The 141,692-nt window shown below is 43.0% G+C and overlaps 8 protein-coding genes across 12 annotated transcripts in view; all 8 read left to right on the top strand.

The window, feature by feature from the left end:
- The first annotated feature begins 1,683 nt into the window (after positions 1 to 1,683).
- Positions 1,684 to 28,266, top strand: ndrg2 (NDRG family member 2). Its single transcript, XM_019266620.2, has 16 exons — positions 1,684 to 2,051; positions 19,087 to 19,169; positions 21,758 to 21,799; positions 22,195 to 22,300; positions 22,390 to 22,510; positions 22,804 to 22,866; positions 23,571 to 23,631; positions 23,874 to 23,960; positions 24,196 to 24,252; positions 24,370 to 24,473; positions 24,564 to 24,602; positions 24,701 to 24,752; positions 24,904 to 24,951; positions 25,038 to 25,073; positions 25,316 to 25,367; positions 26,217 to 28,266. Exons 2-16 carry the CDS (start codon positions 19,098 to 19,100, stop codon positions 26,378 to 26,380), a joined length of 1,104 nt encoding a protein of 367 aa, XP_019122165.1. The 5' UTR covers positions 1,684 to 2,051; positions 19,087 to 19,097; the 3' UTR covers positions 26,381 to 28,266.
- An 11,096-nt stretch (positions 28,267 to 39,362) lies between these two features.
- Positions 39,363 to 50,918, top strand: LOC104925772 (uncharacterized). 2 transcript variants are annotated; one of them, XM_027287914.1, is made up of 35 exons: positions 39,363 to 39,499; positions 39,613 to 39,684; positions 40,816 to 40,881; positions 40,960 to 41,022; positions 41,249 to 41,323; positions 41,480 to 41,524; positions 41,765 to 41,818; positions 41,902 to 42,990; positions 43,097 to 43,216; positions 43,317 to 43,395; positions 43,546 to 43,610; positions 43,885 to 43,944; positions 44,051 to 44,086; positions 44,172 to 44,234; positions 44,309 to 44,359; positions 44,432 to 44,500; positions 44,780 to 44,851; positions 44,930 to 45,037; positions 45,144 to 45,203; positions 45,499 to 45,561; positions 45,678 to 45,737; positions 45,826 to 45,879; positions 45,998 to 46,057; positions 46,191 to 46,250; positions 46,446 to 46,547; positions 46,630 to 46,677; positions 46,776 to 46,877; positions 47,092 to 47,193; positions 47,287 to 47,331; positions 47,419 to 47,493; positions 48,116 to 48,184; positions 48,272 to 48,311; positions 48,398 to 48,455; positions 48,799 to 49,144; positions 49,291 to 50,918. In XM_027287914.1, exons 1-35 carry the CDS (start codon positions 39,479 to 39,481, stop codon positions 49,693 to 49,695), a joined length of 3,957 nt encoding a protein of 1,318 aa, XP_027143715.1. In that variant the 5' UTR covers positions 39,363 to 39,478; the 3' UTR covers positions 49,696 to 50,918. The 2 variants fall into 2 exon arrangements, with proteins under 2 accessions (XP_027143715.1, XP_019122141.2); XM_019266596.2 differs by having other exon boundaries at positions 39,364 to 39,499; positions 43,317 to 43,403; positions 43,548 to 43,610.
- Positions 50,919 to 51,499: 581 nt separating this feature from the next.
- apold1b (apolipoprotein L domain containing 1b) lies at positions 51,500 to 60,670 on the top strand. The gene is made up of 25 exons (XM_027287915.1): positions 51,500 to 51,552; positions 52,403 to 52,475; positions 52,581 to 52,646; positions 52,726 to 52,758; positions 52,894 to 52,950; positions 53,029 to 53,124; positions 54,280 to 54,339; positions 54,432 to 54,491; positions 54,998 to 55,057; positions 55,301 to 55,372; positions 55,486 to 55,548; positions 55,649 to 55,726; positions 55,801 to 55,863; positions 55,959 to 56,036; positions 56,356 to 56,415; positions 56,599 to 56,706; positions 56,903 to 56,974; positions 57,456 to 57,533; positions 57,637 to 57,690; positions 57,808 to 57,840; positions 58,786 to 58,845; positions 58,936 to 58,975; positions 59,069 to 59,114; positions 59,253 to 59,667; positions 59,935 to 60,670. The coding sequence occupies exons 2-25, from the start codon at positions 52,404 to 52,406 to the stop codon at positions 60,415 to 60,417; spliced, it is 2,307 nt and encodes a 768-aa protein (XP_027143716.1). The 5' UTR covers positions 51,500 to 51,552; position 52,403; the 3' UTR covers positions 60,418 to 60,670.
- Positions 60,671 to 67,790: 7,120 nt separating this feature from the next.
- Positions 67,791 to 70,962, top strand: LOC104925770 (putative ferric-chelate reductase 1). The gene is made up of 7 exons (XM_019266592.2): positions 67,791 to 67,961; positions 68,391 to 68,692; positions 68,811 to 69,002; positions 69,104 to 69,199; positions 69,503 to 69,635; positions 69,720 to 69,881; positions 69,999 to 70,962. The coding sequence occupies exons 2-7, from the start codon at positions 68,393 to 68,395 to the stop codon at positions 70,040 to 70,042; spliced, it is 927 nt and encodes a 308-aa protein (XP_019122137.2). The 5' UTR covers positions 67,791 to 67,961; positions 68,391 to 68,392; the 3' UTR covers positions 70,043 to 70,962.
- A 2,236-nt stretch (positions 70,963 to 73,198) lies between these two features.
- Positions 73,199 to 76,871, top strand: LOC104925750 (putative ferric-chelate reductase 1). The gene is made up of 7 exons (XM_019266593.2): positions 73,199 to 73,343; positions 74,323 to 74,741; positions 74,856 to 75,047; positions 75,149 to 75,244; positions 75,709 to 75,841; positions 76,153 to 76,326; positions 76,425 to 76,871. The coding sequence occupies exons 2-7, from the start codon at positions 74,325 to 74,327 to the stop codon at positions 76,466 to 76,468; spliced, it is 1,056 nt and encodes a 351-aa protein (XP_019122138.2). The 5' UTR covers positions 73,199 to 73,343; positions 74,323 to 74,324; the 3' UTR covers positions 76,469 to 76,871.
- Positions 76,872 to 79,459: 2,588 nt separating this feature from the next.
- Positions 79,460 to 82,641, top strand: LOC113747662 (uncharacterized). Its single transcript, XM_027288171.1, has 8 exons — positions 79,460 to 79,541; positions 79,629 to 79,920; positions 80,023 to 80,168; positions 80,343 to 80,637; positions 81,224 to 81,372; positions 81,475 to 81,766; positions 82,003 to 82,142; positions 82,349 to 82,641. The coding sequence occupies exons 1-8, from the start codon at positions 79,460 to 79,462 to the stop codon at positions 82,639 to 82,641; spliced, it is 1,689 nt and encodes a 562-aa protein (XP_027143972.1).
- A 5,059-nt stretch (positions 82,642 to 87,700) lies between these two features.
- Positions 87,701 to 126,812, top strand: arhgef40 (Rho guanine nucleotide exchange factor (GEF) 40). Of its 2 annotated transcripts, none has more exons than XM_019266644.2 (27): positions 87,701 to 87,968; positions 95,804 to 95,893; positions 97,561 to 97,668; positions 100,527 to 100,812; positions 101,152 to 102,301; positions 102,544 to 102,782; positions 102,864 to 103,052; positions 103,947 to 104,061; positions 104,570 to 104,663; positions 104,801 to 104,887; positions 105,566 to 105,682; positions 106,300 to 106,398; positions 106,516 to 106,667; positions 108,022 to 108,160; positions 109,247 to 109,366; positions 110,273 to 110,464; positions 110,582 to 111,103; positions 111,337 to 111,725; positions 112,085 to 112,334; positions 113,469 to 113,558; positions 115,151 to 115,357; positions 116,602 to 116,781; positions 116,854 to 117,034; positions 118,011 to 118,124; positions 120,113 to 120,222; positions 122,097 to 122,140; positions 123,407 to 126,812. In XM_019266644.2, exons 1-26 carry the CDS (start codon positions 87,966 to 87,968, stop codon positions 122,121 to 122,123), a joined length of 5,250 nt encoding a protein of 1,749 aa, XP_019122189.2. In that variant the 5' UTR covers positions 87,701 to 87,965; the 3' UTR covers positions 122,124 to 122,140; positions 123,407 to 126,812. The 2 variants fall into 2 exon arrangements, with proteins under 2 accessions (XP_019122189.2, XP_019122190.2); XM_019266645.2 differs by lacking the exon at positions 87,701 to 87,968 and adding an exon at positions 90,878 to 91,634.
- A 4,792-nt stretch (positions 126,813 to 131,604) lies between these two features.
- The window catches only part of znf219 (zinc finger protein 219), an 18,653-nt gene continuing 8,565 nt past the window's right edge, over positions 131,605 to 141,692 (top strand). For 2 of the 3 annotated variants that reach the window (XM_019266618.2, XM_019266619.2), the window contains exons 1-3: positions 131,605 to 131,754; positions 140,479 to 140,563; positions 140,750 to 141,692. The exon at positions 140,750 to 141,692 is cut by the window's right edge and continues 1,383 nt beyond it. In XM_019266618.2, coding sequence (XP_019122163.1) covers positions 140,753 to 141,692 — 940 coding nt within the window. In that variant the 5' untranslated portion in view covers positions 131,605 to 131,754; positions 140,479 to 140,563; positions 140,750 to 140,752. The remainder of the gene's footprint in view (positions 131,755 to 140,478; positions 140,564 to 140,749) is intronic. The other variant, XM_010739453.3, reaches the window with a different exon arrangement.

The following is a 141,692-nucleotide window of genomic DNA, read 5'->3' on the forward strand; positions in this document are numbered from 1 at the left end:
CAATCCAGCCGGAGCGTCAATCAAAAAGAAAAAAGAAAAAAAAAGAAAGAAAGAAAAGATGGAGCATGTGTTCAGGGGAGGTGGGAGTTTCCAGACAGTGAAGCGGCTCTTGAGTGTGAGGCTGGTCCGGTATCAGTGAGGTTTGGTCAGCTCGACATGAGACGCAGAGCGCGTGTCTCAGGATAAAAACACTCCTCTCTCTCTCTCTTCTCTTCTCTCTCTCTCCCCCCTCCCTCTCTTTAATATCAGACTGGTACAGTCCAGCCCTGGTGGAGCGTGCAGAGCCAGCCGCAGGTGAAGGAAACACCTGGGCAAGGAGGCGTTCAACAATGAGACCTCCATGTTTGGACAGGTCCAAAACCTTCATGAGGAGGTGGAGGCTCCTTTCTTTTTCCTCCCCTCATCCTTCAGATGAACTCTTGTTAGGTCTATGTGAGGAGGATTCAGTTAACTCAATTATTCTTAGCGTGACCGGATTAACCCCGTCAGGGATTCAGGGGGTAGGGTCAGTGCAAACTTCCATGGCTAAGTTCTAAAAAACTGCCGTTCCTCTAACGTCCACTTGAGGCTGGCTCCAGAAGTGAGTCAGTTCCCTAAGTCCCCAATGTTTCACAGCAGAAATAAACATGTTTACAGCCTGGTACAAAAAACAGTTTTGGTCTCTTTTCCTTTTTCGGGCGTTCGTGCGCCCCCCATGGAGAATGCGCCCTGGGCGGCCGCCCACATTGCCCATAGCTAGGACCGGCCCTGCAGGTAAGGCAGGCAATCCAAAGGCCGGGTCCAAAAACAGGTGAGGGTCGAAACCAGAAAACACACAAGGAAAACGCTGGAGAGTAGGACACATGGTACACTGACAATCTGGAAACAAAGGGTTTGAATACACAGGTAAAGGTGATAAGGGGCGTGACAAAACACAAGGCGGGAAACTGGGAGGCTGGAGTAGGTGGAGCGGGGACTGTCTGTGACAAATATCGGCAAAGACGTGGATCATCGGTGGACCTGAGGAAGCTGAATGACACCTGGGTGCTCCAATAAGCCACCTGTCAGTCAAAGCGTCCACGCTCTTAATCCTGCATAACTTTAAGCCTTAATATAATGTGAACAGGTGAGTTGTATATAAATTCACCCTCAGTACAGTTGTCATGAACGGGGAAATTAGCTACAGAGACCAAAACTGTTTTTTGTACCAGGCTGTAAACATGTTTATTTCTGCTGTGAAACATGGGGACTTATGGAGACTGACTCACTTCTGGAGCCAGCCTCTAGTGGACGTTTGAGGAACTGCCGTTTTTTGGCACTTAGCCATGGAGGTTGCACTGAACCTTCACCCCTGAACTCCCTGATGGGGTTAATCCGGTCACGCTAAGAATAATTGAGTTAACTGAATCCTCCTCACATAGACCTACAAGAGTTCATCTGACAGGATGAGTGGAGGAAAAAGAAAGGAGCCTCCTCCTCCTCCTCCACCTCCTCATGAAGGTTTTGGACCTGTCCAAACATGGAGGTCTCATTGTTGAACGTCCTCCTTCTCCTCAGGTGTTTCCTTCACCTGCTGCTGGATCCAGCTCTGGTGGGAAATGCTCTGCACGCTCCACCAGGGCTGGACTGTACCAGTCTGATATTAAAGAGAGGGAGGGGGGAGAGAGAGAGAGAGAGAGAGAGAGAGAGAGAGAGAGAGAGAGGAGTGTTTTTATTCTGAGACACGCGCTCTGCGTCTCATGTCGAGCTGACCCAAACACTGACTGATACCGGACCAGCCTCACATCTCAGAGCGGGTTCACTGTCTGGAAACTTCCCACCTCCCCTGAACACATCGCTCCATCTTTTCTTTCTTTTTCTTTTTTTCTTTCTTTTTGATTGACGCTCCGTGCTGGATTTGTCCTCCTGCTGGACAGAAAGAAAAACACAAGAAGGAGGCAGAGCGGAGAATAAAGGAGGTGGAGGAGGGGAAAGAAAAGAAGAAGTGAAATAACAGGAGAGCGGGAAGAGAAGAGAAGAGAAGAGGAGAGGTTTTTAAAAAGCTTTCTGTGTTTCCAGCCGCTGATCTGAAGGTGAGCTGCTCCGCTTCGTTTCTCTGTCTGAATGTTTCTGTCTGAATGTTTCTGTCTGAATGTTTCTGTCTGAATGTTTCTGCAGAAAAAAAGTCCGAACAGTTTCCGAAATGTGCGCGCGCTCTGCACATTTCAACATTTCAGCACGTGCGATCTGCGCAAACAGCTGATTTCATGATTTATTATGATTTATTATGAGTCTGCGTTATTGACGCGCACATGTGGCCGCAGCCAGCGGCTCTTTGTTCGTCCTCCCTCCTCCTCCTCCCTCCTCCCCCTCTGTCCTCACCTCCCTCTCATCATCATCATAATAATCTGACAGAATATAGACAGCATTGACCTCCCCACGTCGCGTGAACTTGAATCATGCATGAACCCTGATCTCCTCCTCCTCCTCCTCCTCCTCCTCCATCATGTCTCCTCCTCTCTGCTCCTCGCAGCGTTTGATGCTTCCAGACTTTCTGTAACGCTGCTGGTTTCAATGTTGTTTTGAAGAGAGAGGGGGGTGAGATTGAAGGGGGGAGGGAGGGAGCTCGTGGTGGCTCTCCGCGCGCCAGACGCGGATCTAATGTGTGTCAATGTCAAACGGAGGTGTGTCCAGCTGCGCGTGCGTTTCACGGGCTCCCGTGCGCGGCAGGGACAACAACAAACACGTGTGTGTGTGTGTGTGTGTGTGTGTGTGTGTGTGTGTGTGTGCTTTAAGGGTGTCGTGCCAGCCCAAGGACACACACACACACACACACTCTCCACGGGCATGTTTTTACGCGCACACTCCGTGAGTCATGCCGCATTTTGGGGGGACTCGAGTGAAGTGGAGCCCCCTCCTGATGATAACACACATGCACGCGCATGCACGCGCACACACACACAGGCTGAAATATTCTAGACAGTGTTGAGACATACTGTAGACACACACACACACACACACTCTGTTGTTGTTGTTGTGTTGTGGGTGTGGTGTTCCCAGCTTCCCTTTGTCCATCACTCTGTGTGTTCCAGATGAATGAGTGTCCACACGTGTTGTTGTTGTAGATCTTCAAGCCGTGCACGTGCTCCTGGTCTGATCTGCTTCTGCCCCAGGTCCAACTGTCCAGAGTGGATTTTAATCTGTGGTGCACAAAGAGTCCGAAACATCTCAGGCAGAATCCCACTCACCTCTGTTGTTTTGGAGACGTCAGCTGATAGAACCGATAGAACTCTGTCAGATATCTGTGTGTGCGAGTAAGAATAGATGTCGGCCAGCCGTGAACCAGCCGGGACCGGCCACAGCCTCCAAATGTCACCGTGTAAATGAAGTCTTTGACTTTCAAACGTTACGTTTCACTTAAAGCAGCACTGTGCAACTTTTCTACCTTTTTAAACCAACAGATGTTAGATCACCTTATTGCTTTAAGTCACACACCACCAACTATTTCACTGTTTGTTAGTGTTTCAGGCCCAGGGGGCAAGGGAATACTGCAGCCAGTGTCGTGCCAGAACAGGAGCTGGAGCCTTTATGGGCAGAATTATGAAACAACTGATTTTTACAGCTCTTAAAATGCAAGGATTTGCTCACCATTGTCAACATCCTCATTTTAAATCACGTTTGACTTCACAGTGAAGTAAACTGTAGCTTCTAGCTCAGTTTGTTAGCCGGGTCTACCCGGTCCGCGAGTTTAGAGCACCAGGGGAAGTGTTAGTGTTTGTAGCACCGGTGTTTTGGACCACTGGGAGGAAGAAGAAGAGGTTTACAGACTGGTGTCGTGCCAGAACCTAAGCTGTGCATTCAGGCGATGTAACTGGACTTTGCGGCCTCTTTGAACATCAGACAGAAGAGGACGTTGACCGAGGAAGCTACGAAGAGAAAAAGGAAAGAGCGTGCGAGCAAGAATCCGTTAGACCAGAGTTGGCGAAAGCTTTGTGTACACGACCGGCTCCAGCTTCACAAATTACAAATCACAGTGTGTTTACAGAGGTCACAAGAACGACTTGTTCTGCTGTGCATTTCTTTAATTTCAATTTTGATTCAGTTCCAAAGATGTCGAGCTGCAAAACTAATCCTGCATGACTCACCACCGAAGCCTGTTCTTCATATAGACCTCGTATATATAGCAATAGATGAAGGGTGAGGCATTAGGCTCCCATACTGCGAGAAATTATGATTTCAATCTGTGATATTCCTCTGAAGTAACCGAGTTAACCAGATTTCTTTCCATCAACCCAATAGAAATGCATTCTATGGCAGTTCCAAGCATTGCTTTTTGGCCCAGACAATCTCTTCAGCAGCTGTTGGACCGCCGAAGGTTGTCAGCTCTGTTTGTCTTCCAGCACACCCAGGTTGTAGCGAGGCCACTGTTCCTTTGAAAGAGCCGGGGCCTGTCGAGGTTGCACGGCGGTGATTTGTGTCGTTTATCTGCGCTTGTGTCATGGACATTTGTCAGGGCCTAAAAATAAACTCTTCAGCTGGAACCGTTGCCTTTTGCTCCGCCGCTACATCCACCGAGTGTTTGTGCCCGTGCCAGATAATCGTCCAAGGAGATCAACTTGTTGACATCGTTAAACTGTGGCGGATGGGAGCCGCTCACTTCCTCCGATGATGAACAGAAACATGCGCTAAATGATGAATTCATAGCTGAAGCTTGGTTCTTACAGAACCTTTTTTCCTGGACCTTTTTAACCCAAAGAATCCACATTTCATTGACTCTGCACCATTGACCTTGTTTCTATGGCGGCTGTTGACCAGCATGACCCCATTACAGACTAGCTGACACATCATTGGACGTCATCTGTGTTCATTTGGATTTCCAGTTGGACCTTTTGCTATCCAGGCAACTTAAAAAGGTCCACAGGGTACCCAACACATTTATTTATATCTGTGATTCGGATTAATGACAACTGATTAAAGGTGATTAAAACTACAAGAACCTACAGCAGAAGTTCATTGAAATTGCAGAGTTGGTCAATTTACCGAAGCACAAATGCATTTCCTTTGGCTCTCGGTGTGTGGTGGGAAACTTACTCGAGCGTATTCAGACTGTCACCTTGCCTGTTGACTCTACCAATATTAACATTTACTCCCCCAGTGTTTGCTAATACATCAGTGTTGACCGCAGGGAAAGACGATATGCACCTGTTACACGGTTGCATAGCGGCGAGGTTTTAAAGTTCAAATCATGGTTTATTTCTGACCTTCAATGTCAGAAGTAGACACACTTCTGACACCTGTTTACTTAATGATTATTGATTTAAAATGAAGTAACCATTAACCAGATATTCTACATGTTTTATAAGCGTACACTGCATGGTGCTAGGCCAGTAACTGGCTATAATTGGACCCCTAAGGATTGCTTCAGAGGTGGAATCAGGTCCCAGAATATCAGGGAATCAAATGCCGTTGTCATCTCAACCCTTCAGAAATAGTCTTTGTCCTTTTGTTGAAGCGGTGGCGATGCTGAAATGATCTCCTTCCTAAGTGCTCGCCAGCTGTTGGGTGTATACCGACCAATCAGTGTTATGACACGAGGGCTGCATCTCTGCGGCGGTGGTGCTTTGACGCCAAGCCGCTGATTAAATGTGAAGTATTGTCGTGGTAAGTGGACTTTGTTATGGTGTTTCATTGCTGATGGTGTTATGGAGCTGATGTTCATGTCCGTGGGTGTAATTGCTTCTTCAGAGTGAGGGTTTTGTTTACTGCTCAGTTTGAGTGTCGCTGTTCTTTTATAGCAGATGAGCTCGACGAGGGCTGTTTAATTAGTTTTCTATTGGAACATTGATTGTTAAAGCTGAGCTAATGAAGAACGACCAGGTGTAATGTAAAATCTGTTGCTCATTGCTGAGGCGGATTGCCCCAGTCACGCTAACCCTGGTCAGAACCTCAATCAACTTCAAAATCGCTTCTTAGGTTAGCATTGTTTTTTTCCATAACCACTTATTCTTATCAGGGTTGTGGAGAGCTGGAGCAATTCCCAGCTGACGTTGGGATACCCACAGGCAATTTAGAGTAATCAATTAACCACCAGTCTTTGGACTGTGAGGAAACAGGAAATTGCAGGAAAGGAGAAAGTTCTGCTGCTTGGTCAAGTGTTATTGGGCGGGCCTTAGGAAGGGTCAGGTATCAGCAGTTTCCCTCAGCTCAGCAGGGTGCTTTGGCATCTTTTAGATGTTTGTCTTTTTAACTAAAATAAACCTTGTTTCTGGCATCCTGTCCAGCATTCAACAGTAGATGGACAAAGTTAGCAGCCAGCTGGGGAACACAGGGAAGCTAAAGAGCTTAAAGGAACATTACCAAATCCTCAACTCCAAATGGATGCTACTGTTGCTACAGGTGTGCCGGATGTGTAAATCCAGTAGTTAACACGTTCACCATCACAACTTTTAACACTGCTGTGATTTGCAGTTTGCTGCAGTGCCCCCTAGTGGCCAAAAAAATCTGCGATTGCAGCTTTTAAATCTTAAAGCAGCCGTGCAGGAATCTTTTATAACTGCATGCCATCTGTCCAAGCAGAAATAATGGTATCGTGATCAGCTCTTATAAATGAGTTCTGCAAAAGAGCAACCAGCCAGTATAGTGATAGTTATGGAATATATCTTTTCTCATGTGTCTTTTTGAGGCTTTTCTTTGTCATATATGATAGCACACTGAATAACAAGGACGATTTTGAGACATCACCTTGAACCGTGATTGACATCTTATTCAAAATTCAATATTATTTGTTACAAACAGCCAAATCTTGAGATATAAAAATGGATTGAAGATGTTTTGTGTATACTGTAATACAGTATGGGAAGAAAAATCTCCCTCCTTCTGAATTTACACGCTCCAGTTGTATCCGAGTGCATCTACTGTAACTAACATTGTCTAATGTTGCATTTCTCCCTGTTGGCACCAACAGAAACGTCGATTCTTCTGTTGACAGTAGCTTGGGCTCAGTGTGTTGAAGCCTGGCCGGCGTAAATACACAAACAAACAGTGAAATTTGTGCTCACGGCTTGATGAAATGAAACGGTTTGGACGTGAACCAACGTTCCCACTCAGACCTGCATCTCGCGGCTGATGTGTTGGAGAGGATTTTACACCGTTTTGTTTCATAAATTTACACTCCGGAAGATGGCAAATAAATCATAGTGATGCTTAGAAATAAATAGTTTGAAAACCCAGGACACTTTGAAAGAATCCATGTCCAAACATCGCCTTTGTCATTGTGACATGACTCCTGCTATTTCTAAAGGTCTCTTTGCAACGCGAGTAACGTCCGTACGACAACGTGGACCGATGCTCGCTGCGTAGGTGTCTGAGATCAGTCTGGTCTGAATAAATTCTGACCATGTGAGTAACATCTTTGTGTGTATTTTATCCGTTACCGTCGGCCTCTTGGCCGGCGGCAGCGTCTAGTGCGTATCTGTGTGGATGTGTAATATGGATTTTTTTATTTTTTATGTTCTGTGTAGGTGTTTTAGAGCAGAACAGCCTCAGCATCTGGATCGGCGTGTATGAATGTTATACTGTGTAGGTGTATAGGATTACAACAGTCTTCATATGCAAGCATCTAGGCCAGTGTGTGTTGAAGTGTGTGTGTTTGTGTGCTGCTCAGTCCTTTGCCTAATGGCTAGAGGCCAGATACAGATAGGCCAGGCAGCACAATGCCCTGTCTGTTCCCACGAGTCCAAACAGCCCTTCACAACACCCTATTTATAGACAAACGCTCGACCCAAACTCCATTCATATTTCTCTGTGGAGTCGAGTGTACACGCTGACTTAAAAAACTGATATGTGCATCGCAAAATGTTCCAAACCTGCGTTCAGCCCGGTGTTGTCAGAGGCGACGGTTCACAATGTGTGTGTTTGGTTCACCGAGTGAGCATTCCACAGCGCGGTTACATAATCAGGAGTGTTTGTCAATAGATCCACAGGCGGAGGAAGAGCTGAGCGGGGCAGAAAATAAACAACGTGTTCGCAGGGGCAACGTTAGCCCCCCCGCCGGGCACGCACAATGTCCATGTGAAGTGTATTTATACAGAGGAGATGGTCCGCGGTCGTGTCACGGGTCTCCTAGCAACACTGCCGTGATGGAAGTCCACTGAGAACGAGTGTAAAGAACAAATATGTAACAACAGGAAAACGAGAGCTGCAGACCCGAAAACCTAATTTTTATGACAAAGTGAGCTGTAGGGAGAAAGATGTAGAGCAGAAGAAGTACTAGTGTAAGGTAAGGAGGATGTAGCTACACTGGAGCGATGAAAAATGTGGAATAAACACCACAAATAAAGCTGTTACATTGATAGATGGGACAAGGAAACATCGGGTTTTATCATGGGAGTCAACGTGGGTTTCTTTCACCATGACCGCAGTGATTATCTGACCACAGGTGTTATTATTATAACCATGAGAACAAAAAGGAACATTTCAAGCCAAACCACAATGTGTCTCCAACCCCAAAAACCTATTTTAATCCAAACTATGACTTTTCCCAACCCTGACCAAACCTTAACTATAATGTCGTCCAATGATAAGACAGTGACAGTGATTTCTCTCAGGTTTCAGGGCAAATGATGTTTTAGTCGTTCTAAAGGGAAGTTACAGGTCATTTCATTGGAGAACTGTGGACTGCTGTAGAAACATGGTTCATTCTAAGGTTGTATATCCAGTTTAATTTACAAAAATGAAAACATAGTTATGCCTAAACGTTACACACTGAACCTCCTGATGGCATTTTAGAGACAAACGATGAGTCATCCAAAGTAATTAGCCTTTTAATAACACGCTGGAAGATTTACATTCACTCATTTGGTCTCGATGATTTTCGAGCCGTCAATCAACTGTTGAGTGAATAAAGTAATCAAAGCAATTTGGTGCTCGCCGTAATAAAAGCTCCCGATCGCTCACCCCACGTCGCTTCTGCTCTAAGCTCCACAGTCAGACACTGTTTAAGCTCCAGACGTCTAATCGTGTTTATTTATACATCTTTAATTTGTCTGCATGATATAATTTAGTCGTGTTGGCTACACTTCACACAGAGTTTGCTGCTTGATAATAACTTGACAGACTTATCCAACGACGACTGTGAGTCAGGCGTTATCACCAGACATTAGTTGTAGACATCGCTTTGCTGGTCTTGTGGCTGAATGGCTGCAAATCTCTTTAGTCAGGTGGAAAGATTCCTCAGGAAGATCAGGGGTTGCTATAGCAGCATATGGGATGAGATGATATATCAATGTTTGGCTGTCCACATACTTTTGGCCATGTATTGGATTTTGGACTGAAACTCTTTAACATTTTTTTGACATTTAATTGATAAAGCATCAAACAAAATGACAAATTTTATCCATAGAAGTCAAGTGAACACTTGAATGAACCCCTTCTTTAGCAGACCTGAAAGTAAATGTGAATAGCACTCCATCATCTGTATGCTACATTATGAAAACTGCGTGTTTTGGGAGTTGTTGCTTTCAGAAAAGCTGCAGCAGCTATCGGCTCTCCATCGCCGAGTCATTTATCTCTATCAGCTCTCAGCCAATGGCTCCAACGTATAAATTTACCCTAGCTTGAAGGTCAATTTAGTGTGTGTGTGTGCACGGTCGCATGAGTCTCTGTCTGTGATCAGGCGTTTGTCTGTCGGCCTGAATCGAAATAATCGATTCAACCCTTTTTTTATGTAGCTGAATAAACTGATCTGACCTGGACAGATTTGAATCTCTGTCTTTTGTACATTTAACTAATTAGTCAGGCTGATTTCTGGCTTCACTTCATGCTTCACTCTGATACAGCTACTGAGCAAACAGACTAGAACACTGTGAGAAGAAGAGAGAATTTGAATTTCATAGATAAGCCGAGAGAACACATGCTCATTCGTGATCATCCGGACTATTTGTTCTTCTGTGCCTCGCATGGTCGCCATTAAATTATGTAAGAACTGAACCCTGTTCCTGAATGTTGAAGTTTGATCCCTGCAATCATCTTTTAACGTTCAAAAATATTAAGAAACAAGCTTCAGGCCTCTGCAATGGTTGATGGACATTTAAGCCGTCTGCTTTTCTCTGATAAGTTTTAATCAAGATTTCCTATTGCAGAAGATTCATTTGCAATCTCTGCAAAGTTTGTACACTTCCTGTTTCCTCAGTGGGTGCGAGTACGGATTGCGTGAGTTGAAATGTTTCACAATGGGTGACACAATGTAGCCGATTCAGATTTGTTAGATGATTGGCCCGAAAAACCTCATTTTAGTGTCAGAATGTTCAGAAGAATTGGCCCGAAAAACCTCATTTTAGTGTCAGAATGTTCAGAAGATGTGCGGCTTGTGAAAAAGGAGTCCGAAGAGAGAAAGCGAAAGAATCGCTCACGTTTACTCCTTCCATTAGATTCAATAGGTCCTAAAGGATAGTGGCGAAACCAAAATGAAAATAAATGACTTAAATGATGAATTCGTAAAGAAAACACTCGATAATTCATCTTCTTTCGATCCACTAATCAATAATCATGATGAAAACTGACGTTCTAATACACTTGTACGTTCGTAACGATCTTTCTGAAGATGCAATGGATCATCTGCTCTCTTAGCGATTACCGTTTTGTCTTCCGAGTGCTCTCAACTTTCAAAAACAGACAGAGGGACTCGGATGTCTGAGTGGAGGTGATATCATGACGGAGGGAATAATAGCTGGCCCGCTAAATGAAAAGGAGAGCAATGAGCTGAGTGATGGACGACTGAGGGTACGAGGAGACAAGAGGCCAAAGCGATCTGCAAAACAGGCTTTTCTAAGCTGCTCTTTCATTGGTGTGTGCGTGTTTCGGAGAGCCAAGATGATCCATGTATGCCCGTCCAACGCCGTGGGAAGCGGCACGGGAGATTTGAAGAGCAAAGGCTTTGGCTCAGAGAGGTGATGAGGGGGGAGCTTTGGCCCCTTTTCTGGGTCTCCATGGTGGCTCCTGTTAGGCCTCCTTTCTCTCTGGACATTTGTTGCTAATTTTTCCTCTCTCTTTTTCTGCCCTTGGACTTTGTTTTGTCCAGAAAGGACCTAGCAACAGTCCCCCGAAAAAAAGAAAACTTCATACCTCAAACTGACTGCAGGTCAGTCGCAGTTGTTGATGTTCTACTTCCTTAGAGATGTAATGAGATTTGTTTTTAAACCACAAATTGAATTTGCCACCAAACGCTTGAGCACGTTGAGATGGATGCTCATTGATCTCCATGTGGAAATTAGGTTATCGCAGCGGAACAACTGAATAAGAACTGAAGCATGGAATCAAATAAAAGCCCATGGATCTAGAACAATAATAATATAATACTGCAGGATATAAGCTTTGGCATACATACAGAAAAAGTTTTTTTTACGTATAAAACAGGGTACATGCAGATATTACAGATCCATAAACGAAAGAGTTGAGCTGTCATTGTCCCTGCAAACGTGCAAGTTGGAGTTGACTGGAATAGAAGGACTTTCTACTGTGTGTACTGTTCATGCCCACGATCACCCATTTATGTTTGTTTGCTCGTTTTCTGTCTGATATATCTGATTGTTGAGCTTCATGGGTGCTGGTCGGTTCATTGAACTCTTTTCTTGCTACTTTGCTGTACAAAGAAATTTCAGTTTAAAACCTTACAGCAATGTCAAGCGTCTAGAAAGTCACTGCACCCGGACAAGAAATAGTCCTCCAATGAAACTCATTGTTTCTACACTTTGGTATTTGTTACGTGTTGAAGAGGGAGCTTTTAGATGGAGCCAGGCTAATAGTTAAGCCCTACTTCCTATGCTAAGCTAAACTAACTGTCAAAATTGCTCTTGAATTATGACTCTTTACGCCTAAACTTTGTAAGAAACTAGTGTTTCAGGTGGGTTTGGGTGTTCTGCAGTCCTGGGAATAACTGAGCCCCAGGAACTCGATCTCAGAAGTGACATTTCTTGTCATTTAATGTTGCACCATAAAGGCAAAAAGGTCATGATCAAAAGCGAAAGTGCTACAAATCAGACCCTTCTCAGTTCCATCGGTGTTGGTCGATCCTCATCTTTGCCGTGATACTGTTGCTCTGTCTGATTTTGGGCATTAAGTCAAATACTGAAGGCAAACGTGCTACTTGATACTTCGGGTCAGGAGAATTCCCTTTATGACTAAAGTGCAACAGTCCGTCATGGAAGGGAGCATGCAGTGAAAAGCATTTCCACGTGATCCATGTTGCCCAGTGTGAAGTGTAAAAAGAAAAGGCCTCAGCAGACAGTCTGAACGCAGACGCCTCAGGCAGGGTGCATATAAAACTGACAGTCGGGTACCCAGGTGTGACAGCAGTGAAGTACTGCAGACCAACACGATTTGCTTCAGGACTGAAAACAGATTCGGTCCCGAGTGTGTTTACGTCTTCGACACCTGGGTCTCTACTGCGTGATAAATTCTGTCTGAAGCGATTGCATGTCTCCACCTTTCATGATTGTCAAGTGACAACTGTAAATCTCCAGTGACGTTTGCTTGGACATGCACAAAAAACTACCTGCTACCTTTTACCCACTCGACTTTTATGTGTTTTTCCCTCAAGATTGCCTTTCTTCACGGTCTTCTACTTTAATGAAACATTTCAGAGCCAGAGGGAACAGTGTGGTAGTATTCAAAATGGGTTTTGGTCTCAAGGCCACCTTCTGAGGGTGTTGGTTTCATCTTGGAATCAATCACGTCTCAGTTTCAGACAAAGAAGACTCTGGATTATATTTCAAAACCAGATGAGAGACCACAACTGCAGGGGTATCAATAAACTGAATGTGCATTGTCTGGTTTGTTACCATCATTACTGTGACTGGATGTAAAACGTCCTTTTTCAAAGGCAGCCCATAAACTAAGTCACTTCTAATTCTACATTTGTCATGTCACCACCCGCCTTCACACTCTCTCCAAGAAGAGAAGAATCTGTGGCTGTGTGGGAGATGTCAGTACTACAAATTTGACTTCCTAAACTACAAACACACACCGCAGTCTGAGAGTTCTGCAATCCAATGATTATGACGCCTGCAGTCATGTCTCTTCGAAAGATATTTGGCGATTATTAACTCCATGTTAGCTGTACGGTATGTACAGTAGGGTATATACTGTCTGGTTTTGGTCTTGACTTCCACAAAGTCTTGCTCATGTCTTCATAGAATCTGCTCTTGGTCATGAGTTGGTCTCAGTCTTGACTACAACACAAAGAGTTTCAAAAGCTTTAAAATATCGAAATTTGGCGCATTTACTCAGATTCTTAGTATTGTCTCACTACTTGTGTCATATAAACCAGATGTACACTACCAAACAGCAGGCAGACAAAGTTTGTGACTAGCTGGTGAACACGGATAAAGAGACAAATACATTTGTTAGGAGGTGGTGGAGACCAAAAATGGAGCTAAAATGAGATGTATTGCAGGTTTAAATGAATAAAAGAGGGTTTTAAAAACTCAAGTATCATCTTGAAATAGCTGAAAAGTAAAGGTTTAACTTGGAACCTAAAGTGGTTCTTTATGGTGATGCCATAGAGGAACCTTTTTTCCAATCAAGTCTTCCCAGAATTTAGTGTAAATGGTATTGAAGGTGCATAAAAGATCATTGAACACACGTGAAAAGGTTCTTCTAAGCACCAAAGATGGTACAATTGTGACTTTTTTTCTCTTCTAAGCACCAAAGATGGTACAATTGTGACTTTTTTTCATTCATTTCCCAAAAGCACAGCAAAAAAAAGGGGTTCTCCAAGGTAAATAGGGTCTCTAGAGAACTCAAACTGCGCCAGAGAACCAGTTTTCTTTGAGTATAGGCGAAATTTGTTGAGAATTTTCTTTGATTTTGATTAAATACCACTGGACCTAATGAACGACAATCTTGAGTCATGCTGTAAGCCACATCTGCATGACTCACCGTGGCCCACTGAGCCCCCAAACAACCCACATATAGAAGCAGCCACGCCATTTGTCACCTGAATGCCACCGGTTTAACCTTTCAGCATTTCAGCCTTCAGCCTACATTCACGATGTAGGTGACCTTAATGCTCAGTGCCCTACTTCAGCACACTGTTTATATGTCTGGCTTTGTGTGTATCTGAGTGTCTGGGCGCGCCTCTTTGTTTCAGAGCTGCAAAGACAGAGAAAGAGAGAGAGAGAGAGAGAGAGAGAGAGAGAAAGGAGTCTGCCAGCAGAACTGTTTGCCCATTTTTTTTCCCTTTGCACTTGCTGTTGGGAGGAAAAAGAACGACAGGGAAGAGAGACAGAAAGAGGATGGCAGAAATGAGACAAAGAGCTGCAGTGAGAGCGAGAACGTGGAGCGATGACAAGCTGAAATCGAGAGAGAGAGAGACGGGAATGAAAAGTCAGCAGCGTGACAAAAGATGGATGGATGAAGGGAGATGGAGAAGAGAGCAGAGCTGTGAGAGAGAGATTCAAATAAAGAGGAAGTTTTCCTGTTATATCAGCTCTGTGCTTGATTTAAAGAAACGTACAGATGCAACTTGAAGTTGTCTGTAAGAGTAGAAAACAAATGTCTCTCTGTGATTGTAGGTCTGATATCTCAGACATTGCTGCTGCCCGCTGGCACAATGAAAGATTCTGAACACCCTGCTGTCGGCTTACTCCATCCCTGCTGAGGTTTTCTCTTAGCAAAACACAGAGTACAGCGTCTTCGGTTACCGCCCACCTGCCTTCAGTCGGTTTGTTCAGGCGGTTCTCGGCCTCGATTCCTCGGCAGACGTCGCCGTCCGATAACGTGTATTCTGGTGCGTTTACATTTCAAACACAGCGGGGGAAGTGAGATGATGGAATGTGCTGACAGAAAGAAGATCTCTGAAGCTGTGAAGCTTGACTCTAGGGGTTAGCGGTATCTACAGTCATAATATATACACCATCTTATATTGCAATATCCTGATGTTATACGGGAATTAAACATTTTAAACAAAGTTCAAACCACCAGTGATTGATATCTTTGCTATTCTTGGCATACGGGTGGCAGACTGGTATCTACAGGGAGTGTCGACTGCAGCTACGATGTATCAGATTTGTATCTCGTATCAGTCGAGGCTTGAAGCTACAGAATGAGCTCATCTGCAGGGCACAGATACAGGAAGCCTTGGGTAAAATGTAATGTAATATCCATAACTATGTTTGTATTGGTGTGTAATCACGTGAAAATGAGAATCTTTATGGTTTTGTTAACTTTTAGGTTGGGTCTGTTCCGAAACACTGACTCATGACTCATGTATTTCAGGGTTTTTTACCCGTTGGTGGGTTTGCATTTACCGACTACAGCCAAATCTTTTTTTAAAGCAAAGCTAAACATGTTTTCAATGATACATAGTCACCTTAAAGAACAAACCTTTGACTGTAGTTTGAAGGTTGTAATACTTCCATTTTGAAGTCGAGAGCTTTAGTCGTTTGCTCGTCAATGGTCTGTTGCTGATCTAAAAACGATTCATAAGTAAGCACTTAAAAAGCTGTTAGTTACAGTCTATAAACCCTTAATTAAGTTGGTTCTTGAATGATGAAATGTGGCATTATTATTCTGTTGGAGTCAAACATTGGACCGTCATCATCCAGAAGCCCCAAAAACATCACCAGGCCTGCAGCTCAAGGTTTCCCGTAGCTCACATCAGGCGGTCGGTTGGCAGCCGGAATCCAGAGTTACTGTATGGTGACATTGTGTCGCATCAAAGGATGAAGGGATGGAGTCAGTGTGACAGGAGGGAGGGAGGGAGGATGAGGGGAGGGAAAAAAAAAGAAACGGGGGGATGGGATGACGGGAAAGATTGACGAAAACAGATTGTGACATGTTGGGATGGTGTGCGAACGGTGGACGGCTGAAACGTCGCTGTGCTTTGTGAATCTGCATCAGATCAATTTAGCCGGGGCAATTGTCCTGATACGTGAGACGTGGAACCTGCTCGGTGCAACAGATGAACCGAACAACTGTTGTGTGACAGCTGAAATGTGCAAACAGAGGCGAGGCGAGGCGAACACGCCGTCTTCTCTGCTTTCCTGTTTCCTTTTCTTTCTTCCTCTTCATGCAAATGTGTGTCCTCTTCCCCGCGTCCTCTCTCTGCTGGTGACAGACGCCGCCTCCTGTGCACTTCAACAGTTATTACACAACCTAAACCACATCGACTCAGACAGAGGCAAGAGATGAAGAAAGCGTAATGCAGCGAGTTAGGCCGATTTTGAAAATGACAAAGAGAGGCTGAAGTGAGGGAGAGAGGGAGCAGATTAAATATATCTGCAGGGTTTGGCAGCTCACATATCATCGACCACTTCATATTTCATCAATATTCAGTCTAAGTTTATCTTCAATACTGAATAAATTAGAGATATTTCGCTCAGGAGTTGGTGTGGACCAAAAACTGAGCCGAAAGACGAATGATGATTCAGCAGAACTGGCAAATCCTCATTGTTTTATTACAATACATTAAAGTAAGTTGGAAGTCTTATAGACAAAACTATTCTTCCAGTCTGGGAAAAGACTAAACAATGAATTGGTTAACTGGAAGAAAGACACATGAACTGACAGTGAATCATCACTTACAGCCAGAATCTCATTGTGCGGATCATGTGTTATTAGAGATCCTGTTGCGGGCAGAACTTTCTCAAACATCCACACGGAGTAATACCAGAAAGCTATTAATATACACACAGGGGCATGTAAACAGATTGACTCTGCTGTCAAGTCGGTACACCACTTATAAAAATAGTGGGGGAGTGGCTGTGGCCCAGCGGTCTACAGTATCAGGGAGAGACACTGACCGTCAGCCGGTATGGTCAGGTTTAAGGCTGCTTGTCAGCAAGCAGCTGCCCAGCACGATGAAGTCCTATCAGTCCTCCGGAGCTTAGCTGCCAGTTTTGTGCCCTGGTGGTGTTTTCTGGTGATAATACGGCCAGCCAAGAGTTTCCAAACTCCAAACTTATCTCTAGTGATTGTAAAATATCTCGAAAGTTTCTCAACCTTTTCCAAAGCCAAGTGTCTGAGCGTGCGTTGGTGCTTTTTCATTGGGGCATGTGTCAATGTGCTGGATGCTGGCGACGTATTGACTTCAGTGGAGCCACCAAAGTCGAGCTCAGTTCATTTTCAAGTTGTTTGTTTTGTCCAAAGTGAAGTGAAGCCAATGCAGAAATGCCAAAAACCGCAGTTCCTTGTACGGCCACTTGAGGATGGCTACAGAACAAGTCATTGTGTATAACACATGAAAACACACAGCTTCACCCAGGCGTGATTCGGCATTGGAGGCGGCAGAAGCAGAACTGCCAAGATGACAAGCGACCAAAGCCGCCACACCGAGACTCACGGATACAACGTTCATATTCCTGTCTATGATTTTGTCCAACTTAAGGCACAAAAGTCTTTAAGAAGCAGAAAATGTTGACGCTCGAGAAGACAGAACCACCGAACTTTCAAATCAAAGTCTGTCGATCGACTACCAGCTAATTAACTAATAGAGTTTAGAGAGAGTTTGATATTTTAGGATATTTTAGACAGTTATTTGTTGAATTGATTGATTTACGGCATTTCGTAACCATGAACACGTGATCTTTAAAGAACCAATCACATACAACTGAACAAGTGGACACGCATTACATCACCGGTCCATGCAACGTGACAAAGAAAGGACTTCCATGCCTGCCTGAACTCCAAGCCAGGCTCCGTTCAGCGGACTCATTGATAATGAAACACTTAGTTGCAGGAGTAAAATGGATTTAGCCAGATGTCTGTTCGCCCAAAGATCTCTTGATTAAATTTCGGGTGTAATCTGGCTGCAGGATTTCCTCCATTAGACGATTAATCTTGAAGTTTTGTTGTTTTTGTTCGAGCTCACACTGCGCCGGTGGGAAAAGTCCAAGATACACGACAAGTTCCTCTGAAAGCTTAACCCTGAAGAGCCTGCAAGATGTGTTTGAAGGGAAATAAAGGTGGAGAAGAAGATGGAGATAGGATGTGAGAGAGATGGATGACCAATGAGGTTTTGTGCGAGTATGTGAGAGTTGGTGGGGGTTGCTTTGGTGACTAATCATTTCCTGATGGAGGCTGCAGCCCCCCCGAGGCAGCAGTTCTGTTTCTGATGAGTGCACACACAACTCGCCTCGCTTCCCTCTGATGTAATCCCGTGACGCCAAATCTGCAGATAGAACACAGTCATCGGTTTATGAGGGCATGAGATGTGCAGGGACACACACACACACACAGAAAACAAGATGTTTCACCTTTAACTGTCAGATCAGGCACAATAACAACACTTAGTATTCACTTCTTAGATTCTGGAAACAAAACTATAAATACCAGCAAAGACAAAGTTCATGGACGTTTGAGGAACTGCAGTTTTTGGTACTTTCGCCTCCATTTAGTTGATATATCCATCGTACAGTGAGCTCGGCTTTTACTTTGGCTGAATTCTTCCCGACTGTTTGTGTTTTGTATAACTTCAGGCACAGAAATAAATGATACATTTGACGTGAAGTTGCAGCAATCATTAATCCTGCAGTCCTAACCGTCGAGTCTCCAGGACTTGTGAAGACATCAGTGTGGCAGAATTAAACGAAGTACCTTCACGACGCCCTCGGGCGCAGCATTTAACTCCCCGCTGCTCTCGTTCTCACAGTAACACACACACACCGAGGTCGTAAAACGCCACGCTCGACTAACTTTCCTCAGATAAGTCCTGTTTCCCTCTCCTCCGTCACTTCATCCTGCTGCTGTGTCACAGTCGGTCCTCGCCTCGGGCGGTTGTCACTCTCTGTCCTGTTTCACCTGTAGTGACTCGCCTCTCTTACGTTTAGTGTTGACTTGTTTTCAGTGTGAGTGTGTCCGTCTTCTCATCTGCTCCTCTGAGCTCTTTCCTTTTCCCTCAATCCATTCCTGCTCATCTCTGCTGGCACTAATTACTAATTAACTTTCATAATGTCCCACAGCTCGAGCGAGCTCCCAGGGGAAAACATACAGTATTTAATCACTGTGTGTGTGTTTGTGTGTGTTTGGCACCCACAGTGTAAAGTGTGTCTGTGTGTAAAAGGGTGACAGTAAAAATAAGATGCAGCCAATCGTCATCGTCTCTGGTCTCTCTTTTTTTTTTTACCTGTGCAGGAGGCGACGCCATGACAACAGAAATGCAGGAGATCGCCATCACGGAGGAGAAGCCTTTACTCACGGGTCAGGCTGACACCAAGGTCAGAGCGCCACACACACACACACACACACACACACACACACTATTGTAAATAATTATACACACACATAGGCTGACATTAATCTAATCCAAGCGTCCAACACGAGGACACATGAGTATGTTAATTGCATGGTTGTCATTGTGTAACGAGGATAATCTGAAACCAGAGATAAATGGCTGTGTGTGTGTGTGTGTGTCCATCATTGTGTGTCCCAGGAGACGGAAAAAAACAATGGGTTTGTGCATGTGTGTGTGTGTGTGTGTGTGTGTGTTAACATTTGTATCTTTGCTTTGCGTATGTGCATGAATGCGAGTCTGAGCAAAGCCTATACGTGACAACGTGTCTGAAACACATGTGTGCAGGACTGTGTGTGTGTGTGTGTGTGTGTGTGTGTGTGTGTGTGTGTATCAGTGCACAGCTGCAGCTCCTCCTCGGATCTGCCAGGCTTGACGTCAAAGCCTGAGGGATGGAGAGCGGCTCCAGATCCAGCCTCTGCTGGGCTGATGTTGCCGTGCAGCCGCAGAGCTGCAGAGCTGTTTGTTTCTCACTGCTGACACCTAGAGGACAGACAAGGAACTGCAGCACTGAAAACATAAACAGCAGCACAGAAGCAGCAGTCTGTTAACAAGAATGATACATTCACAGAACAGAAGGGAGGAACTTGTTTAGATTAGATTAGATGCTTCTTTTCAGTAATATAATACTAATAATCATCCAGCAACTCACACCTAACATCAAAATGAGGAAGAATTGTGTTCCATCCTATCACAGAGCAGCCTTGTTATAGAGCACATTTCTGGAAATTAAATGACAAGAACCGAGGCGCTCGCCATCGAATCGACGGAAAGTGCAGTTCTTACAGAAATCACTAAAAATCAAACGTTTTCATACAAAATCACAGCATGAATTCTTCAGTGGTTTTCTGCCTCGCTCATCTTAACGTGATGGAAAAGACCCCTCATACGTTCAGGAACGGTCAATATTTGATGAGGCGCCTAAATAAAACATGTTTATTATGTATTTATAGGCAGACAATGTTTTCACACGGCGCTGAGCTGCATCTCAAATTCATCTTCGGATTCACAGCTTTCAGACGACGTTCACCGCGTCTGTGTGATATATAACGCTGACCTTCTATTTCCCGCCAGACATCCCCTCGCCACCATTTTAAATAGAGCAAAATATGTTTATTACAGGAAAGCGTCTTTCAGGGATGAATGTTGGTGAGGTCAAAATAAATTCTAGTTTTTTTACAGGAGCATATAACAAATGCAGGTATATACTGTTTAAATGTATTTGTTTAAAGTAAAATAAATGTAACCTGCAACTGAAAATGCAGTGAAATTGAAAATATGGCATGATGTACTGTACTGTAGACTGTCGAGTCTCATAGGGACTTGTTGAGAATCAGAAATATATAGAATACTGCAGCTTTATTCTTTAAAATATATCTTTATTTCAATAACTAGAGCCAAGCAGTCTCTTACCGGGAGTTAAAATGAGAAAACAACAAACTTTAAAATGTCTTTTAAAGCCTCTATTTTTCTCATGTACATTAATACAGAGTGGGCAAAGAGGAGAACAAGAGCTTGATGAATGAATCTGTAACATTCATAATCATTACTGTCGCCTGTTGTAGCAGATGCTGCCATCTGCTACAACCAACAGGGAGTGAAGGCGTCTTCTCCTCCAGAGAGGAAATGAAATAAAAATTGGGAGGTTCATGTCGTTCGCTGTGATACATCCGCCCTCTACCCACGTTGAGTTTAAACATCCTCTGCCTCTGAACGCCTGCTAAACTCTCTGTCTTCATAATCCGGTCAGGTTCTGTCTCTGCAAACCTCCATGAACGTGTCGACGCCCATCTCCACTTCAACTTCCCAGAGGGATAATTTCCTAAGAGCTCCTGATGCTAGCAATTCATTAGCGGGGGTGAATGGATCCAAGGTTGCGAATGAATATCCCACTTAAAACCTCCCACTGACAGACTTCCTCCGTATAATCCTCGGCAACAGTAACCACCTGCTCCCCTGAAGAGGATCTCTGCTGGTTTATCGCCAGCGTAGTGCCGCCCATCTTACCCGTGGAGGTGTTAATTAAGAAGCGAGGCCTCTATTAACGTGAAAGGACTGGGACTGAACAAAAAGCTGAGGATTTTCTCTCACATATATATACTTTGAGTTTTTCATTTACACAATTAAAAGACAAAAAAAGGGGAACCTATGTCACATTCTAATGATCTGTTTGAGTTTTTCAACATTTGATGGTTTCAGGTTCACAAATGTGAGAAATCACTGCTTTTCCTCATATTACATTAATTACAGTAACTGGACTGTCTTTAGGTTTTTGACTGTAAACTGTAAACGCCTTCAGGCTGAAAATATTTGGGGAATACGTTGTGGTGAACTGGTCAAGAGATGTGTGACCTGATTCGTGGGATTTCAATGGGTTTTATAAATGACACGATTAGTTACATCCCCTTTTTGATGAAGAAACAAAAAGATAAAAGTGACGTTGCATCCAGCGGCATTAAAACAACGACCTGAACACCTCATTCTAACGAGACCTCACTCCTTCTTTTCTCACAGGATGCTGAACTGGCTGCCAGGATACTCCTGGACCAAGGACAGGTAAGACCTGTCAGATCCTGTGTAGACTACAAGGAGACCAGAACAGAAAACATTCTTTAAGAAGTCACGTAAATTACAAATAATGTTTCCAACTATGTAAAATGAAACCGTGTAAACACTAACTTCGTACCTTTACCTATGAATTCATGTTCCTACATTAAGCAGACGATACTAACGAAGTCTGTCCACTTGATATCAATGGATAAATTTAAATTTTCTTTGGTTTAAAGAGTTTTTATTTGATGGCTTGTTAATGTTAATGTTTAACATTTGCACATTTTGACCTAACAAGAAAAACAAAGTAATGTAACTATGACTGAAGGAGTCTTTAAGGTCTAAACTCTGTTTTAGATTTTGACTTGTAAGCTCACTCCGGGAACTTCTTCTCTCTCCAGGAGCACAGTATTGAGACCCCACATGGCGTCCTGCATGTGACCCTCCACGGCACACGAACCACCCGCAGGCCTGCGATCCTCACCTTCCATGACGTGGGTCTGGACAGTGAGTAACTCTCTCTCTCTCTTTGAGCCTGTTTTTGTTTCTTAACCTTCCACTTCTTCATGTTTGACTCCTCTCTTTCTCTCTGTTAGGTAAGAGCTGCTTCTCCCCTCTGTTTAAGTTCGAAGAGATGCAGGAGATTGTCAAGAATTTCACCCTGATTCACATCGACGCTCCGGGGCAGGACGAAGGGGCCGCTGCCTACCCCACCGGGTACGACAATATATTTGTGTCTCATTGTCCTGCAGTAGCTTTATTTTCTTTTTCTTAGAAATGGAAACAATCATCTGTAGTAGGCTTAAACCCTAATCTCTTCCAAAAATACTCATCTCGGCCTCTCTTGTCAGAGCGGTAATGAAAATTCTTGTGTTAAATACCTGTGGATAAAAATGTTAGCTGCTATGTGCTTATTTCTGTGATTTCGAGTTCTCACAAAAAGGTTTGGGGCAACTTTAGGGGTCAGAAAGCAAACTAGAAAAATGGATCTTTTCATGTTTTTGTTGCAGTTACCAGTATCCCTCCATGGACACCGTAGCAGAGATGATCCCAGCTGTCCTGCAGTTTTTCAAGTGAGTTAACAGTGTTTATTTTGACGGGATTTCATTTGGCATACTCGCATTGTGGGTAGTGGTACATGATGTACACATGCATGAATTTTAACTGATTCTTCTTGTTGTCTAAGTCCAGAAAGTGGACCCAAAGTGCAAACACAACCAGAGACTGAGTAAAAGTCCAAATTTGACAAAGTCAGAGGGGTAAATAGTGCAGGAAAGCCTGGTGGAGTGATAACAAGGCATGGCTAGACGTGACAAGTAAGGCTGGCAGGGATCCTGAGGAACAGGGGTTATCAGGGTTTGCAAAAGAGCACTAGATTTGGTCACTGTTGCCACAACCCAGGGTTATAGAAGAACAAAACAGCAACAGCAAGGGAAGGGAAAACACGAGGAACTGGCAAGATCATGGAGATTTCTATTTAGCAATGCAGTTGGGTTATTTCAGGTCCAACAACTTGGTGTGTCCACTGGCACTAAATCCTACATTTCCCATGAACAACAACAGCTGCTGCCAGAACACAGAAGACACCGGTTTTCAGCCTTTGAGAATTTGTTTTAATGCACAAAGTACAAAAACAGTTTGAACCCAGCAAACCTTCTCGTCCATCAAACCCAAGGTTTCCATCAGCAGTAATATTTAAATACGCAGAGCCTCAGAGAAAATCATTTTCCTTCAAATGTGTGTGTATTCATGAACAATAACTCTGTCCTTCCGTCAGCTTCCGTACTGTAATCGGAGTCGGTGTTGGAGCCGGAGCGTTCATCCTCTCCAAGTTCGCGGTGAGTTTTGACTGTAGCTCTCAGCACTACACTTTGTTTCACTGGTCAAGCGTCGGTGCAGCATGGTGGTAACACTACAGCAGTCATTTTGAAACATGTGAGATGTTGAAAGGGCATCAGTCAGTCCATGACCTCGACAGACGGCACAAACTTTCTCCCGCAGTCTTATTCAGTTTCTGTTTATAACGTCGACCTCCGACTACTCACCATCTGCCTCCCTGCTGCTTCCTTCCTCTCTTCAGCTTGCAAACCCTGACTCAGTGGAAGGTCTGGTTCTCGTCAACATCGACACTAACGCTCGAGGATGGATAGACTGGGCTGCTCAGAAGGTACGTTTTGTTGATCTCCATTCCTTTCCACGTCAGGACTGCGTTGTCTTGTGCACAGAGATGTGGTCTTTTAATCCACTTAACTCAAATGGGAGTTCTTCATCAGTTGGAGTTTAGCCGTGGATATGAAATTATGCGACCGTGCTGATGGTCTGTGTCTCTGAGTAGGATTGATTAAGCCTTCGCTTATTATATTAACTTGACGAACAATCCTTTTGATTTCTCTCCTCTGTAGCTCAGCTCTGTGACATCCTCCCTCACAGAGCAGATCCTGTCCCACCTCTTCAGCCAGGTACGACGACAACAACATGCCATTAATGTGTTCTTTAAGTAGCACATGCAGAATGTCTTTCAAGATCTATCAAATGCATCATTTTGTGAGTGTTTTTTGGGGTCGGTTTTCTTGCAGGAGGAGCTGTCATCGAACACAGATCTTGTGCAGTCTCACAGAGAGCGCATCTCCAAAGCCTCTAACCTGGTCAACATAGAGCTCTTCTGGAAGACTTACAACAGGTCAACACAGACGCACACATCATTGCATAAAACACACAGATATACCTCACAGCGAACGACGACTGACATCATCTTTTCATTTCCCTCCAGCCGCAGAGACTTGAACATTGACCGCAACAGCACCTTCAAGTAAATATCCCCTAAATATTAGATTTATATTTATCTATATATAAATCTATTAAATCTCTAAATGTCACCATTCGTATCTCTACTTCCGACAACCTCAGGTGTCCAGTCATGTTGGTGGTGGGTGATCAGGCTCCGTACGAGGACGCTGCTGTGAGTTTTGACCGTTTGAAATGTCTCTTACCGTGAATTGCGTGTACATAGTGCAAGAACAGCGGTGCGAATGACACCGTTCACCATAGTTTGCCCTTAGTGTCTTGTTGTGATGGCAGAGCTTTACTGTTGTCTCTCCTGTGACCACTAGGTGGAGTGCAACAGCAAAATGGATCCAACAACAACCTCATTCCTAAAGGTGACCAACCCTCATCTTTCTTTATTAGTCCTCCTCTGTTCTTGCTCATCGTGCACTCTTTTACACACTTCTTTTCCGTCCTGCAGATGGCTGACGCCGGTGGTCTCCCTCAGCTGACCCAGGTAACGACAAATCAACAGCCCTTTTTTCCTAACACTTAAATCATGAGGTTAAAGCTGCAACAACCAATAGCATTGAATTAAAACATACCTTAAATCAACCACCGCATGGTGAGCCTTCACCAGAGGTCATGTGCTGTCGCTCGCCCATATTAATGTACAAATCCTGAGTGCTTTAAGTTGAAACTTTTACCTTTTGGCTAGTTCACGTAGTCAAACATCATTTCCTGTCTCTGTGTTTGCAGCCTGCTAAACTGACTGAGGCGTTCAAGTACTTCATCCAGGGAATGGGCTACAGTAAGTAATACATTTTCATATACAGTGAAACGTGAGGTTTATTGCATGCAGAGATCTTACAGTAATTACTTTGAACCATGCATTCTTGGCAACACTCTAAAATCCCACAATGAACTGATCCTGCTGATTGAGTATTATCTGTGTAGCCGAAGCCTGGTTTAGCCTAATCCTTCTGTACATTGAGCATTATCCAAAAACAAACACGTCACCGAGCAACGTCGCTGCACTACAGTGCCCAGCTGTTAAAGCAAAATTATAAGTAGCTGCTATTAAAGAACAGCTTGGAGCCGAGTGTCACAGACGGGGTCAGAAAGCCTGAAAGTATTGAGAGACTAACCCCTCAACTCATTCGTCGCTTGTACATTTTGCCTCCTTTTGCTGGAGTCCAAATTTCACCGGGCGCAGATAGTGTGCACTGTGTCCAGCTGGTGCTAAACGCACCCTAAAAAGCACCTAAACGAAGGAAAATGAACAAATCTGAATGAGTAAATAAAGTCTGGCGCTTTTAAAAACACTCCTGGTGAGGTTTGAAGTCGCATGGAGCGAAACAGCGTTGTGGCTGTGGCGTGATGGAGATGTGCCCGGTGGGGTTTTGGGGTTAGTCCCTCCCACCTGAGATGCAAATGGGGGAATGCTACAAGCAGCACAGACGACAACGGAAACTTGTTTCAAAGGGACGATAAGATGACGTCCACACACTGTGGGACTCGTTATTCAAAATTATTTGAGCCATAAACCACGACAACAAGCGTGTGCCTGCCATTCATATGAATCAGATCAACCGTTTCCATTAGAAGAAGCTCCATGTCTCCATTGATTTTTCTAACTTTTCTATCCGTCTCTCCACAGTGGCTTCGTCTTGCATGACCCGCCTGTCCCGCTCCCGCACCACCTCCCTCTCCTCCTCCTACTCCATGGACGGGTCCCGCTCTCGCTCCCGCACCCTGTCCCAGGGCTCGCAGGGCGGCCAGATGCCACCCAGCCCGTCCCAAACGATGGAGGTGTCTTGTTGAAGGAAAAAAGAAATAGACAGAGAGAGAGAGAGCGAGAGAGAGAGAGAGCAAGTGAGAGCGAGAAAAGAAGGGAAAGATGAAGCAATGCAGAAACGAGACGAATGGGTTACTTATTTGTCACTAAACAACTCCTCATCATTCCCCATGAGAGCAGAATAGGAATAGAGGAAGGGAGACGGAGGGAGAAAGAGGAAGATTGAAAAGGAAAACACATTTTTGCACCACATACAAAGTCCAGTCCTCCTCACATTCCCCTTCCATCTGAAATCAAAGTGGATTGGGCTGTTCCACAATGAAGTATAGGCGAGAAGAGATTAATAAAAAAAAAAGGGGGGGGGATGTGATGTCCTCTCTCCCTCCCTCTATTGGAGCCCTCATCAGCCGGTAGAGCCCTTTAATTTAGATAAGGAGGCCTCTAGAGACCACACACCTCTGTTAACCAATAGTAATAATTCTGAAACCGGTGTTGTTGATGATGATGTTGTTGATGATGATGATGAAGCTAATGATGATGATAATGATGTAATAGAAAAAAAAAACAGTAACACTTTTCTCTTTATTACTCAATGAGTTTAAAATGACATAGATAAAAAAAAACTATAGCAGAGATACTTATAACGATGTGTGTCTACTACTTTTTAAGCTAGTTTTTATTGTGTTCATTTTATTTCTTTAATCAGATTTTTCTTATTTGTAACCTGCCTCAACAAAGAAAAGGGGCTGAAGCTACTGATTGGTTGACCCGTCACGTGGTAACAGCCAATGAGAGCCGTTATAGTGACTACTTCCTCCTTGATGTTGCCAGGTTGTTCATGTCTTCCATTTGCCCCGTCGATAAGTGACTGTTCTGTTCTCCCATTTGGGCAGGAAGTTTTTATTTTTCTTCTTCTTCTTCTTCTGGACTGTTTGGAAGTTGCATGCCTGGTATCAGCCCATGTGAATAGTGACTGGATAATATTTTTTTCTTTTATATTCTGCAAATGAGTTGTGTGGATTTGAATGTGTGCGTTGTTTGCGTGCTGTTCTGTTTTAGCGAATGCGACGGCCTCGAGACTGGATTCACACAGAATCAGGCGCTCCGGCAAAAAAACTGAGGTTTTACCATTAATTTCAATGGGGGTGGTCCCATTTCTGCACCGTTGTAACACAACGGGTGTCAACAAAAAAATGAGGTTGATCTAGATCCAACTTTGGTTCGACTTATAGGCCACAAAATATCGACACGAAGAAGTTTAATTTGATTTGTAAGACATAGAGTAACATTAACAGTGAGTGAGCACTGGTCTTGATATTTCCTTGATTGTCTCACAGCGGTTAAATTCAGCACGTATAGACACGCCAAGGGCAAACCACCTACGCTCCCCTCATCCCCCCACCACCATTGGACAACCCTGCTGCGACTTGCCGCAATGCCTGATCTTGTGTGAATCCACGCCCGAAGGTGAGCATTGGTGAAACTGAGGGTGTTTCGCGCGCTTTAGCAAGCTAGCTGGCACCCTATCGTTAACACTCGTCACACACTAAATAGTGCTTCCAATATTGCTGCCGGTCTCACACTGCGTGTCCTAATATCCACAATCATGTACTACTCAACAGGGAGCATTACATCACTCGGTAGCATGCTAGTTTGGATACTGCATTGAAGTGTTAGGCCCGGCCAGAAGGGATCACTGTGTTTATCATCTGGGTTGTAAAGCTCTTAGCCTTGCCCATGCATGGATACCTCTTAACAAACCCAGCTAACATACTTGAGTTTCTGTGCGATGTGAGGTTAAGATACAAACACATGCTCGTCTCTAGCAACAACAAGCGGCTTTGATTTCAAGCAAACGGGTAAAACAGAATTGCATGATACGTGTGTCTGTGGAAGTAAATGTGTAAGTGTATGGAAGCACAATGCAGCAAAGACAGGGCCAGAGTCCTAATGTAAACATTTAGAAATCAGTTTTGAGACCAACGAAACCTCCCTGTGACTTATCGATGACAATGCACCAGCCCCTTCACTGCCAAAATAGTTATTTTCCAGCGCAAGACAAAAGAGGCACAAAAAAAAATCAGCCTTTTTTTGAAGTTTTGATCAGCCAGTATCGGAACTTGGAATTGCAGCCAAAAAGCATTGTTACTGCCAAAACTAAGAGCCCCAAAATATGGGGTATTGTTTTTGTAAAAATCAGAAATGCTGTTGTGTCTCACTGAACCTAAATTCCTTCTAAATTGTTAAGATTTCAACAAAAAGCTTGCCACTGCCCTGTGACGTGTAGCCATTGGACTGCCCATACTCGTAAAAGGACCTGTTTTTGGAACCCGATCCAAAATCCTTGGAGCGCATGTGCATTTGTAAGCGTGCCACCTTTGTGCACGCATTTGTGTTTCTGATGCAGCAATGCACCCGATTTTCTTTTAATGAGAAGTATCATTTTTATGAGTCAGTTGGAGGTTGCCTGTTTTCTTTAACATGCTATCTAGTGCTCCTTCCCCAAACCTGTTTGATAGAGCAGAGATGGAGAAACGACGGTGACGGGAAAGTCAGTGGAGGGCTTCGGATTTGAGTTTTGAATAGAAAGGTACTTGGGAGATGATGATGATGGTAGTGATGATGACAACAGTAAGCTGTTTTAAGTCACTTCCCCTCTGGGCCATCACGTAGCGCAATTCACAACCAGCCTCTAACAACTGTTGCATTTAATAATGCAAATCTTGATCAGAAGATTTTTTTTATGTTTCAGACTCTTGGGTCGTTGTCCAGAGGACTGAAGTGTAGACTGTAAAGGGTTCTTCCTATACTTAAATTTGAACTTATAGAAATCAGGCATGTGAACGTCTACCAAATAAAGGACAATGGCTGGAGCCTAGAAAATAAAATAGCCAAATAAAGGAAAAGGAGTGGTACTTCAGAGAGTTGAGCAGGGCTGTGTGATTGTAAATGCTTGTCCATTTTGTCTTTCGTTTGTCTCTTAATTTTTACTTCAATCATATTTTTCTTTCCCCTTAATACTTTGGAATTTTATTTTATTTTTCGTTTGATCTCTGTGAAGTGTTAGTTTACCGTCCCGATGTGCTCACAAGTTAGTTAACCGTGTGATAGTTCTTGTGTAACTTTTTTAGCATTAGCACTGATAAGGGAGAATAATATAATTAACAATAATAATAAAAAAAAAGATTAAAGGTAAAGAGAATACAATCAAATTTACTTGTGTGGCTAATTTCTCTGTGTAAAACAATGGACATCCTTAAAAAAAAAAGCAAACTTAAATATTAATAAAAGCTTAAGAGAAAGATCCTGTCTCCTGTGTTGAATTTTCAAAATGGGTTGAAAACATTGTGTGGTGTATATATTTTCAAGCCCTTTTTACTGAGTTGCAATAAAGTTATTGTAGTATATTTTCGGTGGTGATGCAGTTGAAGATGTTTGAAGAGAAACTCCGCCGACGCCGTCTTAGTCGTATAACAAGTTTATTACAACAAGCACAGTGTCGAAGCAAGTAAAAACTACTTGGAGAGCTCCTGGCCGAATGATGAGAGACTCTCCCGATCTATGCAGGAGAAGCCCTTATATAGGTCGTTTAAGCCCCCATACCATACAATAAAGTACCTTGAGTCAGAGAAACAGATGAACAAAAGAAATTCCTTTGCCAGGAAAGACCACCTGAAGGCTTAACCTTTGACCTGATTCTTTATCAATGTATCTAAAGAAGTCTTTACTTCTCCTGAACATCTGGCAGCGGCTCCGACCTGGCTGAGCCCTGTAACCCCCCAGTTAAATAGCTTCTGACCCAGGAGTGGTCAAGATATCAGCCCGTGACTAAACAGGTATCTTCAAATAAAGCACATGTTTATAACAGCATCAGCATTAATACATAACTATGCATCTATGCGCAGACACCTCATTATATTTGATTTGTGTAACCTTTTTAGATTTTAAAGCACGCTTCACGATGGGAACCACACATGCAGATTTAATTCACTCTTCCTATGTTTCACAAAGATGAAGCATTTGAATTTCCATTGTATCTGCTACTTGAACTCTGAAGCATTTATATCAGCTCTAATCTAAGGAGTGTTAATCGCTGATTCCTGAGGGTGGTAACTGTAACGAGCTTACCCTCTGCAGCTGAGGTAACTCTTCCTTTCCTGGGGTGGTCCTCAAGAGAGCCAGTTTCATTAGAGTGATTGACGGTCTTTGCGGTTACACTTGGAAACGCATTCAAAGTCAAACAGTGTTATTTAAATTTTGCCAATTAACATAACTATTATACTAGTACCAGGCACACAAACCATTCCAGGCGATCATGAATCTGAAAGAATGCCAACCTAACTGCCAGTAAGAGAGAAATGCTACTGTGAAATCCACAAACTTCCATGATGCCCCAGAATTTCATCTGTAAAACGTTACTGACTTTTTAAAATCAGGCTGTAGCAAGTCCACCATGTTCTCACAGAGCTTTACCAAACTGGTTGTTGTAGTTGTTTTACTTTACTTTACTAAAATTAGTATAGTGATAAATTCTGTTTAATGTTATGATACTATGCTAAAGAAATGAATATCTTAAATGACTTCAGTCATCATGCAGTACCACATTATACCACATAGGGACAGTAATGAATGACATGACTATGTTACGTTGTTTAGCAGTGAAAATGCTTTAGTTCTGAAGAACATGAAGCACATGCGTTTCATTACCCCTTAACAAACTGTCATCATCATTATATATGTACATTTAGTGCAGTAATATGTATTTTAATGACTCAATAACCATCTGACTTCAAGTGATAGCTTGATTTTTATTATACAGAATCAAAATGCCTTTAAATTGTAATAAAATGTAATTTTTGTTTTATAGCTTTGGAGCAACCTTCAGAGGATAAAAACTTGATTGCTTCATTTAACCTGATAATGTCAATCAACAATAACTTTGTAAACATTAATAGTTGTATACAATGTTTTTGGTGTATAGGTGTTACAAAAGTTAACATTAAACACAATATCTGTTAGTATAAGTATCACAACATTACTTTGTACCATTTCCATTTGAATGACTTGTAAAGCCCAAAACCAATATATAGAAAAAATAACAACAAAATGGGCCAAAATTAAACCTTAAAAATTGCATAATATTTGTAAAAGTATAATAAAAATACATTAAAAGACACCTAATTAGCAATTGCTCAATAGAACTGAAAACAATAACAAAAAACAACAACAAAAAAACTACCATATTATATGTATTGTACAATGGCAGGGAACTTACACTGATTAACATACAAAAATAATGCATTATTACTTCAAACTTTTTTCTCCTCTGACTGGATCACGTGGTTTTCTAAAGGATGAGGAATTTCCTCAAAATTCTCAATGACGGAACTTTAAAACCAAAAAGATGAACTGAAAACTGATCTAGGCTGTGTTTCTTAATTTCTGAAAGTCTGTTGCTGGCAAGATTTCCAGTCCAACATCATTGTTTACTTTGTTGCTTACTTTATCATTTTGTTGTGTGTGCAGAACAAGCGTTGAATGCCTGCTATTTAATCAAAAGCTTGACGTATGGTCCTATGTATCTTTTTGAAAAAGCCACCCAGAGAAAACAATGTGTCTAAGGTGTAGACATGAGTCAGGCCTAGAGATTCAAGGCATCGAAGTTCATTGAAAATGTCAAGCAAGGGATGATTGATGAGCTGGTGGATCTTCAGAAGGTCTCTGGAGTGAATTAAACTCATTGATTTCGTTAAAGGGACTACCATGGGCAGAAGATACTGAACTGGAGCCAGGAAGTATACCAGACTCTTTGTCACTTTCACATTCCCACCTCTGTCTCTGGCCCTATCTAGCTTCTTGATGGCCTCGGTAATATTTGCCTGGAAAAACAGCAAGGCTTTGATTCTGGCTGTCATGTGATGGTCAAATCTGGTCACTGAATCACTGTTAAGGTCCTTAGCTTCTTGTATGGAGTATCTATGAGTGACCTGAATTTGTTCACAGTAGAGCTCAACAGACTTGTATGCATTTTGCAAATCTTCCAGAGCTTGATCAAGGCAGTTCAGATCCTGATGCCTGTCTTGTTCGGTTAAAGATGCAAAAGCCCGGTTGTAGTATGCAACTGCTGCCCAACATTGGTCCTTCTGTATGGCCTTAGTGTACATCTTGATACTCTCTGCAAGATGTCCCTTCTCATGTAGCTCATTGCCAAATGCAGTGTAGTGGTGCAGGTTTGATAAGGGCGATTCTCCCTGTCTGAGTTTTTCTCTGGCTGTTGTCAGGTCTCCAGTTAGCTTGCTTTTCAACTCCTCGATAGAATCATTCACATTGAACCTGGTAAGCAGCCATATACCCCAGAATTCATTCAGTGCAGACAAAGTTGAATCTGCTGGCTTGTTGTTACTGCTTTTATACACTTCATCAAGGATTTCCAGATACTGACTGAAAAGCTCTTGCTTCTTCTTTATCTTTGGTATGTCATGCTCCAAGTAGCTAGCTAGCCTTTCAGCTACTGAGTCATCTCTGATTTTTTTGACTATCTCTATTTCAGAATCTGCGTTTTTAGTCAAAATGCGTAACAACGTTAAAGACATATGTTTAGTATGTTCATTGCTGTAGCTTTTTTGATATGAGCGCAGTTGCTTCACAAAATGATCTCGATGTAGTGGAGTTATGTCAGTTATACCTTCGATTAAAGAGTGATGTTTATTTATCAGAAGGAGTGGTCCTGACAGATGGCTGGAGCAGACTATGAGCTGAGCAGACCCAGGTGATCCTTGTCTAGCAGTGCGGCCAAATGCCTGCGCCTCCACGCGAGCATTCTTTGGAAGGAAGGTCTGCAGAACAAACAAACCTCCAGCTGTCTTTACATCTTCAGAAACTTTAATGTCTGTTCCACGACCTGCAAGATTTGTTGCTATAATGACCTCTCCCGCTTCAAGATCGTCGGAAATGATTGCAGTATTGTCCATGTTGTTGCTTATGTAAAGCTTTTTGTTGGGGACCCTATCTCCTAGAGCACGGTAGAGAACCTTTGCTCGATTGATGGTCTCACAGATGATCAACACAGCTCTTGGAGACCTATATGGAGTATGGTTGACTTGTTCAGTAACAACATTGCAGATTTTCTCAACCCATTCTTTTTCGTCATCTACAATCACTCCTTCAACCTCAAAGAGCTTTCTGCGTTTGAATGAAGGTATCTGACAGGTTTCGATTCCTTCATAGATTTTCTGCAAGGTTTCAATCTCTGCTTGTTGGCCAAGAGTCCCTGAGACTCCAAAGATCTGACTTCCATACTTCTGAAGCAGCCCAACATTGGACATATAGTTTGTGATGGCTGTCATGTCACTCAGCTTGGACTGGTGTTTCATTTCGAGAAACTGCTGCAGCCCATCTGTCCATTTCATATTGTTTTCAACAACACCTGTGCAGCTGTAGTCGACAGGCACTACGCCATGTGTCTCAAGGATATATTCATGACCATTTGACATGGTTTGTGCATTCACTGCATTTTTAATCCAAACCTTAAGTTTAGATTTGACCAGATCAGAGAGGAAGCCAGGGACATAGCAGCTACCTTGATCTTGGCTGACTTCACATGGTGTAAAATGCAGAACATGTTCGATTTCTGCTTCTATGGCTCTCAGCACACCATTTCTATCAGAATACATGTACTGACAAAAGCCTCCATCAATTAAAAGCATTGCCACTCTCTGTCTTCCAGCTATCTCTTGCTGTGGTTCTCTGTCCAACTCCTCTACTGATCCATCATTATTTATGCAATGCAGAGAAAACTGGCAAGATGGGAATTTCCTCTCGACTGTCTTAAAGAACGTTGCCAACTGATTAGCAGTAACACTTTCAGTTTTTTCAGTTAAAAGGCTTAGGTTTGTTCGAAGGTCTTTGACTGATCCTTTCGCCAGCACACCTGTGTCCTCAGCCATCTGAAGGATGGTGAACTGATCCACACCTTTGCCCTTTGTTACATTTTCAAGTACAACATGAAGAAAGGGGTATTTTCTCCCCACAGTTACCCCTGTGCCGATCTTACTGTACTGGTTAACAGTGGCCCATATGAATGCCAAGAGTGCATTGAGATGTTGCAAGGCAGGCATATCAGTACCTATGTACACCACATGATGACCCTTATCAAGCATCAAGGAATCCACTTCATCCACAATTGCACACTGGAATGTTCTTTGCCCGAATATGTCCTTCCTCTCAAAGTGTTGCCGAAGCCAGTCTCCAGCAAACTGTACAACAGTACCATAAACAACCTGACAGTTATAGCATGTTTTTAAGCCTTCATCTGTTTTGTTGGTGTTACAGTTGACAGTGATATTCAAAGCCTTATAAAAGTTTCTCCACTCATCCAAATCTCTTTCTGCAAGAACTGATGAGCTGGACATAATGTCAACTTTTTCTCCTCTCAAAGCTCGAAAAGCTGCAAACATCGCCACAATGCATGACTTTCCTTCTCCAGTGCCGACCTGAATTAACCTTCCTGTTTCAGAAAGAGCCATAATACACCAGCTCACCATCTGTGTCAGCCGTGGTCTGAAGTGAGTTTTTTCTGCTGCCTGACAAAGCCTTAGCAAGTCTTTTTTCAAACCACTCAGCTGTGAGCCTTCATTTTGAGAGTTAAGAACTGAATTCACTGATGACACAATGTCTTTCACTTTATCTAAAAGCTGTTTATCAATTTGGTTTAACTTTTGTTGTTTGATCTCTTCAATAATTTCATCCAGTTTCTTTTCTGATTCTTTGGTTAAATGTCTCTCGAGGTCTTCATCTGTTACAGTCTTGTCTTGAACCAGCTCGATCAGTGTTTTTTTCCAACTGGGAGTGATAAAGTTAATCTCTACACAGTGCAATATTTTCAACATCCATGGGAGAAGATGGGATCTGTCATTTGTTGTAGAGTTAAATCGTTTCAGAAGAGACTCAAACAGCTCAGTAGCATCTTCTGGGCTCCATTTGATGTTTGTTACCAGTCCTTGCAGCTTGTCAAGAAGAAGCTCTTCATTATTTTTGCGAGTCAAGAAATTGTGTCTCGTGAGTAGAGCTGTAAATCTGTCCATCAATTCTTTAAATCTGGCATCCGGGTCAGGTTTATCCATTTTAAAGAATCGTCAAATCTAGTTACAACAGAGATGGAAAACACTGTTTAATAGTTGCACTGCAGGGATTTGTCCAATGTGTTAAATAAATAAGTGCAAATGTGTAATTAAAATATAATCTGCAATACACATTTCAAATGTATTCTCTATTGTTACTTTATTTACATTTATATTATATTATATTATATTATATTATATTATATTATATTATATTATATTAATAATTTCTATTTATAATTTGCAGCAGGAGTTTAGTTTAGTTTTAGTTCTCGTGTCTAAAACAGCCTCATATCTAATCAGTTCTGTTTTAACCAATTCATCAAGTATGAACCATATTGTCTTTGTACTTTAGCTGTTTTTGATAATTCATTGAATATATTGTGGTAGAAGTAACACTCACCTGCTACCAAGATGAAAAAAAAGAGAAGCTGTGTATTGTTAGGACACCCGAGATAATTTGCAATCTGCATCAGATCATTCTTATAAGTCTTGTGGTTTGTTTGTTTTTTATCAACCTTGACGTGGCACCGCCCTCAGGGACTTCCCTGCCATCCTTTCGATTTAAGTTGGACTTCTTGTAAACCGTGTCACTTACTGTATTTGAAGATCAATTCAATTGAAGGAAAGCTCTGAACATCAATCGTTTTGCCCAATAACCAACATTAACCAAGTTAACCAGTTTTTGCAAAGCTGGGTCAAAAAGTGTATTTCTGTTCTTAATCTAAAACTTTAAAACATAAAACCCCAATGCAAGCAAATTAATCATATGTTATTAGCCATCTTGAGCTCTATACAGAGTAGTGGTATTTATTTACTTTGGAGCCCTTATATGTTTAATTGAAGATACATTCATTTAATTAATTTTAATATAAATATTAATAGTAAATATACTCACGGACGCATACTAAAAATTAGATACATTTAATGATTATAACCTATAATTATAACACTGAAAATAAGATTCATTTAATTGAGGGTCGTATCTGCATTTAACTATGTATTTATGATAAATTCTACATTTAATCACCGTGACTTAAAACATTCAAAAAGATAACTAAACTGGGCCAGCGTTGGGCAAGCTACTTTCAGTTTCAGTTTAATTTTTGGCTAGGCCCGCCATAAATAGAAAATGCCGTGCGAAAGTTATGCCATGTCTTTGCCAAGATCTTTGTTGTTCACAGACAGAAGCATTCACCAGAAAGGTGGGTGAGCATGGTTTTTCTTTCACTTTATTGACAATAACACGTTTTATCTGCAGTTAACCTTCCCTAAAATCACTTATTTATGTTTAAACTTAAAGATACATCAATATTTCTCAATTTCGATAATAACAGTAGATATACACACAGACACATATTAAAAAGGAGATACATTTAATCCCTATGAGCTACATTTTTATACATTAAAACATTCAAAAGATGACTAAAGTTCACGTGTTTGTAGATACGTTGTTAACCTTTGTGTTCCATGAAAAGAGCCACAGATTCAAAGCTTTGTAATAGTTTACTGGACCAGCCTACAACTACACTCAAAAAATCTTTAGGCCAAAATGCAGGAATGCATTTACATAGAACATTTCCATCCATTTGAATTACATAGGTTTAATATAAATTAACTAACAAACTTAATGTGAAGCAAGTAATAAGATTTATGTAACAGTACTAATAAACTCAACGTGCTTCCACTGCACAGCAGTGTAGTAGTAACCAGGTTTATGCATTCAATATTGATAAAGACAATTTATTTGTCCAAACCAAACAGTGAATATGAATGCAGTCATTTATTAGTACTGTTACATAAACCTTATTACTTGCTTCACATTAACTTTGTTAGTTAATTCATATTACAACTATGGAATTCAAATGGATGGAAATGTTCTATGTCATTAAAAGGGCTAGGCACATGACCGCCTTAATAGACAATGGCGTGTGAAAGTCACGCTATCGTTCCACTAGAATTCCCCAACAATCACCACAGGTCCAAACTATTTGACTTTTTCTTTCACTCTTTAACAATCACACATTCAAAGCATGTCAGGTGTGTTCAACTGATGGTATGATGGTGGGCGTATTATGACACCAGATCCTTGTTGTCATAGTTATTGGTTTGCAAATGGAAGGATGGGTTTGGCTTGACCTCTGGTGAGAATTGGTAGGACTTTCACAGAAGTCGAAGAAGAAGAAGAATGTCATGGTTCACCTCGCAATGCATTCCTGCACACTTCTTGTCGACTTCAGGCAGAATTAAGAAGACACTCTTACTCTCTATTAAGATTTCCCCACATATTGCCATTTCTGGGCTGCCTGAAGACTGTAACTGTTGCACTGCTGTACATTTGTAGGTTCTGGCTTTCACTTGTTCAATATGCCATCTGCTTCTCCAACTAAAGCTCCCTCCAGCACTCAGTGACTCACCGAGAGAGAAAATTAGATATTCACTAAGAACTAACCCAAATAGATTCTACAAAACGTGGCAATATTTCTTGAGATTTTTCATATAACCCTTTATTCCACTTTTGTGCATTAGAAATTGTTCATATTGCCGATTGTAGAATTCTTATTGTATAATTTTCTGTGATGTTGTATGTTGTTTTGAAACTTAAGACAGTCGTCATACAACAAAAATTTACAAAGAGCTTCTGCCATCTTGTGGATAAATAATGTTACAATCTGGAAAAAGTCAGAATGTTACTTTTTATAATGATATGCATATTTATATTAGTAGCATGAGAATAGTTAAAACTAGAAACCAGGTTCTTCTACAGCCTTTTCAAGAACATGGCCTCTCCTTGACTGTGCTGCCATGAGAGAATGTTTTATAACGATTTCATTTGCATAAATTCCTACTAGTCATGTAACTACTTGAGTTTAAGGTGCTCGACATCAGATAAACTTAATCCACCTTAAGGCCACACCTCTGGTGTAACCAAGAGAAGCCTGTGCAAATCTTCTGGACATTCCAACAAAGTTTTGTTTGCATTGCCTCATTATTATGATAATCCACTGAACAGCCATCATTTTGTTGAAACTAAAGTTTAAGATGCAACTTATGTTTAATTGTTTTCTTTCTTAGTTTCTTTGACATTAAAACGCGTCAGTGCGTCCTCACGATTAACCACCATTGCTTTAATGGTGGAATTCTTGATGTTTTTCAACCCCTGCAGGGTCTAAACAAATGAGAAAATGGTGCCATAGTGTGGTAGGTGGCCATCTAGTGGTATGGCTACAGATTGCAAAAACTGAACCAACCATTTCATGCAGCGCCGGTCCTGGCCACATTTGCGCCCTGGGCGAAGCTTCACGTGAACACACCTTGACCACACCACACGGCCCGTCTGGTTGAACGGGGGCAAGGACAACCGGTCGGTTTGCATTGAGATGAAGACAGTGGCTGGAACAACTTGTGTCATGCCAACGGTGTCAGAAAGAGGTCGGCCATGTGAACACACCTTCAAAATAAAAGCTTGTTGTCATTTTAAAGAAGAGTTGTTTCCAGTATGGTTGAAGAAGAATTGTTAAAAAATGCCTTCCCTTTGCTAAATGTGGACTAATGGCATGCCTTATGGTGAAAAATGCTCTTTGTCAAATAAATAACTTCAGAAAATGAAGTGATAGAAAATGATTCACCTGGTGCATCCTGTTTTTTTTTGTAAATCACTATCTTTAGATGACTTTGGCATCCAGTACAAACACATGCTGACTGTTTGAGCATGGCTCTGCTTAAGAAATGAATATAATACTTAAATAACTTAAAATCCTGCTAGTTTGAATGACAGGACACATTTTAAAAGTTCAAAGCGAGACTGAGCATGCCCGACTAAAGCCTTTTATTTTGAAAAATCGGTTCCCGGATGTTCAGGTAGTCCTCGCACCTGGCTTGGCACAGGTGTGTCAAACTGGGAGTTAATCAACACCGCGAGCCCTGTCAAGCGTGAGGACGCACTGACGCGTTTTAATGTCAAAGAAACTAAATAATCAAACATAAAAATCGACTTTATTGATTATGAGAGGAGATGCAGCGACGGTAAGAGTTCTTCAGTTTAAAAGCTGGACTGAGCAGTGTGTGTGGGATTGGTGTTATGTAGTTTTAGCGTTTGGGGAAGGTTTGAAATTGGTTGTAAAAGCGTTTTTTTTTAGGAGAATGAGGTGGAGGCGGATGATTATGGAGGTGGTGTTGCAGCAGCAGAAACATCTGGAGAAAGAAGACCTGTGAGTAGATGTCAGCACACATTTCGACATGAACACAGGTTGTTAGTTACTAATTAAGGTGCTGTTCCATTCAGGTCAAACAGAGTCAGGGTCTAAATGGAACTGAACCTTAATTAGAGTCATTACAACACCTCTGTTGACCCACTTATTTCATGTCAGTAGTGTTAATGGAGGCTTTAATTCCATCGTCCTCCTCCATGTGTTTTTAGATTTCACCTTTTAGCCTCCAAACAGAGAAATAACCCAATCAGTTACTGTAACAGCATGTGGGTCACTCACTGTGATTCCCCGTCCTGTAAGAGTTGTTGGCCTCACCATGACTGGCATATTTTTGTGGAGGCAAGCCAACTGGATAGACACTGTCATGTCTGTATAGAAAGAATCTGCTCCGTCATACCACGTACTGACTTCTTTACATGACGACAAACTGTCAGATGTGTCCGTCGTTACAAACAGAATTTAGTTTAATTTCAGCGTTATGTCTTACAACCGATATGTGATTCCTCAATGATAGTATATTCACACATTTCTGATCTGACTCTTTTGGATTTTTGTGCTGGAATGAAAACAGATCTTTTCCACGTGCTACGATTTGATTATGCAAATACATTCCGAAGGCTTCAGTTTAATATTGTTGAACACGTTAAAGAATTTTTCTGCATTATATACCAGGTGGCAAGAAGGTTCCCCCAAGCCTGAGGCCTTTCTGTGGGTTCTCTCCGGGTACTCCAAAGACATGCAGCTGATAGGTTAGCTGGTGGTGTAAACATGAGCGTGAATGGTTGTTTGTTCCCATGTATCAACCCTGTGATGAACAGATGACTTGTTCAGGGTGTGCCCGGCCTCTTGCCCAATGTCAGCTGGGATCCGCTCTAGCCCAATAGAGTTATGGAAAAGGGGTGGATGGATATCTAGAGGAAAAATCAGCCGACTGATATATCAGTTAGCCTTTTTACACTGGGCAGACTGGAAAACATGGTTAATGTGTCAATCACAATGTGTGATTAGAAATAAAAGCAGTTTGACTAAAAATGTTAACCAACAAAGAAATTAGTCCAAAAATCACAACAATCCCAAAAATATTTGTTTTAATTAAAATGACTTTGGTTTGTTTCCACGTCTTTTCTTCAGAGTATTGTGAAGCTACAAAGTATGCTGAAGAAAGTTTCCCAAAGTCCTTTCCATAGTCAATACAAGGTGAGCGGTTACACACACCTGTACAAAACAATTCTTATTATCTATATGATGTAATTTAATGATTGTTTTGTCTCTTAGGCTCTTGTTCCATCAACCTCTGACTCCAGTGGATCATCTGCGAATGAGTCTCGAAACAAACAGGTCAGAGAGCGCAGATAACATCATCTTTAGCTCTGCATACACCCAAAAGCCCAGGTCATGCTTCACCTGCATATTTCCGAAAGACTGGAAGTGACAAAGTTGCGTTTACATTTCTGACATGTTTCATATCACAGTGGTGGAAAAGCATGACGGTTCCCACGCCTGCTTTCACAGCAGTGTTGTTTTGCTGTTCATTTAGTGTCATTAATTTTTACGTGGTTCACAGGATGGCGAGCTCCTCTGCGACCTCCCAGCTGCTGCTACAGGTGTGACCGACAACCCGCAGCTCCACTCAGAACAGGTGAGAAGAAACATCTGCAGAACATTTAGCTGAAATGTCTAGATCTTGCTGCTTGAAATGCTTTTTAAATGGTATTTGGTTAGTTCGAGCATTCGTAAAGCTGTGGCTGAACCTGCTGCTGACACTTTCGTAATCACAAGTTTTTCTTGTCCTCAGAACGGTTTGAAGACGGATGAGAATCATCTCCCCGCTGTGGCAAAGGTTGACTCCACACCCTTTTTCTTGTTTTGTTATTTTAAGCACAATCTGACTACTGTCATTGTTGTTATATGTAGGTGTGTTTGTGTATCAGCAGTCTGACTAGACTTTTCTATTAATAAGTCATGAGTCTGAAATTAACTTTAAAAAATATGAGAGCCTCATCCAAACCTCTGCAAATGTTTCCATTTTGTTCTAATTAAATTTTTTTAACTACTCCATTTCCTTTTCTTTGTTTATTAGAATGGAGTCAATGGAAGCTCGGCCAGAATGAACCCTTTCTATACTTATTATATGGTAAACACAAGGCTTTCTCACATTTTCTTAAGTACCATTGCTTTCATTGAGCATGTTTCAATGACCTTGTGTTCTGTTATCAGGAATCGGGCAACAAAGGTCACCTAATGGAGGATGCAGGTGGGACACCCTCAGAAGGAAACCTCGATGCCATCTTTGTCCCTCCACCTGAATTTCAGAGTTCACCTCTGGATCTTCAAACTGAGATTAAGAGTGCAGAAGATGAAGCCGAACCTTCTGAGCCTCCTTTGCAAGGCCACTTCCAGACATCGACATTGGCACGAAACCCATCTACCAATGGCCATTTTCGTGATGTAACCCTGAACTCACCAGATTTATTTAGGCCAGTTCCTGCTCAGAGAAAGAACCTCTCGAAAACCGTGGAATTAAAAAGCTCTGAGCTGATTAAAGATGAAGGGGTCAATCTTTTCCAGGCTGCTAAAGGAGAGGATTTATTCCACGCTGGACACACTAGAGAGGTGAACCTCTCCGAAAAATCTCCAAGCATTTTTACAGACCCATTCAGATCACCTTTAAACAAGGAGGTTGATCTGTTCCAGTCGCCACAGCCTGTTGTTTCAAACCCATTTTATACTGCCAAGACCGATGGAGCAGATTTGTTTCAAACAGTTCCAACCAAAAATGGGGAACATCCATCTACAACAGAAGACCTTTTTGGCATGTCCTCAATGAAAAATCTGGATATATTTTCCCCATCAGCAACAAATACAGCTGATCCATTCCCAAGCCCAATTACAATGGATTTATTCCAAAATGTTTCCAGTTTGGAAGACCCGTTTGGTCCTACTCCCTCAAAACAATACAACCCTTTCCATAGCTCAAATGGGACTCCAGACATCTTCCAACCACTAGAGACGAACAACAAGGATATATTTGAGATAACCCCGAGTAGTGCAACCTCTGTGGCCGCATACTCTACACCTTCATTCAACAGTCCATCAGAAATGGAGTTGGACACACTACCGTCCTCACCAGATCTCTTCAAAGCAACCCCGTCAGGATCCAGCCTAGATATCCAACCGAAGTCTCCAGATGAGATTGTCTTGATGACTCCTCAAGGAAGTAAACATGATATTCTTCTGCCAACTCCCTTCACCCGTGCCAGGAATCTGTCCATGGCGCTCAGCCAATCTCCATCTGAAATGACTCATGTATGTAACACGTGCCATTTGACAACCATACCAAATACTTGAAATTATGGATTTTTAACAAAGTAAGATACATTCTGATTGATGTTATTTACAATTACGCTTGCAGGTGTCGACCTTCAGACGTCCACCAAAACCACTTCCTCGAATTAGACCACCAAGCAAAGAGAAGCCACCCAGGCCAGAAAAGCCACCGAAACCAGAAAAGCCACCCACACCAGCAAACTCTGTATGCAAGAATACAGTTTGTCACTCACTAATTCTTTTGATACTGTAACTGCTGCCTGATAATTAGCTCATTCTTTTGTCTCTTTTTGGTCTGTGTTTAGATTGAACCAGTTGTACCGAAAACTTCTCCTAAACTTGCCTTCAGACCACTCCCAAAACCAGTTACCCGCCTCAAACCAAAGACTCCGGTAAGCTAATTATTTGCCTCTATTAGCTTGGGTTAAACGGTATGTTCTAGGACATGAATGCCAAACCATTCATTCATGTTTGTGCATCTGATGATAGAAGAACATCTGTCTGTCAACATGTTTGAAGTATTTCTTTCTTTACAGGAAAATAAACTGGCAGACCCTGAGAACTATGTCGTCTTTGAGGACATCCTGCTCACTGGACAGGTGTGAAAGCAATTCTCAACATTAATCCTTAAATGTATAACGATTAAATAATTTATTAGGTGGTTAGGGGATCATTAATATTGCTAGAAACATGATTGGCTGACTCTGATTTTGATAAAACAGGAGTCAGTATATGTATATGTATGTGTTTTGAAAAAGGTTTTATGGACATACTGATAAAGCAAACATCATTATCACGTGTACCGCTCGCTTTTGTCAAGACCGATATACACACATTGTATGTTTAAACACTGTCTATAAAATCCCAAAACAGGAGAGGTGTGTTGAAGACTGGCCTGAAAACAGCCCTCAGCTTGACCCCGACTTTAAACCAGTAAGAAAACATTTAAACGTGTTGGTTTACTTCATTGAAACTTTTGAGTTTTCTATGCAACATTTCAGGTAATGAGGCATTTCTTCTCCATTTTATTTCTGAAAAGTCTGGAACTTTGAGACTACGGCGAGAATCACTGAATGTAAGAGACGAGTTATTTCTCTAGTCAGCATTGTTTGTTTGTTTGTAAGAGACAGAAGATGCTAAACATGTGACTTTTCTCTAAGATGAAGGCGGACTCTGATGGAGGGAGTGGCGACGATCAGGAAGCCTCTGGGAGTCATGGAAAGGTAAAGATGGTCTCACTCATCCGTCAATGTTTAGTTTCCAGTATAAAGTCTAACATCTTTTCTTTTTTTTACAGAAAAAAGACAAAAAATTCAAAATGTCTCTTCTTTCCAGAAGAGGCTCAAAGGTAACAAAGTGACAGTTTCACTGCTTTGAGTGTGTTGCGTGTTTTGTCTTTGTAATGGTTTCGACTTTGTAGGATAAGTTTGCTGATGAGACGAAGGACGGGAGGAGCAGGACACTACCCACAACTCGTAAATCATCAAAGGTAACAGTCTATAAGCATGCACACGTCTAGAACTTTTATGGGGCAACGGTGATCGCTTTCCGAAGTTTTAAATGGTGATTGGAGATTCAGTGCAACTCGTGCATTCTAGGAAGAACAGATAAAAAGGTTTGAACCTCATTCCCATTGAATTTCTTTTAAACATTGAGGATAAGTGAAATAAAGTAAGCATTTAGAGACAAGTCAATATAATGGAAACCAATGCGAAGTAAAATTTGATCAAATAAATCAAGACTTAAAAGTTGCTCCTTGTTTTTTCAGGAGTATTTTTCAGACATACACATGTCGGCAGAGGAGTATGAAGATGCAGAGCAGAATGGGATGGACTACAAAGTATGGAAATCATCTTGTTCAGCATGGGCAGTATTAATATACCAGCAGTGGTTTATTAATGTTCTCTTTTGTCAACAGAAGAATCATCTGAAGACCAAAGTCAATCAGCTGCTTAGAAGAGCATCGACTTTTTCCTCTGTGCCAGAGAAAAAACACATGAACGGACACTTACCTGAAGAATTAAAGGTAAGCTACTGTCAGACGGATGATGATCTTCTGAAACCACCAAGCAAACACTTTGTACATTAGTCCTGCAGCTCTGATTGATACTTTCTTTGTGATTCCAAACCAGGATGGTGACCTGAATAAGAAAAGTATTCGCAAGGAAGACTCCGTACGCCGATGGTCAGAGGTAAAACGCCTTCATTCAACTGTTTATCAGACTAGTTAGATCCTGAATATTTGCTGCAGACGAAGTGTAAAAGGTTTCCAAGAGCTTCTCTTCAGTTCAAGTTCCAAAGACACTTAGCAGCTTTTTACAGTTCTAACTGCTGGGAAACACATGGTGCAATCATTCAAACATTAATTATCAGTAATATATCGTGACAATTTTCTCTATATTTCACCATCTCTGGAATAAATAGTTTGTGTTTTTCACAACACAAATGTTCGTCTTCGTTTCTGATGCAGCGTTTTGTTGTCGACAGGGGGCGGCTTTGGACAACAGCACCGGTGAGGAGGAGGAAGTACGGGGAGCTCAGCACGAAGAGGTGGGCAGCAATGGATTTGTATGATTTTGCTACACTTCACATGAGTGCGATTATTGCTGTGTATCATCAGGTAGATGATGATTTCATTTGTGTGATTGAACGTCTTCTCTCTCCAGAAGAGAAAAAAGAAGGTGAAGATCAAGTTTGTGCCGCAGAGAGGATTCGCCATCGTGAAGGTATCACACCTCTACCGCACTCAACATTTCACTATTATTTATTCATTATTTACACTTTAATGAATGTGTCAAAACGTCGCCTCTGCAGACGGACGCTGAGCCGAAGGGAGCGCACGGATACACGCCTCGGAAAGGCTCCAAGGTATGACTCAGTTTGAATACAGCGAGGTTTGTTTGGTATGTGTGCGCTTTGTTCATGCATCACTTCTGTGGTATGAGGACGGTCAAGGTCACGTTACATCTTTTTGTTTTCCCCTCAGGAGAAGTCACAAGATGAAGTTCACGGTGCACATGGCTACACGCCGCGGAAGAAGTCTCAGGTATGAAGATCAGTTAAACAACAAACCACACCTGTTCTGATCTGTTTACTGGGAATCCCTGATTTGGTTTATTTAAGTTTAAATTGACTGGCGTGCATATGTTAACTGTTTACTTGGTTATGTTCACTTTTAGGATGATGGTATTGAGGATGTGGCAGAGCAGAGAGGACACAGTCTTCAGTCAAGAAGCAAGGTACTTCTTTTTTTTTTCTTATTGCTACCATTTTATGATGCCGTCTGACATAAAATATGATGCAAATATATTGTGAATATTTCGATTTGCCTCGTGCTTGAGGAATAACTGTATTCCCCTGCTCAGCATGGTTTACACCTGAATGATTTTGGACGTCAACATTCCTAACTTACCTGTTCTGAATATGTTCCCCAGGCTTATGCTTTCATGGGAGATGAACAGTTTCAGAAAATGCACCGTCCGTCCGTTGGATTGGACGAAGATGAAGATCCGTATAAAATGGCAGACTGCAGACCTGTACGTTTCTTTCTTCATACTCGCTGTAAACACTTTGCTGGATGTTTTCACTTCATGTGCATTTTATTTCCTTCGTCAATAGAAGAAACCAACAAAGAAACCGCTGCACGTTGGTCGCCGAAGCTCCAAGGTAGGATTTTTTTCTCTGTTTGATGTCGAGGCAATGAGAGATCATTTAATGAGTTTTTCATAAATGTGTGCACTGATTTATTTATTTATTTATTTTAGGAGGGCATGCTGGATGAAACTAGTTCTCAGAAAAAGAAGAGCAGCTTCTCAGCAGACGAATTAGACAACGGCAAACTAAACGGGGTGGAGGACTGCAACCCGGTAATTCTTGTATAGTTGAGTTTATTCCACCAGGTAGCAGACGAGGTCTTAAACCGGTGCTGTGTATACGATTAGTAAATTTCAATAATGTCGAAAGACACAAAAAGGTGACAAACATAAATGCCCTCCTCCCATCCTGCCAAGATCTAAGAAAACCAATGCACTGTGGGAACCCAATAAGTCTAATTATTGTTCTTGACATATTTATTTTCAGGGTAATTTCGCTCAGGACAACATCTTTCAAAAAGGGAAAGATTCCATGAGTCCTGAAGATTTGTACGACAGCGAACAAGATGACCTGGAAACCTGCAAAGCGGTATTTTCATCACCCTCGTGTTCACTTTAACTTCTTCACTGTGGCTTTATTCAAGATGAAGATTCTTAAATGTTGTGTTTTTCTTTTCAACAGACGAAGCCGTCCAAACTTAAAGGCCTCAAAAAACACAAGGCTAAGGTGAAGTGTGGTCCAACTTATTACTACTACTACTAAAAAACAGGAAGAATGACGTGCTCACTTTTCATTTTCTCTTCGTCATCACAGAGCAAAGCCATGCAACTGGAGTGGGAAGATCCACCAGGAGCGACGTCGAGCGACTTCCTGTCAGAGGCCGCCAAGGTGATTCTACTGCAAGACGTTTAAATGATCAGTCAACACATGATGGCTTACTTAGCCAGCAGATCGTATCAAAATGGTACATCTTTAATCCTGAACTTCATCTTCGGCTGAAACCGGTTGAGCCAAAGATGACCCAGTTTTCCTTTCACATGTTTTTGTTGTTGTCCTGTTGATCTCCCTCCAAAAAGAGTTCGATCTCAATGGGCAGTACCTGGTTAAATATGGGTTCAATTAAAAAAAATAATGAAATCATGGTAGTAGTATTCTAAAGGAGTCCTGTTTGAGCTGGCGTTGCGTAGAAAAATGTTCTCGCCTGAAAGATGATCTAGATTTATTTAAACAAGGTGTACTTTGTTTACCTCAGCTGACAGTTGAGAGGCTATTATGCAATGTTGTTGTTTTCCACTGTTTGCTTGGCTAGCTCCATTTCTCTGTTCCTTTTGGCATGTGACCGAGCCTGTTGAGCAACATGGCATTCAGCAGCAGCAGTTGTCACACCAACTATTGTGCAGAAAGGTCTTACAACAACAAAGGCCAGGTTTTTGATGAGTAATCTTTGTGAGTATAGTAGCAAAGACCTAGTGACGCACTCATTGGCTTATTTCTGTCGTCCATCATTCAGGCGGAGTGGCTGGCTGCTCAGATGGATGAGCGCACTATGGCAGGTCTGGAGGATGAGGACGAGGACGGGGTCAGTTTCCACAAGATTCCACTTCACCACCATTTATTTCCTCGTAATGCGAGTGAACAATGTTCTTTTTGTTTTTTTTTGTCACAGGACACTGACAGTTTGATGGAGTGGTGGTACACCGTGGAACGTAAGTCACAAACTTCTTCTAAGGAACAGACTCAGAAATCTGAACTGTTGAACTCCACTAACACCTGTTGCTGGATTGTATTTCAGAATGGGATGAGGTGCCATCAGACGAAGAGGACAAAATCATGAAACAAGACGAGTCCAAGTACGTCGGTTTATATCAGTTTGGCTGTACTGATACTGTTAAAGGGGGCCAGAGGGATTGTTTCTGCAGCTACTACACTACTTAGTGGGAAAGGTGAAATAATTAGTCAGTCTATTAGTAGATTAGATCAACAGAAACCTAATCTGTACATAGTTGGATAATCAATTCATGACTTTAGTCATTTTTGGCCATTTATTGGCCACTGGGACAAGCGTAAAACCTTGCATAGGGTTGAACATTTTCTGATAAATTTCTAGAAACTTTCCATGTGAAGTTAAGATGGGGAAATATTCACTGTATTTTCTATTGAATAACATTCCTCTGGTTCCCACGTGACTCCCAGATCATTCACCATCTTGGCGGAGAAGGTCTATCGCGGCCTGCGCCTCTTCAACAAAGTCTTCACGGAGCGAGCCGAGGTCCTCTGGCAGTCCATCATCCGGCTCCATGCCATCGCCGACGACATCAGCAATTTCCACCACAAGGCCAAGATCGCCGGCATCACTGGCGGCACCACCACGGCTGTGGGTGGCGTGACCGCCATCGCCGGTTTGGTTATGGCTCCCTTCACCTTTGGTGCCTCTCTCGTAGTTACCGCTGTAGGTGTCGGCGTGGCAACGGCCGGTGGAATCGCTTCAGCCTCTGCAGCCATCTCGGATAATGTCAACAACATGCACGACCGGAAGAAGGTGAGCTCGATTCAGCAAAATACCTTCTTCAGTTTGCCGAAACATTGATCTTTATTATTTCCAGTTTAAAGACCAGTGATCAGGGTGTACAGACAGTCCCATCATGTTTGAACTTACTGACTTTGTTTACCCTCTCCTTTCTCCAGGTCGAGATAGTACTGGAGGAGTATGAGGGTCACTTGAAGGACATCGGAAAGATCCTCCACTTTGTCAATCAGGGCGTGTACAAACTCCGTGGCCATCCTTTCCTCAGGTCTGGCACCCAACACTACTCGAGCGACTGGGAGATCCGCAGGGCCGTCCAGATGATCTGCTTGGTGGACTCGCCCGTGATGCGTGCTGCAGAGATAACGGACACGGCGATCACCTCGGTCCAAGGACTCTTCAAAGGCATGGACAAGTTCTTCATCAAGGACTCCCGAGAGCTGAAGAAAGGCTGCAAGAAAGAGGTGGTGGCTCAGATAAAGGAGGTGGCAAACATCCTCAATGACGGGATAGTGGAGCTTAACGTCATCAGAGAGGAGCTACAGGATGCTACTGGGAGCGTCTGAGCAACATTCAGCATTATGCAACCTTGACCGTAGGGTTATCTCAAAGAACACCAGCCACCTCTGCTGGATAAATGAGGGAACTGTAGGTGCAAAGGAATTCATGAGGTGTGGACCTGCTGTAAAGTAGTTTCAGTCTTTATTCACACTTTTAAAGAAAAATCTGTGACATTATAAGAAGTTTAGACAATCAACAGTTTCTTTTAATAGATTGAAATTATCCTGCAAAAATACAACCACTGTGAAGCTATCTGGTCATTATTTTATTGTAATTTTGGTAAAGAGGTGTTACTTAAACTTTTGTAGCTTTTGGGGCTGTGGATCATTCTTGTTGTATTTGTATTATATTGTATATATAGATGTGTACTGTACACATGGGTACTGTGTAAAATAACAGATTAGCGTTTTTGTGCACTATTTGTGGGTAAAAGGTGTAACATTTAAATGTATTTACTCACTGTTCACTATTATAAACAGGAGCACCTTACAGTATATTGCAAAATCCAACAATAACGCCTCTCTGACAGTTTCAACAACAAATGTATATAAATATATAAAGTGTTTTTTTTTTAATGTGTCTGTAAAAACTTGTTTTTTTGTCCCCTGTATTTTGTCCTTTCTGTGTCCGATGAACAAACGATTGTAGTCGAGAATCTGCAAGACTCAAAATTGGACTTTGTTGGATTTGAACGTGTTTACTTTGGCATGTCGATAGTTTTTAAAGTTTCAGTTTACCGACAGGACTGTTGACGCTAATCTGCTGCTCACATAATCGTTACACAATATTTTGTTTTTAATGCGTGTGACTGTTCCATATTCACAATACAATGTTGTATATAGGGAAATTTATTTTTAACCCGATGAAATGAATGTGTTCATCTTAATGCTTGTTGAGATGAAGGTTGTGGTTCACTGGTGTGCAGCTTCGCAGGTCTGATGGTAAAGTACTTCTGTACTTAAAGTCACGTACGCTGAACGCCTTATAGATTATGTGCATGTATATTTCAGCTATATGAAGAATCCTTTTATTGCTACACACATATGTGTGGTACCTTAATGATTTTAACCTGTATGTACCTGTAACATTCTGTTTAACTGTCAGAGCCAAAGCTAACATTCATGTTTTATGTACATTGAGAATACAGAAAGATTTGTTACTGTGTTTAAATATGAAGTATTCTGTCCTGCATTATTTTAACCTGAACAGAAAATATTGAAACATTAAATCTGTGAATAAAGAATTCTATAATGTATCTAACATCTCCTACACTTTTACTTTCAGAATGAACGAAAACAGTAAAAACAAAAAGGTGATCATTCAGGATATAAAATGAATGAAAGCAAAGGTAGGTACGCAACCGACAGATGAGTTTAAAGAAAACCTCAAAATTAAGTGCAACCCAAAATACTTTGCAATAACAATTCATGTCATGAGAGTCTGATGAAAAACAAGAAATTCCAATTCTCTTAAAAGAAGGAACAATAACTCATTTTATTTAGTCAAACTTTAAATACGAACACAATATTAAGATTTAAATACATTTATAAAAAGATATTGCAAGAAGGAAAAACAGACGGACTCATAACACGCTCTATATATAAAGTGACTTTATTTCAGAAAAAAGACCCTTAAATAAAGCAAACACAATGAAAAGTGAGCTTTGTTTTATGTATATAGATTTATGCACTCTTACAGTAAAGTGTCCTGTTTGCAAACTGTAGCGAGATCATGTTATTTCAATCAACATTTATCAATATACAAAGGAAGCAGTCTGAATGTTTTTATAAATGTAAAATCAAAGGCAGAACAGGAGCTCCAGGTGTGGATCCTGACACCCAGAGGCCACGCCCCTTGTCCAGGTGAGGCGCACAGGTGATCTGGATGCAAACATGGAGCCTGTTCTTTTCTCTCAGACTCTGCACAGCTTTGAGGGAGTCTGTAACACTATCCTCTTTTTATCATTCTGCGCATTGTTCGCCTGTTAATCAAGAACCTCAGCTGAAATCAGAGCAGGTGAGTCCGGTACAGTGCGTAACCCGACGCGTCGTCAGTCCGTCCGTCCGTCCGCCTCTCTCAGTTTTGGCTGAACCAGTCTGACGTCTGTGTGTTGACGGGGAAGTGAAGGATTGTGTCGTTGAACTTTTCTGTTGCTGTGTAACCAGCAGTTTTGTTGTTTCTCTCCCAGCAGCGCTCAGGTATGCACCCCGCTCGTTTCATTGTGTTTCATTGTGTTGTCCGACATTGGAAACAATGTTCGGGACATTGCGTGACGGTGTTTCTGTGCGAACGAGACAAACTCAGGTCGAAGTTCTACCGATTTTTTAAAAAGTTGCCGTCGTAGGAAGCAACTTCAGCTGAACACAGCTGAGTTTGACACATTGTTAATGAGCAAAATCACCGCCTGTGTTAACACAAAGCAACTTTGGCTCAGTGGGATTTCTCAGGGTGTCATGTGACCTGGAAAAAAGTTTAAACATTATTAAAAATGTGCAGATAGAAGCCGATTGTTTCAGGGTAATGTAAGTTTTCACAAAAGCACTCAACTTCTAAAAGTCAAGTAAGAGTTTCTAATAGTTTTACAGAGCAACTTAAATTGACAAAAATGTGAATGGAGTTTGGTGGATAGAGACATGCATGACCTTGGCATCTGTCTGTCTCTGTCTCGGTTTGTGTTTATCTGAACCCGGCTCATCTTCCGTCTCATTCCAGCATGAACATGTTCAGGAGAGATTTAGGCTCGACAGCGCCGACTCCAGCGGTTCCACCCAGACCAAGCAAGGAGGTAAAGGAGTGTGACAGGAAGGAGGAGGAGGAGGAGGAGTGCTGGGTGTTTTTGTTGTTTGCATGGTGTTTGTTCACTTAAACTGAGGCCTTTGTTTGTCTCCAGGATATGGACAACCCCATCACGCACAGCCTGAGCGGACAGGACGTGGGGACAACCGCAGCCTCGCGGGTCAGGGTTCAAACCTGCACGTACAAAACACGCAAATAAAGTCCAAACCTTTTTTTAACTGTGATTATGTTTCCTGCAGGAAAACAGCAGTGAGATCAACCCAAAGCCCAAGGTGAGGAAACAAGCAGCAGTGAGATCAACCCAAAGCCCAAGGTGAGGAAACAAGTTGTGGACTTTTTGAACGCATACGATGACTCAGCTGATGTTTTTTCCTCGTAATGAATCTGTGTGTTTGTATAAACAACAGAGGGCGGGGGTGATGGGAGTTATGCAAAAGGTCAACCCATTCAAGTCTACGTCGCAGGTAAAACACGACAACATTAAAGACTTATTGTCCTTCATAACTACGTCATGTAAAATGAAACGTTTGCTCTGTATGCAGGCCTCCTCCTCCACCTCCTCCACCTCCTCCTCCTCCTCTTCGGTCAGCAAAGCTCCTTCCTCAGAAACACTAGAACAGGAAACAGACTTAACACGGGTGAGAAGAACTCCAGGATAACTCGAGATAAGATAAAACTCACTCGTCACAGCTGCTTGTGTGCAAAAAGTTGATTAGATCACTCATTAGTAAGAAAGTCATGCTGAACACATGATTGTGACTTAAGATGTCCTTCCTGTTGCCAAATGTCAGACAATAAGAGATGTGATCACTTTTTTAAGGTTTACAAGAACTGGATTACGTCAGTCAGTCAGCTGTTCTGCTTCATTTCAACGTCTCACATGGCAAATTAAAAAATTCTTTGGCTTCAACTCAAAGCCATTGAAACGGCAAAAGGCCAAAAAGACATCACTCTAGCCGAGTGTACGGAGCGTACAGTCCACGGGAACCAACGCTGCTGTGGAACTGTCGGCCGCTTGGTACGCACGCATCTCATTTGGCAACATCACAAATCTGTCTTTGTTTTCCCCGGGCTAGATGCAAATCAGGCTCAGTCCAGGAGGAGGTGGTAATGCAGCAGAAGCCAGCTCGCTAAGTAATTATCTGACTCAGCTACTACAACATCTGAAAGCATGGCCTTAAGGCGCTTTAACCAATCAGAATTGTCTTTACAGCTCCTCGGATGTGTTTACACTCACCAACAATGCATGAAGCGGTTAGATGTAGATGTTGTCTGAGTGTGAATGCATCCAAGATTGGAATTCTCTCAAAGATGTACAGATACTCCGTCCTACAAAGCATCAAGAAAAAAAACAACAACTCCAAAGCAAAGAAAGCGTCACCAACAAGAGCCCTTAAAGTCTTGTGATGTAACCGAACCGCTACAGTTTCAGTTACCAAACAGCTTCAGGTGCATTCATCTCTTCCTGTGCTGGAGGAGGTCGGATCCTGATTTGAATGTAGCCTTGGGAAAACAAAGATGTTTTGAAAACAGAGTTTCTGTCAACAGAAAAGTATTTATGTGTAAATGAAAGTGTCTGCGTGGGCCATAAAGTCTTAAATCTCCAGATACGAGACACTAAAATGACAATCTGTGATTAATTAAGCCACAAAATGATTGTTTGTTTGCCGGGCGATTAACTCCCCTTTTCAGTCGACGTCCCAGTGTTAAATTACTTTTGACACAGCTACAAGTTAAATAGAAAAAAGAAGGAAAAAAAAGATCTAATTAAATATTTGGAACTCAAATTTCAGAACCCTGGTGTGCTGAAAGGGGTCATGCAGAAGGTCAACCCATTCAAGTCTACCTCCCAGGTAAAAGCAGCCTTTGTGTGCGTAACAATGGTGACGGTGGATCTGTGTCAGACAATAAGCCATTCACTATAACGCTGTTTTTTCTCACTCAGGTCACAAAAGCTCCGTCCTCAGAGTCACTGGAACAGGGAAGAGTTTCAGACTCTAGTCAGGTGACGGATCATGATTTCTCTTACCCATCATCTTCATGTGCTTAGATTTCACTAAAAAAGCCAATGGATTGTGCTTCTCCAGGTCATAAATCTCTTCATCTGAAACAAAAAACTTTCTGGAATAAGGAAGAATCTCATGCATTTAACCCTTCCCACATGCTCTCACGCCACTTATCTGCCAGTTATTAATCTGTTTTTGCTCATTTTGAGACTCGGTTTGTCAAGTTTTGTGAAAACACATCTGATAAAAATGGCTTCATTCAACGTTTTGTTTTCTCATTTATCATTTATTTTTCGTGTTTCTGTTTGTAGCTACTCGCCAACCCTCAAATACAGCAAGAGATTTGATGTTGAATGATTTGTTTTTCGGGGGCCACACACAAAATCTTGCTTAGGGCCACTAAATGCCTTTCTTTGAAATAAAGGGAAGCATTAATGAAAACTGTCCCCGGTCCTTTTGAATCTTTTCATACTATGCAGGATGACCTTGTGTGTTTGTGTTTCAGAGCCCTGGTATGTTGAGAGGGGTGATGCAGAAAGTCAACCCGTTCAAGCCTTCCACACAGGTATGTTCTTTGTATATTTGACAAGAGATGACCAACACTTGATGGTGTGATTAAGTAAAAATCAGGTCTAGATGACGTGTCCCTTCGCTGCTGCCTTGATATTCTTGAATTGTCTTTTAGTTTTAAAGAGAATCCAAAGACAGACCTTTAAGACCAGTCAGGGTTGTAGTCTAGTACAGAATTAGAGTTCACTGAGTATTGCGAAACACCTTTTATTCACCGTGTACCATCTCTTGGTTTTAGGCGCCAAAGGGCGATCCTCCAAATGATGCAGGAGATCCAGCCGAGACAGAAAAAGAAGTTCAGGGCAAACAGGTAAACACAACCTGTTCTACTGCAAACAGTCCATGGATCTAAAAGTCTTAACTGGTACCGTTAGTCCAGGTTCTTACGTTTCAATTGTCCCAATTAACGTCTTTGTTCTTTAGAATCCAGGGATGATCGCGGGAATGATGCAGAAAGTCAACCCGTTCAAATCCTCACAGCCAAAGGTACAAGTCATTAGAAGAAAGATCTCGATCAACTACATTATCAAGGTAGCCACCCCACCTCAGTCTTTATTTCTCTTTGCCTTGTATCTGGTCTTTCTAGGATACCCAGTCTCTACACAGTGACCTCTCCTCCAGCAGTGGAAGCTTGGCAGACAATAACAACTTCCCAGAGAAGCAGGTAGATCAAGATGTGGTGCCATCAAATCGATTTCTTGTGCTTCGATTGTCCCAGTTAACGTCTTTGTTCTTTAGAATCCAGGGAAGATCGCGGGAATGATGCAGAAAGTCAACCCGTTCAAGTCCTCACAGCCAAAGGTACAAGTCATAAGAAGAAAGATCTCCATCAACTGTTTCTAACGTGTCAATGGAATCCCGTCCCAGCTTTTCTTTTTCTTTTTGCCTTGTATCAGGATACCCAGTCTCTACACAGTGACCTCTCCTCCAGCAGTGGAAGCTTAACCGACAACAACAACTTACCAGAGAAGCAGGTAGATCTGTAAAAATGTTTATGCACGTCAAGGGAAACCCCTAGCTCAGCCGGATCATTCGAATTGGAAGTATTTACTAAATTAAGCAGTGATTGTGTGACTGTGCATCATCTTTGACTTTCACAAAGCAAGCAGCACTCCATCAATCTGTGCCTCGTTCCATAAATAATTAAAATCAATTTATGCAGTAATAAAGTAGCATCTTGCAGATTAAGTTTTTCTGCTGTATCATAGATAACAGAGTGTAATGAGTACATTTAATTACTTTCTTTGTATTTTAGCTGTAATCTGTAATAATCTAAAGTAATTTTTGTTTTAGAACCCTGGCATGTTCAAAGGGATGATGCAGAAAGTGAATCCCTTCAGGTCTTACACTCAGGTACTGCACAGATGAGTAACTTCTTAACTTTGTCAACTCAAGATTTCGTAACTCAACTTCGTATGCTCGATTTGAAGATGACTCGAGGGTTGATTACCAGCTTCAGGGGATGATTTTATGGTTCAGTACTAAACTACAGCTGATGCAGTTTGATCTATGTGGGATGTTATTTTCTACTGACAGACACCAGCTGGGTTTTTACTTGCGGTTTTGTTGTTGATCCAGATGCCAGACGAGGAGTGTCAAACAGACTCTGCGGTGCCAAAAACATCTTCCTCATTTAAGACACAGGTACGGTGATTTCTGGAAGGAAATGCTCCAGTTTCCAATAAAGTTGACCTAGATTCACGGTGACATTGCATTAATCACAGATCACGCTGATGAAGGTTCTCGAGTCGATGCCTCACTTAAATCACAGTTCCCTCATTTGAACAGAGGTCATCAGTGTCAACCTGCTTTTCGTTTGAACTTTCTTTTTCTTTATCAGGACAAAAAAGCAATTGACGGAGAGAACTCCAGCAGCTCTGAAAGCTTGGATGATAGCACCATAGAGAGACATGTAAGACATTAAATACATCCTACATCTTAAATGATATGTGGGCATATGCCCCATGATATTTTTTATGTGTTTGGTGTAACTGTTGAGTGTCTACGGGGTTAAATAAAACAATCATGATCCCATTGGATCATTATTCTAATCATATTATTGGCTGACTCTTTGCCCGCTGTGTTTTTGATTTTACTGCCGTGCAGAGACTGATCATGTTCAAAACAAACAATGAAACCACGCAGCCTAGCCATAAAAATTCAAGGCATCTGTCCTGGGAGAGGCAGACGACGCACAAACTCACCACAAAGAATTTAATGATTTTTTTTATGAAGGTCATGACCGACGCAGCCCAAACAGTTGAGACTAAAGTATCTAGCAGTAATAAAAGTGTATTCTAAAACACTGATCGTGGTCTCCGTCTTAAGGATTAGATTGATTACTGCACATATCATGTCATGGGTTGTAACCCCCTCAAACAAACTGTCCTCAGACTATTTGGTACACCGATGCCGACACCAGCTGTGAAGTGAAAAACCAGCCAACAGCGGCACCGAAGAGAAGAACTATGGTATGTAAAACAGGACTTTAGGTCAGGTTGCATTCAAATAAAGTCAACCTAACATGTGAGGTGCTCTGAAACCGATGAATTGAATTCTTGATTTCCTCTCTAGACTTTCAGAATAAAGAGGATTCTGCCGACTGCGCTGTTTGGATCCGGAACGAAGGTACCGTTGAACATTTGTGATTACACTGCTAAGTGAAGGGCTTATTGCTTTCTCTCGTCTCCATCTTAGTGTCATATCGCATTTTGTTTTCTCATCGTTTATTTTATTTGCTCACAGGACTCGGCAACAGCGTCCTCCGACACTCCCCAGGTGAGTTGGCAACGAAGCAGCAGTACAGAAAGTGAACCACAGGCTAATAACTACAGCCGTGCTGCTGTATAGTTGTCTGTTTTTAACCACTCTGCAGAATACAGTTGGTGTTTGTACTCGCATGCAATCCCTTCACAGTGGTGTCATGTAAATAATGCCTCACACAGCTGATTCGATCAGGCGTGGTTGTGATGCGAGCGGTTCCAGGAAGGCTTTGTTTGCCTTTGTCGGAATATTAGTTTGTCCTGCATCAACCCTGTCATAGCACACTGTGGTCACTTCAGGTGTCTCTTCATTTCCTAATGGTAGCACATGGTACCCAACACCAGAGGCCCCCTATATAATTCAGGTTATACAAATCTGACATACATCTCTACGGTTTATCTTGTTTTTCAAAATAAATACAACAATAAGTGGTTACGGGTGTTTCTGCATCAGTGGTTCTCTAACTTTATACACCACCGACCAGCCTCAGTAAATACTGGGCTCTCTCCATGATTGCACACATGACGTGTGTCTCGTGTACCACTAGAGGGAGCTGTGGTGGCACATTTACCACAGGTTGAGAATCACTGTCCGACACACTAAGAAATATGTCTACATCCATCTGCAGTGTGGTGCCTACATGATTTAATTCCAAGCAAACATATGACTGAATAAGATTTGGGGCAATATATTGTAAAACTATGTCAGTCAAACAACACGAGGGGGGTTTCAGGACACACAAGCTCGTAATATTAAAGGTAAAGGTGAGTCAGTTTTACAGTGGGAACTTAATTTAGTCATTACACTACTGCCAAACTTAACTTAAACTACTGCCATACACTACCTAATGGTAGCCATTTTGTAGTAGTTGTAATCCCTGCTAATGTTTAACAGCAGCTGTTGTTAAAAGTTTATTAGCTTTCCTTAATCGGAAGACTTTCAAACGTCGCTGTGTTATAGGAGACGGTGGAAGTGCAGACGCTGGAGTTGGCTGAAGGAACAGTCCTGGACCCTCTAGACGTAAGATTGTTTTTTGTTTTTCTGGTATAATTGAATTTTGATGTACACGTCGAGTTACTTGGAATGAGTTTCAAACTGTTCACTCTTCAGGACGAGGATGGCCTTTTAGCGTGGTGGGGAACAGTAGAAGGTAAGCTTGACCTTGATAGAGTTCTGTTGATGCATTGGTGATTTTGTTTTTTTTCCTACTGGAAGTTATAACAGTTTCTTTCCCGTGTGTTAGGTTGGGATGAGTGGAATGACGGAAACCAGGATGAAGAAGCTGAAGAGTAAGTTCTTAATTAGATTTGTGGGCCATGTTTTGCAAGTACGGTTGACGTGTTAGATTTTGTGGTTAAGCAGCTCCTTCTTTTTACTCCTTTTGAACTGGACGTTGCATTGCAGTAATGTTTCTCCCGTTGTCTCAGCGTGGTGGAAGAAGCAGCCGATCGCGTCTTCATGGCGGCTCGTCTTTTTGTTCGGTTCTTCAACCAGCGTGGCGGCTCACTCCAGCAGCGTATCCTCGAGCTGCTCTCTTTGGCCGATGCAGCTGACACATTCCACAAAAAAACCGTCACGGCCAGTGTCGGCGGCGGGGTGGCGAGCGTGGCAGGCTCGATCACCACCATCACGGGCCTCATTCTGGCGCCCTTCACGGCGGGAACGTCGCTCATTGTCACGGCCGTGGGCATCGGCATAGCTACGGCGGGCGGCGTGGCATCGGCTTCGGCCAACATCACGGACACGGTCCATTCGAAGACGGACCGCAAGAAGGTGGAGAAGATGATCCAAGACTACGAGGAGGAGATAAAGGACATCAAGGAGTGCCTGGAGTTTCTGCAGGTGAGAAAATAGAAAACAACGTTGCATGCAAAGCTTGAACAGTAGAATGCAGAACAATTTGTTTATTTATTCTTCTGGCTTTATGCATGAGAAATTTGCCTGAGTATATTGGAATCTTGGTGTTCTAGTCCTGTGCATGTGATTCGATATTCAGGGCTTCCTGCCAACCAAAGCTCAACAATGTTTTCTTTGTTTGTAATGACAGTAACTTGGATGTCAAACCTGTGGTATTTACTCCTAATATCTCCTAACTCACCTTCCTGACAGGAAGGGATGGAGACACTTGAAGAGTGGAACTTTGAGAAGTACGCTGAAGCCATCTCAAAGAAGCACCTCAACCAAAACATCAAACATGTAATGAAGGAGGGCGGCCGGGCTGGCAAGGCTTTAATGATCAACACAGAGAGCCTGATTAGCACTGTTCAGGTCCTCAGCGTCGCAGGAGGCGCCGCCAAAGCCGCCCAGGTGATGAGCGTCACCACCGGGGTTATGTCGGGCCTCTTCCTGGCTCTCGACGTCTTTTTCCTGGCCAAGGACTCTGTGGAGCTCAGAAAGGGCGCGAAGACAGAGTTTGCTACCAAGATCCGAGAAGTTTGTAAGGACTTGCAGGAGGGGCTGCTGGAGCTGAACCGGATCAAGGAACAGCTGCAGATGACCATGGATGGGATAGAGGTGGAGGTAGAGGAGGAGGAAGTGGATGAAAACCTCTTGAAGTCTGAACTGAAGAAGCTTGTCGAGCTTGAAGAATAAAGGACAAACCGAAGCCTCACTCTTAAAAACTACTTTTCAAAAAGTTTTAACAGAAATAGCGTCGTAGTTTTTTGGTGTTTGGGAGTTTTTACAGTCACTCAACTATTACTGGAACTTTTTCTTCCAAGAACTGTTTTGGAATAATATATTTTAAGTATTTATATTATTTAAAGTAGTTATTTTAATTATCATGTGTCATTTGGTAAATGGATGCCAGTTTCTTTAATAAAAATATTTTCCTGCCATTTTTTTTCTCGTCTGGTTTCAGTTGTGAAAGGTGGGAACTTACTACCCAATGAACAAGTAGAGAAAGAAAACATTTACCTTAAACAGTTCAGGACGGGTGAAACATGATTACTTTGTGGCTGGAGGCTAATGAAGGTGTGCACGAAGAACAGGAAAATGTCGTCAAACCTGCCTGGCCAGTTTGAAAAGTCCCGCTTCATGAAACCCTCCGCGTTAATGGCCCCGTGATCATCAGTCATCTCGGCAGGTGTTTACAAATGTCAGTAAAAAGATTACGAGAAGCACCTTCTGAGAAATGTTAAAGAAATGTAACCACACTGCAATCTACTACAACAACGCAGGCATTCATTCCACTTTGACAAAGACTACAGGACTACATTATGTAAGCCAGGGAGTCTTGTTATTTACTTCTTAGTGAGGGAGTAAGTCGATGGAGGACAGACTAGCATTTGCAGCCTGTTTTCCTTTGAGGTTAAATACTGGTTGAGCAATGTGAACAAAACAAAGTTATGGATCTGACAGAATAGGCCTGGTCATTGTTTTAGCGTTACAGTTTCTGATCATAACGTACACGGGACCCCGAAAAGGAAGAAGCTGGTTAACAGAGCAAATGAATTAAATGAGCTTGGGTTCATGTTCTTCAACTCTATCTCAAAACAATGCTCACATGCCGGTGAGTACTGTATGTATCTGACCACACTGTGGGTAATTGTTCCTATGTCCATACACACCTCAAAGACATCCCTTTCTTTAGTGATTTCATTGTCAGTTTTAGATCTTTGTGCTTCAACAGACAGTGTTTACTTACTGAGCCACGATAGACGGACAACAACACAAAATTTTGGTACTAACAAGACTTACTCCCTCTTTGATTCATCTGCAGAAGCCTCATTTAGAAGTTATTCAAGTACAAAGAGAGGGTTGTAAATTTTGTCCTGCCAGCACGCTGACATTGAAATTTCTTCAAGAGGGGATCGCTTAAGGACAGGAAGAACAGTTACAGCCAATGTAGACTTGAGTATCTGAGTATTCCATTGACAATAAAAAGTGAATTTTGTCATACATTAAGTGTGAATTTGCCTTCACGTTTGTGAACAGCAATTCAAGCAGTATAGCAAGTAAGAGGAAATATGTCTGTGCACCAATATCAGTTGTTCAAAGTGTTATGATATCATTAACAACAGCACCCGGAAGTATTTATAGCCAACAATAACAAGAATCAAAATCTATAAACAGGCTCGAACAATGACAAGCAGTCCTAAAATCATTATAAAATTCCAGTAACATTCCGCTTACTGCTGCTGCACAAGCAACTGTCACAGTAAAAAAAAACATGCGTGAGGTGCATTGATATAAAATTCCAATTGCATTACGGTGTATTGCATGTTTGACTTCATCTCAGTTGAATCATAATTAAGATTTATTTAAGGATTCCTCTGTGAAAAGTAAAACTAAGTGTAAATAATGTGCTGTTTTATGAACCTGGGGAAAATATTTCACAGGGGAAGGGTTGGGGGGGTTGAGGGTTGGGGGGTTGAGGGTTGGGGGGTTGAGGGTTGGGGTTTCCCCAGTTTGCAAACCATTGTATTTTGAGTTGATTCACTGACGATGAATATAAGCGACTTTGGATCTGAGCTAACTGATGAGGGATCTGTTAATCCTAAATGATATTGGTTTGAATGTTGAGAGCTACCTTATTTGAATCAGAAAGTGTTTATGTAAAAACCATCTGCCGCTCAGTTTAATGACAAGCTGCACTGCAACTTTAAAATAACACTGGAGTGTACGTCTACGTGTGTGCAGGCTTTTTCTTTTTTTTTTAGCCCATAGCTACTTTATCTGCGTAATCTCTAAAATGTGGCGCAGTCAAAATACTTTCCAGTTATCTAAACTACTGATACTAATCATGCTGTCACAACCCTGCGTCATGGGTATTTCTAAAGAATGAAGAACCTGTTTCCATGAAAGTACTGTATGCAGCTTTAAAGAAACTCTGACACATCTTTTTGTTCAGTAGTGATAGATAGAATACTCCCATTTAATTAAACAAGTTGTTTACCACTAATGGCAGTGTGAAGGAGGAAATAATATTTATTTTTTGAACTTTTTTGGAAATAATATTTATTTTTTATTCTTTCTTTCTTTTTTCTTTTTTGAAAATAATATTTAAAGTGTTACAGAAAGTAAGATCTCCGACATGAGCTACTGCCAGGATACCTTTTCCCTTTTATCCATCCATCCTTTGATCCATTTATTGTGCAGAAACAATCCGCTCAAACATGTTTATGACGTTTTCAAAGACGCACCTGATTCTTTTCTCCACTTGAATACTCTTTGTTCATTAGGTAAACACAGGTGTCTTCTTAAAAACACAATTTCCAAAACAATATCTTGATTTGTCTTGACCTACCGATTTATTTAAATGGGTAGAATAATTTTTTTCTTTATTTTCTTCATTTTATTTAGTTTTTTTCTAATGTATCCCATTTATTTTGTTATTGTTGTTTTCATTTTATGGGTAGTATTGTATAGCTTTATAAAAATGTATTATAATATGTATTTATTATATAATAAACACTGCATTAAAGATGCACTACAGTACCGTATTAGTGACGATGGTGTTTCCAGAAGTAGCTTACACAAAAAAGCACCTGCAGTGGTAACAATGGTTACAGGTATAGTAGCAGCCATATTTATCTATTTATTTAAATCTTACTTACATGTGTTGAAATCTACAAAGAGAATTTAATTAGAGTTAAACTTTAAAAAAAGAAAAATCCTTTAAAAAGTCCTGTTTAATTGGGGAAATTAAAAACATCTATCTCTAAATGTTTAAGTGATGAGTTCTGAACTTTGTAGCAGTGTGCACAATCTTTAAGTTCACTCTTCATGGTGGTCAAAGTGTTAATATTATTTAAGTGATATGATTTCATAAAATAATCCTTTTCCCAGAACTTTAAATACAGACAAGACACATGAGTGCATATTTTTGGTTACGTATGTAACATATTTGTAGCCTGGCTCCAAACCCCTTTGTTTGTTCTCAGAGTGCGTGAGCAAACACCTTTATTTTCCTTGACAGTATGGATGTGGTCACAATACTAATGGTGTAGTCATTTATTTACTCTTCACAAAAGACAGAAAGTGCCTCATGACGTGGGCATTTTGTTCTGTATTAATCATCTAAAAAGTGTGCGCACGTAAGCAGGTTGATGGATGTGTGATGTGTGAATGAATTCTTTGACACTCAACAGAAACACCGTTGTGTGTTTGTTTGCGTAAATGTGTAAATCCCTTTCCAAAGTTGTCTGACTGGTTTTGTGAATTCCAGTGAGGTTACTCAAGACCATTAGGCCACTGCTGACAGAAAGTCATGACACGTCGTTTATCACAGTGAAACAGAAGAACAGAAACCAACCCACGGCTCGGGAGCGTTTTTAATTGAACTTGTAAAAGGAGCCTGAACATGATGCGTTCAAGCAGACAAACAAACAGAAGTGGGTTTTTGTGGCTGCTTTAAACTTTGGAACCAACCTTAGGCAAACAAAACGCTCCGCAAATGATCAGAAACTATTCCATGAATCCTTGGACAATGTAGCACAACATCAACAAACAAGCTCAATGCTCAACTTGTTTGAAGAATTTGAGAAGAAATCTAGAAATATGTAAGGACAAGGCAGTCGTTACAGTTTTAAGACCGGATGTAAGAATACATCTGATATTCTCAAGGAATCATGCAAATCTGAACTTGTTTTCTTGATTATATTAGACAAGCGATCAACAGAAAGCACATTTAAAAAACCATTTTTCATATAAACCTGGCAGTCGTATCACCTGAACCTGTCCCAGTACATTATGCCCAACCCTTGCATGGCATGGTCATGATGTGAATTATGTGAAACTGCTGATCTGATCAGTCTCTGATCTGTTCTGGCACTCTTATTTTTATGTATCTCTTTGACCTTTATTTAACCAGAGGTAACTATGGGCCTGACCACATGTTTGTTTAAATGCTTTTTCTTCTTTGAACCCATAAGTGTTATGTGTTCCTTCAAGGAAGTGTCATGTTTCGCAAACCACATGACATAGCAGCATGTACTAAGTAGTGTAGATAAAATCTGTGAAACAAATCACCACCAAGATACCTTAAAGAAGAATGTATTATTGTGCCAGAAGATGATTTGTGCCAGTTCCAAGCTGACATACCAAAGCCACCAAACCATTATCCTCAGAGTACAGATTAAAAATGTAAAAAATAAGTAAAAACAACAGAACTTCTGGCAACACTTTCAGTGACGATCTCATGTCACATGCTCTTGCAGTATTTCTTAAATATTTAAACATCGAGAAAGGGGAGGAGTATGTAAATATTTGGCTCATGATATTTGCAAATACTTTTTAAGCAGTCTGCACGGACAGCTATCCTGATGTGTCTTAGCCGGCTCAGTGTCAGCAAAGTGCTCCAATGTACTGATGTCCCTCAGTGGAAATGGATAAAAAATACAGACAATGGACATCTAATTATAGTTCCTTTGTACTTTTAATGGAAAAACACACTAACTAACATAAAATGGGGGAATCCTGTTGCACAGTTGTGTATATAAAAGGTGAATTCTGATCTATGAATCAGTCCATAAATCTATGATGCGTTGTTTCATTCAGAATGAACCTGTTGTTTTAAAGAGAACTGGTTTGGTTGAGTTGGTTTCACAGTATACAATGGTATCAAAAAAAATGAGTTACCATTGTACATTTGCTTATCTGTGGTGTTGTAGTACTGATGGTGGTGGATCGCTTTTAATTTCCTCAACCATTGGTAGCCAACATATGTAACGTTCTGACCAAACCATTGACGTGCATCTCCTCCCAAAGCAAGCTGGGAAACCCGCTCAGTCCTTTAAGATGAACATATATGGGTACCAAAATGTACAATGACAATGTAGCACAACATCAACAAACAAGCTCAATGCAAAGTAAAGTTAAAGTGACCTTTTCACACTGGTTTGCACATAAGTCCTCGGCCTTCTGCTAATGCTGCTTTCAGTTACTTCTTTGGTACACAACATGATGCACTTGACTTTTTTATGTTTGGAAGCAGAACAAGTGGTAAATTAAAGAAGAATAAGGCGGAGAGGGCAACTAAAGAATCAGAAGAAAGATTGAATTGGTCAAACTGGACTGATTGGGGTTATAATCAGTGTGTTTTCTCTTTTTCTCTTTGTATCAACTCAACATATGATGGAAGAAATGCTTTGATGGTTAAAATTTCAAACTTTCCAAACAAACCAAAGAATCTACAGCTTATTGCAGAAAATGTGTCTCTTTTTTAAACCCTGAAAACACCAACGCAGTAAGATCGGTTTAGTTCCCCATACAAATCAACTTGTTTGAAGAATTTGAGATTTCACCTTCAGATCAACTGAATACGAACACAACAGAGTTGTGCTACTCATACTTTCCTAATCACTTCATTACCTTGGACATTACACAACTTTAATGACACACTGCATGTCACGAGGCTGTACGTAGTAGTGGCGTTACACGCTACACAAGTATCCTATTGTTAGTTAGATTTCTTGCTTTGTGTGCATGTGTCATGCGATTCACAGCATGAATATGTGCTGAAATAAATCAGTTTCATATGATCCGACATCCTCCGCTACCATGACAACTAAACAGGTTTACTGCTGGGAGGCAATGACTGAGACTATACTGCTGCGATATGACTCACAGTCCATTGTTTAATATCTTTGCATAAACTGATACTTATGATAAGATTCTTCTCTTCTTGTCGGCTGTTTATTTATTTATTTGTTTATTTTATCTGGCACTTACATTATAACGTTATTATTATCAGTCATCTTGTCTTAAAGCGCAACAGGTTGGACAATTTCCTGAGCCAGCACGAAAATACAAATACAAAAATCCCCATTTGAATATAAAACTTAAGCACACGCAGCAAATTCCTGCCTGTGTATATCACATAGGCCTAACATTTGGGGCAGGGGAGGGTATATATATATGACCATTTGCGGAAAGATGTGCAAAAACCAATAAAGGGAAATGTGTGTTTGCGTGCATACATTTCTTTGATAGTTAAATAAGAAAATATCGCATTTCAAAGGTCCTGACCTGCGATCACACCTCTGTGTGAGCATGCACACCTAACACATTAATTATCACTGTTCATTCTTATAGAGCGACAGTTCAGAGCTGTCTGGACTTGCCTGTTGATAACTAGGTAGGGTTTGTGTTCACAAGAAACCACATTAAACAATGGCAAAACCCAAGTGAATACATCAACTTGGACTCCCATTGCCAAACCAGTTTTTGGCGTTGTCTCATGACTGGTTTCATATAACTTATGCACACAATTGGGCTTGTGTTTCTCATGTTGTTTACCCTTGTCCTGGTCGAGTTCATAAAAGGGAATTTATATGTACAGTCATAGGCACGAGTACAAGTGTTTTAAAATTCGAGGAACAATCTGGAATAATTGAGACCCAGAGTTAAAAATGACTTCAATAACTGAAGGCACATAATACTCCACAATTCCAGCTAATTAACTTGCCGAGACACTCAAATACTTTATTTCTATCACTTTGATTTGAAATGATCTTAGAACTGGCCTGGAAAGAGGATTTGGACTCACAACTCACTGCCTAATGAATAAATAAAGACTCCCACATCTGAATAAACACAAAAATCCAATGAGTCAAACTAGATCAACATTATCCATCAATTCAACTTTCTGGACACTCATAAAACATTTCTAAAGCTGAAAACTCGTAGTGTTATGTGTGATGTTTTTACAGTTTTAGAATTATACATCAGATAAAAGAACCAGTGAAGAAGACACTGGGAGATAAAACTGGTCTTTGTTTTCTTGCCCTTATCATGTTACAACCATTGTGACCCCTCACGGAAGTTAGGCATTGAGAAACACTAGCATGGACAAAGGAGGTTAACTATACAGTGAGATGGCGAAATTCAGGTGCACGTTCCATCACACACGCCCTTAAGCCCCGGTTCCCCACCCCACCCTTTGGAAAGACTCTCCATGATGTCAGAGTTTTTTTTTTGGCTCTGTTGTCTTGACTCCCAACCGTTTAGTTTAAATAGTGACACAGAGCAAACCGATGTCACATCTTTACTTAGGATCCTGTTAAGATCAACAGATTAGCCAGTGGTCTACCTGTAAGCCACAAGTGAGAATACACGGAACTACACAGGATCTTCATTTCAAGGAACTCCACTACTTTTTCACCCATCACTGGAACTGAGAAACAAAGCTAAAGGTAGGCTTAAACTATGAATATATTTATTAATTACAACACTGTTCATAACATTCTTGTGGATGTATACCATCAAGAGCGTAGGTGTAATCAATGGAACTTTGTTTTGTTTGAAAATGACATAAAATGCATAAAGAAAAAGAAGTAATTGCTAATTATGAGCATTTTAGTAATATTTAGAAAACTGTACTATGATCAGTAAATATTGCAAAGGCTGCTGTATGTTCTATCCATGACACCCACAGAAAGTATGTTTGTATGTTTGGGAATGCAGTGCTGTGACAAAAAGCCACTTATAAATGAGATTTATTGGGTTTTACGTTTACTAAAACATCTTCTCACCTGATACACTCTATGTAGCGACATCAGTAACTGTAGATGAAGTTTCCCATCATATTATTTAACCAAATAATCTTACTCAACCTGCTCTAGATATGGACAACAGATTGGTTCTCGCAGTCCTGTTTGTGACGCTGTCCTGGGTATCCGTTGGCACCAACGCTCAAACCACAGCAGCAAATAACATGACGACTGGTAACATGACAACAGGGTCAGGACACAACATGACGAGTGCAAGTGCAACAATGGCACCAACCATGACAACAGCGCCAGGAAACAACACGACAGGTGCATCAAGTACGACAATGGCATCAAGTACGACAATGGCACCAAACACAACAGTCGCAACTACAGCTCCCCCAATCGTACCCAACACCACGGTGGAAACTCTTCAGGTTAGTGACGCCAAACAACTAAAAAAAGGGGAATACAACAGAACAGAATTAGATTGAGTAAAGTCACTTTTATTTTTCCTGTGTTGAGCTTAATCAGCGTTTCTCATCTCCCCTGCAGACAACTATTAGTAGAGCAGGATGCGGGACTGAACAGCTGTGTGCGGGTGAGCCTTCTTCATGCGACCCCTCCACTGATGGATCATGTTTCTTCCTCGCTGCCAAGCGTCAGAACGGTCAAAACTTTGAGTTTGCGCTCGCAGGAGAGTCAGATGGATACCTGGCTGCCTCCCTGTCAACTGATAGCACACTGGTATGTCAGGTTCTGTCACGCACTCACAGACCAGAGGCAAACCATACAGTTTAAAGTCATCTTAACAGGCTTTATTTACCCTTTCTCATTTTGCAAAACAGGGAGGTAACGACACGACCTACATCTGTGCAAACAACAATGGTGTTGTGCAGTTCTTTGGTGCTCTTCTCAACAACGGCAAGCTGGTTCTAAAAGAGGTGAGTTCTACTTGCTTCTGACTTTTATTTCCTTTTGTTGGGTTTTTCTATACACTCAACTCATCATACACAGATTCAAATAAAACATGTGAGTAAAAACACCCGATCTAGTGTGGTTATGGTTGTAATTCCGGTCTGTACTTCAGTTCAATTTGATTTTCGTTTTTGTTTTGCACTTCAAATCCTGAACAATCAGTATGTGCAGAATACCACGCACCATCTGCATTGTATTTAAAAATTTGTTGTGTTAGTACAACACTGAAAACTCATTGTCTTTGTCTATTTTCCCTCTTTGCCCTCCAGCTCAATGTGAACTCGGTGAAGGGTAAGATCACTGGAAAGAAAATCCAGTGTACATTTGCTGCCACCGTACCAACTCCTGTCACGAGATCAACAAGCTTCGCAGTCGCAATCTCCACTGGACCTTACAACAGCAGTAAGTTAACATATTAGAGATACGAATTCACATCATATGCACTTTCAGCAGTTTCCAACAGTTGTCTTCTGCTTGCACTTTCAGCTTCTGGTTCTCTGGGATCCCCGGACACCAAACTACAGAGCCCTGTTCTGAACCTGGCAAGTCCAAACACCACTGTCACCAATCAGATTTCCCCCAACACCACCACTTCCCCCAACACCACCACCAACCACGGCATTACATTCCAGCAATCACTGACACAAGGTAAGTTTAAGAGATGTGTTTTTATTGAGAGAGCAAACAGTGATAATAATTAAACTGTATGTACAGTAAGTACAATGGCTAATGCATGTTTTTCTGTTCTCCCATCCTCCTCTATAGCTCTGCTGATCTCTGCAGGTATGCTGAGTCTGACCATGCTATGAGGAAACTGAATCCCCCATGAATCAAGCCAAGAAAACCAGAACTTCTGCTGAATATCAACATCTCATACAAACCTAACACATTGCAGCCCAGATTGTTAGGATCATACTCAATTATGTATCAACTCACTGTAGATGAAAGTAGGAGTGGTCACTCTTCTACAGCCTTCTGCTTTCACATCTGTTATAGGTTCTGAAAGTCAATTTGTTTTTCAATGTAATGTGTGCAATATATTTTTCTTTGAATTGCAACCAAAGGGCTGCTCCATTTCTGTCCGACAAGTGCCTTAATTAACATGCATAAATCAATCTTTGAATGGGGTACAAACAATTCAACTTACGATTGGAACCGTTAAATGTAATCAAATCCAATCCAACCTTGACTTGTACATGTCAAGCTTGATACAGACTTTGGGTTTGGGGTCTGGTTACCTTTTCGAGCCCATGACTTGGTATTAATTGTGATACCAAGAAAATGTCTGCTGGAGAAACTCAACAGTGCATATGTGTCAAAACGTTTTGTCAAAAAGTTGAGGAACTAATGAAGAAACTTTATGAAGGACCATAATTATTTTTTCTTTGTGTGTGTCACTACAAATTTACATTAATATCTCTAACTTTGTTATGACACACAGCAGATAAGCTAAGATGTTTTTCTTTTCTCCTGTCACTCATAATGATGCCAGCAAATGGCAGATAGTGTGTGTGTTTTGTTACATTGTTATTTTTATTATTATATTATTATTATATTGATCTATTCTTTGGTGTGATGTTTTGACAGTGAAGCCTTCACTTGCTAAGATTTCCATGTGTGCATCTATGAGAAAATGCATTGCTCATAAAAAATGTAAAACATGACACCAAATATTGATGATACTCATTTTGCACATTTCATTATGTAACAATTGAGTTATGATATATTTTTTAAAATAAATATTTTACCCAAACTCATTATCTTTGTGTTGTATCACCATGAAGCAGATCTGAAGTTTGGAATGTGAACTTTTAAGAGAATCACAGTTTTTGTGGTTTTCTGTAACTTTGTTGATTTAAAACTTTTTTTTCCAGTTTCAATATAATTTTGATACCTGAATTTTGAATTTTGATATCTCCCGATACTGAAGCTCCATTTCTTTCTTTTTTTTTATAATTGTTGGTACTATATGTACGGTTACATGTGGCTGTAGGAAACAACATAGTCCTAATTAAAAGGGTAAAAGATACACAAAATGTATGAAATTTGAAACAGTTAATTGAGCTGTTGCTTAACTAGACTTTACATATGAACAAGGAGTACAAATTGCTGTAGAAACTCCTTTAATGTTCAGAGAAATCTGTACAGCAATGCATTATCAACTACTTGTAGGTACATTTCTCTACAAGTTCAAAAATAATAAGAGTGCAATGGCAAGTGAATTTGAGAATATTTGCCCAAGTATGACTATATAGTGCAGCAGCAACTAACGAAACGACACATTACTGAAGTCCAAGAGATTGTAGTAAAACCTGGATTAACCTTATTAGCTAGTGGCTAAGCTGAGGTATTAAAAACCACGTTGGCATTTCTTGAGGAAAATCAACATTTCTCCTTTCTCTGCTATCAATCGATGCCTCGTTTCATCCACAATGTTGGATGCAGTCTTTCACTTTCAACAATAGTTGAAGGGCACCTGCAGAGGAACTTTACCACAATGGCAGCAAGGAGGGGGGAAGCGAGCATGGTTAAAGGACACAGAATGTATTTGCTTTGTAACAGGACTCTTGATACTCCCTGATCCACGTTTGTCATGCTCCACCAGAATGTTGCCATAGAGACTCATGTGAACCAATAAGCTCCCATGCATGGGAAAATTTCATGCTTGCTCTGTTGCCTGTGATGCTACTTTGCCTGTGCAGTGTTTCCACAGTCTTCAGGGCAGCCTTAACACGCTTGTGTTTGCCTAATAATGAATAAAATTATCAATGCATGGACTAGCGCCCGGGTTGCCTTGATGCATTCTACATTTTTTATCATCATTGGTATTTTATCAGAGTGTCATACAATATTTTGTAAAATAACCACTCTTTTCTTGGGCTTGCCTTACCTGTTCCACCGCAGTCCTCCTGCTTTGCTCAACATGGTTATAGGTCAAAAACCAGACTTTATGACTGCTTTTCTTCTGCAAAAGCTGGGTCACTAACAGATGCTTGACATTCTTACTCCTGTGCAAATAATTAAGAAGAGCAATAACTATCATAGCTACCATACCAAGCTACAACAGACGTAAATTAACAAGCTAAGCTTTACCACCCACATAATTACTTTAAAAACAGGTTGTTTACTGTGAGTGTGTTGACACTGTCTGGAAATGTAGCTGAAAAATATATTATATATTGAGGTTTGCAGCACAAAGTAATGACTGACCAATCTAAAATGTGACTATGGTCTGTCATACTTTGTCTTCTTTAAGAAGAAGATGAAAAGAAAAACTTGTACTACCCCCGAAAAATCAGTTCTTGGCATTGAGTCACACGTCTCATGACTGGTTGCGTTTACCAGCCTGTTCAACTTTTTTGTATGTTGTTAACCTCTTAGGGCAAAAACACTGGATACGTTTATTTAAAGAGATGTAGATGTAAAGTCTTGTAAAGGGGGGAACCCATAAAATTCTGAGTATATAATAAATAGAAGGCACTACTGAATGACTTAACTTAATTTCTATCACTTTAAAATTGTTTTAGAATTGGCCTAGAAAGAGGATTTGAATTTTACAATGTGTCAACTCACTGCCAAAGACAAGATTCCTACATCAGCCCTATCTATCTACTCGAATTTCTGGAAATTCATGAAACATTTCTAAAGACTAAAACCCCAAACAGTCATTTTAATGACTAAAACATTGATTTATATGACACTAATGACCAGGAGGATGCTTGAAAGGAAAATGCTAAACTGTTTCCTTCCTATCATCATATTGATTAGGAAAAACCGGAGCACAGACAAAGAAGGTTAATCATGCAATGACATGGCAAAAGTCATGCATTTTTTACATCCGTCACACTTCCAGTAAGCATCTATTCCCCACCACACCTTGTAGACAAAACATTTTTTGGGCTGTGATATCCTCATTCTTCCCAGCCCCTTTAGTTTAAATAGTGACACTGAGTAAACAGGTGTTACATCTTCACCTGAGATCCTGTTGAGCTCATCAGATCCACCTGCAAGGCACACCCAGGGATAAAACCACACAGAAGGAACGCACTGCTTTTTCCTCCTAAATACAATTTCTCCCTTCATTGGAAGTGAAGAAAAGAAGATTTACAGGTATGCTAAAGCAATATGTGACATTCATATGTATTCTGTGTTTAATTAGTTAATGTTTTATAAATGTTTGTTCTTGAAGAAATATTGGAATTTCTAAAAGCCAACAAAGACATTCAGTGATAAAAAAAAGAATTTAAACAATACAATGATAAAATATTATTTGATTTCCATAAATGTTTGAATGAAATTTTTGAATATTTTTATTGATTTATTATTTATTTTAAAGTTAAATTACATGTTAGACACATAGCTTCCTTTGTTAATGGAAATACATGTATGTATTCAACATTTTTAGTTTAAGTATTACAATAACAGTTTTATTAAAATATATCTTCTTAATAATGGTATGTTAATGGTTTATAGCATTAGGTTTTGTTTTTCAAAGGGTGTCACTCCTCAAAGCAAATATAATTACAGGCGCTATCCTGAGTGTGAATGCTGGGAAACTTGTTCTTCCACACATGAAACGTTATTTACTTAACTCCTCACTTTTCCTTTTTCAGTGTAGAAACATAATTTAAACATCAAAATATTCGACTCAATTAGGACATTATTGTGGCTTCTTTTCTCATTCCGATCTTTTAGATGTTTCCGAAAACTTCCAGGTTTTCCAGGAAAACTTAAATGAGATTTTCAAGATTTTTTCCAACATTTATCGACTCATTCACACTTTTACCTAGAAATTCAGACTTTCAAACAACACACAACTGCGCTATAGATTTGCACTTTAATTATTGTCTGTAATGTCATGTGTCTGTCACTCCCTTCGATCTCGAAAGCAGCACGTCTGCTACCCAGTGTAAATATCCTGTTAGAATAACATTAGCACGACACGGGGCAGAATTTCTGTTTGACTAAGAAAACCTCACTGAAAACCTTTAATGAGAAATTAAACAGTCACTAACATCAACATCACAAACTGTAGATCAAGTGTCCAATTCTATTATCTAACAAAATCATCTTACCCTGCCTATTCTAGGTATGGACAACAGATTGGTCTTCGCAGTTCTGTTTGTGACGCTGTCCTTGGTAGCTGTGGGCACATACGCAACAAATACGACAATGGCACCAAACGTGACAGCCACCGCAACAGCAGCCAACGCTCAAACCACAGCAGCAAATAACATGACAACAGGGTCAGGAAACAACATGACAGGTGCATCAAATGCAACAGTGGCACCAACCGTGACAACAGCGCCAGGAAACAACAACATGACAGGTGCATCAAATGCAACAGTGGCACCAACCGTGACAACAGCGCCAGGAAACAACGTGACAGGTGCACCAAATGCAACAGTGGCACCAATCGTGACAACAGGGTCAGGAAACAACATGACAGGTGCACCAAGTACTTCAGTTCCCCCAATCGTACCCAACACCACGGTGGAAACTCTTCAGGTTAGTGATGCCAAATAACTACATAGTAGAATACAATAGAAAAGAATAAAATTAAGTAAGGTCATGTTTATTCATGGTGTTGAACTTAATCAAAATTTTTCATCTCCCTTGCAGACAACTATTAGTAGAGCAAGATGCGGGACTGAACAGCTGTGTGCGGGTGAGCCTTCTTCATGCGACCCCTCCACTGATGGATCATGTTTCTTCCTCGCTGCCAAGCGTCAGAACGGTCAAAACTTTGAGTTTGCGCTCGCAGGAGAGTCAGATGGATACCTGGCTGCCACCCTGTCAACTGATAGCGCACTGGTATGTCAGGTTCTGTCACGCACTCACAGACCAGAGGCAAACCATACAGTTTAAAGTCATCTTAACAGGCTTTATTTACCCTTTCTCATTTTGCACAACAGGGAGGTAACGACACGACCTACGTCTGTGCAATCAGCAATGGTGTTGTGCAGTTCTTTGGTGCTCTTCTCAACGACGGCAAGCTTGTTCGGCAAGAGGTGAGTTCTACTTGTGTCTTACTAGTGGTGGGGGGATATACAGTATTTATTTGGTAGAGACCTCAAAGAGTAAGAGTACAAGACCTCATAGCAGCTGCAATTCACACGTATGAAGGGCCTGTCTTCTAGCATTGCACTATAAAGAACAGATTTGTGTAACTTCAGCCATTGACGAGTTCTGGTTTGGTTTGCCACCTCTTTATTATTATTATTTATTATTTTAGCATTAGGGTTAGTGGCTTTTTGCTTATGAACCTGATTTCTATACTTTTACTTACACGTGAAATACTGAACAATCAGTATGCGTACAATGCCACAAATGGTCTTTTTGAACCTGCTGCTCAACAATATCAAGGCAACCACTGATACAATTCATCACCATCTGCGTTATATTTGAATTTCTTTTATATAAGTTGCTCAAAATTTGTTGTCCTCTCTTTCTATTATCCCTCTTTGCTCTCCAGCTCAACGTGAACTCTGTGAAGGGGAGGGTCACAGGGAGAAAAATCCAGTGTACATTTGCTGCCACCGTACCAATTTCACGAGCAAGAACAACACGTTTCACACTCGGAATTTCCACTGGAACTTTCGACAGCAGTAAGTTAAGATCATAGATACACTAGATATTCTAGACTCAGGACTCCTGCCAAAAATATGCGACCATTTGTTAAGAGTGAGCAAGTAAGCAACAATGCATGGGAATGCATTGGAAATCATCCACGTGATTCTTCTCTGCCTATCAAATGTGTGCATTCCAATAAGCATTGTGACTCAGAAGTCTCTGAGCAAGACAAAACACAGGGGTCAACCCAGCCATGCGTTGGCACCAACGGAAAAGTTAGACTAGAACCAGGTCACAGATAATATATGATGTGTTAATATATTCACATTTTGTCTTCTGCTTGCAGCTTCTGGTAACCTGGGACCCCCGCAAACACAGTTAAGGAGCAATGCTGTGAACCTGGCAAATCCTAGTGCCACAGTCACCAATGAAGTTTCCACCACCTCCAACTCCACCACCTCTTCCCCCAACACCACCCCCAGCAACCATGCTATTACATTCCAGCAATCACTGACACAAGGTGACACAAGAGAGCAAACAGTGATAATAATTAAACTGTATGTACAGTAAGTACAATGGCTAATGCATGTTTTTCTGTTCTCCCATCCTCCCCTATAGCTCTGCTGATCTCTGCTGCTGTGCTGAGTCTGATCATGCTATGAGGAAACTGAATCCCCCATGAATCAAGCCAAGAAAACCATAACTTCCCTCTTCACATACATATGCTGAATATAAACTGTTCAATAGCTCATAGGAACCTAACACAATACAGTTAGGATTGTCAGGATCACACTTAAAGATGTATCAACTCACTGTAGGTGAAAGTAGGAGTGGTCAATTCATTTGAATTGCAAACCAAAAGGGCTGCTAAATCTCTTTCCTACAAGTTAGTTGATTGCAGGCAAACATAACAACTCTCTTCTGTCAGGTCTGATTTAATCCTCGAATGGGGTACAAATAATACAATTTCAATGCTTCAACAGTTAAAACCATTACAAGTAATCAACTATGAGATTTCCTTAACTCTGTACATGATTGATACACAATAAAAACCTTGATTCTGTATTCCAGGTGACGCCAAGAAGAACTTTTTGTTATCCCTGAGTATAGCTAGATATATGACGGAGTATTAGGGCCACATTTAAATAAAAACTTTTTTTTTTTGGAATTAATTATGAGATTAAAGTCGTTATTAAATATGGCGAGTAATTAATTCTCGCCATATTTAATAACAACTTTTTTCTCGTAATTAATTCCAAAAAAATGTTGTATTTAAATGTGGCTCTAATACTCCGTCGTACTACACGTCGTGCCTTTATGAAGGAGTATAATTATTTTGCTTTGTGTGTGTCACTACAAATTTTTCTCCTGTCACTCACAATGATGCCATCAAATGGCAGATGTAAGTGTTTTGTCATGTTATTATTATTATTATTACTATTTATGTTATTTTCTGGGGTCTGAATGTACCTACTGTTGATTGATCAACAGTCTTTTTTACAGCGGAGCCTTCATTTGCTAATATTTCCATGTGTGCATGAATGACCAAGCGTGAATGCAAATGAGAAGTTGCACATGTAAAATGTCAGATGTGACTCCACATAAACGTGTACCAGCTTTTTGAACAATACATTATGTAACAGTTGAGGTTTCATTTTATATTTTTGAAATAAATATTTTACCTAAACTTTAATGCCATTTTTTAATTGGCAACTTCAACAATTTATTTGGTGAAAGAAACTCACTTGTTTTACACAAGCACAACTGGTTCACGAGGTTGAGATATGCTTCCATAAAAACTAAAATAATAAGCAATAGGCTTCGGTCTCTGTAGTCAAATGTTTGTACTGAAATAGATTCTGGGTTCCTGTTACGGGAAATTTAAAGAAAACCCTTGAATAAGGAAGACTGGATTTAAAGCATCAAAGGTTAAGTTGAATTTATTATTCTTGTACAAGAAGGAGCGTTTAACAGTGCAACACACTAAAGGGGTTACAGAGAAAAAGGCTCCTCGAGGAGCTCTAACAGTTGATTCTTATACATTTTCCTAAAGATGGGCTGTCTCAACCCCTGTAAATTGTTAACAGACAATTTGCATATATACAATCTAAACAGTTTTCTTCAATATATCCCGTAATCAGTAGCCAGTATGTCCCCAATCTAGATGTCACCTCTCTGACCTGTCCCTGGGCCTCATTTTATTCTGGAATTCCTCTATTTATACATTAACCTGAACTTTACCTTACCCTGCCAGCCTCAGTAAAACATCAATAAAGGAAAGTGCCCTCAAGACATGTAATAAATAGGAACAAACATTGTATAAGTTAAAACATCTAAATAGCAGTGTAACCCTGATTTTTATGACAGTTCCATTTTCTATTAACTTCCTCTAATTAAACCTTTAAAAGATTCACTGTTGTTATTTTAGTTGGACATACTGTTGCTGGCTAGAAAATAAAAATAAGTGAGCATGGTTTTGGTCGTTTGCAGGTGAAAATAAGTCCAGACTAAATTAGTTGGAAGAATAAAAATGTTTTTAAAAATAAAGCTACACGTCAAATTTCAGCCAGCTTAACAGAATTATATGACATCTGCATATTACATAGAAGTCTCTATGACAGATGAATATGAACCTAACAGTTTTAGATATTTTCAGGACTCCTCAGTGACTACACAACATATTCAGTAAATGAGGTCAGTAAATATTATAATGAGAAGACGAGAGAATAAGAATAGTCGAAATAAAACGTACAGTTTTGAAGATAATATAACTTATCTTGCATAGTAATAATCAATCAACAAAGTTCATGAAAATGCAGAGACAGGATTTGTTTGAAGTAGCAGATGTTCATCTGGGCGTGTTGTCCTTCATGCAAACATCTTTGACTGCACATTTCCATGTTCTCATGTACCAGAACAAATTACCCCCTACAGTACGTGATTGGTAACACTTAGAGGGAAACTACAAAGACAGTCAGTACCTATTGTTGTTAGTCGACATACTGCTGCACCAGTCTGAATTGTGTTTTTGTTAATATTCCCATAACACCATTCTGGGATTGTCCCCAAAGCCATGAAAGGGAATCAATATATTTGGATCCTGAATGGTAAGTCACAATATCTTGAACTGTTTTATTTCTTATCTTTACAAATTAAGGTAAATCCAAAAAGTTTACAAAGATAGCTTTGAGCTTTAAAACTGTAATTGCTTAACTTTCACATCTGGATTGGGGAGACCCAAAGCAGACAGTCTAAGTGGAATCATCGACCCAGCCATTGTTTCCTCTTGGTACGTCGTGGTGGAACGTCTCCATCACTTTGTGGATGAGACGCTCTTTTTGGTCGTCCTCCCTGCAACTTCAATCCCCGCCAGTTTCAGAAGCAGATTTTTTGCCCGCCAGAATTTGTTAAATTGCCCAGATTTGGTCATTTTTCCCTGCTCCATGTGTTTCTACCAGAAGTAAATATGTTACTTAGTTAAACAGTTTCCTTTTTGGCTGTTTGTGCGTCTTCCAGTCGGCTCAATCTGTTCTACGCAGACTGATGCGGCTGGTAAAAAACAGAATAACCGCGTACTTCGGAAGACCTTTTTTTAATCTCACAGTTTACGCTTAATGTGAAAATGTACACATATTGATTGTTTGTCATTTACAATGGAGTTTAAACCAAGGACTTTCCCTAACATTTCTAACCACTTAGGCGTTTTCCTCATGCTGACATCTGGAGCACTGGCAGGTAAACACTTTTTTTTTATTCTTCAGTACTTCCTGTGGTTGTCTTGTCAAATGATTATCTTTATTCTTCTTTTTTTTTGCCCATAAGGTTATGTTCTCAGTAACTTGGCACTGGGAAAAGAAGCTGTCCAGTCTTCAGAAGGTGACAGCGTACTTACTGCTCATAGGGCAGTTGATGGGAACAGAGACCCGGCATATGATAAGCTGTCCTGTACCTTGACCAAAATAGAGTCTGATCCCTGGTGGAGAGTAGACTTGCAGAGTGTGTACAAAATTCAGGCTGTAACAATAACTAACAGAGAGGGTTTGGCATACAGGCTGAATGGTGCCGAAATCTGGATTGCAAACACGACAGAATTCAATGACACCAAAAAGATCAGGTGAAACAGGTTGATACACACATGCATAATACATTTCCCACTGAGATATGAAACATCTTTTGCTCATTGCACTTTGTCTTTTTGTCGCTTTGTCACGCACAGGTGTGCAACAATTTCTAGTATCCCGAGCGGGCGCACAGTCTACTTTCCGTGTAACCATAGGGAGGCCCGTTACGTCACTGTGTTTCTCCCAGGAAACGATAAAGTTCTAAGTCTCTGCGAAGTTGAGGTGTTCAGAACAAACCATGGTAATGATACATCTCATATGTTGTTGATAAGTCTGTAGTCTTTAGCATGGGTTAGCCTGTTATCCTTATCACAGAGCTCACACAGAGACAAACAGCCATTCACATTCACACCTATGGGCAATAGGGCAAAAGATAACTCTATAATTCTAACCGTCTTTTTGTTTTCATTTGAAGCATACCCTTTACCCAACGTGGCACTGAAAGGAGAGGCCACCCAGTCATCGGTGCTCTCTTTTGCCACTGCCGCCAAAGCCATCGATGGGAAACGGAACTCATTCTACGGCAACGGGTTCTGCAGCCACACTGCCGAGGACAAGACCAACCCCTGGTGGAAGGTGGACCTGCTAGAAACATATATAGTCACATATATCAAAATCACCAATAGAGGAGACTGCTGTGCTGAGAGACTGGATGGAGCGGAGATCCGAGTAGGGGACTCAGAGGGGAACAATGGAACGGATAACCCCAGGTACTGAGATGTTGTGTAGATGATAGCTGCCCATTGATAAGGATATGAGCCAGGTTCTGTTGGCTTCATCAGACACGCATTGATCCAAGTGTGAAGAGGCCAGGATGAGAGTCAGCACCTCCAAATCTGAGGGTGTGGCTCAGTTACTATCCCAAAGTATCTCGGGGTCTTGTTTCCAAGTGAGAGTGTGTGATGGGCCGGTGGGTTGGTGTGGCATTGGGGATGTTGTATTGGACCAATTTTGGGGAAGAGAGAGCTGAGCCAGAAGGCAAAACTCTGGGTAATGACCAAAAGAATGAGATACAAGCAGCCGAAATGGGTTTCCTCCATCTGTGACTCGAGATGGGAGCTCAGAGGGACTCACATCAAAATGAGCCGGCTGAGGTGGCTGATTCAGAGCTATGAGATAATTCTGTGCCATACTGAATTATCCTGATACTTTTGCATAACATAACATCTTGTTAGCAATTTTCTTAATGAAACAAAAACATTTAAATCTGCTGAACATGTGGACTCCTTTCTAAGTGTCAGACTTGTTATTATCTTTTAAAAAGAAGCTCATTCTTCCCACTCCCTCTGCTGTCAGGTGTGCTACCATCTCCCACATCAGTGCAGGGAAAACCTTCACATACTACTGTGATGTAGGCATGCTGGGTCGCTTTGTGACCATATTTATCCCTGGAGAGAAGAAGACTCTCACCCTGTGCGAGGTGGAAGTGTATGCATCCCCAACAGGTACGACCTGTAACTGACCGGCTTTGATTTATTGAAACACAACAGTGTGATTTTAATATTTAATATTCATATCATGTTTGGGTTTTTTTTTTCTCACTTTAGTGAAACCTCAACCAAACGTGGCCCTCAGGAAAAATACAGGACAGTCATCGCTTAATACGACTTATCCAATTGGGCGGCCTTCTAATGCTGTCAGCGGGTGTAGAGATGGATACCTGGATGGATGCTGTATGGAAACGTTGTATCAGTATAGTCCATGGTGGAGAGTAGACTTGTCAGCTTTTCACAAGGTTCATGCTGTCACCATCATCAACAGACAAGACTGCTGTGCTGACGGCCTTTATAGGGCACAGATCAGGATTGGGAACTCAGGCAGAATTTCTTTAAACCCCTGGTGAGCTATAACATCTACAACTGGAATATTTATCAATAAATAATTACAAAATATGTGTTTCGTCTTATGTAGCTACAGTTCAGCAGTATAACAACTCAATAAAGCTGTTTGATTTTGAGAGAAATCGACCCTAAAATACATGCTTGATGTTTGGACGGACGTAAAATGATGGCAAAAAATGTTTTATTAAATCAAATTGACACATTTTCTCATTGATGTTTGTCTCCCTCCATTAGGTGTGGTACTATCTATCAGTCAACACGTATGATAACCTTCCACTGTGCCGAAATGATAGGTCGCTACGTCGATGTGATCATAACGGGATATTCCAGGGTTTTGACAATGTGTGAAGTGGAAGTGTATGCTTCACCGTATGGTATGGTTCCTGAGCATTTTCTTATCAATCAATAGCCAGTATGCAATATATTATTGTTGTTACTACAACTCATAAAGTCATTTCTAGCTTTTAATATTCACTATTCATTTTGGAAACCAAAGCTCGGTTGGTAATTTAAGTTTCAAGACTAAAAAACTATTTAAACATGAATTAAAGCTAACAACATCCTTTGTCTCCGGTGTTAGTTGTCCCTGCTCCTTTGCCCATCCCTGCTCCTCCTCCTCCTCCATCTCCTCCTCCACCTCCACCGTCTGTGAGCCTATCACTGGGTAACAGGAACGTCACGCTGGTGGGAAAGAAGCTTTGCTGGAGCGATGCTCTGTTGTACTGTAGACGAAACCACTGGGACCTGCTGAGCATCCACAGCCTGGAAGAGCAAATGGAGGTGGAGTGGCTGCTGAGCAACAGCTCCTTCCCCCTCACAGACTATCTCTGGCTGGGATTGCGCAGGTACTCTACGCCGATGAAGACATTTTAGAGATTTGGTTAAAGCTCTGATTGCTGTATGAATTACCTGGTGGTCTCACTTAAGCACAACTCATCAAGGCTTCATATGAATCAGCGTTAAAGAGTCTGAGTGGTTGGAATGAAGGACCTGTGGTAACAGTCCTTCTTACATGGTGGGAGTAGCAATCTGTTGCTGAAGGAGCTGTTTAAGTTGTTCATGGAGTACAGGAAAGAGCTCTTCACCAGTTTGTTGAGTCTATTCCTGTCCCTGTTTGCACTTCCCCCTTCCCAGCAGACGGCTGCATAGAAGACTGCAGATGCTATCGCAGAAAGGTTTTAGTCCTGTAAGACTTGTCTGATCAGTCCAGCTCTTTGGCTAAAATGCACCTGCCTACCCTTGTTAAGGATTTGAATTTTGCAAATGTATATTTGCTCAGAAGACAAAGGCCTTGAAGAAGTCAAATGTCCCGTGTTCTTATATTTCTTTATTTGCATTGCTGCCACTCCAAGACAGACATGCACGGATGCTTTGCAAACAGTTCTCACCCTACGGCTGCAACATTAGGAACATTAGGATGAACAGTTTTGAGGATACGTTCAGTCTGTTTGATGAATTCATCTCAGCTCAGAGTGTTTCAAAGTTAGTCATGTTCTTTTCTGAACCCACCTGACACGTTTCAGGCGCCTCGAAATGGCTGCTTGGCTGCTCCCGTGGGTAGGGATGAGAATTGATGAGATTTTTACGATTTCGATTCCATTATCGATTCTGCTTAACGATTCGATTCTTTATCGATTCTGCTTAACGATTCGATTCTCTATCGCTTCTGCTTAACGATTCGATTCTTTATCGGTTCTGCTTAACGATTCGATTCTGCTTAACGATTCGATTCTTTATCGATTCTCATTTGGGGAAAAAAGGAGAACAAACTGTTTGATCAGCATCATCTAGAGGAGGCAGTGAACTGGAACGAGTACAGCATTTCATTGAATCTGTTTGGCAGATACCTAATGAAAGACACGTGGTTCTGGATGACTGGCCATTACATGAGTTTCAACCAATGGCCTGAAGGTACTGCCCCTGATAGTGAAGGCCACGCCTGTGGAGGCATGACCAATGGAGCCAGCCACCAGCACCAATGGGATGATGAGCGTTGTGAGAAGCCCCTCAACTTCATTTGCCAAACACGTAGGTGTTACACCTCGAATCTTTTGTTTGTGCACATGCTGTATTTAACCACAGTACCTTCACCAGCTCTTTCTGCCCCTCAGGTGTCTATCCCGGACCACCAAGAGTGTATTTCTACAGCACCCGCAGTCCTTAAGTAAGGGTTAACACCACTGGATCCTATGTTTTTAAATTAGAATCAGCGAGTTTGCTTTCTTTCTTTGAGTTTAAACTTCCTGCACCTTTTTGTGATACTTTGGGATGGTGCACAAATCATGCTCTTCAGTGTCATCTCATATAACCGGACATTTCTATGAACGAGTGTCTCCAGACCTCTGAGACAAAGAGTCTTATAAGAATATCATGAACCACTGATACCACTAAACATTATCAATTCTATAAATTAATACTCATCATACCACCAATATAAGTTATTCATCTGTACTTGTTTCTGTCTTTCTTCTCTGGGGCTTCAATAAAGGATTATTTTATCTTATCATATTAAGTAGTGACTGTACAGAAGTGTGAACTTCTCTATGTATGTTTTATCCCACAATGAGATGAGCATTACAGCCGATGTTAGCTGCATCACATGTGGTTACATTCTCATTAAAATGTGACACTGCTGCACATTTATTCTCTAGAGTTCATGATTGCCATGTCGTGCTGATGCCTCTCTGCTAAACTATGCAAGCCATCCATTTGTTGGTGGTGTAAGTAAATGATGGAACTGTTTAGATGAGAAGACTCGATCTTGTCAACCACAGGAATGTTGAACAGCACATGATCTACCTGCTCCGTTTATGCTCTTGCGTCACTGCTGACCTGATCACACTGAACTCACTGTCGGAGAACATTTTAATGAGCACGTTTTCACACCAGTGCCAAGTGCTGGAAGTGTTTTTATTATATTAGGCGCGGCACAATCCTGTGACCTGGCACAGGTTTCAAGGATGAATGCGACGACTGTAAATCATGGTGAAAACTAACCTGCAGGAGCGACAAACACACCCAGCTGCAGGGATTTACCTGGTTTTGCTCGTCCTCCTGGTCAGGTGTGTGCACACTGAGTCACACTGAAACTAAACTTCCTTTTCCAGTCTGTAGTCGGAATTTTATCTCATGCATATCTCCTGAGGTCATAGTAAGGACAGTGTTAAATCCTAGACTACAGACTTCTTCTGCTTGACATACAGAGCCACTCTGATCATTACTAAAGTAACCAAGGTCAGAGGATGGCGCTGTCTCACTCCATCCACACAACAGATTGGTAAATAACATTCATAGAAGCCTCTACGGAGTCCGATAACAATGTCCGGAGATAATCGACCAAATTTAACATTCACTCAACTCAAACTGGAACAATTTAAAACATAGAACGGGAAGAGGAATTAGGAACATTGCAATCTATATTAGATACACACAAACATAAAGTAATACAATTCAAGATCGTGCATAGGCTGCATTGGTCTGCAGGCATGTGCTGATGTGTGATTTCATGCGGCCCAAAGCTTCATTTTTATAATAATATTATTATTTCTGGCCTGATAGGATTGTCAGATACTGTATGGCTGGAAGATTTGACTGTCATGACATAACAATGAATTTAAATGCATTAAACGTTACGTAACATAACACACCAAATATCTTTATTATCTGACTTCAGATGTGAAATAAAGGCAGGATTGTTTTTTACATCTGTTCACACCTGATTGGCTAAGATTTGGTGATGTTTAAAAAAAAAAGATAATTGTGACGATGAAAATAAAACAGTGCATTTGTATGTAACTTTTATTGTTTTTAAAAAAAACAATAAATAAAAAAAATGACTTTTTAAAATGTCATCTTTTCCCTGGTCTAAACCGAGGTTCACATCAAATATTCACCCTAACTGTGACCGAGACAGACTTTTGGCACTCTATATGTTTCCTGACGTACTAAAAATATTTCCTAATGAACGCTCTTGCCACAATAGCAATATCTGACACAGTACCTCTGTCAGTATCTCTGTCTTCAGGCAAAAACACGATGGCCTTTGTTACGCTTTTGGCTCTGAGATTAATGCTGCTGAAATGGAAAGAATGATTTGCTCCAACGTTCGAGCTATAGATTAGAGCACTTCTGGAAAACGCTTCAACAAAGACTAATCTTTGACTCCGGTCAAATTCTTTCACTTTGAATTCACCATTTGATGCTTGATTATTCCACTCAGCCACACTTCTTTTCATCACTCTCCATGTTTTGGAGAAATGTCTTTCCATCCAGTACATCATTTTTTATTTATTAGTCATATAATTTACAAAATGATCTAATAATCCAATGAAGAGGTCAGAAAATAGAAGCTCTGTTTACACCAGTGGTACAGCCAGCTCTTTTTTCCTCCTCTACTTATTCTTTATTGCAATACCACATAATAAACAGTAGGGGGCGCTGTTGGATTATTAAAGTAGGTGATCAAAACTGACTCCATTCCTTCACTCATTACAGCAGTCCACACACAAACCAGAGAGGGTAAATATAGCAGTGGTACAACAACCGGCATGGCACCAACATGGGGCAATAAAGCAGTAAAAGAGGAGTCAACGTAAGCCTAGTGTGACATGATGTTGGTACATCATGATGTTATGAACATGCCTCCACTGCAGATTCATGGCATTAAGGTTGAGAAACTCACAGGTCTCTAAAGTTGATGAAATTTCCCAACTCCAAGTGAGCAATTCCACTTTTTTAAAGGGTCCCATAACTTGCTACGGGTTGTGTTAATCTCATTTCAACCACTAGAGGTCTCTCATGTAGTTTGATGAGCTCATGAAGTACTGTGGCATCATGGGACTTGTTGTCTTAATCGTTGAACAACCACCATTGGCAACGAAAATCTGAATATCTGACGTGACTCAGGCAGAAGTTCATTGACGAGGTTATTGTTTAGTCAAGTTTGCCAACTTCCTTCCTCAGTCTCTAGAGCGGTGTGAAGGGGATGTGACACAGCTGACTGAAATGACTGAAATGGATTTAAGGATGGAAGTGCAAAACTCAACAAATATAACATAGGTCCAGTTATTTTTAGACATTTTAAAGCCTAAATGTTACAAACTCTTTATTTAAAGACTTCTCGTTGAACCTGAGAGAAGACCTATCAACCCTGGCTAGCTTCTGCTTGGAGACTACAGCTCTTAAACCGGGGCACACAGTGTGAAACACACTGACATTTACTGGTTAGGGGAAGTCTTATGAAAGATGGTATTGAGTTGCATCATGGGAAATGTAGGATCCAGCATCTTTGGTGCCGTAGGACTAAAAATCCGGATATTTCGACTTCTGCTGCATCAATTTCGACCATTCTTTTAAAAGCGTGTTCCTCGGACGTCTCCTAACGTTACAGAAGTGCAATGCTAAATTGCTGGAGATGCCCTTTAACTCTTCTTTAATGTCAGATGGGTGGCAGAAGGGCGATTTCAGTCAGCTTACAACCTTCACTGGAGTCAAATAGGCGCGTTTGTCTGCTCAAAATGAAACATTTGGAAATGCAATTTGGCGTTTTCTGCTCCCCGTGTCGTTAGGAGCGTGCACACGTGCAAAAGCAGTTATCGTTTCAGTATTTGTCATAATTGCAGCAACCCTTTCTTTCATCAGTTTAAGCTCAATTACGAATCGACTTAACTGTCTCTCATTTCACCAACAATAAAACATCAGAGGGGTTTTTATTTTTATTTTATTTGAAGTACGCCTGGGTGGGGTAACGACTTTTCATTGTCTATTCATTTAAGTTACTCTGGGGTGCGGGGAGAGTGGGGAGGGATGGAAAGTTTGAGAGCAGAGAGAGAGAGAGAGACTGTAGTGCTCTTGTTAGGTGCGAGGAGGAGAGGGGAGGAGGGGAGGAAGGAGGGAGGAGGGAGGAGGTGGGAGTGCGTGGGACAGCCCGGCAGACGGAGAGAGGGGAGGGGAGAAAGAAAAAAAAAAATCCAGCTTGGACATTCCCAGGCTGGGAAATACAGCAGAGAGTGAGAAGAGAGTGGAGGACTGTTTGCTCGGATAAAGAAAGACTTGAAGAAAACAGAAATCGGATGAGAGACGCTGACGAAGGCTGCTCGATAACAACTGGAGAGGAGAAAGTTTTCTGCGGAGAATGCAGAGAGGAAGCAAATGCAGGAAAGGAGCTGTGGACTATGTAGGAATTCCTGACTGAAGTCATGGTAAGTCCCCCCTTTCTCTGAAACACTCAGGTCAAGTTTGTCTGCATAAAAAGCTGAAATACAATCAAAGTTTTGAAGAAACATGTCACTATTTTTCAGGCTGATGTCATGATTTTTCTGTTTTTGTCACTGAAGTTCTGTTAACACAGATACTTCCACTTATGTTTCAGATCCAATCATTAACTCCTCATCAAGGCATGCATTTGATTTGGGGACAAAAGTTTAGTCAGCAGTTACAACTTGCTGAGTTCACAGCTTGTCAAATCCCAGCGGCGGCAGATGATGATGACATGATTTAAGCCGTGACGTTTGTGATTTTCTTGTGGTCGTCTTTGCACAGAGAGAGAATCTTTGCAACAACAAGAAGGAAAAAAAAAGGCAGAGCTCCTCTGTTGCATCTCCAGGGATCCTGTTTGCCATCCCCACCCACTCACGGTCTGATCAGTGACATACGGCAGCAGGGAGAGAGATGAGTCAGGCACACATGAGATAAATGAAGTCGGGGAAAAAGCAGCAAGATGAACAAAGAGAGATTTAGATGACATTCATCGCTTCTGTGTTTTTTGGGCAGGGTGGAGCACCTTTGGCAAGGGAGAGGAAGGGAGAAAGAGGAGAGCTGGAGTGGGGAAAGAGCGGAATAAAAGAGGAGGGTAGGGTTACTTTTTATTTTAGGAGACTTGGACGGCAGCGGCGGTGGTTTCAGTGATGCCGCATTTTCCACATTGGACCTGGGAGAAAAGAAACGAGAGAGAGAGAGAGAGAGAAAGGGGGAACAAGGGATGGCATGGACTTTAAGGAAGGAAGAACATGTGCGGTACAGTTTTATCTTCCTCGGTAACCAGTTGGGAAAGTTTAGGGTGGGAAAACACAAACAGATGAGAACAAACGCGACACGGCAAAGTGCATAGAAGCTTGAAGTACGCTCTGAAGAGTTGATGCTGCAAACAACATGTGTCCAAAACACTTAACACATGAGGAATGAATGCGTGCATACATGCACAGTCGCTCAGGGACGAACATGGGCGCTGACACATGCACATATGTGTTAAAATGCAATCAGCAAACAGTCACACACACACACAACAGTGCTCCTTTGCTAAGAATCTGTGGCAGAGGGTGGAGGCCTGTTTCCATTCCCTCTCTGCTCCTGAGCCTGATTTTGAAACATTAATGTGGGATGTACCAGTCCTCATGTCTGGCCAGGGAACAAAACAAAAAGTCTGGAAGTTACCATTCGTTGTGTTTGTTCTAACCTGCTCGGAGTACCAGGCGGGTGGAGATAACAGCGCTAGAACAATCCAGACGGGGTCGGCGTTGTTGTCAATCACAGGAATTGTTCTTCAACGGAGTTTCCTGCGATTGTCAAGACCCCCTCGGACATGTGCGGCGCATGCAGGCCGAGGACGGCTGCTTTTCAGCACGGTGATTAGCAGCTTTCGCTGGTTTCGCTGGCATCGTTATCCGGCGTCCAGGCGCTCGCTTTCAATTGTTTTTCATCATTGTCATAATCTAGAGTACAATCCTCCAAACCCTGAGCTGTTATAATCAATATTTTATCCCTGACTCTGAAGTTCCCTTAGTTCTATGTAGCATTATAGCGTCTTTCAGCTTTTTGTTTTGGTTTTTAGACCCATGCACAACTTTGCTGTTCCGGCCGTAGAAGAAAAGGTGTTTTCAGTGGAAACGCTCTGATAAACTGAACTCAGTGCTACCGGCCCAGTGGCAAACACAGCTGGCAACTAGCTGGTGGAAAAAGTGAACTATTTAGCTGCTTAATAAGGTCCAGATATTTCCCTCTCGGTTGGTGAGTTACATGGATTTAGATCTAAAAAAGGAGAGCACATTCACCAGGTGGAAGGAAGGAAACACGGCTCTAAATGAATGCTAATGTCACCCCCTGTTTGCTGGGTATGCAAAACAAACAACAACAAATCAACAAGGCAAGAAGCGTCAAACACCGTTGTTGGTAGCCAAACTAGTAGACTGAAGAAGAAGTATCTGCTTCAACGGTTTTTGTGTGTAATGAGATATTACACTCTAAAAAATGGTTCTTGATAAACGCTCTTCAAGTTCTCTGGAGAACCTTTCTATCCTCAAGAACCCCCTTTTTTGCCGTTGAATGTTCTTTGGGGAACTGAATTCAAAAAAGAGTTCTTGAAGTCACGTTTGCGGCACTTTTGGTAGAACTTTTTAATACTTTAATTAAAACTAACTCTTCAAATCAAATTGTTATATGTAGTTGAATGAACTCAAATGAACCAAATTCTGGGTAGAAGTTGATAATAAATGGTTCTTTGAAGAACCAAAAGCTTCTTTGCAGCACTGAAAAAGGTTCCGCCATGGCTTCACCATGAAGAACCACTTTATTTTTAAGGTTCTTCCAACAAATCAGGTAAACTCACTCTTAGTTTTACCTCCAAACGGAGTGTTTTCATGCTGGAATTCCTTCTTGCCATATTCCCAGATCATAACAATCAATTGGATAAGTACAAAGTTAATATAATGGTTAGAAATGAAAGTCCAAACTAAGTTTTACTTCACACCCTCTGTACGTTACTATGCGTTGCTGCATATTGATGTGATAGGACCGCTAAACTACCATTCTGTTTGTCCTAGCCAAGCCTTACCCCAGGAAGACACACTACCCTACTGTGGAAATACCAATAACACCAATAAATGTGACAACATGCCATGTTCAATTGTCACATTATACACCAGCTTTTCAAGTAATAGACAATGAATGGAGGCCAAGTGTACTGTGAAACCTCATCTGCCGTGAAAGTTGTCTTCACTATAGTCGGGGACAGACTGTAGCACTTAAGTAGTCTAGAATAATGAGTGGAAAAAAAGCTTTTTGACCTACTGTAGGTCAGGTTAGATTAATACAGGAAGATTTAAGAACGGAAATCAGTCTCAGGCGTCTCGTTCTTTCTTCCTCTTCATCCTCCTTTCCCTTTGTCTGTCTGCCTCATTCTTTTTTTCTGTTCCCTCCTTCCCTGTCGGCATCGTTCTCATTTTTTTCTCCTAATCATGTCATCTTCTATCAACCTCCACCTTAACCGAGCTCCTTTCAGCTCCATCTCTCTCTCTCTCTCTCTCCCTCCCTTCTCTTTCCCAGTCCTTGGTGTACTTGTAGGGGTCTACATCTGGTTTCTATCATGGTTGCTGCTGCTCTTGTTTCCCATCGATCTCTCCCACCGGTCAGCCTCCTCCTCTTTCTTTTCTCTTTTCCTTTTTCTGTCTGACTCTTCGGTCTCCGTAGGGTCGTCTGTTTTTTTTCTCATAGTCACTTTTTCAGCTCTTTCCTCAACTCGCTCACACTTTGAGCGAGTCGGCACGAAGCGGAGCTCGAGTTCACCACTATAGCTGCATCCTTGCCTGCTCATTGTTGTCGCTCTCTAGCTTCTTTTTCCGGACATTTCTCTTTCTGTCATTTTTTTAATTTTTCCCCTCTGTGCCAAGCATCTGTTTGGAAAGACTACCGCTGCCTCTTCCGTTTCAGTCTGGTACAGCAGGGAAAAGCAGGAAGTCTGACGCGGGATGACATACTCGTATTCCGTACAGGAGGATGCACACTCATGCACACTGATTGTCCTCACCGACAGTCAACGTGCCATGTGAACACACACTTCTTTCCAGTGACCAAAGACTGTAACAGTGGACAGAGTGAGTAAGACGTCACCTGGGGGATTGCGTGTTTGCACTTGTTGCCAGTGGGTGAAAGTCGGAGGCGAAGGTAGAGCAGGTGAAAGCTGTGTTGACCGATTGGTGATTCATGCTTGTGAAATTCTTTTCGACTCAACTCGAGGTCCACTTACGATCTTTTTCCAGACGGTTTAACTGCATGCCAGCATCTTCCATAGTGGATGGAGTTTGCTCTGTTGTCATGGAGACAACTCAGTTGAAATATTAGTACAAAACTTTGGGCTAACTTCCCTAAGTTTCAATGTTTATATAAATATCACATCTATACATATCATCCGCCAATATCCTGTGAAACTTCAACTTCTCGTGAGCTTTGAGACAGTTCATCTTTGGCTGTTGCAATTGGTTTTTTAAATGGTTCTTTTAACTCGAGAAGTGACGACGTTTTTCTGGAACATTCAAAATCGACAGTCTCTAATTTCTAACCTCCAGTTTTGCATTAATACTCTTCTTCCGAACAGATGTTCGTCTGTCTTTGGTGAAAACCAACAATTGGACTCATGTTAAAGACATGAGTCAGTTTGAGTAACGTATCACTGAAGAACAATTCCATTAACTTGTTTGACACGTCCGAATACTCGTGCACTTCTCTGTTCTATTCTTAACATGCCTTAAATTAGCCATGGTGTTTCCCATCAAGCTCGTGACTCATCTGTTCTTTATTGTCTAACTAGTTGGGTTTTATTTGGTGATAATGTGCATACAGCTAATTCTCCAAAAGACATTAGAGGTCGAGCCAGTAGCATTTGCTGGAGAGTCTCTCTTCCACAGTCATTACAGACATGTAGACTTTGTCCAAAGTGACTTAGACTAAGTAAGACACCTGAGTGCATTAGCGTTAAGCATCTGATTGAAGGGTAAATTAAATTACACCTATAGTCCCTTAAAGAGGAGGCACCAGGAGTCTCCTTCTCAGGTAATCTGATTTACAAATGTCATCAGGGCTGCTTTGTTTCATCTGCACGTAGATCGAAAACAAAAGTGACTCATTGCATTAAACGTACTGGTACTGTAGGGTATAGGAGTGAAACATGAATGAACTCGACGGTTTACCAAAACACAAAAGAGTGTTGCCTTAAAGGTCCAGTGTGTAAGATTTAGGTGGATTTATTGGGTAACAGCACAGTTTGTTGTCATCCTTTCTGATTGGTACATGAGTCACGACTCTCACTGGACCTTGAGGTACTACTCAGAGTTTGACTGAGCAAGCCGGGCAAAGGGTGCGCTTGATTATTAGTTATTGATTCTTTGATTTGATTGAGTGAGTGACTAAAGCTCAGTGTGTCGTTTATCTCAGGGAGACTGTTCAGAAATCCTGCAGACAAAAGGTCACGAAGATGAACAGAAAAGATTTGTGATCGTGTCAGCAGAATATCTATTTGTGTTCGTCAGGTTTTCACCACACCCAGTTTAACAAACCACACATATTTGTCACAATTTCTACAAGGATTTTGTGGTTTGGTTCAAGAGCAGGAGCATCATTCTTCCCCCTACTGTATTAAACGACAATCCTGGTGTAGTTGATTCCAGACTGAAATTCCATTCTTTATATTTCAACAGTGGTGTATCCTGTTGAGAGTCGTGTGTCCAGGCATGCAAACACAGAGTCAATGCCGAGGAAATAAAAATTTGAGGGAAAAGACCTCACACATCCAAGCTAAATATTGTTGCGGGATAGCTGGCTTGTCACTAAATGTGCTACAATGAGTTTAGCCAGCTGCTAGTGTTAACACGAGCAAAGAAGTTGGTAAAATTGTAGAAACAGACGATGAGAAGCGGTTTTTAGGGAAGTTCTCCAAACCCGAGTGACCTATTTGTACCAACACTTGAGTAATGAAGGTGGTACGCTGGGTTGTGTTCTCTGGCGCAAACCACATATTTGATCCTGAGAGACTCCGTTGAGCCAGTTGGGCTCAAATTGCAGACTTCCATTCAATTTGCTTCCAGTGTTCAAAGTACAAAAGCTTTTCATGCACTTACATTGGAATTTACCGTGTGATGATACGCAATTAAGAGTCGCATCTTTGAGAAAGAGTTGCTTGAGTTTGTGCTTTAATTTGGTGTTGCGTTGAATTAACTCAAGTCTTGTGGGATGCTTTAAGAGGGCTTTAGTCTAAGAGGAAGTTCCTGCTGGCTTGTCTTGCAATCCCCTGAACCCCCTGCTGTGCTTTTACTAGACTCAATATGTTCTGTCGGTGAGCCAGAAGGCTCTTTTACAACCGCTACACCTATTACAACATGCCGTCTGACAGACAGCTGTTTACCACGGTCCACACACCGAGACACCTCCTCCCGTATACGTGATTTATATGTCTTAGTGATCATTTGATGTCCAGTGCAATCTTTTGTTAAAAATAAAAGAATATTCCAATGTGGCGAACTTGTTTCGAAGGCGGAACAGTTTTTCTGCCTTGTTTGAGCGTGTTGAGTCCTACAAAGGTTAATCACGTGGAAACTCGCGTGACTTGCCAACCATCCTGCAAACTTTTCGCTTGTTTTAGGATGAATAACAGCGATCCTGACGCTTCCCTTTGTGTCCCTCTTGAGAAAGTTTTGCGTGTGGCTTCTGGGAAAAAAAATGAAATAAATAAAAGAAAAACTCTCTTGGGGGATTTTGTGGTTTTGTTTGCTACAAAGCCGACTTGACTGCCCTGCTTCTGGAAAACCGAGCTGCGTTCAGCAACACTTATGTAGGTTCTGTGATTAGCTTCTTTTTTATTTATTTTTTTGCTGTATAGCTCCACATCCAAAATCTCTCTCTGTTACTATGGAAAAATAAAGCTGCATGAATTCGAGCCCGGCGGTGCCACACACAAATGTTGCTGGTGCCATAAGGGCTGAAGTCACAGTTCAAAAATTTGCTCTGCAGCCAAGAGAATGGATCGGAAACAGATCCCGACATCTCCTGCAAGTGACCCGTGAGCAACCTCAGCAGAGCAGCCTCGCACCGTGGCTCTGATGGGACTTTTTCTTTCTCCTCTGTAGTTTTTTTTTCGGCCTACAAGCGTCTCTTCTTTGCATCCATTTCCATTTTTTCTCCCTCTGTTTTTCTGGATGTGTGTCAGAAAAACAATTGCAAATAGGTCCTGACACTTCTTTCAACCTCAGTTTGAATACGTGATGTTGTCGGGGGCATAGGTTGCGTGAGTTGTTAGTCGGAGAAAAACTGCAGTCTGTCTCAAATACTTTCTTGTTTTGAACACTCATTCTATCCTTCTCTGCGGCTAACCTCAAACCACCTCTGTACACAAAAACAAACCCAAAAAATCATTTTCAAATACTGTTGAACCTCTTCTTCCATAAACCCACGCACCACCACCACCAACCAGCTCATTCCCTCCTGGCCCTCCTCCTCCTCTCTCGCTAGCCGCTCTTTTCTTTTTCCGTACACTCTGTTCTCCCCCTCCTCGTTCTGGGTTTTCTCCCATGGCTTTCTTGTCCATCCCCATCGGTCGTTGTAGTTATTCAGCACAATATGCCGTCTGTTGAAGAGAATCCCAATGTAATCGTTGTCAGATGACATTCTGGGAGTCGGATGGAGGTGAAACAAAGAAAGTTGGGTTAAAAAAAAGAGAGAGAGAGAGCAGGGAGGAGGGTGAGGAGAAGGAGGAGAGAGAGAGAAGCAGATGGGAGAGGAAACGTGAAGGGAGGGAGAGAGAGGGAGAAGTTGGAAAAGAGAGAGAAAAAAGTTGCAGGTCGTCATGCCAACGGTCAATGTAGAAAAATAAACATTGCATGTGTTGCGTTCATTGCTCTGTCACCCTCCACCTAACAGGCCGGGCCCTTGTGTTATGATGTATGTGTGTGTGTGAATGTGCATGCATGCATGTATGATGTGTGTGTGTGTGTGTGCATTAGGGAGTTAACATGCTGCAGCGGTTCGACTCTTTTGTTCTGCGGGTTCATACATTGACCGAGCCTCAGAGGAAATATTTGACACTCCCCAGACTATACAACAGGAAGTCGAAAAGTAGAATATGTGTATATATTTGTCAGTGTGTGTGTGTGTGTGTGTGTGTGTCAGCAAAAAGCTATACACCCCAGCTGTTAAACACAAACACACACACAGTCCTGTCCACTCAGTGTCCGGTTCACTTTTAACCCTTTCTTACGATCTTTGTCTCTCTCAGGGTTCCGAGGCTATGGAGGATTGCGTGCAGGGGGCGCTCTCGTCGCTTTATCCTCCTTTTGAGAGCACGGCGCCGCCCCTCCTCTCCCAGGTACCCACACACACACACACAAACACACACATCTTTACAGCAATAAACAAGGCGGATATAAATAATGCGATGTTATGTGCAGATAACGTGGCTTTCCCCAAGATATAAAACTGCTGCCAGAAGCCAACACAAACAAAAACCCAGCCAGCTGGTCAATTACAGCCAAACCCTCGTCTTTCTTCCTTCAACTTGGGAACTTGTCGTGACCAGAGCGGCAGCACTATTCCTGCTTTTTAAGTCCGCACAACATTTATTTTAAGAAAGAGCACTCAGCTGCTCAGTTTCTACAAAGTCCATGTGGGACCTTTTTGTAGGCTCTCGTATCTCCAAAGTCTGTGGTGTTGGTTATTTTGAGACAGGACATTGGGCAGAGGCGGTTTCTCTGTAAATAATTCCATATATTGCTGCACTGTGTATTATCATAAACACAAAAAAAACAGATCACTTCCCAGGCCTGAGGTACTACTCAGCCGCCGTTACCGTGTGTGCACCATTAGTTATCGATTCTTTGATTTGATTGAGTGAGTGACTAAAGCTCAGTGTTTATCTCAGGGAGACTGTTCAGAAATCCTGCAGACAAAGGTCATGAAGATCAGTGGTCCCCAACCTTTTCTGCGCCACGGACCGCTCATGTAGGACAATATTTTCACGGACCGCCCTTCAATGTGTGGGGGGTAAATACAACAAAATAAAATGATGCGACCGGCATAAAAACAAATATAAAGTGCATAAAAATACAACTCACCATTATGCTTAATTAGTGGAAGCCCTGAGCTTGTTTCTCCGCAATGAACTGGTCCCATCTAGGAGTAATGGGAGACAATGACACCCGAAGTGTGTTCCTTATGTCCAGTCTATTCCGTAATTTAGTTTTGGTCGCTGAAGAAGCTTTCCAAAGATGTTTTTTTACAAATTTTTTGCAAGCTTCACGTATCACGTTCCCGAGAGGAGCGTCTTGACCTGTCTTAACCTGTGTCAAGAGGCAAAGACGGATGTAATTGGGGAAGAATCCGGCCATTTTTCAAAATAAAACATATATATATATATTTCTGTGCGGCCTGGTACTAAATAACCCACGGACCGGTACCGGTCTGCGGCCCGGTGGTTGGGGATCGCTGATGAAGATGAACAGAAAGGTTCTGTGATCTATTTGTATAGTGTTTGTGTGTAATAAACCAGTTTCACATATGTTTTGTTGAATAAATGTGCCACAAGCCACAGTGTTGCTTTTTTAGGTTTGTTCCCCTAAAACTCTGTGGACCAACAAGTCTTTTAGCAAATGCTTTTGGGCCTTTCTCTGTTAGCGTTTATGGGAATTTGATCAGTCTTTTGTTCCAAGTCACCATGTAGTTTCCAATCATATTTCTTTGTTGCTATGGAAAACGCTTTCTTGGTATAATAATGTGGATAAAATGAAGCAGCCTTGGTGATTTTCTTGTTTAAAAGTCTGATTACATGCTGTCTGGGTTGAGGAAATTCTTCCACTCTTGAGTAAATGAAACCCTTTCGAAATCCATTGGATACAGATCTAGCAGAAAGCTAACAAAAGCTGCTCTTATTTCATAAAAAGATGATGTTCTGAAGAAATGTTTTCCCCATTTAGCAATGACACATAAAGCCGCTGGCTTTTTGTGTACAACTGCATTCACTCACGTCTTTTTTTGCAGGTCTTTTCAGTCCTGGAGTCGACCTATCAACACGACAGTCTTCGCTACCTCCTGGACTACTTTGTTCCTGCCAAGCACCTCCTGCACAAACTCCAGCAGCATGCCTGCGTGAGTTCCACATTGCGAATGCCATGAGAAGGGAACACACACATAGCTGCATAATCAGAACCAGAGTCAGCTGTCAAATGCAGACAGTATAGTGTGAGGAATCTCCCAATTGTTTTAATTCCTTTGGTGAAAGCGCTCTTCCTGTAATTGTGATGTGTGTATTGGCAGAGTTTTTAGGGCGTCCAGTCCAAACCAAGTCTCAAGACCTAAAGCGGATCATTTAGCAAAGACACAAGTCTTTATAAGACTTTACATAATAAAAGTCTTTTATCCAAAGTCAACAGAGGCAAATTCAAGTCAAGTTTCATGTTCTAAACGACAAGTCAAGTCAGATCAGCAGTCTCTATAAGATGTCAATTGTTTTTCACCCTTTTAGGGCAAGTCAAATGAAGCACGTCTAAATACTCAAGACAAGTCACAAGTGTTCATACAGGGTTACTTGTTTGAAGGTCTTTTCGGGAAAGTCTAAGTCAAGTCGTAAGGGTTTGCTTGTTGGTCCAAGTCCAAGGATATAAGTCAGAGTCAAGTTTCTGGTTTCAGCAATGAAAGTCTCCAGTCAAAAAAGAAGACTCAATTCCCAGATACTGGACTGTTGGCCAGTATTATATTGGACTATTGGCATATGTTTTCATGAAACTTGAGTTTTATTCAGCAACTTGAAAGTCAGGTTTCAAGCTCAACTATCAGGCAGGCAGGTCTGCGTAAGGTCACAATTCTTCCATGAGATAATATTTCTTCGTATGGTTTTACTTCTTTTGGGGCAAGTCCAGGTCCCCGTCTCAAGTCTTGTTACAATCAGTTGAATCAAAGCTCAAAGATCCTGATTTAGGAGCCTCTATCTACAGAAGTCCACCATGTTGAACTACCATATTTCTAGCCCAAAATATACAAACTAAACTCTGGCTCCGGGGTCTTTCATTCTATTTAGGAGAGGGTGAAACAAAGACGTTACACCTCAAAATGCTACTAAATCTTACACACTGGTCCTTTAAGTCTAACAAGGTCTGAATGAGAAGTTCATCTCGACTCTCGAACATCGTCAAAGAAAGTCGCAAGTCACAAGTACGAATGAGTTCATAAGGCAAACTTGACTTGAATGCTTTGCGTCAAGTCAAGTCAATTAGATGTCAATCTCAAGGTCTTATTTTTGTGCCTTGAATCCAAGTGTCAAATCTTCAGTCTGGTATCACAGCACTTGATGACATAGGAACAACAGCGCAAAGGAAAGTTAAAGACATTTATAACTTGACACGTGTTGACCTTCCACACTGTGGAGGGTCCAGTCTGCTCTAAAAACTCTAGATGGACGGTAAAATTAGTGAAAGTGACTGGTGAAACTTGAGATTTACCAGCCGCTGTGACCTGCAAAGCAAAAGGAGGCGGTTTGGTGCCTTGGAAGTTCCACTGAGTTGATAGAAACTGAGTTCTGGATGTAATTTACAGCCTCCCACATACACAAAGCAAATGCATGGAAATAATATGATATCGGATACATTGCGCGTAAACACGCAACTTCCGCTTTGTATCACACACGAGATACAACTCAAACCTCTGAAGTTCATACTGAACGGCGCACACACACACACACACGCTGACAAACAACACACACTGTTTAAGCACAAGCTGGAAGGCTAAGAGCTGTCTCATATTTCCCCCTTTACAGTTTCCCTAGACTCGCTCACACACACACACATGCGCAGGCATTGTGAGCAAACTATGTTTTCATTGTCGCTCGCTTGGAGCTGCCCGGGACGGGAGTTAGACTGTGAGTCATGACAATAATTCCTTCCATATGCGAGCGTGTTACCGCTGCGAGAGAGAGAGAGAGAGAGTAACGGGGAAGCAGTAGGCAGAGGGTGGGAGTCGAAGGAGAGAGAATGAACGTGGCTTTCATTCACAGTGCTTGCATGTGTGTGCGACTGAAAGGAGAAGAAAAAAAGAAGATGCTGGAGGTTGCAGACTATAGTGGACTGATTGAGGAATGTTTGAGAAATGTTAGGTGCAGGGAAGAGGGAGCAAACACTGGGGTACATTGAGGGAGAAGTGGGAGGAGGCCACAAAACAGACAAACGTTTTAAGGGAGGAAAAGTTTTTTAATGCGACTATCCACCCTGACAAAACTTTTGCTTGCCCCTGAAAAAGAAACGAGAGAGGCTCAGAGGGAAGAAACTGAATCAGGGACAGAGGTAGAGAAAAAAAGGGAAGTTGGAGGATATAATTTGATCACGTCTCGTGAGTCTGGAGGGCACGCAGAGGGGGAGGGAGCAACCTTGTGTCAGTCGGTTAGTGTGGACGAGTTTTACACCTCAGACTGCAAGAGCGAGGATGGAAATCTGACACAGGATTGATAAAGGTGTTTTTTTTTATGCAGGGGCCTTCTCTGCTTCACAGAGTCTTTGCCACATTTTCTATATTTAGTGTGTTGGGTTTCTCAGTCTTATAGATCTGTTTAACAGTGGCAGGCTGTTGCGAAGTCATCTGCCTGTTTCTGTCTGACTCACCCTGCCTCTGTGCAGCTATCCACAGCTTCCTCCCCCCCCTGCGTCATGCCAGCTAAGCGGTTTTACACTTTAGAAAACACCGTGTGAGTCACATGTCTGACATTTGTATGTGGCACTGGCTTTTGGCCAGTTGAGCTGCAGCGAATACTGTTGACTGCTGTTGTACCGGTTCTAGAAATTTGACTCACCGAATAACAAAGCCAAACACAACCATGCACACAGGCTCCAATTGGCTCACGCGGTATGTGGTTTGTGAATGGGAGTGCAGGATTGTGCATGAGTATTAAACAGGGAGGAGGTTCAAGCAGATGAAGGTTTAATGTTTTATTCTTCTCCCTTTCTTCTTCTTGTCCTCAGTCTCAGTACCTGGGCTGCTTGTTCCTTCACTCCGGCTGGCCTCTGTGTCTAGGCGAGAAAGTGGTCGTGCAGCTCTCCACCCTGGACTGGAGGCTCCTGCGCAGTAATGACTTCTATCTGCAGGTGGTGCCCTTCTCTACACGCTGCCCCCGCCTGGCCCTAAAGTGTCTGGCCCCCGGGGGACGCACAGTTCAGGAAGTCTTGGTGCCCGAGTCACAGCACCCCCTCGTGTTCACCACTGAGTGGCTGCACAGCGTCAACAAGGAACGGGGCCACAAGAGAGAAGGTGAGGAACGGATGCATGTATGTATGTTAAGATTTTGTTATTTTTAACATGAGATAACATGTGTGGGATTACTAGCCAAGAGTAGCTTTGGCTGCAAAGACGATTTCAGAGAAAACAGGGGAAGTAAAACAGATGTGTGGCTAGAAGAGGCAGGTTTATGACCAAGGAATGGCATGTGGAAGTAAGGAGAGATATATGGGTGTCAGCAGCTGGTGGTTGGTGAGAATAACCTAACAACAGTGCTAAATTAAGAAAGCAAAAGTTATGTTGGTGTCCGCTTAAAGTACACCCAAACATATGGACTTGACGTAAACTTAGACATCTCTTTTCTTTGCACAGTTGGAGGAGGACTCGACACCTGCCTGGTCAGCACATGTGATGGTGTGGTTCGTCTTCCGTGGAAGGAAGTTGTCTACCCCAAATTCATCCACGACCCCTCTGAGGAGCTGGGCCTGATGTCCAACCACGAGGGCCGTCTACCAAGTGAGGGGGGCAGCAGCCTCGGGGGCTGGGGTGGCTCATCCTCTGGGGAACTGGACTCCTGGTCATGGGATGAAGAGGAAGACGAGAGTTTACCACCGGATGGCTTGGACTCCGCGCCTGCGCTTCCCCGCCGAAGGCGCAGCGAAGATGGGCTCGGACGGACAACAAGGCACCCCCAGTTGGACGGGGACTATGTGGAGCTATTGGAGCCCAGAGTGGGTCCTGATGGAGGGGTTGATACAAGGCAGAGGTACTTGGAGATGCATGGAATTTGTAAGACCAAGACTTTGCCTCTGTGCAGGAGAGGCAAAGCCATCAAACTCCGCAAAGGGAGAGCTTGGGGATACGGGAGACTGGAAGGGTCAGGAAGCTTTCGATCTGCCCTGGGTACCAAAAGAGACATGGTAACCCCAAAAGGTGACATCTTGCCACCTCGGCCTCCAGCAGGAGCCACTGTACCTGGCAGAGGGCGTCAGTCTTACTCCTCTTCTGTCCATGACTCTGATGAAGGAGATAAAACAAGCAGAGACTCAGAGGGCCTGGAAAGCCACCGGCTTTATTTTGATGGCCCATTCAAAGAGAGGAGGCCCGGCGTAGGCAAGGAGAGAGACAGCAACGGCCTCACGCAGCCGTGCAGAGACGACCTCAGATGTAAAGACTCAGAGAGCGGTGACAGTTTGGTCACAAACGAAATCCATGACTTGAACCACAAAGTCGGACATGTTATAGAAGGCCACTCGGATCACGGATCTCATTCAGACTCTGTTTTTGAGGATACTGATAAACCACTGAGTGGAGACAGTGATGCCACAACCCCGACATCAGACCAGGCACCAGAGAGACCATTCACTGGAGTTTTAGAAAGCGGAGAGATTACCAACAGTGGAACTAAAACCAAGAGTTTGTCGAACCCAAAGGTGGCAGAAGAAAGGGACGAAGGAAAGACGGAGGACAGGGTGTGTCCTAGAGGAAAGGAAGTTAAAACCGCAGGATTCAGAGCACCAAGGTGCATAATTGTTTCTTTTGAGACGCCGCACTCTTTCTCATTTGTTTTCATTTTCACACTTCCATATGAAACTACAGATCAGTGACACTTTGGTGCAAACTCCTGTGCAGTACACAGTACAAAAGATACCATTTAACCCTACTCCAAAGGACATGTCCAAACAACGCAATAAAAGTGATTTATTGTTAACTTATTAACTTTTTGTTGTACCTCATTAGACCCTTCCTGTGCTTTGTCTATAGGAGGAAAAGGAAGGGAAAGGGGGCCAAAGGGAGGGCTCGGTCTGGTGGCCGTGCATACCAGAAGGGATCAAAACAACCAGGTAAAGCTTCTCAACCAAGTCCCACCGCCTCCTCTACTCTGACAAAGCTGTCAGTCACAGAAGACAAGCAATCAGAGCAAAGAGAACAGGCGGACCAACCCGATGGAGCGCCACCTTCAACTAATGAGGCGACAGAGGACACAGGGAAAGGCAATGCAGGTCTGAAGACAACCAAATGTTTACGCACGAAGATCCTAAAAGTTGTAAAATACCTTGTATAACTGCTGTATCTCTCAACAGAGACGGGAGCCGAATCGCTGCCCGTCTGCAACGGCCAATCAGGCACATCCTTATTTAACCACTCTACTGAGGAGGCGGGGTCAGCAGAGACATGTCCTGACCAGCTAAACGGTGTTGCAACTAAAGAGCCTCCCCTGCTGAGGGAACTGGACACAGAGCTTCTCCAATCAGGGAAGCTAAAGTTGACAGGCAAGTTTCTTTCAGGCCGTGCGTCTTACACTCTCAGTCAATATCAAAATCTCTGAGGTAATGCTCACAATTGTCACATTTGGAAGTTCTTTGGTGGTGTTGGGTGCTGGACCCTTCGAGTGTTGAGAGATTGACAAATACAAGCAGTTTGATTTGTAGTTTTTACTGGTAGAATGAAAAAATGGTGCATGACCCTTAAATTCTGCCAGGCATGGATGCGACATGCCGTGGCCGCTGGAGCTTATCGTGGCCGTTTCAGTCAATGGTTCAAACCCTTGTTCGGAAGTGGGTTTCCAATATACGGCTGTTCTATTTTAAAGATATTATTTGGCCTTTTTCAAGCTTTTATTTGACAGAGACAGCTGAAGAAATGACAGGAACGTTAGGAGAGAGATGGGGAAGTTATCCACAGGTCGGATTCGAACTCTGGGGCCGCTGCGGCAAGGACTGAGCCTTCGTACATGGGGTGGATGCTCTACCAACTGAGATAACCGACACCCCGACTTTTAAATTTTAGATGGACGCTGCACAGGGCACCTCGAACTGGCCAGAAGTCAGACACAGAAAAATCCTTTTCAAAATAAGATTTCAAAATAAAAGTCTCTGAACCTTTCTGAACTGGAAGAATTCACAACAACAAAAGTAATCATAATTTTTCCTGTATATGCAGTGTAATTGTGTACGTTTACCTGCTGTTTGTGTCTCCCAAAGCATCATGGGAAATGTAGGTCCAAAACTTTGAATATCCCAAACAGAAGAGGATGACACTGACAAGCCTACAGTCTATATAAATATATATAATAAGCCAGTGTAATGGAGTGATTATCGTCTCGGCGTGTCAGAACGCTCTCTTGGCTCCATCGCTCAGTCCTTACAGTAACCTGATGCTTACAGGTACGGTGGACAGGCTGGGGCGCGCTCTGATTATCACGGAGACGGATGCATCAGAGGGGGGTTTCTGCGAGGAGGAGATGGCCCGGGTCCTGGCCTGCTACCACAGAATCACCCGGTAAGACTGCAAGTCTTCAAAATAAATCCAGAGATTTTTCAGATTTCAGACATCCCTTTACAACATGTGTCCAGCTTACAGTGCACATTGTCCCTTTTCATACCATGACACGCTCTGCTTTCACATTCCCCAAACAAACTACGTCTATACTTATACAACATGAAATCTATGATTAGCTTGTTATACTTGGGCTCATTTGCCAACCAGTTCAGCCAGAAAAAAGTATATTTTATGACCTGTTTTTCGCTGGCATTGACGAATATAACACAGATAGGCGGGGCTCAGAAAACGCAGCCTGTGGCAGAATGTCAAGAAAAGATTCAAAAGTCAGTTTAACAAATGCCAGCTTACCACTTTTTGCTCAAAGCAAGTCTGAACAAACGTTACAGCAGCAGTTACACAAAGTTTTAATGTCTATAAAATATAGATGAGGCCCGAACTGTCAATGAAACTGCTTCTTTTTCTAACAACTGCTCCTGTTTGGTCTCCGTGTGTCCGTCCTCATCAGGCCGGCAGCCAAAGAAAAAGGTCTGACGGTGTTAATGGACAGCAGACGCTCTCCACCCTCCCCGCTCTGCCTCTCTGCGCTTAAATTATTCCAGGTGAGGCGGCGGGGGCGAAAAAAAAACGTTGTGTTTAACCAAATGTGTTAAATGTGCGCTCTAATTTGCCTGCAGATGTGAAGTAGCTGACGCACATGTGTGTGGTGTGTGTGTGTGTGTGTGTGTTTGTTTTCCAGGTGTTGGTTCCTGGCGGTCTTGGATCTGTTCTGGTTTTGGTGGAGGAGCAGCAGGAGTCCCTTTCTCATAATCTAGAAGGAGCAGAGGTGACCTCATACAAATCACATGTTTACAGTTTATGCTCCGGCACACACACACACACACACACACACACACACACACACACACACACACACACAGCATTGCTCGTTTCCTTCTAGTCCATTTAGTTTCTTTTATTTCTAAATGTTAAAAAAAACAGGTAGAACACCCACATGGAAGTTATAAAAACATGCCAACACACAATGATAGAGTGTGTGTGTGTGTGTGTGTAGCCAAGTGAAAGTTCCTGAACCTCCATTGTCCATTATCATAACAACAGGAATAACTCCTCATATATGAAATAAACAACGTTTCTTTGTTTCTCTTGAACGTCGTCAGCTGCACGTTCGTTCACGCCGAGCTCGAATCTGAATGAACATCTCGACTTTGCCAATGACTCCCCCCCTGTAATTCGTCTCGGCTCGTCTTTGCGCTGATTTCTTTCAAACGCGTGAGAAAAAACTCTTTTTCTCGTCATGTGGTTTGTATTTCCGACCCGTCGCATGTTAAAGGGAAATCTTGCTACAGCTGTTAGAAACAGCTGTTGGAGCTGCGACATGCATTCCTCCGTTCCGTTAATTGTTTTTATTCCTGCTGATAAATTAACAAATGGGGAAAGTTCAAGCGTGATGGGAGACATTTGTAAAAAATATGTGTCTCTTCCTTTGGTTTTCATCGTCCAGATCCACACGGTGCGAGGGACAGGCGTCCTTCAGCAGTACGTGGACAAGCAACAGCTGCCCGAAGAGATGGACGGAGACTTCACCCACTGTCACTCAGACTGGCTGGTGTTCAGACTGGTGAGAATCAGCTGTCTGTTGAAATAAAAACAATAGATCTTCTTTATCTTCTTCATAGATTCTTTATACGTCTTCCACTATAGATCCAATAAGCTCAGACGGGTAGATTTACTGATGAGCGGTGCAGCGGAGGAAATTGGGCAGGAAATTACCACTTCAGGCATTTAAGATTTACCGATATCTATTCTTTGGCACAATTATTCACTTTGATTTGATTATATATGAATTATAGCAGCCCAGCAGCAGTCTGAATCTTATATATACACACATAGATCAACACGAGCTGTCCGTGTGCAGAATCACCAGTTTAAGTGTCCGAGATTTCAAGGAGCTCACGACTTGTTGGCAGAGTTTGAAATATCGCCGTGAGAGTGAGGGAGCAGAGCGGTGTAAAGAGTTCGGCGATGGTCGATGACTTCAAAGATTCATGATAAATAGGATGCGGAGGTCGAAACGAGGGAAGAATCTTAATGGCTTTTTCTCCAGATGGTTCATGTTGCTTCATCCAAACAGTTTCGTGTCCTTTCACCTCTCTCATGGCGGCTTTTCGTACACTAACCTTTAGTCTGCTTTACTACTTGTTCCGGCTTTGAAATCACAGATTCCACTTTTTTCAGAGCCTGGAGAGTCTGACAGAGCGCTGTGAGAGCGCCCTCTCACTCCTAGGAGAAGCACTGCAGTCGATGGACGCCGAGCCGATGCCGGACAACATCAAGGTACGGAAGTCTGTGCTGTCGGATATGAGGAAGTACAAATTTCCCTGTGGTTGGCGATTTGGTTGATGTTATAAATTCCTCCAAAAACACCTAAAAACGCAGAGTGTTCCTCTTCAGGCTGTACCTCTGAGCATCGACAAGCACAGGCAGCTCATGGTGAGCGTCCTGGCCGACCAGCGGTTAACTGAACTACAGCAACGAGGCGGGGCGTGGCTCGCGGGATTGACCAACAGCACATCCGGACTGGCGCAGAAGTCACCGGACTGCAGGTACCAGAAGCCAAATTTTGATAGTGCACCTTTCTTTGACAATGTATTGCAGAGCACGGAGGAAGGAGATTGAGTTTCACCTGGTGCAAAACAAGAAGAATGAATAATGCAACATTGAGTGGGAGTGAAAGCTTGTTGTTTTTGTATGTTTAACTAGAAAACTGGTTTCCATTACTCAAATTCACAAATGGGACCACACAGGATTGTTCCATCCATCTTCTTCGGGTTACCCGGGGTCAGATCGCGGTGGCAGCAGGTTTAGAAAGGCACTCCAGACGTTCTTCTCCCCAGAAACACATTCCAGCTCCTCCTGGGGGATCGTGAGGCGTTCACAGGCTAGATGGGTTATATATGATCCCACCAGTGGGTTCTGGGTCTGCCCCAGGGTTTCCTCCAAAGGGAGGCTCCTTTAGGTGCAGCGGCATCTCATCCGGATGTCCGAGCACCCTCACCCCTGAAGCCGGTCACTCGGTGGAGGAAGCTCATTTCGGATACGCTTGTTCTTTCAGTCACTACCCAAAGATCATGACCGTAGGTGAAGGTTGGAACATAGATGATTATCGCTACTAACTTTCCTATAAAACCCTACACGTAGCATTAACACAGGAAATTACCACAATCAGTGAACGTGTCTCCACATGAGGAATTGATCGATATCGGGGGAAAAACAAGAAGAAACGCTCTATTAATATTCAGTACACTCATTATTCGCATTAGCAACGAGTGCATCTGCATACACTTGGATTGTAACAGGCTGCTTCTTGTTATGATGCTAATGAGACTGCAGGAATATGCTTGAGACGCAGGTCTATTGAAGTATTTTAAATTTAAAGGCACGCACAACAATTCTAATTGGGCGAATACTGAGATGTGCACAAACCACCTTACGCAAGCAGCTCAGTCCCGTGGGCCAAAGAAAAAGTAATCCATGTGTTTGATTGAGGGATCTGTGTTGTTGTTGTTGTCGTGTTGAGTTATAGGTTAAAAATACTTCCTCATCCTGAAGACAAAGTTGTTTGTTTTCAGCCAAAATATGAAAAAAAGAAGAGCTGAAAGGAATTAAAGGAATGTGAACCGAACATCAAACGGAGGACAAGGGCGATGCAGCTTGTTTGACTGCTGCAGCTTAAAGACGATCTAAAGACTGTTGTGTTTGTAGCTCTTCTTCTTATCCAGTAATGAGATTTTGGCTCAGCCTGTACAAGAATGAGGCCAAACACAAGGACTGATTGCTGATTTGATTCCTTTTGTGTCTGCCTGACAGTTGGTGTTTCATAACTGCATAACATCTACCAGCTGTTAGAACTAGAAAACTTTCTCCTGACTCATTTTGGACTTTTTGTGTCCCCCTCAGGGCTGCTCTCGCCGCGACCTCCAAACTTTACGACAGCGTGGACGACGCCCTCCATCGGCTCGTCCGGGTGTCCAACCAGAGAGGACGAGACCTGGAGGCCCTGGGGCGACTGGCGGGGCTGGTGGACAAGCTGGAAAAGGTGAATCTCATGAACAAACCCACGGTATAACAGAGATGTCAAACTCGGATCCTTTTAGGGACTCGAATATTTGAGTGACTCACTAAACACATCTGGATTTTACGAGTCATTTGAGTCAGTATGTCCATAAACATAGATTCTACCAGTGAAACACAATACACACAACACAACTGCTGTATTTAACTTCTTACATTTGACTGGGGAGAGTCTTTTTGACGACACAACTCCCTGAAATCCATCAGAGTCTGAATCTGCCTTGTTGACTCGGTCGAATCAGTCAATCTGGGTCTGCCAGTCTCTTGAGTCCCCGGTGTTTCCAGCTCTTACTCGTGCAGGATGGGTCTGTGGATCTCAATCTGGATCCGGGTCTGTGCTACTGAGTCTGAGTCTGCAGGAAGTTATGCCGATCGACTCCCGAAGCGATTGCTGGCAGTGGCAGTGATAGTAGTTGGATTTCTGGCAGCTTCTTAGGCGGATGGACTGAGGCATGTTATAATGAGACTGGACAGGTTTAAAGAAGAGTAGTGACACAATTTATAGTTTTAATTTGTATATGTGGCCCGGTGTTAGGCGGGTGTAGGACGGTAAGAGTTAGAGGATCCGGGTGAATGATCCGGATGAATCGTGATTCATACACCTGTACCGTATAAACCCACTGTTGTAGGATCATAGCTGGAGGATTCAGTCACCGACTGCCTAGTTCATCACTTCAAACATAATAAAAGCCAGATACGAGCTCTGTATTTTTAATTTACTGGTTGTCATCATGAGATTTAAGAGTTTTAACTTTTCAGTCCAGCGTTGAACTCCACCCGTCCCCACTCCTCCTCACTGTTCCCTGCAGGGATTGGATGGAAACTCCCTGACTTACTGGTGTTTACTTATTGCCTAGTGATTCTTTTCTCTTATCTTGTTCACACACACAACACAACGACAACCACACTACAGTGTCTGGTGCGACACGCAAAAAAAGATGACGTGACCACCGTCTTCCCCCTCACTTTCCGCTTAACGTACAGAAAATGTCTCGTGTCACCCCTCTCTCTCTCTCTCTCTCTCTCCCCCCTTCTGTCTCACCCCTCTCAGTGTGATAAGGAGATTGAGCAAGTCCAGTCGCAGCTGGACAACTACAAGGACCCTCCTCTGTCCCTCAGCCGACTCTCGCTGAAGCAGCAGAAATTCAAGACGTTCAGAGAAACAGCCAACGTGAGTAAAGCCAGTGTCTGTATAGATGAATATCATGATACATAATGCCCACTCTGTGCAGATATTTGCACAAAACCTGCTACAGTCTTCAGAAATGTCAATATATAATGCACACAATATACAACACACACTGTCAGATACATGATTATCCATGTAGTCTGAAACATTCAAATTGAGTAATATAGATCTTTATATGCTTTCTGGTAAATGGTTTCCACTGAAAAATAAATTCCAAATTTGGCTTGTGTGTCTGCAAGTTAATGGACAAATTATTAAGAACTAATTGTAGTAATTTGAAAACAAATTCATTTTAGCTGCCAATATTTATGTTTTTACGTTAACAATGGAACAAATAATTATTTGACCTGTATGTTGCTAAGTGGTGATTAACCTACAATGAGTAATTTACCTTTTTCTTTTAGGTCATTGTTTCCGTCTTCGTAACAACACATCGTAACGTGACACATCGTACCGTGACAAATCGTAATGTGACACATCGTAACATAACAAATTGTAACGTGACACGTCGTAACGTGACACATCGTAACGTGACACATCGTAACGTGACACATCGTAACGTGACACATCGTAACGTGACACATTGTAACGTAACAAATCGTACCGTGACACACTGTAACGTGACATGTCGTAACGTGACACATCGTACCGTAACGCTCCGTAAAGGTCTTGGACTTGTGTGAAATGATGTTTGCCACTAAAACTGTATTGCACTTTGCTGTTCAGTGGTATGTTTGTCTCATTCTTGTGGACACAGGCTAATGTAGAAGTATATTTCCAGAAGCGACAGTCAGCATTATTCTGTTCCGTCCTGTCAAGCCTCGACAGTAAACACTTGAGGGATTTTCCAGGCGGTGACTTCACAATGGGTCTTCCTGAATCCTTTAGGAGCTGCACAGTGAGACTCTGTCAGTGCTCAGCGATTTGGAGGGCTGGTGCGAGCTGGACTGGGCAGGCCTGAGCGACGTCCAGATCCGACTTCCACCAGTCAGGGAGAAGCTGAGAGACATGTCCCACTGTCTGTCCGACTGCTGGACCACCCTGGATAACACGCAGAGGCTGCTGTCCACACTGACCGAGGTAATGCAGCGCAGGAAGCCATCTGTTAGGCACACAGGAAATAATGAACACAGTAATGGTTTTAAATCTTCCTAAGGCCAAACGAGAGTCATCTTTCTTTTCCCGTCTCCCGTGCAGGCGACCCAGTGGTGCGATGCAGTCTCCTCCACCTCCTCCTCCCCTTCTTCCTCTTCTTCCACCTGCCCTCTCGCCTCCCTCCCTCCGATCCCACCGTCCCGTTTCCAGGATGCCCGTTCCTTAGCCATAGAGCTCGGCGGCGGGGCTCTCCTGGATCTCTGGACCCAGACCGTGGAGCGCTACCAGCGGACCGTAGCGCAGGTTAAACCCCGGTTTCTCCAGTCCGACAGGGGTCAGAATCAGGGCCAGGGGAAACCAAAGACGCCTTCCGCCAGCAGCCTGTGGGACCTGATGGGTCCTGAGGGAGAGGGAGACTGGGGACTGGGAGCCGGAGGAAGCGATGGGGGGATGCAGTCTTGGGGATCACTGGCGTCGCTGTTCAGGCCACAGACCTGCTCCACACTGAAGATAGGAGAGGAGAAAGGGAACAAGAAAGAGGGAGGAGGAGGAGGAAGTGGAGGAGCTGGCGGAGCTGGAGGAGGGAAGTTCCTGCAGAACCTTCTGAATCCTGCAAAGAAGAGTGTGAGTTTGTGCTTCACCCTTAAATAAATGAATCCTGTTTGCACCTGCCAGGCAGCAAACAGCAGATAAAGTTAGTGACTCGCTGGTGCAGAGAGCTAGATATTTAACTAAGCAGCTGGTGGAGACCAAAAACAGAGCTACAAGGATTACTGAACTCACCAAGTTGATAATGTCAGTGTCATATTCTCACTGATCAATGGTTGCCATTACCTTGTCTGTCTGTCACCTTATAGGCTGTAGACGCCCCGCTTCATCCCAAGCCCCCCAGGAAACGCCACCCAAGCTTTGACCTCCAGGCCCTTCTGGCTCCCCGCCGAGGCACGGCCACCCCAAAACCTGCCGAGTCCCCTGTGGGCGGGCCGAGCCGTAACTCCCCCATGTCCTGGCTGGGGCGACGGACGTTAGCTGATCCGGTTATTACCACGAGCATGGCCGCGGCCATACCTGGATGGGGCGGCGGAGGTGGTGGTGGCGGAGGAGCAGGAGGAGGGGTGTTAATTCGAGGGGTGGAAGTCAGCAGCAAGGAGGTGGTGGATCACACCGGGTCACCGCGGCAACACGTGCTGCTCGGGAGGACCGAGAGGGAGACGGGGACGGACAGGGCCGGTTCAACTCCTCAGAGGTGCGTTTGATTCAGGGTTTTTTTTCTTTCTGTGTGGGAACTTGTGCGTGAGGAGATAAGAAAGACGAAGGCTGAGCTGGCTCAAAGCTCCAAAACCAAGACCAGCATTAGAAATGACATTAAGAGGAGGCCAGGCTGAGATGAAAGGGTGGAGTGAGTCATCCTCTTTGGGATCGTTTAAGCACAACTGAAGTCTGTTTCACAGTGATTTTATCAGTCGGCGTGCAGTCTCAGATAATTTCATCATTACTAACTGTTTGATCTCTGTCCATTGCTTACTGCTATCTTTCTCCCATGTTTGTCCCTCATGGAAACGCACTCCCGCCCTCCTCATCACCCCCTTGTTGTCCGTCCTGCAGTAAGCTGTACCTGCTCTGGTGCAGGATGCTGAGCTCAGAGAGGCAGTACGTCGCCGTCCTGAAGGGGGTGGAGGAGACGTACCTCCCTTTACTGGAGCTCTCCGACACTCCGGCCTCCATCAGAGGGAAGGCAGACGCCCTCTTCCCCAACTGGGCCAGCCTCAGCAGCTTTCACTCGCAGAACCTGCTCCCTGCCATGGAGGGCGCTCTCGTGCAAAGCTTGCTGCAACAGGACTGCTTCAGCAAATATGTAAGTGCAGGAGCTACAAGAGCTTTATTTACGTTGTTTGAAGAGGCCCGAAGAGGTGAAACTATCAAGTATTTGACAAGAAATGTTTGAGAAAATACATTTCTCTGCAAAAATTAGAGTTTTCTTAACTTCTACTGTTTAGAAAAGAGGACCAACATGACAAAAATAAGACTTTTATATAAGACACAGTTGGTTTTCCCTTTTAAAGACGGCTCTGTACTTTTACTAGAGATCCTCTCTGTGAAATCTGCAGAACTTCAAACTGCCAGACGTTGTTGAAGTAATTAATGAAAGAATTCTTCATTCACTTCAGGGCAGAAAAGGTTGAAACATAAAGAGGTGTTACGAGTCAGAACTCCAGAGAATTCATGTTAGCTGTTGGCAGTCTGTGTTTTTCTTCAGGTACAGAAACCTGCGAGAGGCACCATCACATGTCTATGAAAAAATGTTACAGGTTTTTTAAAAAGTGCAGAAATGCATATGCATGGACACCTGTTAGTTCACGTGGTAGAGCGTGCACGTGTTCAAAGGCTCAGTCCTTTCTGCAGCGTCAACCTGTGGCAGTTTGCTGCAGCTGTTACACGCTGGAGCTCATTTGAATTCCTTTATATACTCCCATGACTCGTAGCTTCCCGCAGGGATCAATGAAGTCTTATTGGTTTGGACTTTGTTCATTATATTTTGTATTATTAATCCTACATGGGTCACTCAAATTTCAGATTTTATCCACGGAGTGTTATTGGTGGATATAAGAAGACGTTTTTTCCTTCAGTTTCAGTTTTAGGCCGCAAATCAAAGTCAAAGAAGTTACCGTACCCGGTCACTCGCCCACCTAGGGCAAAGAAAATATCCCAAAAATAAATTTATTTCCATGTCTTACAGAACTTATGACACTTATTTTAAAAATATCACGCACGGGATACAGTGCAGACATTGTTAGGGTTAGAGTTCATTCCCTGATTGGCTGGAGAAAGTCACGTGATTCTGCGGTTTCATTGAGAAACATGGGGCACCGTTTTAAAAGAAAGTGACCATAGATGGTTCCTCGCTCAATAAAGGGTTCATCTGAATCTCACTGTAAAATAAGTTGTAGAACTTCTTGAGAACCTCATCTCTGTTTCTTGTTTTGCACAGCGGGAACAGTTCCTGCAGTATTCCCACTACATCAGGACTAAACTAGAACTGGACTCTCCGCTGATCACGCAGGCTGCGGACTTCTTCAAGGTGAGATTACTGGAAAGAAACACCTTGAATCTGGAAAACACGGACAGAGACGATCCCACGTTTCTTTATCGACACACATCATCAGGGTGTGAGGGGTCGTGAAATTCTTATTTGGTTCTTTTTCCACCACGCGCCGTCGTCGTTATGAGTCATCTTGAAGCTCATCACAAGCACAAACCAATTAAAGTTGTTTTATTCAACAGTGGCTGCAATTAAATAAAAAAAGAGCTGTATACAGTAAAACTAATTACATGTTCAGTGTACACTAGAAAAGCCAATTAAAGGCGGATTAGAGAGAAAGTCATTTGAGCTCGCGAGCTACAATTAACTAAAACCAATACGTCGCCGCGTGGCGAGATCACGGACAGGACGTTACAAGGAGAGATCACAGCGCTCGACATGAAGCGTCTCATGGAGGAGCATTTCTGAGGAGACGCCACCAGGAGGCAGCGCGCTCACGTCCCGTCCTGCAGCAGCTTTAAACATGTTGTAGATTACAGCTGCAGGGAGGCGTATGGTTCTCATGATGCTGATGGACGTCTAACTGGCGGTGATGATTGTTACGATGATGAAGGAAAGACTGTGACTCCACGGGGATTAAAATGTCATCGCGTTTGCTCTGTATTTGTGTTTTTTTCCGAGCAGTAATGAGCCTAAAATCAAGCCTGGCTCCTCGTAACTTCAAGATATAATGACCCAAACAATAATTATCCTGATTACACATAGCTGGAGTGGAAACCAAAAGAGCTCTTCACCAAAAGTAGACAGAAAAAAAAAGTGATTCACCAATTCATCATCAGCTACAACAGAAACATCTGACGACAGCTTCATCTAAAAAGTTCTTGATGTGGAACTGTCGTCTATACCTCGATATAATGAACTATACACACACAACTCATGCTGTAACTTCTAATATTCTACTTCTACATATAAGTAACGAGACGAGAAAAAGTCCAGAACAAAACTAAATGAGTGTTTGTCGTGGCGTTCAGAAGGAAGTTGTTCACAAGTGTTTTTTTTAGATTTAAATTCATCAAAACTGAAAAAGGACAAACTTTCTGCAATAAAGATCTCTGAGATTTTCAGATATTTAATATATTTAATATGGCTCTTATTGATGAAAGGTCGTCATCTGTACTACAGGATGTCATAGTTATATCATAAAACTTTATTTGGACTTCTTTTCAACGTTCTGACCTCCATCCTGTGAACACCTGGATGAGCTGTTTCTTCTTCTGATGTTCATACTTCTCCCTGAAAGAGTCTTGGATTATCTGGTTCAGGTTCAGTCTTTGAGTAGAGCCTCTGATGGCTCTGGTTCTCAAACTTTGGATGGACTATAAAGTCCGTCCAGCGGGTTCTGGGTCTGCCCTGGGGTCTCCTATGCCTAGAACACCTCCAAAGGGAGCAGAGATGTTGAACCACCTCAGCTGGAGGAGCCCTGGTTCTCCTCCGAGCTCCTCACCCTCTCATCTCATTTCGTATCCGTGATGTCTGAAGCATCGACATAAATAATCTGAACCTGTCTGTAGATGAACTGACTGTTACCGTAATAACTGTGATGTTGACTCCCGTCTTCTCTCTCCCTGCAGTCCAAACTCCCCCCGGCCTCCCCCCTCTCCCCTCTGTCCTTCCCTCACTGCCTCCAGGCTCCCACCCAGAGGCTGGAGCAGTACTGCGAGGCCCTGGAGGAGCTGGGCGGGATAAACCCGGCCTCGGACTCCGCCCTCTCCATCCTGAGGCACGCCCAGCGTCACGGCGAGGACCTCAGGGCCAGTGACCTCATCGTCGGATGTCCGGTGAGAATGCCTGTCCCAGTTTTATGACTCGGCGAATCGAGTCCTACTTTCTTTTCTTAGAGGGGAAGGAGCTGATCTGGAGGAGGTCAGACAGCTGGGAGAGATGGATCTTTGAATTTGATTTTCAGAGTTCGTTGGACTCTGAACCACAACGATCGGCGTCTTCTTGAGTGTGTGCAAAATACTGTCACCATGAGCCTAAAAGTGAAGTTTAGATCTGTGAAAATCTGAATTTAAAACTGAAAATCTGCTTTTAATCTTGCTCAGAACTCAAATAAAAGAAGTTTTATAGCCTTGAACTCATCCCATTTCCGTTTCACATGTACCCCATCCCTTCATACCTTTGACCCTCACCCCTACAAGTCTTCATCTCGCCGCATCCTTTCCATCACTCACAATAAACCTGTCTAAACTTATATACTTATATTGGCGTGGTCCTTGTTAGTGAAAAGAAATCAAAGTGCGAGAGGAGAGGGCGGCAAATCACTTTTGCACCTCTGCTCCTGTCATTACGGCTGTAAAATCAGCTCTGACCTTAAAAACAGTCCGAAAACACCACGTCCACTCGCCTCATGTCGTGCTTCTCTGACACAGCAGTATCACTCAGAGCTGGTCGTGACAAATGTTTGACTCACACACACACTGACACACACACACACACACACACACACTGACACACACACACACACACACACACACACATACACACACACACCTAACCATCCCCTCCTCCTTTTTTCCGAGCGAGGGTAGAGAGAGATTACGGCAGCACAAACACTCCCGTCGAGCTACTTCAAAACCGCGCAGCGAAAAAGCTCTCCAAGTCAGAAACGACCATGAGTGCAGGTGTGTGTGTGTGTGTGTGTGTGTGTGTGTGTGTGCGGGTGGGTGTGGATGTGGGTGTTGGTAATGCGTGTGAAGCATCACTCATATCATGACGCGCACATCTCGAGAGGGTTTAAAAATAAAAGCTGCGTGCGGCAGGTCGTCGCTGAATTGTCAGCCCCTGGTTGGGAAAACGTTCGTCTAACGTTAGTGTTTACGTTGTGGATTTTTCAAGCCGCTGGCAAAGATTTGAAAACTCCAATCACGACTAAACAGCCCGTTCGAGATAGAGATGAAGATGATATCTTTCTTGCAGATAAAGGCCCTGAGCCCGGGCCTGAGGCCAGGTTAAGTGAATCCTAACGGTGTGTGTGTGTGTGTGTGTGTGTGTGTGTGTGTGTGTGTGTGTGTGTTTTCAGATCCCCGTGGCGGAGCGCGGCGAGCTGGTGCGGCAGGGCGAGCTGACGGTGTGCGGGGGAGCTCGGAGGAAGCGTGCGGGCGTGAGGAACGTCTTCCTCTACCAGCACGTCGTCATCTTCACCAAACAGAAGAGCCCCGCGCCCGGACGCGTCGCCTACAGCTACAAGCAGAGCATCAAGGTACACACACACACACACACACACACACACACACACACACACAGTTTTCATCCCCCTCTCTCCCCTCCGCAGACGGGTGAGATGGGTCTGACTCAGAGCGTGGGTGAGGAGGGAGTGAAGTTTGAAGTCTGGGTGCGACAGGCTCCTCGGACCAGAGACTGCATCACGCTGCAGGCCAAGGACAGGGAGGACCGGGTGGCGTGGACTCACGACGTGGCGCATCTGCTGTGGACGCACGCCATCAACAACACGGGTACGGCCTGACCTTTGACCCCCCAGAGGACTGAAGACTTTAGACGATAAAAGGAAAGTTTCCTGAAATGTATGCAAAAGTCCCAAAGGAAGCTCCGTGCTAGAGTAAACCTCTCCGACCAAACTGTCAGGGATCACGGTGCATTGTGGGTAATGTAGGCAGCAGGTTTAGACACAGAGGAAGAATATTTGGACTTTTGCAATATCCTTTCCTAACCACTTTTCCTTGACCTCGATGGAAAAACACCACGAGGTCAAGGAAAGACATGAAGCAGAGCTCATGAGGAGTTAGGAGAAGACGACTGCACTCACACTAGACTCGTCAATCAATCATGTGACTATTGATGCTATTGACGAGGTCTGCGGTAAAACTACAAAGTTCAGAAGATGGACTACAAAACGTACATCAGTGCAGGGTATATAAACGTGGACAACGCGGTAATAAAACATGGTTTTGTTACCTCGTTTCCTTTGGTAAAGGATGGTCGGGCGTCTCCTCTGCTAAAGGAAGCACTGAAGCTTCCTTCCTGAACATCGAGAGGATTCAAACCGAGTTACCGCAGCCTGAATCTGAACGCCGTCACATGAACGGAGTTATTTTGGCTCGGGCCCAGATTAGGTTAAAGATAAATCTGATTCCCGTCTGTGTAACTCGATCTGGGATGATAATTGTCTTACCTATGAATAGAGAACACAAAAATAAAAAAATATCCAGTCTGATTGTTCATTTGTTTGCTGTCCGAGCACGAGGAATCGTCGGCTATCGCGTGTCCCGTATCTATGAAACCTCGGCTTCCTGTAGTCGGCTCAGGTTACGGTATCGCGCTGGGTAAGAGACACTGCAGCTGGCATAAAAACAGGCACTGACACATTGTAGGCACTGTTACCTGCTGTTCAAACGCCATTGTACCCAAACAACAAACAGATGGACTCGAGTTCTCGCCTCTCTCAAAGCAGTTGTGTGTCTGTGTGTGCAGAGCTGTGTCTGAAGGAGTCGCTCTGCATGGGGATTTCCAGTAAGCTGCTGCTGGATGCAACAGGAACTCCAACAGGCTCCGAGCTGGACTCCATCTACAGTCTCAACGACAGAGGTAGGCTCTGACGTAACGCGGGTAGCAGACGTACCACGTGTTTCCACTTTGTGACCTAAAACTGAACCGATATCTACAGGTGAACGTGATCGGAGAACGTGATCATGTTCGGGGGAAAAACAGATTAATAAACGTCGGTGTAGAGTTTAGAGTTCTCATCTTACACATACAGGAAGTCTGAAGCGTTTGTCAGTTCAAACTATGGCTCTAGGAAGTCAGTCGAGGTTTTATGTGACCGGATTGGATTACTGGATTGTTCAAATCTGCCCCCTGAGCTCAAAAAAAGAGATTACAGACAGGAAACAAAACAGGTCTCTGGGTGTATCTCCCTATGTGACAAGGTAATAACGCGCTACATGTTTTGTTGTTTTTTTTCAATCTGACGCCCTCGGGCTACTCTATGAATTTTTGATATTTGTCTCACACTGAGAAATTTTGAGGAGCTGTGACACTGCCTGCAGAGAATCTGTAATTCGACTGTGGAAACACATTTTTACTTCTGCTATGATCAAATCCCATCAGAACCTTTCAGTCCTGTCTCCGTCCGGCTTTTTCATCGACTGTGTCCAAAAAAACCCACGAATATTAAAGGAAATCCTTAAAGCTGATGTTTGTTTTTTTCTATAATTAAAACATGACTTAAAGTGGGATAATACCATGATAACGTTAACTTATCTGGCTGATCACGATGTAATTAAAGAGCCAAACTTGGCGGCTGAGTTTGGACACTTTGCTTCCAACGTCTCTTTAATGATCTAAATGTGATTTTGCACATATCTGCCAACCATCAAACAGTATTCATTGATTCTCCTAAGTCTACTGTAATATTCACTCCTCCTTTTAGCAATGTTTGGGACCATAACAAGGCTAAGATGCTAAAATCGTCTGCTGTCTGGTGCCCCAGGTTGCGTATAGCAGGGTTTTAAATTCTGACTAGACCAAAACAGTAATGTCTAAAGCCAGAAAACCAAAACAATGGGCTAAAAGTCACTAAAAGAGCTAGCAATCTGGCTAAGATTAGATAAGACTAACATTATCTGTTGTTTTGGTGGTGCAGGGAGCATATGGTAGAGTTTTGGAGCTGCCGTAGCTGGAAACATTGCAAATGAAAAGAGTGACTGAACCAGAACAGTCAAATCTAAAGCCATGAAACCAAAAAAAAGAGCTAAAAGTCACTAAAAGGCCCTGTAGAGCTGACCCCTGTTAGATCACACATAGCTCAACTTTAATGTGAATATCTGTTCAGTGTCCAGGAATCCGCCAATTCTATGAAAATCCATTAAAAAAACCAACCAAACAACGAGGAAAACACCTCATTGTCTTAATGCTATCAACAACTTGGAACCAGCAGCAGGTTCACGACAGCTGCCTGTTAAAGAAAGTCAGAATTCCACCTGGAAGATTAGGAAATTACCAGCCGGTTGACGGAAAGTTACAAGTTATGATCTCGAACGTCACGTCACAAATTTGTGCAGCATAATCTCATTACAGCATCTGAAGGTGGAGTTTCCCCTTTAAGAATCCGAGTCCACGGGGTTACAGCGCGGAAAAAATTTCAATAAAAACAAAATCTAACTCTCCAAAGGCCGCTGTTGCCCCGGAGCCAAAGTGATTCCCCATTCATAGCGGGGTGTAATGCACGCACCGCTCACCAGGTGTCTCTTTGAGTGCGAGGCAGCTCAGGATTTCAATGCATGAATTGTCCTCCGGGACAGAACACAGTGTTAGAAATTCATTGAGCGGGATGAGAGAAATGCCTCCTCTCTTTGTCTCTCCCATAGCCGGTCTCATGGCTTTCATTTGGATTAAAAAACATTATGGCACGACGATTTGTACGTTATAAAAGTGCACACACGCAAATCATGCCTGACTGCAGGATGGCGTCATTATTTGACAGGCAAATGCACATTTTAAGTGTTTTATTGATGCTGTTTAACCTATACACACCTCTCTCACACACACACACACACACTTTCTCTGTCTGTCAGTCCACAGTAGCTGCTCAGACTCCTCCTCCGTCGGCAGTCAGAAGGAGGGGGGATCCCCGGCGTCCGGGAGGGACCCGAGGAGAAGCTCCGGATCAACAAGTTACTCACAGGTGGGGTCAAAGTGTATCTACATAACAAACACGACCCAGTGAGAGTTTATTGGCCCAAATAACTGGACACATGGCTGTGGTTATATATAGATTTTGAAATGTGAGGAATGTGAGTTGAGGCCAGGTTAGGGTCTCTCCAACTGCAACCGCAGCCTCTTTCCCAAAAGCTTTGAAAGGAATCTGTTTGTAGCTTTTTTAGGGAACTTTACCTGGACGTCTCTGCTGAACGTGGACACATATGGGCCTTGAGGCTGCCAACGAGGACAGCATTCTTTCAAACCATGTGCTGGTTGTCTGCAGTGTCAGTTCAGCTCACATAGATTAGATTATTACGTGTGCAGCGTTGATGTTTGGCATCAGGCTCAGCGCAGCAGGGAGCGAGCAGTGACGGCATGAACTTATCTTGTTGATTCAGAGCCTACAGTTGGACGCTGGGGTGGAGTTAAGGGCGAAAAGTTCCTGGAAATCTACCGGAAACTTTCCATGGGAAGTTAAGCTTGGGAACATTCCAAATCGTAAACATTCCATGGGAATTATGGAAATTTATGGAAAATAATGTGAATTTATGGAGATTAGCTGGAAATATGGGGATAATTTAAACAAACTATCATATCCAAGCATATAAATATAAACATTGTATTTTGTCATACACAGACATGCAAAAATTAAAAAAAACATTTAAACAGATTTATTTGTAAGTAGAACTTTATCAAGATGAATTTACCTGTGCAGGTAAGGGGGCGTGGCCTCAATAGCCCTGCATGTACTTTCATAAAATCTGGTTGTTTTAGTCAAGATTATGCTAAGATATATTTACCCCAACTATATATTTAAGTTCCCTGTTAAAGGGCCAACCTTCAACTTTGTAGTTTATTCCCATTAATTCCCGTTAATTCCCATGGAGAGTTTCGATCTGATGATCTGTGCATGAACAAGCTTGCAGGCTCTGTTTCATTATTAGAAGCAGGAAAGTTTATTGGAATATTACTGATGAACAGACACAAGCGTAAAAAATAACTTTCATTTTCAGTTTTACTCAACTTTAACTTTCATTCTACATTATTTATACTATTACTTCCAGCCACTGAGGTAGAAGGAGGGAAAATGAGTCTGTGTTTTACCATGGAAATCATTTATTTGAATTTTTAGTGACTGTATTCTGTGTTGAGCATCAGTTTTATGGATAAGACGGCAGTTTGTTCGATGTTTCCACATATCTGTCGTAATCATCCCTGTAGGTCAGGGGTTAAAACGCCGTCTGTGAACTGCAACATCTTCTTAATTCTTTTCATCTCCCGGATATCGACGTCTAATGAAGGCGTAAAAATGTTAAAACACACCAGATCATCTTTTTAAGAATGAATCCATTGGACGGCAGATCCGTCATCTCCTAATCTGTTATTCACAGCTCTGCCTGTTAGCCTGCATATAAGAACAGATATGTTCCTTTATTCTTCGTGTGAAGTTATAGATAAATGCTTTCAAACGTGTGTGACCTATTTTCTGAGATCCTCCAAACAGCCACACATCTGTACGTTAGTGTGTGTGTGTGTGTGTGCATCTTCTTAGCTGTAAGTAAACAGAAATACCTGCCTGCCATCTCCACGCTTTAAATGAATTTGCTCAGTGCACACACACACACACACACCCTCTCAATCTCCTTATCTAGCAAACAGAATATGACAGATTGGCAAACAGACTGCGCTGGGAACAGATTGACAGACAGACGGACACACGCCGCCCAAACAGATAGGGCAAACACGCCGTACAGCGATACGCACACATCCAACGACACACACACACACACACACACACACTCTCTCTCTCTAGCGGGGAATTAAAAATGTGACTGTTTCTTGTGTTTTTTTTTTCAGAGTCAGTCTCCATCTACAGCTGTGTAACTGTCATCTCAATGAAAGTAAGTCCCCGCCTTTGTTACGTATCCGTCGCTGCTCTTTTTGCGTCCGCTGCTTTACGTTAACGCGACCCTGCCTCGCTCACCTCACACCTTTTTCTTCTATAACCTTTTTATTGTCATATAACGCCAGTGCAGAATGACGTTTCCATATAGATCTCACTTACAACTGTTTTGTTTTGAAGTATACAACAATGCCAAACATGGATAGTCTGTGATTTCTGCTCACGTTCAGGTTCCGCAGCATTGTTTTGTTTAAGCTGCATTACAGTCGTCCCTCGCTATATCACGGTTCACTTTTCGCGGACTCGCTGTTTCGTGGATTTTTTTCAGTGTAATTTTGCATGTTTTTTTTTTTACAGTGTACTGTACAGTATGAACGCACATTGTGTTCTGCGTCCTGATTTATTAAGGGAGTACTGTACAAAATGCGTGTAAAAAGGTGTATAAAAGTGTGTGGTTAGGGGTTTTACGCCTTAAAACATGTATAATAATTGTAAAACTTACTTCGCGGATTTTGTTTATTGCGGGTTATTTTCAGAACGTATCCCCCGCGATAAACGAGGGACCACTGTATACCGTATTTTCCGGACTATAGAGTGCACCTGAATATAAGCCGCACCGCAGTATAAACTGCTGATATCCAGGTTCAGAAATGAGATATTTACCGGATACACAGAAAGATTTTGTACCGTAAATGTTTATATATACACCTGAACTGACTGTTTCCGAACAGTGCCTGTAACACGGCAGTAAAAGGTCTCACCATGGATTCATTAACGGCAAGCTTACGTGCAGCAGCTCTGTTTCCTTCCTGGATAGCCAGATCGACGGCCTTCAACTTAAAAGCTGCGTCATACGAACTTCTTCGTGTGCTTTCCATGATGAGGGTGTTCTTCTTTGCACCGACTTCCCCTGTCTGTCTCGTTTTTGCACTTCCTGTTAGAGCGCCCCGTAAAAAGAGAAATCAATAGAAAAGCCGCATCTTTGTATAAGCCGCATGGTTCAAAGCGTGGGAAAAAAGTAGCGGCTTATAGTCCGGAAAATACGGTATATTAAAGCAGCATTGTCATTGTATCAGTTCATGAGAGCGATCCGCCTTGATTGCTCCAACATGGTAGATTTCTCTTCATACGTCGACTCTTGACCTCGGGCGTGATTAAAATATCAAATGGAACTGGTGGATGTTTGATGTATTTTCCACACATTTTGAGATTTTTATTCACTTTACACCTTTTAAATGAAACGATTTGTGATGATTTGTTTCAGAAACTGGACCATGGACTTTCTGAAGAATCATCTCTATCTCACCTCTGGGGGAAAAAGCCAAACTGGACACAACAAAAGACTTTGTTTGAACTTCACCCACATGCCTTACTCCCTCATTCCCCCTTCATCACCTCCTTAAAACAAGCAGCAGATTAGCCGGAGCGGAGCGGCGCTGCACCCCCTTACCCCCCCTTAAATAAAACCGGATCAAAACCGCCCCTGTTCAAACCATGACAAGCAACCAGCGGGGCTCTCTGCACTCCGCCATTTTGGATCTGCCAGTCTCAGTTGCTGGCAGAGTCATTGACACCAAAGGCACTTCAGCCACACAGTGCGGCCATTGTCTGCCCCGCGGCCCCCCGCTAGGCCAAACCACTTGGTCTGAACCACTGACTGCCCGGCTGGCTGACTGTACGCATCACATGCTCCGGCATCTGATAATAAACAGGAAGTGACACACGGGGCGTAAATGCACCGTAGGATTGCAGATTCAGAATGTATTATGTACTTTGTCATTTTCATAAATGGAGTACTGTAGGCTGGTTTTTTGTCCCCCCCTCCCCTCCTGCCTGTGTAGAAATGCGTAGCATAGGCTAAGGTGTGATTGCATCTATGTAAATGAGGCAGGGGTGGTGTGAGCATGCACACAAACACACACACAAACACACACACAGTGTCTCTCAACGCATGCAGTCATTCTTATTGTTACAAGACAGTGGAGCACTATTCACATGCTCACACACACACACACACACACACACTCGCTGAGGCCATTTTAGAGCCTGGTACAGTGTCTAAATCATCGACACACACACACACACACAGTGAGCGTCACACGTCTCACAGCGTTTGTTCGTATTAACAGTGGCGAGGATTTAAGGCGATATTTAGTCAACACGATTCCTTAGTGCCTTAAAGAAAAGTTGCTCCGTGTACCGAGTTTAACGAGTTTAATGCTATAACTTTTTTAATATAAGATGCCATATTCTATATGCCAAAGGTATAAAAAGGGTGTCTGTGCAATGTCGACGTGTGTACAAAGAGGTTTTGTCGTTACATTGAGCGTTGAGCTGGACTGCTTTCTCCATAAAATGGAGAAAGGTGGATTTGTTGACGTGCCATATTTCCGGGTTTTTACGACTCCTGATTATTCTCAAAGAGCCGATTTACACAAATCAGACTTCTAGTTTTTTGTTTAGATTGGCCCCAAAAAGTTGATTTCGGCTCCGGTTTGCGAATTTTGACAGTTTGAAGAGGCCTTAAAACGTTTAACACGACTTTAAGGACGTTATCTTTTGTTATATTTTGGGTAATATACCTATTTGCTTCCCTGTTGGGAGTTAGATGAGTGGATCGATACCACTCTTGTGTCTCTAGGGCAGCGCCGGTCCTGGCCACATTTGCGCCCTGGGCGAACCCCCCCCCAAACCCCCCGAGGCGCACATTTTCTCGTGCGCCCTCACGGCCGCCCGTGTGCCACCATCGGTCTGTCCGCCGCCCCCCTCTGCCTTGTCAACACCCCGCTCCCGGGGCGCCCGCTCCGCTAACTTAATGAGCGGTATCGAAAAATCGCGAGGTTTTTTACTTTTTCGGGTGCTCGTGTGCCCCCCACGGAGACTGCGCCCTGGGCGGCCGCCCACATTGCCCATAGCTAAGGCCGGCCCTGCTCTAGGGTAAAGCTTTAGCTTAGCTTAGCTTAGCATAAAGACTGGGAACAGCTAGCTGTAGCTCTGCCCAAAGCTCAATAATTAACAGACCAGTTGTGGTTTAAGGTGCCGGACTTCCTTCCTGTTGTTTTTACACTTTTCCGTATGAATTAAACAAACTGGTAGGCGGATTTTGCTACCTAAGCTAAGCTAAGCTAAGCTAACGGACTGCTAGCGGCAGCTTCACATTGACGGCAGATGTGTGTATTGTGACTACATCAGTGCCAAACACGTAAATAAAATAAAAAACGTTGCATGGCGTGTTGCGGCGCAGCCAAAGATTTCATACAAAGATTTCATACAAAGATTTCATACGCTGTAAAAACCAATCGTCGTCCACGCGCCCGTTTGATTGGACGGGCACGTGTCACTATCAAACAATATCATCCTTTAAAAAAGGTACAAACGTGTGAGCGAACGCCGGCTCGCACGCGGCGGCGTTATCAGATTCAGCACGTCTCATATCTGCATTCAAATTCAAAAAATTGCAAATGGCCATCGAGCCGTCTCTGAATCAATATGTAATTTGTCGGCTTCGGAGGAGCCCCGCACACTTCATAGCCTTTAGCTGTTTGGTACATTGCGTTATTATTGGAGGCGATGTAATGAACACCATCTTTCATTCTCGGCAGTATAGATCGTGTATGCAGAACTCCTCGCAGTATTCATGTATAGAAACTTTTTTGCTCTTGTTGCCATGACACTCCGCCTGATGTTTACATTTTTTTTTGTTGTTTTTTTTTAAATGTTGGAAATGCATGTTATGCTTACTTGATATTTGTACTTTGACTGTTTTTATTCTGTGTCGAATTAAAACTGGATACAAGCTCCGAAAGCTCAAAAGGAATGGAGGGAAGGGAGGGAGGTCGTGCTTGAACCTTTTTAGCGGGTCTAACTTCAAAATGATGCGGGGGCCCGCAACCTCGTAACCTCCGACTTCTTCTTCTTCTTCTCTAAAAAGCCAGCTGTGTGCCGCTGCTTCGTCCACACACACACACACACACACATAAAGAATGATTAGATAACTACAGTGCAGCCAGCGCCATATCAAATAGTTCGAGGGATCAAATTCTCTCTCTCAAAAAAAAAAAAAAAAAGAAAGGGGGGGAGGGCAGTTTGAGAGCAACGAGAGAGAGAGAGAGAGTGTGTGTGTGTGTGTGTGTGTCCATCTGTGCATGTGAGCGACATAGAAGGGAGGAATGAGAGATAAAGGGTGGGCAAAGAGGGAGGACGAGGAGGGGGGGAGCGGACAGAGGAGAAAGGGAGCGACAGAGGAGAAGGACAGGAGACAGTAGGTGGGAATGATGGGAAATGAGCGAGGGCGAAGGGGGCAGACAGAGAGAGGGAGAGGGAGAGAGAGAGAGGCACAGTCAAGGGGGGGAGGAAAGAGGAAGAATAGAGGAGGGGGGCTTATAGAAAAGAGGGAGACACAAAGTGGAGTTGGAACTTTCTTCTAATGGAGAGAACTAAGAGAGGGCCGAGGAGAGAGAGAGAGAGAGAGAGAGCGAGCGAGCTGCAGAATGGATGAAGGAGAGAGGGAGAGCGAGAGAGAGCGAGCGGGGTAAAAAGGGGGGATGTTGACAAAGCAGCGAGACTGTGGCGAACAAAGAGAACGTGAAGAGAATGAGTCGGGGGAAACATCAAAGGGATTTTTCAGGCCCGGTTACCGGGACAACAGACATTTGCATGCGATTAGCTTTTTACATCATATTAAGAAGGGTTAGGGTGAGGGAGGGGGGAGGGCGAGAGAGAGAGAGAGAGGGAGAGAGGGGAGGGAGCTATAGATCACACACACACACACACACACACACACACACACACACACACACTGTATGAGATAGAGAGGGACGTTGGTCATCTCACGCGGATAAACTGACTTACAGGCAGCCAGCCAAGCGTTCCCTTTGTAAAGCAGCGAGCGTGTTGAGGGGAGATACAGTAATATGCCGCCGCAGACATTTTGGAGAAGGGGAGGTCAAAGCAGGCAGTGTGTGTGTGTGTGTGTGTGTGTGTTTTTATTTAAGCTCTGAATAAGAGTTTGAAACGATGACTCAAAGCACCATCTGCCCTCCGCCGACACCTACGGCTGCAGGTTCACGCCGCCGGAAATCGATATTTTATATATTTCTGTGTTTTCTTTTGACACTTTTCTTCTTTTGACAGAACAGACGCAGCTCGAGGAGAAAATGAGACCAAAAAAAAGCAACAACAAAAATTTTTTTTGCACATTTTTGGATTTAAAAACAACAAAAATCTATAAAAAGACGAAAAGAAAAAAAAGATGAGAGACATGAAACATAACGCTGATTATTAATGACACACATGCATATTCATACACACCGTCTAGACGCAGGTAGCGGACACGTAAACACCTTGTTGTTTGCGCACACACACCTCACACACACACACACACACACAACCTTCAGTGCAATCATAAAAAGCCATTAAACATGTTTCTATGTGCACACACACACACACACACACACACCCTCCGGCATTTTACACATGTAATATTATCCCTCCGTATCTCCCCTCCACCTCCATCCATCCATCCTTCCTTCCTTCCTTCCCTCCTGTCTCTCCATCAATCCACACCCCCTCCCCTCTTTTCCTCTCCATCTCTCTCTCTCTCCCCCCTTTTCCATCCATCTTCCTCCCTCCCCTCTTAATCTCCACCTCTTATATTTCTCCACCCCTTTCTTCTCCTCTCTCTCTCTCACTCTCTCACTCTGTGTGTGTGTGTGTGTGTGTGTGTGATGCTTCAGTGCCCTCTGTATTGTGGCTGCATTGTGCCAGTAGGCGTCGCCGCGACAGCCGTTGTCACGGCAGCATTGTGATGGGAGGGAGGGAGGGAGGGTGGTGGTGGTGGTGGTGGAGGGGTGATGGTGTGTGTGTGTGTGTGTGTGTGTGTGTGTGTGTGTGTGTGTGTGGGTGTAGAGGGGTTGGAGTGTATTACAGTATCAATACCCTGACACTGCGACAAAAAGGACAGCAGCCGTAGCCACATATCACTCCACCTCTGCACTCCTCCTCCTCCGTCATCTCCTCCTTTCCCCTCCTTACTCCCTCCACCTCCACCTCCCTCCTTCCCCCCGAATCAATTCCTCCTCCTCCTCCTCCTTCTTCCAATTGATTTCCCACCATATCTCACTGAATATGTACATATTGATCCTCCTCCACCTCCTTCTCCTCCACCTCAGCCCATCTCAGCCTCATCCCTCACTCTTTTCTTCCTCTCCCCTTGTTTTTACTCAAACATCTATCAGATTTCACCCCCCCGCTCCACCCTCTCTATCTACATCCCCTCCACCCTTATCTCACTCCATCCTTCCCTCACACTCGCACACACACACACACACACACTTTCCTCATCTATCATTTCATCTCCTCAATTCTTTCTCTCTCTTTCTCTGTGCCATCTCTTCTGCCCCCCCTCACCCCACCACCTCTCTCCTCCATCACACCTCCCTCCCCGTCTCCCTCCCTCACGGCTGTTTGTGTGTGTGTGTGTGTGTGTGTGTGTGTGTGTGTGTGCGTCTGTCTCACTCACTCTCTGAATATTAATTGGTGCATTTCTGCTGCGGCGGAGAAAACAATCAAAGCGTCAGGGGCGGGTGATGATGCCACTGTGGCAGCCGCAAACACGTACACATATGTACCGTGAGCGTACACACACACAAACACACACACACACAAGGCCAACACACACACACACACACAGAGTACAGATGCAAACATATATGCACATATATGCTGCTGACATGCAAGACACAAACACACACACTCGTTCACAATGCGCACACGCCGAGGCGAGCGTGCGCCGCACATATGCCACAGACTTAGTCAGTCACTCTCAGACACACAATGGCAGGCTTACAATGGCTGATCCAGGAGATATGTTCAGTGTCAGCAAAGACATTTGGATTTCCCAGCCAACCAGCTCCACGTTTTTTTAGCTCCAGCGCTCCGACGCCCCGAACGCACGGCGTCGAAGCGTTTGAAGCGAGGCCTTCGAGCTGAGAAACATCCAGACCTGCAATTAAGTGATAAAACCGTTCGTGCTGCGGAGGGAAAGCAAACAAACAAAAAGGTGGAGGTCACGTGGAAGCTAAAACAAAGCGTGTCAAAGTGAGAGAGAAAGTAAAGACGGTTTCTCTAATCCACACGCTGTACAGCTGGTTTTGTTTTCTCTGAATCTCATCCAACTCTTTAAAAAAAAGGTGGAGGAAGAGTACGTCCTGGCCCACGTACTGTACCGCAGACCTGAACCTCGTACAGTTCTCGCGCTTTCACGTGGAAAGAGTCGAGGTTCAGCTCTCCAGACTTTAAACTGCCTGACGTAGATTGCTGCAGATAAAGTCGGTGACGGAGGTCTGATGAAAACATTCGAGTTAAATCAAGAGCCAGCTCGTTGAAATAACTCCAGACGGATAATAGGAAGATGCAACTTCCGGTGAAAGTTGATCCGGCCGCGTGTCCTAAACGTAGATCAAGAGATTCCAATGAAATCTCTTGATCTACGTTTAGGACGCAGGCCGGAATCTCTTGATCTACTTTTCTGAGACTGGGTGACTTTTAGGCGACTCTGATGCCTTTTCGTTTGAGTATGACACCTGAGTCTGAGATCTGGAATCTTCCAATGGAATCTCTTGATCTATGTTTGGATCCGGCCGTGCGTCCCAAACATAGATCAAGAGATTCCAATGGAATCAGATGTAAAGTCGTCTGTAGGCAACAAGTCTGTGATGAAAACAGGTTGAGTAACCTGAAGCTTCTTACTCTGGTCCGGTCCGGTCTTTAGCTGGTGCACAACACCCCACCAAAAGTTTGAAGTTTGTAAGTCTGACTGTTTAACAGCAGCAGCAGTTTGTCGACTTTAAAAGACGGTATCAAGAACGGACAGAGTTCAACGTTTCTTCCACCCAACGGATAATCGCAATATGGGCAAAGACGTGGATCACCAGTGGACTTGATTGACAAGCCATCTTTGGTGGAGTCCGCCACCATGTTGACCCTGAATGTTTCTACAGTAACCAAAGATGGACAAACAAAACACTGGGTTGATGGTGTTTGCTCACATTTTTTCACAGATTTTGCAACATTTGTAGTTTCTTTTCCCCGATAGGATGGAGGGTGGACCTTTAAAGGCCTCCTCCATTCAAAAACACATCTGTCTTATTGTTACTTCACTTGGATGTTTGACCTTTGACACGCAGAATGATGTTTGACAGTAGAGGTGGTGGACACACGAGCAGGATGCTCATCAGGTGGTCAAAAACAGCGTCCAATGGGACGATGACGTTGTTGGATTAGCGAACAGCCATGACGACTTTTCAAGGTGATTTCACCACCAAACCTGCCTTCAACTCATCGAAACTGTACAACTATAACTTCATAGATGTCCAACTTTCAGCAGAGGGAGGTGCGCTAAAGTCCACGTCATTGATAAGAGGACAAACAGGACAATGTTATCCTGCTAAACCACGATCATGTGGAATGACTTTTCATGCTTTGCTCACATATTTTTATTTCAATCACAGCCGTGTCTTGCTCGATGACGGACTGTTTGGCCACCAGGGGGCCCCCAAGCTGCTGCAAGTTCAGCCTCAATGCATTTTGGGAGAATTATTTGTATTTATTTGTAGACGTCACGTGTCGGCGGAGGAGGGTAATGGAAACATAAGACAGATTTCAAACTATTTTTCATATTGTTGATTTGTTTTCATTGTTTCATGTGTTTTTCTTCCAGTTCTTCTTGTTCTGTTGTTTCTTATAAACAGAGTCAGAGGTCACAGTGTTTCATGTTTCTTACCACACCAGGAGTTTTTTTTTTTTGTTTTGTTTTTTTGCTTAGGACCTCTTGCAATCCTCCCGAGGGACTCCCAGTGGTCCCCGGACATTATGTTGGGAACCCTGCATCCAAATATGTGCACTTTGTGTCTTCCCATCCTGGAAGTGTCCATGTGCTTCCGGGGTGGCTCACCACCACCAACACCAACAACACCAGCAGCTCATTCCTCGTGCCTGTCATCACTTTTAAAACACACTTCCATCGGTGTGAAACTTTTTATATTTATATATATATTTTTATTTTTATACATATCCTCCCCCTCCTCCTTCTTCTTGTCCTTCCTCCACGACTGAAAGAAACAGAGACCGTCTCTCCAAACTGTCAGCTCCCCGCCACCCCAGATGCCATATTTAGGATACAAATGTGAGGAGATGACAGCGTTGTAAAATGGTGCCCGTGCTGAGATTATAATTAACATTTCCAACCTACATCACTCTCCCTCCCACTTTCTCCTCTGCTTCCCCCCCTCCTTTCTTTCTCCCTTTCTTTCTTTCTCTTTTTTTTAATTCACCCACTCCTGTACAATAAACGGGGAGAGAGAGAGAAATGCAAGAGGGAGAAAAAGAAAGGGAAAGAAAAGGGGAGATGGAGGAGGACAAGGAGGAGGAGAGAGTGAAAGAGAGAGAGAGAGGAGAGGGTGACCAAACGGAGGGAGGGAGGGAGGGAGGGGGAAACGGCGTATGCTTGTATACAACCCTGATTTCCATTTTTTTCCCAACTCGTAATGTATTTAATTCAAGTGAAACGTAATCATGACGTGTCGTGTCATTAATCTGCTCGCCGCCTCTCCCGTAAGTACACTGAGTCTTTACTTTGAACATATATGCTCTATCTTCATCCATACTTCATCTTTTTTTTCTTTTTTGGATAAACCCGCTCCGGATCTGTGTTTACATCTTATACACTTTTTATGCGCGAGCCGTCACACGCGGCCGGAGAAACATTTCCAAAATAATTTTAAAAAATATATTTGTTGAATTTAATCACGAATGGTTTTTTTTTCTTCTTTGCACGAGGAACACACACACACACACACACACACACACACTCGGGATAATATAGTTTGTTTTTATTTTTATTTCTATTTTTAATTCCAGTGTGTGTGTGTGTGTGTGTGTGTGTGTGTGTGTTTGGCATGATGCATGTATGTTTGGATGTATGTTAACCGCGCGTTCCGGACCACTTTAACGTGTGTGTGTGTGTGTGTGTGTGTGAGTGTGTGTCATGTATGTAAAGCCGGTGTATGTGCGCGCGTGGCCGATCATTGCATGTAGCTGTCCTCGAGCTCTCTCCCTTTTATTTCCTTATAGCCCGTGACATGACAAAAAAAAAAAAAACACGCACGCATGTTTCACGTTTCCTCCCGATCCGTCAGGAAACATGTGGAGACTCTTTAAAATGGTCGCAAGTGCAGGAAAAGTGTCTGAGAGGAGGATTCGGGGGGAATTCGCGGAACTTTAACCAAGTTCTGGCTCCTTCCACCTCCCCCTGCTCCTGCTCCTGCTCCTGCTCCTGATCCTGCCTCTGACCTGCAGGACGACACGAAAAGTCGCTTTTTTCTTTTTTGGCGTAAAACAAAAAGAAGAAGGCACAAGTTTGTCGGTGCGTAACGGGAGAGAGAGCTCGGAGCGGATTGTTGCATGTTCCCCAAAAACCGAAAACGCGATGACTCGTTCTTTTGTTGGCTTGTTGGAAGTGTTGCATTGTTTTTCCCAAACCCAGATAAGCAGAAACGCCACTTTGATCCGCTGCGTGATGTGCGCAGTGTCTGCCCTCCACCTTTTTTTTTTTTTTTTTACTCCACTGTTTACTACAAACGCGTTTCCTTGTCCTAACATCACCTCCACCGTGTGCGAGCTCGACAAAGTGGCGTGTTGCAAAGTGTGACCGTGAAGTTCCCGGTTTCATGATCAAAATGTTTTTATTTTTTATCAGGGGAAGGACTGATGTCGGGTTTTTTTTTTGGTTTTTTTTGGGGGGGGGGGGAGATTGGCAAGATGAAATCCATGATGGCACTTTTTTCCTCCCCGTCCTCCTCTCGCTCCTCACTCCTCCCTTAATCTTTTGTATAGAAAATTTAAGAACAAAATGGAGCAGCGGAGAGAGAGAGAGGATAGATAGGCTGACATGACACACACACACACACACATTCACACACGCCACCCCCGACTTCCCACCCCTCCAAAAAAAAAAAAAAAAACTACGTTCCCACTGTTTCTGATTTTTAATCGCATTTCTTTCTTTTTCTTTTTTTTTTGGGTTTGTGCGCACCGCATCTGCGCGGCAGGGCTGATCTCTGCTGTTTATTAGTGCATTGTTTGTTGATGGTTATTTATTTCATTAATGTGCCTCTAATTGAGATGGCCGCGAGAGAGAGAGAGAGTGAAAGAGAGAGAGAGAGGGACTGAAAATGGTTGCACGTTATTGACGCACATCACAGGGGCAAGGAGGAAATTCCTCCTGAGATAAGGCGCAGACGTGTCATCTGGGTTTGACCAAAAAGACGCTCCCTGTCGCCTTTTCCACAACCAATGGAAAATGTTTAAGGATCCTGAAATGCCCTATTTATACATCCAGCCCCAAATGTCACACTTTTTTTTTTCTCTCTCTCTCTGAGAGCGTGTGCACGCTGGTGGAAGTAGGTTGACATTGCTCGGCTTGTCCTATAAACAGGGGGATGTTGTGTTTCTGACACATCGGATCATCTTTGAACTGCACCGTGTCTCCGTGAAACCCCTCCTGAGTCCATCTGTAAAAGAATAAAATCACATTCTCGTTGATATTTGAGACTTTTTCAAACCGTAAAACTCCAAAAACTAAAAAGTCTCCCCGTGTCTTGCAGCCCTACAGGTTGTCTACTTTCCGATACCGAGTCCTGATGAATCTGAGACACTGGCACCTCCATTAAAAAAGCGCCTAATGTTTTTTTTTTTTTTTTTAATGCTTCATTCAGACCTGTCTCTGCTTGTTGTATTTTCAAGTATCCTCCTCCTCCTCCTCCTCCTCCACAGCCACCATCAACGCCTCCTCCTCCCCATCTTTGTACATACTGTACTGTACTCGAGGGGGCACATACACCCCGATCCAGGTGGCTCTTGGGGCGGGGGGGGGATTGTATGCGAGGGAGAAAAGAGACAGAGTAAAAGGGAGAGGAGTGTAGCACCAATCAAGGCTTCTGATTGATATAATTGGGTCATTAGTGCGCTGCGGGAGAGGCACCTGCTTGCCCTCAGTTAGGGAGAATCTACTGCATTGTGACATTTTGAGACTGTTGAGAGTTCTGCTAGCTGCTCGGGATTAGTGCGTATTTAGAGCATTAGGGTCTTACTTAAATAGTACGCCGCTTGTGCCACTTGTGCTTCGAGTTTGCAGACCGGTTTCAAACTGATTTTTCCACAGCGAGAGGTGGCGGACAGGTAGATGGTTTCTCCGCTTCTCCGCTTTGTGCACCCCCTGACCGACTGAAATCAGGATTTCGGTAGCAGCTAAAGCAGGTCAGCAGCAGGAGAGAGGGGGTCCGCTGTGATTTCTGACAGCAGGTCAAGCAAAAGATGGAGATGGTGAGCAGAGGAAACCCACAGGTTGCTTAGAGCGTGCTCCTCCAACACCTTTAGCAAATTTAGGATTTGTGCAGGGAGGGTTGCATCCGTCAGTCTTTCTAACTTTTGGAAACGATCCGACATGTGCAGCCGCTTCTCAGATCTGTGGAGGTGAGACGGCAAAGAAGCTTTCCTTTGTCAGTGTGTGCAACACTTGGACGAACCCTGACCCCGACACCTTCAAGGAAAGTCTGCTTCGTCCTTTTCGTCACGCTCTACTCCACCTACAAACACTTCTGTCTGGTCCCACAAACACAAACTAGTTCCTTCTGATCACACTCTCACCTTTAGGCTCAGATCCCCTGACAGAAAAGTTACTTTCCAATCTTGTATAAAAAGTCACGGTGCCCGGTGACCCTGAATTACACCGAAGTATCGACACGCGTTCAAATATATATATATATATATATTAAAGTGTAATTGGGAGCGCATGGAGCAAGGTGTTACTAAGAAAGAGAACACATGCTCTGCAAATTTCCCAAGGGTGAACAAAGAATCAACCCATGTTAACAGTTTCTATTTTGTTCTAAAAGGTGCTCACATGTCTGATACACATATTCCACAAGGAGGTCGCAGTGTAGGGTCAGTATCCCTGTGGGCTCGTGGGTAGTCGGCATCTTGCTCAAGGACACTTCAGAGGAGGTGGAGGGGGGGTTACTGCTGATGGAAGGGTGTCAAATTTTTGGATTTCGGATCCGGGCGTTCGTCATTTCGTGGACGGTTTTCCGTTGGGTTCTCGATGACGTAGGCGTTCGTTTCACCTGTCAGATGCACGCTCGTCTGCCTTTGCTTCTTTTCACTCAGCCCCCGCAGGTGATCCTCAGTGCGCACAGATAAGCCTTTCCAGTGATTTGCTTATGACATTTCCATGCTCCAAACCAATTCTTCTTATTTTTTAAAAAGCCCTCGGTCTTGTAATCCTGAATCACGGCAGTCAGTCAAGCGCCCGCCTCCGCTCATTGGTTTAGACACAGCGCGAGGCCCCGCGTGACTCGGGAGCTGGAGTCTCGTTTTCTCTGCCCGAGATGATGCTGTGATGTTTCCAACGTTTCGGATTCACTCGCTCAGATCTGGCACTCCCAAGATCGGGCGCTCGGCAAACTGTCGGCTCGTGTTCTCCGCTGGAGGAGGAATTCATTCAGAGAAAGAGCAGGAGCAGGAGGAGATGGACGGTCGAGGGGGAGGCAGAGGAGAAGAAGTGGTAAGGTTAGGAAGGAAGAAAGCAACAGGATAGCAGATAAAACATTTTCCTTCCACTTTTTCCAAGAATGTTGCCGGTGGCCACCCCAGATCTAGCAAAAAGATGAATGAGCTGTGGACGGATTTAGAGTCGGGGGCTGAGTGTATCATCGTGGCATCGTCATTTGAAACTCTTTCCTCATCTGACTCACAAAGTACATGTCGAAAAGTTCACTCCAACGAAGGAGACCTTTATTTCCTGACGGGACCACGAGTGGTTGAACTCACCGGCCTCGTCTGGAGGCTTTCCCCACCGTTATCAGTGCCGGAGCTGAAGATGAGGGGAGGGGAGAGCCAGACAAAGTTGGAGTGAAGCAGGGGGTTCAGGGAAAGGTGAAGTAAAGGAAATGAATACCGTCTGTGGGGAAGTTCGCCACGTGACCACGCGCTAAAAAACCACAGGGCCAAATTATACTGTACCGCACAGAGAGCGGACTCCCCTCGCCTCCTCCTCCTCCTCCTCCTCCTCTTCCCTCAGCTGCTCATCCTCTCTTATACACTTTTTTTTGTGGTCAGTCTCTCATACACCCACTTATCCCCAAAGGACACCTCACAGCACACACACACACACACATTTAAGTAATACAGCTGCAAAAAAGATACACTTGTAAGGCTGACGTACACGCTCGGCCTGCGGATACGCATTTTACTTTATGCCCTAAGGGGGCCAGGCCTGAGACCTTGGAGGTGTCTATTTTTAGGCGTAATAGAGGAGACAACACAAATGTAGTTGTTGTGTCCTCCTTTCACTATTCAGTGTCCCCAGAGGACAGGTTAGAACAGGGCTGGTCCTAGCTATTGGCAATGTGGGCGGCCACCCAGGGCGCATTCTCCGTGGGGGGCGCACGAGCGCCCGAAAAAGAAAAAAACCTCGCGAATTTTCGATACCGCCCATTAAGTTAGCGTAGCGGGCGCCCCGGGTGTGGGGTGTTGACAAGGCAGACGGGGGCGGCGGACAGACTGATGGGGGCGCACGGGTGTTCGCCCAGGGCGCAAATGTGGCCAGGACCGGCGCTGGGTTAGGGTTCCCAACTTGGAATCCGGGCTGCAAAACAAACCGATGGGGTCATTTGCAAAAAGCGGAGACGTCTTCAAACTCCAAAAACTTAAAATAACCAATCACGCAAACTTAATCATGCAAACTGTGACGAGTGGTTACCAAGTAGCTACTGCTCGGTTACTAACAAGTCAAAAACAAAAAAAAGGTCACAAGCCGGCGCTACAGGCGGTGGATTATCTTAACGTACAAGCTCGGAACATTTACACATGATTCATGCAAAGCTGAGCAGATGTAGTACTTCCTGCCCACACACACACACTGTTAAAAACACTAAGTGAAAGGTGTTCACACCCTCACATTTACAATTATGATGTGTAGCGTTTCTGGCATGTAGGAACCTGCGCTAACTGCCTCCACAATAAAACTCTATCACTCAGTGGATATTTACACAATGACATCAAACTTGTCTGAACATATTGTGCTCATACTCCCTTGGCAACTATGCATCGTGGATGTGATGTGTATGACTAAGCAACCCCTCTCCGTTTCCCTCTGAACACACCTCGTGACACGTTATCAGTATTTAAAGCGTTTTTTGATTGTAGGGAAAAAAAAAAAGACTTCCAGCGAAGGTAAAGTGGCTTATCTCTGCGCCCGCAAAGTTACACTGCAATTACGCTAATGACAACATCGTGGAAGTGCTTAACACAACAACGATATGCTTTTAAGCTGTCATTACAGTGTGAATTGCAACGTTGTTGCAACGCTGCAAAAAGGTTTCTCCGTTGACTCCCTTCTTTCGGACCTTTAAAGGTCCAGTGTGTAAGATTTAGGAGTTCTTCTTTGCAGGGTTGGACTACAATATTCATCACCCCAGGATAAGAACTGTTGTGGTTTTGTCCGCCAATGTGGACCGCCAGTTTTCTACAGTAGTCCAGAGCAGGCAAACTAAACTCTGATCTAGATGTGACCTTTTGCTTTTTAGGTGAATTTTACAGCCGGAGTTGTAACTGCATGCTTGGTAGGAGCACAGTATATCATTGTTTTAGGCTTACAGGATCACTGAAGCTCTGAATCCAGATCTTTGAAGAAGCTTTTATGTTAGTTTAATGCAACATCGTGTAACTTTTCTATCATTAAATAACAGATTTTGGTAATGAGGTGTATGGGCCACTCTGCCCATGGTACGTCTGTTCTTGTAACTTTGTGCTACGTACTTCTACGTAGTGAAACTATCAGGAGGATCTGACGTCCTCGGACATTACATAGAAACCTCTACGAAGTTTTTCTGAGTATTCATTTGGTTTACGTCTCCTGCGTGGTGAAACATTGGGTAGATTTGTTGGTAACGTGGACAAACGTCCGGAGGTGCTCGAGCTGGCTGGTTTTCTTGGTTCATTTACACCTTTTTGGGTTTTTTGTTTTTTCCCCGTGCGCTTCTGCTCCACCTGATTCCAATCTGATTTTCTGTCCCTCCGTCACCCAACCCCCTCCTTGCATCCTTTATGCTGCTGCACCTTATCTCATTCTCTCCATCTATCCAAATACACTTTATTGGCATGACAGGGCCGGTGGTTGGCGACAGCCACCGTCACGGTAGAACAATGCATTGTGATGGTGATATTCATATGATAATGCCATCAGACTTAACAGTGCTGCAGATACATTTAGATAGCCGGCCTCCCCGCTCTCTCTCTCTCTCTCTGTCTCTGTCTGCCTCGATGTGTGTGTTGACTTTTCAAATGATTTTTAAATCTGTTGTTCTCTGCTCGTGTTATGCCCCAGCCTTCCACTCCACCACTCGGATCCCTCTCTGTTCCAGCATGTCTGTCTCTTTACCCTATTTTCTTCCCCCCCTTCTTCTTCTTCTCCTTCTCTCAACACCATGCTGGCAATCACATTAAATCATTTTCATTCACATGGCTTCTGACAATGTTTTTTTTTTTTAACGCTGCCCAGTTTGTAACTGCACTGTATGTCTCTCTCTCTCTCTTTCTTTCTCTCTGTCTGCCTCCTTTCTCATTTTTTTTTGCTCTTCGCCATGTTGGCAGGGCCCAATCTACCAGCTGATATCAGCATTCCCTGGCACTCCGCCAACTGGCAACACTGCAGGAGAGAAAGAAAGAGAGAGAGAGAGAGGGAGAGAATGAAAGAAAATTAGTGAATAATAGACGGAGGGAGGGAGCAGAGAGAATGAGAGAGAGGGGGATGGGGAGAGTATGAATCAGGGAGAGAAAGAAAGACAGAAAGGGAAAGAAGGAAGACAGGGAGAGAAGGAACAATAATGGTGGATTAAGAAAGGACTCTGTGTGTGTGACTGTGTGTGTGTGTGATTGATATGGTGTGATATCCATGTGAGTCATAGCTGAGCTAAAATGTCAACTGGCTACATGAGAATCTCTTTGTCATCCAGGCTGGGTGACACACACACACACACACACATATATATACAAATCCAGCAGATCATATAAACATATATGTGCCCGTAACGCGGCGGGAACACAAATACGGGCGACACACCTGCGAGCACAGATGTTCCATTGTTTCGCCACAATGATTGATGACCTTTTGTTTTTGTTGTGGGCGCCTCTGCCGCCGCTCCTCAACTCCAAACCGAGTGATGGACGAAAAAAAAAACAGCCGATGTGCATAAATCCGTTTTTTTTTTTTTTTAAATGATGCAAACTGCTGCGCACTCGAAAAAATATTTGGGCGTGTGGGGCTCGCATTTGCCAAAGTGCTTGCGTGCTTCAATATGCTGTATATCACACTTTATGTTTCAGCTGACTCTGTAATCCGGCCTGATGGTTTGCAAGTAGACTCAACACAACAGGAGAATAAAGCTTACATCTGTATTTTACTTAAACAAGTAACCATGACTAAGCAGTGTATGGGTCAGAGCCACCACACCCAGACAGTAGATTTAAAAAATATTGCTTGCATGCTACAATAGATTGTGTGTGTGTATGTGTGTGTGGGTGTGTGCATGTGCATATACAATCCTGATTTAAGCAAAAAAAAAAAGCTGCTACTGTATGAGTGTACAGGAAGGGTGTGTGGGGAAGTCCAAACATTGCGCGCCCATCCTGTTTGGGACAGTCCATGTCCTGTGGTTGGTGCCCTTAACTGCTAAACACACACACACACACACATAGACAGATACACACCGGTGCATATTCACACGGGCGGCTAATCATCCCATATGTGCTAACAGTATGCTGGAGTGCATTGTGAACACATGCAGGCGAGAACAGGTGCACACCTGTTACACATCGAAGAAAAAACGTGGCGTGCAGCACACCCACGCCGTGCCCGAGAAGTGAATGAAGAATCAAACATTTAACACGCTTTAAAAGACGAGCGCGCGTTTGATTCTCTGCTATTAGCATTCGTGATGGAATGCATTCAATGAGTTGGTTTTTATCCAATAAATAAATAAATCTGCTACACGCAATTCAACGCTCGATATTTCAAAAGCGTTTACGCCTACGCCCCGACACTGATATTGCTAATTTACCTAAAGTCTTTAGTTAGATAATGGCTTCAATTATGTGCTTAAATGTGTTTTTAAACTGGCATAATTTCAAGTGCAATAATTGTTAGGTGTTTGATTGCAAATAACTCATATTTAAAGTTTCTTATTCATCATGTTTTTTTTTTTGTTTTTTTGTTCCCAGAAAATTAAAGGAGGAGGCTGCAACAGAAGTGTGTCCCCCATCAGCCGAGACACTAAAGAATGGCATAACATCACACACACTGCTGGTAATTCTCCACTGTTCTCACACATATGCATTTAAAACTAATGCTGTTTGTATGTCGATGTTAGAGCTCGTGTTACAGTACAAGATTGTGGAGTGCAACATGCAAATTTAACCTTTCCTCCAGGTTTTTAACTTGACTCATCCGTCCCTCGCTCACTATCTGCCTCTCTGTGTTTTGTACTGATAGAGGATGGATTCTCCGCCGGAGTGTGTGTTGTCTCTTTCTTGTGAACAACCCCAGTCACCCCCAACACTGCCATCCCTGGACCACAGCCCTCAGGCTTCCTCTCCTCACACCCTGCTCTCTCTACCCGACAGCCCGGTCGTTCTGCCCATTCACAGTCCCGAACCTTCCCCTCAGAGCCTGGACACCACGCCTTATTTCTCCCTCTCTCCTTTCCCCCTCCACGAGGAGACTAACAACAATCACCACGACGTTGATGAAGACGATGACGAGGAAGGACTGGATGGAGTTCCTCCGTCCCCTACCCCAGCAGTGGCTCTGTTCCCAGGAGGAGGGGGACAAGAGGCTGGATGCAGCCCGTGCTTGGACTCCTCTCCACCGGCCACGCCGTCGGCGCCAGTCCCTGGGTTTGGAGCCCTGGAGCTGGCCCTTTCATCGGGGCAGGGTGGTAACTGCAGTGATGAGCTAGACCTCCAGCTGTTTCAGAAGGATACTGTCACCAGGACGATACCAGGAGTGGGAGGGGCTCCATCAGGGCCTGCGCTCAGGTTTCCCTGCCATGTATGTGGGAAGAGATTCCGGTTCCAAAGTATTTTGTCTCTCCATGCCCGAGCTCACAGTCTGGACAGAGACCGCAGAGCTTCAGCCCTATACCGGACCGGACTCCCGTCAGCACCCCTAAAGCAGCACCTCAAAATGCAACAGAACCACAAAGACTTAACACAGAATCACAGAAGTCACCCAAACCAGCGTTTACTGCCAGGAACTCTCATCCAACATCTCACAGAAGAAGAGGATGTTGACGGTGAGGTCAAAGGTCTAGACGACAGCCTACAGACAGACCAGAACCCAAACTTTTTACTGGATGACAGCACACCATTGACCCCTCCTCTTACAGAAGACCCTGTTTCTGTGACCTCTCCCTATTCTTCTACCATTGTGGAGG

Source organism: Larimichthys crocea, chromosome XIV (assembly GCF_000972845.2).
Source record: "Larimichthys crocea isolate SSNF chromosome XIV, L_crocea_2.0, whole genome shotgun sequence".
NCBI lineage: Eukaryota > Metazoa > Chordata > Actinopteri > Sciaenidae > Larimichthys > Larimichthys crocea.

Excerpts from the sequence above, each read along its gene's own strand:
- LOC104925772 (XM_019266596.2), top strand. The coding sequence starts at position 39,479 with ATGAGAGGAGATGCAGCGACG. Across the intron at positions 44,360-44,431 it reads TTTCCAGAAGAGGCTCAAAG|GATAAGTTTGCTGATGAGAC; the intron begins GTAACAAAGTGA and ends TCGACTTTGTAG. Across the intron at positions 46,058-46,190 it reads CGCCGCGGAAGAAGTCTCAG|GATGATGGTATTGAGGATGT; the intron begins GTATGAAGATCA and ends GTTCACTTTTAG.
- ndrg2 (XM_019266620.2), top strand. The coding sequence starts at position 19,098 with ATGACAACAGAAATGCAGGAGATCGCCATCACGGAGGAGAAGCCTTTA. Across the intron at positions 23,961-24,195 it reads TAGACTGGGCTGCTCAGAAG|CTCAGCTCTGTGACATCCTC; the intron begins GTACGTTTTGTT and ends TCTCCTCTGTAG. Across the intron at positions 24,474-24,563 it reads TTCTGGAAGACTTACAACAG|CCGCAGAGACTTGAACATTG; the intron begins GTCAACACAGAC and ends ATTTCCCTCCAG.
- LOC104925750 (XM_019266593.2), top strand. The coding sequence starts at position 74,325 with ATGGACAACAGATTGGTCTTCGCAGTTCTGTTTGTGACGCTGTCCTTG. Across the intron at positions 75,048-75,148 it reads TGTCAACTGATAGCGCACTG|GGAGGTAACGACACGACCTA; the intron begins GTATGTCAGGTT and ends TTTGCACAACAG. Across the intron at positions 75,842-76,152 it reads CACTGGAACTTTCGACAGCA|CTTCTGGTAACCTGGGACCC; the intron begins GTAAGTTAAGAT and ends TTCTGCTTGCAG.
- LOC104925770 (XM_019266592.2), top strand. The coding sequence starts at position 68,393 with ATGGACAACAGATTGGTTCTCGCAGTCCTGTTTGTGACGCTGTCCTGG. Across the intron at positions 68,693-68,810 it reads CCACGGTGGAAACTCTTCAG|ACAACTATTAGTAGAGCAGG; the intron begins GTTAGTGACGCC and ends TCTCCCCTGCAG. Across the intron at positions 69,882-69,998 it reads CCAGCAATCACTGACACAAG|CTCTGCTGATCTCTGCAGGT; the intron begins GTAAGTTTAAGA and ends CCTCCTCTATAG.
- arhgef40 (XM_019266644.2), top strand. Across the intron at positions 102,783-102,863 it reads CACAGGGAAAGGCAATGCAG|AGACGGGAGCCGAATCGCTG; the intron begins GTCTGAAGACAA and ends ATCTCTCAACAG. Across the intron at positions 112,335-113,468 it reads AGGACTGCTTCAGCAAATAT|CGGGAACAGTTCCTGCAGTA; the intron begins GTAAGTGCAGGA and ends TGTTTTGCACAG.
- apold1b (XM_027287915.1), top strand. The coding sequence starts at position 52,404 with ATGAACATGTTCAGGAGAGATTTAGGCTCGACAGCGCCGACTCCAGCG. Across the intron at positions 55,549-55,648 it reads TCAAATCCTCACAGCCAAAG|GATACCCAGTCTCTACACAG; the intron begins GTACAAGTCATT and ends TGGTCTTTCTAG. Across the intron at positions 58,976-59,068 it reads GTGGTGGGGAACAGTAGAAG|GTTGGGATGAGTGGAATGAC; the intron begins GTAAGCTTGACC and ends CCCGTGTGTTAG.
- LOC113747662 (XM_027288171.1), top strand. The coding sequence starts at position 79,460 with ATGGAGTTTAAACCAAGGACTTTCCCTAACATTTCTAACCACTTAGGC. Across the intron at positions 79,542-79,628 it reads GACATCTGGAGCACTGGCAG|GTTATGTTCTCAGTAACTTG; the intron begins GTAAACACTTTT and ends TTTGCCCATAAG. Across the intron at positions 81,373-81,474 it reads AGTGTATGCATCCCCAACAG|TGAAACCTCAACCAAACGTG; the intron begins GTACGACCTGTA and ends TTCTCACTTTAG.